Source organism: Sitophilus oryzae, unplaced genomic scaffold (genome assembly GCF_002938485.1).
Source record: "Sitophilus oryzae breed Bouriz unplaced genomic scaffold, Soryzae_2.0 scaffold_552_pilon_pilon, whole genome shotgun sequence".
NCBI lineage: Eukaryota > Metazoa > Arthropoda > Insecta > Coleoptera > Curculionidae > Sitophilus > Sitophilus oryzae.
In genome coordinates this window covers 82,906-204,801 of record NW_022147143.1, presented here as the reverse complement: position 1 = coordinate 204,801, position 121,896 = coordinate 82,906, and the positions used below count along the sequence as shown (strand labels likewise).

The 121,896-nt window shown below is 32.9% G+C and overlaps 18 protein-coding genes and 2 long non-coding RNA genes across 30 annotated transcripts; 10 read left to right on the top strand and 10 right to left on the bottom strand.

The window, feature by feature from the left end:
- Window positions 1-4,681: 4,681 nt before the first annotated feature.
- Window positions 4,682-6,059, top strand: LOC115887138 (Golgi phosphoprotein 3 homolog sauron). The gene has a single exon (XM_030906478.1). The coding sequence runs from the start codon at window positions 4,757-4,759 to the stop codon at window positions 5,612-5,614; it is 858 nt and encodes a 285-aa protein (XP_030762338.1). The 5' UTR covers window positions 4,682-4,756; the 3' UTR covers window positions 5,615-6,059.
- A 1,497-nt stretch (window positions 6,060-7,556) lies between these two features.
- Window positions 7,557-17,761, top strand: LOC115887109 (solute carrier organic anion transporter family member 5A1-like). Its single transcript, XM_030906434.1, has 11 exons — window positions 7,557-7,821; window positions 8,366-8,555; window positions 8,627-8,927; window positions 8,986-9,559; window positions 9,926-10,285; window positions 10,339-10,503; window positions 10,560-10,922; window positions 10,981-11,194; window positions 12,973-13,121; window positions 15,765-15,953; window positions 16,012-17,761. Exons 2-11 carry the CDS (start codon window positions 8,449-8,451, stop codon window positions 16,215-16,217), a joined length of 2,628 nt encoding a protein of 875 aa, XP_030762294.1. The 5' UTR covers window positions 7,557-7,821; window positions 8,366-8,448; the 3' UTR covers window positions 16,218-17,761.
- A 2,701-nt stretch (window positions 17,762-20,462) lies between these two features.
- Window positions 20,463-22,949, top strand: LOC115887137 (protein tyrosine phosphatase type IVA 1). 2 transcript variants are annotated; one of them, XM_030906477.1, is made up of 5 exons: window positions 20,463-20,653; window positions 21,497-21,759; window positions 21,834-22,011; window positions 22,067-22,365; window positions 22,421-22,949. In XM_030906477.1, exons 3-5 carry the CDS (start codon window positions 21,889-21,891, stop codon window positions 22,530-22,532), a joined length of 534 nt encoding a protein of 177 aa, XP_030762337.1. In that variant the 5' UTR covers window positions 20,463-20,653; window positions 21,497-21,759; window positions 21,834-21,888; the 3' UTR covers window positions 22,533-22,949. The 2 variants fall into 2 exon arrangements, with proteins under 2 accessions (XP_030762337.1, XP_030762336.1); XM_030906476.1 differs by having other exon boundaries at window positions 21,497-22,011.
- Window positions 22,950-24,066: 1,117 nt separating this feature from the next.
- LOC115887151 (ceramide kinase) lies at window positions 24,067-27,263 on the bottom strand. Its single transcript, XM_030906496.1, has 9 exons — window positions 26,760-27,263; window positions 26,454-26,669; window positions 26,186-26,395; window positions 26,002-26,130; window positions 25,360-25,590; window positions 25,159-25,300; window positions 24,940-25,098; window positions 24,724-24,882; window positions 24,067-24,534 (listed from the first exon to the last, which is right to left on the bottom strand). Exons 1-9 carry the CDS (start codon window positions 26,872-26,874, stop codon window positions 24,453-24,455), a joined length of 1,443 nt encoding a protein of 480 aa, XP_030762356.1. The 5' UTR covers window positions 26,875-27,263; the 3' UTR covers window positions 24,067-24,452.
- Window positions 27,264-27,403: 140 nt separating this feature from the next.
- Window positions 27,404-35,898, top strand: LOC115887150 (cytoplasmic FMR1-interacting protein). Its single transcript, XM_030906495.1, has 15 exons — window positions 27,404-27,816; window positions 27,872-28,051; window positions 28,107-28,288; window positions 28,347-28,677; window positions 28,754-29,364; window positions 29,500-29,630; window positions 29,693-29,946; window positions 29,998-30,140; window positions 30,196-30,369; window positions 30,421-30,673; window positions 30,903-31,081; window positions 31,708-32,332; window positions 32,392-32,630; window positions 34,808-34,955; window positions 35,014-35,898. The coding sequence occupies exons 1-15, from the start codon at window positions 27,604-27,606 to the stop codon at window positions 35,212-35,214; spliced, it is 3,864 nt and encodes a 1,287-aa protein (XP_030762355.1). The 5' UTR covers window positions 27,404-27,603; the 3' UTR covers window positions 35,215-35,898.
- Window positions 35,899-37,390: 1,492 nt separating this feature from the next.
- LOC115887149 lies at window positions 37,391-39,083 on the bottom strand. Its single transcript, XM_030906494.1, has 2 exons — window positions 38,938-39,083; window positions 37,391-38,081 (listed from the first exon to the last, which is right to left on the bottom strand). The coding sequence occupies exons 1-2, from the start codon at window positions 38,938-38,940 to the stop codon at window positions 37,629-37,631; spliced, it is 456 nt and encodes a 151-aa protein (XP_030762354.1). The 5' UTR covers window positions 38,941-39,083; the 3' UTR covers window positions 37,391-37,628.
- Window positions 39,084-39,404: 321 nt separating this feature from the next.
- Window positions 39,405-42,769, top strand: LOC115887148. The gene is made up of 5 exons (XR_004051017.1): window positions 39,405-39,843; window positions 40,157-40,590; window positions 40,651-40,895; window positions 41,166-41,256; window positions 42,270-42,769. It is a non-coding gene; the product is annotated as an uncharacterized LOC115887148 (long non-coding RNA).
- A 14,145-nt stretch (window positions 42,770-56,914) lies between these two features.
- Window positions 56,915-60,532, bottom strand: LOC115887139. Of its 3 annotated transcripts, none has more exons than XR_004051014.1 (6): window positions 60,487-60,532; window positions 58,889-59,226; window positions 58,587-58,825; window positions 58,275-58,399; window positions 58,043-58,131; window positions 56,915-57,032 (listed from the first exon to the last, which is right to left on the bottom strand). It is a non-coding gene; the product is annotated as an uncharacterized LOC115887139 (long non-coding RNA). The 3 variants fall into 3 exon arrangements; XR_004051012.1 differs by lacking the exon at window positions 60,487-60,532 and adding an exon at window positions 59,736-59,940 and having other exon boundaries at window positions 58,889-59,322; XR_004051013.1 differs by lacking the exon at window positions 60,487-60,532 and adding an exon at window positions 59,736-59,939.
- Window positions 60,533-61,388: 856 nt separating this feature from the next.
- On the top strand, window positions 61,389-63,496 carry LOC115887145 (alpha-soluble NSF attachment protein). The gene is made up of 3 exons (XM_030906490.1): window positions 61,389-61,619; window positions 61,716-61,912; window positions 62,000-63,496. The coding sequence occupies exons 1-3, from the start codon at window positions 61,531-61,533 to the stop codon at window positions 62,587-62,589; spliced, it is 876 nt and encodes a 291-aa protein (XP_030762350.1). The 5' UTR covers window positions 61,389-61,530; the 3' UTR covers window positions 62,590-63,496.
- A 766-nt stretch (window positions 63,497-64,262) lies between these two features.
- On the top strand, window positions 64,263-68,104 carry LOC115887136 (serine protease inhibitor 77Ba). The gene is made up of 7 exons (XM_030906475.1): window positions 64,263-64,768; window positions 64,982-65,085; window positions 65,143-65,545; window positions 65,599-65,816; window positions 67,382-67,585; window positions 67,648-67,786; window positions 67,879-68,104. The coding sequence occupies exons 1-7, from the start codon at window positions 64,753-64,755 to the stop codon at window positions 68,010-68,012; spliced, it is 1,218 nt and encodes a 405-aa protein (XP_030762335.1). The 5' UTR covers window positions 64,263-64,752; the 3' UTR covers window positions 68,013-68,104.
- Window positions 68,105-69,478: 1,374 nt separating this feature from the next.
- LOC115887133 lies at window positions 69,479-72,234 on the bottom strand. Its single transcript, XM_030906471.1, has 5 exons — window positions 71,959-72,234; window positions 71,242-71,899; window positions 70,930-71,179; window positions 70,727-70,871; window positions 69,479-70,663 (listed from the first exon to the last, which is right to left on the bottom strand). The coding sequence occupies exons 1-5, from the start codon at window positions 72,055-72,057 to the stop codon at window positions 70,289-70,291; spliced, it is 1,527 nt and encodes a 508-aa protein (XP_030762331.1). The 5' UTR covers window positions 72,058-72,234; the 3' UTR covers window positions 69,479-70,288.
- A 231-nt stretch (window positions 72,235-72,465) lies between these two features.
- Window positions 72,466-74,092, top strand: LOC115887134 (mediator of RNA polymerase II transcription subunit 30). Its single transcript, XM_030906472.1, has 5 exons — window positions 72,466-72,768; window positions 72,829-72,969; window positions 73,041-73,184; window positions 73,245-73,450; window positions 73,505-74,092. The coding sequence occupies exons 1-5, from the start codon at window positions 72,690-72,692 to the stop codon at window positions 73,868-73,870; spliced, it is 936 nt and encodes a 311-aa protein (XP_030762332.1). The 5' UTR covers window positions 72,466-72,689; the 3' UTR covers window positions 73,871-74,092.
- Window positions 74,093-74,299: 207 nt separating this feature from the next.
- Window positions 74,300-76,020, bottom strand: LOC115887135 (RING finger protein 11). Its single transcript, XM_030906473.1, has 3 exons — window positions 75,627-76,020; window positions 75,374-75,568; window positions 74,300-75,316 (listed from the first exon to the last, which is right to left on the bottom strand). Exons 1-3 carry the CDS (start codon window positions 75,732-75,734, stop codon window positions 75,173-75,175), a joined length of 447 nt encoding a protein of 148 aa, XP_030762333.1. The 5' UTR covers window positions 75,735-76,020; the 3' UTR covers window positions 74,300-75,172.
- Window positions 76,021-76,859: 839 nt separating this feature from the next.
- LOC115887130 lies at window positions 76,860-84,010 on the bottom strand. The gene is made up of 6 exons (XM_030906470.1): window positions 83,614-84,010; window positions 82,830-83,087; window positions 82,617-82,767; window positions 82,425-82,565; window positions 82,151-82,372; window positions 76,860-80,879 (listed from the first exon to the last, which is right to left on the bottom strand). The coding sequence occupies exons 1-6, from the start codon at window positions 83,769-83,771 to the stop codon at window positions 79,518-79,520; spliced, it is 2,292 nt and encodes a 763-aa protein (XP_030762330.1). The 5' UTR covers window positions 83,772-84,010; the 3' UTR covers window positions 76,860-79,517.
- A 2,738-nt stretch (window positions 84,011-86,748) lies between these two features.
- LOC115887170 lies at window positions 86,749-91,974 on the bottom strand. Its single transcript, XM_030906515.1, has one exon. It carries the CDS (start codon window positions 91,972-91,974, stop codon window positions 86,749-86,751), a length of 5,226 nt encoding a protein of 1,741 aa, XP_030762375.1.
- Window positions 91,975-92,613: 639 nt separating this feature from the next.
- On the top strand, window positions 92,614-95,880 carry LOC115887114 (protein ABHD8-like). Of its 2 annotated transcripts, XM_030906439.1 has the most exons (7): window positions 92,614-93,774; window positions 93,825-94,253; window positions 94,303-94,567; window positions 94,620-94,870; window positions 94,922-95,095; window positions 95,197-95,407; window positions 95,464-95,880. In XM_030906439.1, the coding sequence occupies exons 2-7, from the start codon at window positions 93,880-93,882 to the stop codon at window positions 95,575-95,577; spliced, it is 1,389 nt and encodes a 462-aa protein (XP_030762299.1). In that variant the 5' UTR covers window positions 92,614-93,774; window positions 93,825-93,879; the 3' UTR covers window positions 95,578-95,880. The 2 variants fall into 2 exon arrangements, with proteins under 2 accessions (XP_030762299.1, XP_030762300.1); XM_030906440.1 differs by having other exon boundaries at window positions 93,579-94,244.
- LOC115887115 (electron transfer flavoprotein subunit alpha, mitochondrial) lies at window positions 95,804-97,629 on the bottom strand. The gene is made up of 5 exons (XM_030906442.1): window positions 97,463-97,629; window positions 97,228-97,392; window positions 96,695-97,175; window positions 96,486-96,637; window positions 95,804-96,056 (listed from the first exon to the last, which is right to left on the bottom strand). Exons 1-5 carry the CDS (start codon window positions 97,487-97,489, stop codon window positions 95,880-95,882), a joined length of 1,002 nt encoding a protein of 333 aa, XP_030762302.1. The 5' UTR covers window positions 97,490-97,629; the 3' UTR covers window positions 95,804-95,879.
- Window positions 97,630-98,393: 764 nt separating this feature from the next.
- On the bottom strand, window positions 98,394-102,434 carry LOC115887122 (SWI/SNF complex subunit SMARCC2-like). 3 transcript variants are annotated; one of them, XM_030906453.1, is made up of 10 exons: window positions 102,309-102,434; window positions 102,065-102,224; window positions 101,888-102,007; window positions 101,705-101,818; window positions 100,617-101,629; window positions 100,099-100,547; window positions 99,753-100,043; window positions 99,475-99,692; window positions 99,045-99,415; window positions 98,394-98,985 (listed from the first exon to the last, which is right to left on the bottom strand). In XM_030906453.1, exons 2-10 carry the CDS (start codon window positions 102,179-102,181, stop codon window positions 98,817-98,819), a joined length of 2,862 nt encoding a protein of 953 aa, XP_030762313.1. In that variant the 5' UTR covers window positions 102,182-102,224; window positions 102,309-102,434; the 3' UTR covers window positions 98,394-98,816. The 3 variants fall into 3 exon arrangements, with proteins under 3 accessions (XP_030762313.1, XP_030762312.1, XP_030762314.1); XM_030906452.1 differs by having other exon boundaries at window positions 102,065-102,370; XM_030906454.1 differs by having other exon boundaries at window positions 100,617-101,617; window positions 102,065-102,370.
- Window positions 102,435-103,674: 1,240 nt separating this feature from the next.
- LOC115887181 (protein tipE) lies at window positions 103,675-109,093 on the bottom strand. Of its 4 annotated transcripts, XM_030906528.1 has the most exons (5): window positions 109,079-109,093; window positions 106,704-106,889; window positions 105,695-105,923; window positions 105,185-105,462; window positions 103,675-104,390 (listed from the first exon to the last, which is right to left on the bottom strand). In XM_030906528.1, the coding sequence occupies exons 2-5, from the start codon at window positions 106,767-106,769 to the stop codon at window positions 104,187-104,189; spliced, it is 777 nt and encodes a 258-aa protein (XP_030762388.1). In that variant the 5' UTR covers window positions 106,770-106,889; window positions 109,079-109,093; the 3' UTR covers window positions 103,675-104,186. The 4 variants fall into 4 exon arrangements, with proteins under 4 accessions (XP_030762388.1, XP_030762389.1, XP_030762387.1 ...); XM_030906529.1 differs by lacking the exon at window positions 109,079-109,093 and having other exon boundaries at window positions 105,695-105,954; window positions 106,704-107,991; XM_030906527.1 differs by lacking the exon at window positions 109,079-109,093 and having other exon boundaries at window positions 106,704-107,991.
- Window positions 109,094-112,233: 3,140 nt separating this feature from the next.
- Window positions 112,234-118,503, top strand: LOC115887180 (contactin). Of its 2 annotated transcripts, none has more exons than XM_030906525.1 (12): window positions 112,234-112,453; window positions 112,805-113,086; window positions 113,146-114,187; window positions 114,252-114,354; window positions 114,715-115,025; window positions 115,078-115,239; window positions 115,328-115,606; window positions 115,665-115,837; window positions 115,898-116,945; window positions 117,005-117,138; window positions 117,191-117,374; window positions 117,427-118,503. In XM_030906525.1, exons 2-12 carry the CDS (start codon window positions 112,841-112,843, stop codon window positions 117,531-117,533), a joined length of 3,789 nt encoding a protein of 1,262 aa, XP_030762385.1. In that variant the 5' UTR covers window positions 112,234-112,453; window positions 112,805-112,840; the 3' UTR covers window positions 117,534-118,503. The 2 variants fall into 2 exon arrangements, with proteins under 2 accessions (XP_030762385.1, XP_030762386.1); XM_030906526.1 differs by lacking the exon at window positions 112,234-112,453 and adding an exon at window positions 112,650-112,742.
- The last annotated feature ends 3,393 nt before the right edge of the window (window positions 118,504-121,896 follow it).

Sequence of the window (121,896 nt, the reverse complement as noted above, 5' to 3'; positions counted from 1 at the left end):
GCTTTATCAAAGAAACTAAGCGCTACCTGTTTTGCGCTAAAATCAGTTTCTAAGGAATTTAACCTATCAACCTCTAGAATAGTCGATTATGCCTTTTTTTGAGTCGCATCTTCGTTATGCCCTTCCATTCTGGGGTACTTGCTGCGCGACAAAATTTGATCTTATTTTCAAACTTCAAAAAAGAGCAGTTTTATTGGGACTGAACAGTAGAACTCATTGCCAGAATTTCAAAATACTGACTCTTTATTCATATTTGAATCCGTTTGCTTAATCCGCAATATTTTTTGTGCTTTTGTTTGTTTTTTAAATGCTTTGTCGATGAAGCTATTGTGACTTTTTGTACAATAAAGCGTTATTTATTATTATTATTATTATAAGTAGGGAATTTATTATAATGATTAATTAGTATTTGTAGAAAGTATTTCATAAATTTGCGTCTCATTTTACAGTTCACTATCAGAAACAGTATCTAACAATACAAAGATACCGAATAGTTTACGATCATCTAGGGACTTGGCAAGGACCGATAGCTGCCGAACCATAAAACTTGAAACTATTATGATTTTCTATACTGATTGAATTGCGAACAGAACAGCTTTGAATAAAATTCGTTTTCTGTAACGTTTATATACGTAAAATACAGAGTGTTCATCGACTGTCGACGCCCTTTTCAATTTAAATGCTAATTTTTATGAGAAATATTCTTCCGTGCTGCTAAAACAATTTTCTTTTCGCAATTTTTTTATTATATCTGTAACGTTATTCATATCCTTCAACATCGATCTATATTATTTCGAGTTGTTTCAATTTCTTTGAATCTTTTAAATGATATCTGATTATTACTCTTACGCAGTCAATTTTTTCAAAAAAAAAATATATAAATTAAAATTAAATTTAATGATGAACGTTTGTGCGCTGTATCTTTTATAAAAGTAACAGAAATTCGCCTGTCTAACATTCAATTTACATGGCAATCAAGATAAGCTATTTCCATGTTAAATTTCCAAAATTGTTTTGCCGGACGCTTCTGTAATGAGAGTGTGTGTAGGGAAAATGTAGACCCTAGGGCTCATAACGGCTTGGATATACAGCTAGGCAACTTTGCGGTTTCTTGAGATGCCTAATATACTATAAGTAATGGACGCTAGATAGAACAGAAACAGCCATCTAGATCCCAACATCTCTTGATGAATAGTGTTAATATATTTCAACATAAATACGCCACTGCCAGATAAAACGTTATACACAATTACGTATATTCTACGAAATATTTAATATTTACACATATTAACATAATTTTTTTATAATATTTTATAAACTATTATTTATTACCTATAGGCTTGGTGCATTCTCCGCCGGTGCTGCCACCATCCGAGAATATCGTAGAAAACTAGTATATACAAATACACGGGTTTAAATAACGAGAATGCGAAAAATTTATTATTTAATTATTCTAAAAGTGTTAGAAAGTATAATTTGTGAAAATTCTAAAAATAAAAATAAAAAAGTAAATATTTTTATATCTTCAGAAGGACCAACTTATTAATAATAATATAATAACGTATTATGATTTATTACTCCAATTAAAAAAAAATTAAATGAGTTTAACTACAGTAACGAGCATATAGTTTTAATCACCGGTTTTGCTAGTGGAGCATAATTGGGGCTATTTCGGCTATAACGAAATTTTTTAAAGGTACATAATTATAATTAAATTAATATTGAAAATTATATTTTATCCTCTCATAGTATACGCCTTCTTAATTTTCTGATTATGTAACGAGCACTTTGTTTACTCACTTATTTCGTCGAATTGCTTGAATCCATTTTTGCTTTTGATCAAATCGGTGTGAGAAACTATCAAGCTATAAAATGTTGTTTCGGTAGAGTTGAATACCCGGGAAAATTGAGTTATTGAATGTTACTGCACCCAACAACGCCCTAATTAAGCTCTCCTTTAAGCTTTAACATTTTTTCAGCAATTTTATAAACATTTGAAATTATCACAACACAACACGACGCCTAGTTCGAATTCTTTTTTACTTTTTTATTACCCGAAACAGCGTTACATCACGCAAACCTCCTACCTGAGTGTTTTATAGTCTCAATACCTGCACTAGCAAAAAAACTAAAATACTTAAGACAAAACCACGATTTCGATATTGTTTTAATGCGATCAACATGACGGCGCACAGTGTAACGAAATCGGGAAATGCCGGACATTAGCCCAAAAAACAACAAAAATAATTCATCAAGTTTTTTATATAGATGAATAAAGGACATCCCAGAGCCCCGCCATGTGAGATATTTCTTGAGTTGACCTCTTAGTCGGGGAGTTTTGGCGGGTTAAAGTTATGGTTTCCTTAATTTACCTAATCAGTACAAAAATTTCATACAATGAAATTTATTATTTTCAGAAGTTTCCTTGTGTTGTTCAATTCCAACAATTTTTTCCGTAAAGAGAGGTCTTTTACCAACAACAAACCTGAAAAAAATGTCCCAATTTTTTTCAAGCCTAGTTTCTACATGTTTATTATGACTTTCAAAAAAACGCTTACATTCGCGCAAGGTTATATATACAAAATATCATAGAGTGAACCTTCTAGTATACTGTTACATATAAATTTCATCCACCTAGATCCGAACTTGGAAGAAAAAAATAAATTTCTTCGCCAATAATTACGTTTTTCATTGATTCGACAGTAGTTTTTATCCGTATTTTTTTGTGCTATAATTTCTTTATTGAAAAAGCTATACGCTTGCTATGAACATACTGAATGCTATTTTAGCTTTGTTCGGGTTCTTGTTATTACCGATTCTGAACCGTCCTAGAACTCTGCAGCGCATGCGCAAATGAAATAATGTCTTCATATTTCCTTCTGCGCATACGCATCACAGTTCTAAGACGGTTCAGAATCGATAATAACAAGAACCCGAACAAAGCTTTTAGGAGCGAGGAACCATCCTCACATTGGGGTGGGGGACAGTTTACAACAATTCAGAAAATCTCAACATTGGACAAAAATTGCTCAAGAGAATATTTTTCCAAACCGGCAAAATTTTCTTCGATGTATTTAACACTCCACCCTCAATGGCTGCATCATTGTTGGTACCAAACTATTGAAGATATATTGCACAACTTATTGATATATTCAGATCCTCTACTTTCACATCTGCGACCAAAGCACGCTAAAAATAAAAAAGTAGACTTATTTCGGGAAGCCAAAAGAGCTCTTGTATATGGATGGAGAAGAAATTGAGAATGATTTTTAAGCATGTTTTATGTAAGTGCATATTATGTTATTTTGGAATAATATACACCCCACATAAATTATCGCATCACTTATTAATTTGGAAAACTGCAAAGTATTCTTAAATTCTCTTGGTTAACAATAATCTCAAAAGTTATTTGCAATTAATAGCAACTTGTTAAGGTATGTAAAGTGTATCGTAACTCAGGCAGACCTTAGATTTGCTTTTTCACATAAATGCTTTAGCGTTTCAAGAATAAATACTACGAAAAATATAAGTGTTGCGAAATTTTGTGAGGTGTGTATTATGGTTTCCTTTGTTGAAGTTGAATACGTTTTTTTTGCATATTATCATATTATTTAATACTGTTAAATGATATTTGCCACTTGTGTCGTTCTCTTTGAGTTTTGCAGTCTTATCTAATTTATCCCTGATTATTTGAAGCGGGAGATAAATGATTGTTCGACAGTAATTTGATAACGTTTTTGGTCCATAAGAGCTATAAACTCTTCGTAAATAAAAAAATATACCGGTAAAGTCCTTTTATAAAACTTCGTGTTTTTTTTGACCTTCCATTACGCCTTTTTTTACTCTTTTCACCCTGTAGCAAAAATTCCTAGTCGTATTATTTAATTTCTGTCATAAAATGTCAGCAAGAATAGTGATAACTGAAGAAAAATGCCAATGTCCCACTATTTTAGTTTTCGTTACACTGTGCGGCGGCGTGATATGGGTAAAGATAATTTCTGATTTTTGCCGTTGAAGCGCTGCGGTCGGCATTTGTTGAAATCAACTGAAATGCACAAAGCCTATAATAAAGTTAGGGCCTTTTAGCACAGATTTTTCTGTGCTGTTAGACTTAATATAATTCTTGGATTACAATAAGGTCACGATATTCAATATATGGCGACCCTAGCGATATTATGACGCGATGATTCTTCGTAATACACTAGATATTTCTAAATAACATAGAGATATGTACAAAGTTGTATTTAAATTTAAGTTCTACGCTTTATTGTGTTGTATAACATAATTTAATATAAATACACGTAAAAATTTAACTACCAGAAATCACATTAACATATTCTAAAGGTTTTGGCATTTATTTAATTTTTAATAAATTTATTTGATTAAGTAAAATAATTAAAACCGTATAATCGAAAAAAAATGGCGTCCAGTTGGCTTGGAAATGAACATCGATGACATTCCCCATATAAGTTTACATATAACATGACAGCGATCTTCATTTCATAGCTATCGCTGACGCCGTTTTTTTCGATCATACGGTGTATTTTTCAATATTAAATATAAATAATTCTGTAATTTTTAATTTTATTGTTGTGCACTCTGCCAACAGATGGCCAAAAAAATAAAAGTGTACTAACTTTCACCTAGATGGTGCTAATTCATGACGTCCCATTCTGACATTTCAAGACATTCTACACCTCTCAAATCAAAGCGTAAACGTCAACATTTGATAATTTAGATATGTACGTTGAAAAAAATGAATCGTAGTGAAGGTTTTGTGAAAAGGCGTAATATAACCCGAGAAACAACTGACGGAATACCAAAAGAAGATAGCGATGAACGAAAACTAAACAAGGAAGAAAGCACAGAAGATGAAGACTCCAAAGAAACCAGACTCACATTGATGGAAGAAGTGTTGCTGCTTGGCCTGAAAGATAAAGAAGGTTACACCTCATTTTGGAATGATTGTATTTCTAGTGGACTACGAGGATGTATCTTGATCGAGCTGGGTCTGAGAGGCAGAGTTGAACTTGAAAGAAATGGTGTGAGGAGGAGGAGTCTGTTGGCCCGAAAACTTATTGTGAAAAGCGACAATCCCGTAGGTGATGTCCTTTTAGATGAAGCATTGAAGCATCTGAAATACACAGATCCACCTGAGAGTGTTCAGTCTTGGATCGACTATTTGAGTGGTGAAACTTGGAACCCTCTGAAATTGAGGTATCAACTAAAAAATGTAAGGGAAAGGCTGGCCAAGAACTTGGTGGAAAAAGGTGTTTTGACTACAGAAAAACAAAACTTTTTATTCTTTGATATGACTACACACCCCTTATCTGATAATATAACGAAAACCAGGCTAATTAAAAAGATTCAAGAGGCAGTTTTAACTAAATGGGTGAACAATCCACATCAAATGGACAAGAGGATGTTAGCTCTAATATTTCTTGCACATGCCAGTGACGTTCTGGAAAATGCATTTGCTCCTCTGAATGATGATGACTATGATGTAGCCTTAAAGAGAGTTAGGAAGCTTCTGGATTTAAATTTTGAAGAGGAATCAAATAAACCAAACACGTGTGAAGTTCTTTGGGCTGTTTTTGCCGCCTTTACAAAATGATACACATCCATGTTATTTGTCAAAAAGTTAGCTTAGGCTTAACATCTTGTACATTATTCATTTATTACTCAAATGCCCTTATGACATGTTGATTTTACTTCATAGAACATTCTTATATTATTAGGGGTTTTGGAATGACCTGTCATAATATTGGAACAGGACAGTTTGTACTAGATATTTATATTTCTGTTCATAATTTGTAATATCCTGGAGTACATATTTCTTGCTTATACATATTCCTTTTCTGTTGTACTGTGATAAAAGGATGCAAATTTCATTAGTCAAAAGGGATTTATCAGTTTAGAATGTATTGTTTTTAAATTTGAACTAAATCAAGTTTCTCTTTTATATTATTTTTAATTACTTGTTAGATAAATATTGTTAGTATCATGAATTATATATTAAAACTGAGTATATGTCATACATTAAAAGTCGGTGTGTGAAATATGGATTATATTATTTCTCCTTTATTACAATCAAATAAATATGTCTAGAAAATGAAGATGTTTATACATTTGTGCGTTGTTTTGCTTGTTCTTCAAAGTGTTTCTTCAGTCTTGCTTTTTCTTTTAAAGACTGTTCGTAATTCCTTTGTCTATTGGCTAGCCTTTCTTTTTTCAAGCATTTCCTCATTTTGCTATCTTCAGGATTGCAATGTCCAAAGAATTTTAGAAATAAATGCTGTAAATAAAACGGGGCTACTTAAGAACAATAAATAGTTTAACAAAACTTTGGAGATTTTAATTTATATATTATATGTACTTACATCGGAATGACATTTTCTTAGTAAGGCAATTAGCTCATTGCATTCATCTGTATGTAAATGTGGAGATAAATCTGTATGCATAATTAAATAAGATTCCTCAATAACTTATATAACAAAACTTGCTTATAAGGAAATCAAGCTTAAAACTGTGCTTATCCAAATAACACCTTCGAATTTTCAGCAAAATCCTTGCTCCTGCTAATAGTTGTAATATAAGTTACGAAAGAACATATAAAAGTAAATAATAAAACAATACCTTTAAAACTCAGTAAAGCATGCTTTGATACAGAAAATAGGGCTCCTTAAAGCACAGCCTTTAAATCAAATAAACAATCAAAATAATCTCTTATCCTGGAAGTGAATATTTGGTTGCCTACTACGTATACTTATCCATTGATTCAGGGCCATGTAAGTGAAATATTAAAAATGGTTCCAGCAAAAGTTTCCCAGTTATGACGGATGATGGCGCTGATCGTCAAAATTTTTGGACAGGGATTTTGCTTACCGACAATACGACGTGAGCTACGACCGGACCAGGACTATGGAGTCTAAAAGGTTTGGTTTGGTTTTTTAAGCCCTCCATAACCAGGACCAATCAGAATGATCAGTCTTTCTTGGACATTTGCCGCGGAAGTGTGTGTTAATTTCTGTTGTGATAAGTGTGGTTGTGTTTACAGTTTGATTTTTCGGTTTTGATATTATGTTAAAATTAATTTTGAAGTATTGTATCACCTGGTTTTATGTAATAGTATTTACTTTTTTTAGTTCTATGATCTGATATGTTATGATTTGTTAATGTTTGTTTAACAATGTTATACCAAAGAGGTTATACTTAATATACTTATCAATTTGCATAGCCTAACTTTTTTATCAATAAACTTTGTAGATTTTCAGATTATTTAATTCCTTTTGTTTCCGTTTGTAATTTTATTTTTAAGACATATTATGTGATTGTTTCACATAATATGTTTTAAAAATAAAATTGCAAATAGCGAAAAAAAATAATTAAAATTAAAAAGTGTATTTTACAATTCCCCCCGACCCCGCACCCCTTTGGCTAACCTATAATGTCAGCTATGTCGAGAGATGGCGTTACGAAAATGGAACCGATTTATTACAAGGAACTTGGGCTTCTTTTTCGTTAGTATATTCTGTGCATTGATTATCTAACGGTACTAGAGAAAGGAAAATGCCACTATTGACGTTTGTTCGCAGCTTGTGTTGACATTTGTGATGTGATTGTGATGTGTGATTTCTGACAAACAGCTGTGAAGTCGTGTGTGGTTTCTGTGTAAAAAGAATTTTAAAATATTTTTTTAACATGAAAAGACCATGAAAGTAAAATATCCTGTGATTTCAGAAAAGTTGTGATAGTATTTTTAATCAAATCGTACCTTTTTAAAACATATAATCAGAATGGTTTAGGAAAATATTGACCTCTGTAAGTATTCGTTTATCAAGTCTGAAATCTCCCATTTATTTGAAAGTATTTTAGTAGTGTTGAAATATATTTAGTCAATATTGGCTATTTATGAAATGAATTGCAAGAAACTGCCACAGTTTGTGCTCATTTTGTCAATAGTAAATATGTAATAGGTCACCCTAGTGTTAATGTATTTCACAATAGATTACTGTCTCGTTTTATTTGCAATTTACTTATTAAAATATGCATCATTTTTTTTAAATAAGTAAAATTAAATAATCTATTAAAGTAATCTATAGGATTTTCAACAACAAAATATTTTTTAGTCACGGATTTACCTATGCCACTCTTACAAAATAGTGATAAACAAATATTTGCTTTGAGTCATTGTAATCGCTAAATTTTTCTTAAGGGGTTTGCTTTTTTATGTGGAGGTGTTTTACTAAAGAAAAATATTCACTATCTTGTGAAGATTTATTGGTATTTTGTGTAAACTGTTTATTTTATTCCAACATTTGGGTAAATAATGTGCCATTCAAATTTTTTTTTTTTTTCATTACAGTATTAAGTCTCAATATTAGCCTTTGAAACCATGCTTGGCCCATGTACTAAATTAATATTGAATTAATTAATAAAGCGCGTGCAATGGTAGGGACCACTGAAAAAATGGGGACCACAGCCCCAGCAGGGACCACGGAAACAAGTGGTCAAACTATAGGATCCACTTCACAAGGACACTGTAAAGGACATAGGTTAGCTCTTGAAAACTTCCAATTCAAAATTTCTTACTAAAAAAACTCCATTTTTATTTTTGAATATACAGAAGGCAGGAATCAATGTATGCAATGACTGGCTTATACTCTGAAAGCATTCCTGAAGAACAGGGTGGTTCTTGTCCAGATAAGAGTACCTCAAAGTGTACAACGTTTTGTCATGGTACGGACACTATCATTAAATGCCACAGCAGAAACCCCTCGGCTAATTTCGATCCTCACAGGGCAATGCAATCTGCTGTTGGCTCCCTGGCTCGAACTAATGAACAGCCTTTAATGTTAGGAAACACCAAACAGTGTGGCATACTAGGTTTTAGACCCTCATGCCTTCAAAATCTTGCAAGTATTAAAGTAAGTATTTTTTAAATTCAGTCCTCTTTGTATGCTGTTATTGAATTTAATTTTTTAGACTTTTGTACTACTGTTATCCTTCTTAGTCACACTGCAACAGGCGTTAAGTTCAGGATACATTAATTCTGTGATAACAACAATAGAAAAAAGGTTTGAGATCCCTTCAAGTCTCTCTGGTTTAGTTGCATCATCTTATGAAATAGGAAATGTGATAACAGTTATATTTGTAAGCTACTTGGGTAGTCGACGCCACATACCCGTATGGATTGGCGTCGGATCAGTTTTAATGGGAATAGGCTCCCTTATATTCATGGTACCGCATTTTATCGCAGATGAAAACGTCGGTATCGCGATGCTAAATAACACTGAAGATAATATGTGCAGAGTTGTAACTGTGCATGACCGAGACATGGGGCTTGGAAGGCTTTCTTCGGGGCTATCGTCACCTCCATTAGCCCCAAACAACATCAGAGGTGACAACTGCATTAGGGGTTCACCTTCTACCACAGCCCCCGTTTTGTTGTTTGTCGTCGCTCAGTTACTACTGGGCTGTGGGGGGTCGCCTTTATTTACTCTAGGAACTACTTATGTAGATGATCACGTCAGGCCTGAGAGTTCCTCTATTTATATAGGTATGGTTTTTAATATGACATATGCTGATAATTAATTAACACAATACTATATGCATTTTCTCCAAAAAATAATTCTATATGCGTATTTCGCCACTGCAAAAAAAATCTACAAAATAAAATTTGCCTAACGCACAAAAAAAATGCTTAACGTTTCGGAAAGTTTATCTCTTTCCGTCGTCGGAAGCGAAAAAATACAAAGAATAGAGAAAAAACTATTTAAAATATTTTTTTTTTAAAATTCAAAAAAGAACTATTTTATTTTGTAGATTTTCTTGCAGTGGCGAAATACGAAATAACCATACAGGATTTTATTGGAGAGATGAATCCGCCAAATAGGTATAAACATTTTTTATATGCATTTTGCAGGATGTATGTACAGTATGGCCGCGTTTGGTCCTGTTCTGGGATTCCTTCTTGGAGCATATTTACTTTCGTTTCACATGGACTCTTTTTCGAAAATAATCTCCATCAGTGCGGGAGATAAGCGCTGGATTGGTATGTGGTGGGGCGGGTTCCTTTTATGCGGCTTTCTGCTGATCGTCGTGGCGATTCCTTTCTTTTCCTTTCCCAAAGTGCTGGTCCACGAAAAGGAAAAAATACGGTTGATGGAAAAGAAAGCAGCGGAACAAGGCAGCAACTCAAACAGCACCAACAAAGAAAAAGAGAAGATTGCAGCAAACCCCATCAAGAAGGAAGAAGATCCAGCCTATGGAAGGGATATCAAAGGTGCGGAATTAACTACACATCAGAAACGTGATTGTATTAATCAATTTTTTTAGATATTCCTAAATCAATGTGGAAGCTTGCTTCTAATCCTGTATACATGGTGACATGTTTAGGCGCTTGCACGGAGCTGATAATCGTCTCTGGGTTTGTAGTGTTTCTTCCAAAATATTTGGAAACGCAGTTCAGTTTAGGTAAAAGCCAGGCAAGCGTTTTTACAGGTACAGGGATGGAGAAAAAAGGGATAAGGCGATATTTCAATTCGTAATTGTTTTAGGATCAATCGCAATTCCCGGAGCTTGCATAGGTATCTTCATTGGAGGGCTGATCTTGAAGAAGATGGAACTGAGACCTAAGGGCGCCGTTCAGTTCGTGCTCATCTCCAATTCGATTTGCCTTCTGTGCTACGGTCTGTTATTTTTTTTGGGGTGCGACAATTTAAAGATGGCGGGCACGACCATCCCTTACTTCAACAGCACTCAGCCCTTCCAGGTGAATTTGACGGCTTCCTGCAACTTCGGCTGCGAGTGCAGCATGAACGATGTGGAACCGGTTTGCGGCAACAACGGGCTCACTTATTTCAGTCCGTGCCATGCGGGGTGCACGTCTATTTTAAGCTCTAATTATACCAACTGTGCCTGTAAGTGAAACATCCTTTTCTCCGTTTAAATAAAAAGAAAATCTCTGTTATTTCGCAGGTATACATGGGAATATGAGTTTAAAAAATAATTCTTCCTTAAATTACGCTTCCCCACTGGATAGTGGCTATTCAGAGGTTACCATAGTGCCTGTGGCTACCGCAGGGCCCTGCAACTCGCAATGTCACACCATATATCCTTTTTTGATATTGTTGTTTTTTATGACGTTTATAGTAGCTATCACACAGATGCCTTTATTGATGATCGTCCTGAGGTGCGAGCATAAACGTATTTTTTGAAGTGAATCTTCTTTACGCAATTTAATTAAAAATTTTTTTACTCTTTAAAAAATTATTTGTTACACGTTTGCAAAACTATTTTTTACGCGTAATTTTTTTTAATTTATTTCAAATTACACTTTTTTAAACATGTCCTTCAAATCCTTCAATTTGACAGCTGTTAGTAAGAAGTTTCACTTCAAATATGCGCACATAGTGTACAGGGTGGGTCAAATTCGACGCTTTTAAATGGAAACACCCTTTTCTATAGGAGATAGACGAAAACTAATATCGGTGTCTGGAGCTCAATTTTTGTCAAAAACATGATGGTGAAAACCGCACATCAATATCTGTTAACGTTTCGGAGTTATGGGGTATTTTTTAAAAATGTTCATTTTTAACAAATCGCTGTAACTTTTTTGCTATGGGAAATTTTGTTTTTCTATGAAAATGAAAACATTTCCAAAGCACCTTTTCACGTAGAATTTAATGGTTTAAGTATAATTTTTTTAAAATTAATAATTTAAGAGTTATCAACCGAAAAATTGTTTTTTTATTTGGGACACCCTCTATATTTTTAATTAACTGAAAAGAATTTAAAATTACCTTTCCAAAAATATAGCACACTTGATATTTTGTTATAATCCCCTTCGAAATACAGAATTTTTGAAAGTTCCCCACTTTTAACTAGTAGGCTTTGGACCCCTTATTGATGATATGCCCTTAATGGAACTCGAAAACATATTTTTCCAGCAAGACGACACACCGCCTCTGAACGCTGAAGTTATCAGCAAAGTTTTGCAGCCAATTTCAAGAATAATTGGATAGCTAACCAAGATCCCAGCCATTGGCCGTCGAGACCGCCTGACTTAGTGCCCATGGATCTAATCCTATGGATATATTTGCGGAAGAATAAAGGTTCCTTATTCTTCCGTATAATCTAGACAATAATTAAAAATACTTAGCAGTTATGAGAGGGTGTCTTTCACCCTACTTAGTTAATGAATTCCGCGAGAAATGTTCAAAAACTGCCCCGTCTACGTCTGTCCATAACAGAAGACGGTCGATATGTCGAACACCTGTAGCAAAATCTCATGTCTTGGTTTGCTATTTATTTTTATTGTTGTTATTAGATATAGTTTAAATGCGTTGATGTTAGGTTAAATATATTTTAAATTGTTATAAAATTCTGCATCTCTCATAGCAAATATTATTTTCGTTTTAATTGATGCTCACAGCTAGAATTTTTTTGTATTACAGCCGGTGCTGTTCAAAGCCTACTTATTTAAAGCGGGCGAATTTTTATATACTCAATATCTCGAAGAGGAATCGAGCAAAATATCAAGTGTGTTATATTTTTGGATTCTTTTCGATAAATTAAAAATATACAGGGTTTCCCATATAAAAAATCAAATTTTCTGTTGATAATTCTTAAATTATTAATTTTAAAAAAATTATACTTAAACCATTAAATTCTACGTAAAAAGGTGCTTTGGAAACGTTTTCATAAAAATACAAAATTTTCCATAGCAAAAAAGTTACAGCGATTTGTTAAAAATGCACATTTTTGAAAAACACCCCGTAACTCCGAAACGGTAACAGATATTGATGTGCGGTTTTCACCATCATGTTTTTGACAAAAATTCAGCTCCAGACACCGATATTAGTTTTCGTCTATCTCCTATAGAAAAGGGTGTTTCCATTTAAAAGCGTCGAATTTGACCCACCCTGTACTTTTTTAAGTTGCAGAGGTTCGTAATTAGTCGTTTTTTAGATCCGTCGATGAAGAGGAAAGGTCGTTCGCCTTAGGCATGCAGTTTGTAATATTTCGCTTGTTCGGATACATCCCCGCGCCTATATTGTTTGGAAATTTGATTGATTCCACTTGTTTGCTATGGAAAAGCACCTGTGGCACAAAAGGAGGTATTTAAATATCTATCAGTTTTTTTCACTCAAATCTGTACTCAAACCTTACTAAAATATTTACTAAAAACTCCGATCCATTTTTAAAAAATGTATGCTCCCCAAAAGTTGCCTATTAAAGATGCTGAAATGTATAAATATAATCCATATTTATTTTTATGCAAGGGGTATGGTATAGCCGGATTAATATGAGAAATTTTTGACTCGCACTCAGCGGATCGATTTGGTGTCGAATCAAAATAATTCACCTAATTTTTTAGCTCTTTAACTCAAACGGTTTTCGAGATTTTCAAAAAAAACTGTTTTTTAAATTTTATTTTTATTTTTATAGTAAAATTCAAAATTAATTAATGATGATTTTTTTCTAATTCTTTGAAGTCTTAAGATATGAAAAAATAATATGATCATAATTCTTAAACGAAAAGTCGATTTTTAGCGGAGGAAAGAAAATTAAAATCTTCATTTTTTCAACCTTTGTGAAATATGTCACTCACTAAAAATCGTCAGAAAATGTCTTTTATATTCTGTTACACTCAGGATTTTTTTAGAATTTTTTGAAGTGGTGGAACAATATGAAAAAAATTAAAAAACGATTTTTTTTTTCTAAAATCTTCTGGTTTAACTAACTTATATTTTTGTTTAGTTTAAAAAAGTGAGTAGAAAATATTTTTTTCATTAAAAATACATCCTTGCCAGATATAGACATAAAGATTATTTTAAAAAAATTGAGTACGAGAAGATTTTAGAAAAAAAATGAGTTTTATTTTTTTCATATATGTACCCAAGTAGCATTTTCACGACTTGCGACCACATGTTTACTAAACACAACGTTGGATTAGTTACAAAAAATAGTTATCTCCCTACCTTGGGTATTAAAATAAATTTAAACGTTTTTATAACGTTGTGCCGACGTTGGACTAGTACTACAGCAAAGTAGAAGCTTCTGCGACGTCGAATAAACGTTGTCTTGTAACCTTTTTTGCTTAAGTGATCTTTAGGTGATTTGGACAACGTAGTTACAACGTTGGATAATATAGAGTTTTCCGACGTCAGTTTCAGGACCTATTCCAACGTTATGCAAACGTCGTCTGTTTTACTAATTCCAACGTTGTTTAGATTTCCTTATTCTTACGTTGGTAGGACGTAGAGTCACTACCTTTTTGCAACTGTATTGAACCATAACCTTAAATCTTAAATTTTCAATTCATTGTTCTGTTCAGTCAGACAGTTCAGTGCTGTTTTTGTTTTTATAAAAAAAAAACTTAATTAAAATGGGACATAAGAAAGGTACATATAAAACTAAATTTAAATATACATCGACATATATTACCGACACTTCCTCGTTTATTTAGATTATAGAGGGCGGCACAAGCTAGACTCTAGAATGACTAAATTAGGCAATCTTGCGACTAGTATACTACCTGTTAAGGCCGAACTGCGACTTTATTAGTCCAGTATGCGACTACTCGAACTACTCCATCTTAATCTCCAAAACAACAAAGTTAAAGCCGCCATGTTGTTAAATAAGAAAATGTTTCGTTCTTAAAATAGCAATTCCTGCTTTTTGAATACATTAACTTGAAATATTTGACCCTAAAAAATACGCGGAAACAATTTTTTCGAATGCGAATAAATTATTCTCATTTTACTAAAAAAAAAATTCAAGAAAATTTTTAAAACTTCTTTAATTTCAAGGCCCATTAGTATTTTTTAAAGTAGAAACAATACATTTATCAATAAAGTTGTTTGCGTTTAACTTTTTACCTTGGGTAACGAGTTACAGAGTCGGTTAAAGTGTTTCAATAATTATGATCTTCAAACATCCTCCACACTTAAATACTTTTGTTTTGTTTTCCTTCACTGCCATCTGACATATGTCTCTAACTAAATTATAAATATAATATTTTTACTATAATTATCCCAATTTAGGATAAAACGCGACTTAGACGCCATATTAGTTTTGTATTTCTGTGAATTAGGATTTTAAACAACGTTGCAGTTTGTACTAAATTAGGCTTCTAGCCAACGTCGGTATCCAACGTCGTTTCGACCCAAAAATTATTCTCCAAACTAGTGCAGACTAGGGTTGTGCCGACGTTGCGCCCCGACGTTTGGTCGCGTGACACAACGTTGTCCCGACGTCCAAATGCTGCTTGGGTAGTGTTTTTCATATATGAGTATAAAAGACATTTTTTGACGATTTTTAGTGAGTGACATATTTAACAAAGGTTAAAAAAAATGTTGATTTTAATTTTCTTTCCGCCGCTAAAAATCGGCTTTTCGTTTAAGAATCATGATCATATTATTTTTTCATGTCTTAGACTTCTAAAAATTAAAAAAAATCATAATTAATTTATTTTGAATTTTATTATAAAAAAAATAAAATTGAAAAACCCGTTTAGTTAAAGAGCTAAAAATTTAGGTGAATTATTTTGATTCGACACCAAATTGATCCCTTGAGTGGGAGTCAAAAAAGCCGCGGGGGCAGATTTCCTAAATTAATGCTGCTATACCCTTTGCTTTTAGTTTTTTCAATGTAAGTAAAACGCCAGATCTGTTCTAAAACTGAATGATCAATGAAATAAAATTTCCTAGATGCGAGTGAAAAAAAACAGATTTATTTAACGAAATAAAACTTTTCAGGCAGGTGTCTCTTGTACGATATAGAACAGTTCAGGTACAGGTATGTGGGTTTATGTGGCAGCATAAAAATATTAGCATTAGGAATATTTCTAATCGATTGGTGGCTGATAAAACGAAGAAAATTAATAGACGAGGAAAAAGTAATGACCCCGAAAGAAATAGTCGGGTCAATTATAAGTTTAGATAAATGTAAGTCCAAATTAACAATAGTATTTAGTGCTATTAGCTTCACCTTTAAATTTTGTAGTATTTTCGGATATGCACAGCAGGGGTCACTCGAGGTGTCACTCCAGAAACCCGAGCTCCGTCACAAACCACGATTTTAACCCAAACACGGCAAAAACCATTAAATTAGTGAAGGAGGCCTTAGAAGCGCATACGGCAAAAGAAAACATTAAAACAGAGGCGTCCTCAAGTGTTGGGGCAGATTTAGAGAACACTAATAAGGATTAATCATTTAAGTACATAGTTATTCATTAATTTAAACTAAACAAACACAAAAAATAATTTCAATAATTCTGATTTGTGAAGTATTATATTTATTAGATATTATTTTTAAAAAAATGCCCTTACCAAATTTGGTAATCTTAAGTACTAACGGTATCATTAATTGGTTATTAATCTGTTTAGGTTGCAAAGCAAATTAAATAAAAAAAATATCGAAGATCTTGGCAGGTAGAGGACGAGCCAACAAATGCATAAAATATATTTACATAATAATTTTAAATTTCAAAAAAGATGTTTACGAATTTTTACGGATATATAAGTATAAGAACGACACGATATTAAAATATTCAGCCAATATTAACTACAAAAAAGAAAATAATGACTGTCCTTGAACTGCCAACAACAGATTAAAACTAATACGGTCGCTTATTATTTGAATAATCCAGTTTATAATTGTTGACATCTAAGATCTAAAATGTTCACTCCAAAAGCATATCTCTAGAAACGTTCGGGTGTGTGAAAAGCCGATTTTTACACTTGCTTTCGAAGTTACACTGCCTAGCTGCCCACACAAAATCCAACAAATAACAACAGTTTTATTTAGAGTTAGGATTCTTTAAAACTTTAGAATTTTTTAATCTCTGAAAACAGTCACGAGCACCTAAGGAGAAGCGTTACATATCAGCAGAATATAGGAAGACTTTCAATTCTATTTTTAAATTGTTCTTGTAACTTAGTTCCAGGCAGAATTTAAACTGCGTGCGTAGCTCTAAATAAAAAAGTAATTTCGTTGTTTACCAGAGGCGTAGCCAGAGGATTTTAACGGAAAAGCGAGTAAAGCGTCTTGAGTGTCCCGACCAAAGGCGCGTAGCGTTTAGCGGTTCTTAATACAAAAATATACACTTTAAACGCTTTACTCGCTATCTGTGGCCGTGGGCGAAAACTTGCTACGCCTCTGTATTGGCGTTTCCCTTATGAGTAGAGTTGACATAGCATAGTCTTTTAATTATGATGCTAACTTATTATATTCAACATCTGTAAGCTAGTGGCAAAATGAAAGTGCAAATAGAATAGGACTGATTTATCTGAATTATTAACTAAAAGATATTATTTATACAATTAATGATCTCTTTCATTGTTCTTTTTTTTTATGATTATACTCCTAATACTGCCAACTATTTGAGGCAACTTATACACTAGTTTTTTAATTGTAACTTGTATACTTATTTTTCCATTTATTTTAATTTGGCAATACTTAGAGACCTAACGATAGATTTACCTAGGTATTGCTAAAAAACATTCCATATAGCTTAAAAATCTATTCTGTACTTAACAGTACATTGTATTTGCTTATTACGTCAAGATAAAATATAGCCTGTACTAATTTACCTTAATTTGCAGTTGATTGTTAAGTATTTTAGTTTCTTACTTAAGTACTATGGTTAATTATCAATATCGAATGAAAAGATCTGACAGCAATATGATGTGATTGAATATTTAATAATATAAGATGACTTGTACTTTGTATTTTGAATAAAAGTTATGAAGTTTCAAGAGTTTTAATGATCTCAAATAGTAATGCACTATTTTAACTATTTGGCGAAGGCGCAATATAAAATCTGCTATAGTGATTTAAACATTCGAGACCTAGTATACATTAAATGCATACAAGTTTTAATTTTATACAGGTTTACTATAAATATTGAAAAATACTAATAGGTATAAATATACAGGGTGATTCAGATTTTACCAGAATAACTTCAGGTATCGATAGAACTAACCGAAATAATGATAGTTTGTATTATAAACCATACTCCAAAAACGCTTCCGCTTGGAGTAAAATGGCGTCAAAATTTGAATTATTTTTCGGTTTTTATTTTATTACTCGTAAGCCAGAGGATCTAAATACGCAAGTGTTTGGTCAAATGCTAAGGGCAACGTGGCTGATATGTGTGAAAAAAATTGGATTAATTGCTATACAGGGCGTTGCTTTTGTGAGTGTCAACTGCACGGAACCCTGTCGAACTTTTTTGTCGCACGCCACTGGATAAATTTGTATTTTTTTTGATAACTTCCGTCTTTTTACTAACTTTTCTTGTTCTTAATTTTTTTTGATATGTCGCTTAGTTTTCGAGATATTCCACAAAATTCCGGACATAGCTCAGTTGCGTTCGAAAAATGTTACATAATTAGCAGCATGCCTTGGAGAACAAAACACATCCTAGAGTAAACTGTTTAAAGTCAAAATAAATTTCATTGTTGTTTGTGACTTTAGTTGTGAAGTTTATTGTGCAAAAAGATGCCCAGAACTTTTACAAATGCCGAATACGCCAACATGCATTATGTTTATGGTTTCTGCGACGGAAATTCTAATGCTGCCGTTGAAGAATACCGCCTACGATTTCCGAACAAGAGTTCCGCACTCCCACACTTTTGTAGAAGTACATCGTCGTTTTCATGAACATGGATTTGGCGTTCCTAATAACCAAAATCGCATTGGTCGTCAAAGAGATAACAACAGAATTCTTCAAGTCTTCGACATTAATAGAAAAACGAGTACACGCCGAGCAGCCCGACAACTCGGTGTATGCCAATCTAAGGTTTTTAGAGCTCTTAAGCAAGATCACCAAAAAGCCTTCCATTTGCAAGGCTTGGTACCTGAAGATGCTGAAAGACGACTTACATTTTGTAGATGGATTTTGGAGTCTGTCGAAATAAATCCACATTTTCTGCACAGTCTTGTGGACAGATGAGTCTAATTTCACGAGAGCTGGAGTTGTGAACTATCATAATCTCCGCGTATGGGATCACGAAAATCCTAGATCTATTAGGCAATCTTCATTTCAGCACGAGTTCAGTGCAAATGTGTGGATTGGCGTTATAAGTAATAATCTGTGTGGACCACATTTTCTCCCTCCTCGCTTAAATGCCAATTTGTTCCATGATTTTCTGGAAAACTTTCTTCCTGAAGTTCTTGAAGACGTTCCATTAAATTTACGTGAAGAAAATTGGATGCAATTAGACGGTGCTCCTGCACACTCTGGACGGCAAGTGCGACAGTGGCTGGACGAAAATTATCCTCACCGATGGATAGGACGTCTACGCGGCAACCGTCAGAATTTAATTCCCGGTGAGGGGCCACTGGCTTGGCCTGCACGTTCACCGGACCTAAATCCCCTCGATTATTATGTTTGGGGTCATGTTAAAGATATCGTTTATGCAACACCAATAAATACCCGCAATGAATTAATTGAAAGAATACAGAACGCCTGTAACACCTTAAGAAATAATCCCATTACAGTTGGAGCAGCGGTTAATACATTGATTCGTCGCGTCGGTGCAATAAATGTATTGAGGCTGGAGGAATGCATTTCGAGCACTAAAAAATGTATTTTTATTGTTAAATGTTCGTCGTTCTTGTCATTAAAAACATGTCAATTTTCAGTGTCATTTTGTTTTGAACCTTTTCCATGATAGTCTTACTATATCCGGAATTTTGTGGAATATCTCGAAAACTAAGCGACATATAAAAAAAATTTAAGAACAAGAAAAGTTAGTAAAAAGACGCAAGGTATCAGAAAAAAATACAAATTTATTCAGTGGCGTGCGACAAAAAAGTTCTATAAGGTTCCGTGCAGTTGACACTCACAAAAACAACACCCTGTATAGCAATTAATCCAATTTTTTTCACACATATCAGCCCCGTTGCCCTTAGCATTTAACCAAACACTTGCGTATTTAGATCCTCTGGCTTACGACTAATACAATAAAAACCGAAAAATAATTCAAATTTTGGCGCCATTTTACTCCAAGCGGAAGCGTTTTTGGAGTATGGTTTATAATACAAACTCATTATTTCGGTTAGTTCTATCGATACCTGAAGTTATTCTAGTAAAATCTGAATCACCCTGTATATCATAACAGTGATATGTGATATGAATTTTATACGACCACTTTTAGCCTGAATAGAACATAGATTTATATAACTGATTTATTCTTTAAAAAATGTAATCCTGGATGGAACTAAATACCGAAACAAAAAACCCAGATGTAAAATCCATATAATGGCGCAATAAAATTTTTTTTATTAAATAATGAAAATAATTTCCTAAATTGTGAGTTGCCTATATGTGGGCGTGCTATGACGTTCGCTCGATAAGTACAAATAAAGACAGATATACACGATCCGACATACTGAGGAGAGAACAGGAGATAATCGTGACGTATTCGATGGTTATAATGGAAAAGGCGGAGCTTGTGTCAGACTCTGACGTCAGTAGGAGATTTTGATCAAGAACCATCTTGAAGGTTTATTCTCTGTGCAAAAGTAAAATCGTCCTATAAAGGGCTTGTCGTTTGCTGTGTTTTGGTGTTTGCCTTTGTACTTATCCACGTTCGGTGGTACTCCGGAAATTCTATTTTCAATGTGTATGGCTATAGCAGTAAGTTTGTTCTCTATTATGACCTTTATATGGACAGCTCAAGTAGTTTTGTCTCTCTAAAAATGTACTAATTTTGGAATTGAGGTTGTAAAGGGCACGATCCGTTCTATATTTTCGAATTGCCTTGAATCGTCTCCTTTACACCTGTCCTTTGTATCTCAATGCTCAAAATCATAACAGCCAAAATAAAACACCAAATTGTGAAATTTCAATAGCAGAATTTAATCAAATCTAAATTAATTTGAAAATCGCACACGGGACATAAACATGAGTTTAAGAATCAGTTATTCTAATCGAACGCGAAATAGGGAGAGTATATAATTATAATAACCAATTATTTTTTTATCTATAGAAAAACAATATCCAAGATAATACATATTGATAGTTACATTTTATCAGGGTCATGTGTTCTAATAATTTCTCTTTAAAATCAATTTTTCTATGAATCAAATAAATAAAAAATACATAAATATAAATCAAATCGAATATATCAAATTAGAATTATTAAATTGAAAAATATATATTTAGTAAAATAAATATAGATATCAAATAAAATAATGTTGAAATTGGTATTTTTGGTAAATAACTTTCCTCGACCGCTCTTTATAGATTATAATAGCTCTGCAACCAAACTATTAATATAAAGCGTAAAAATATTTTCAAAAAACTGCAATCAGGAATGAAATTACAACATCTTACGACATCCTTAGAATTCTGCCAAAAAACATAACAGCGCAAATAAACAAAATAATTTACTTTAAGCTGTTTATCCGTTTATCACATTTTGGCTATATTTTTGTTTATTTAATATTCGTCGAGTAAATTCGAATATTTTATTTTTAGTATTTGGGTGAACCTGTTCTCGCATACATGGAGTTCCATTTGGATAGTGCAGAATATTGCCAGGCCCAACACAAATAAATTAAATGCAAACAAAAATATCAAAATAATTTGCAATTTCGCTATAGCTAATTGGATTTACCTCGACAAAGCCAAATAAGCTCTGCATTAAACTTTATTTTATTTTTCTAATTTATTTCTTTCCTTCGAACATAGGATGCGTTGTTGAGTTTTCTTGAATTCATGCTGGTGCATATCACTTTAGTGTAAGGAACATTCACGCAAACTTTTTTTCAGTTATCTATTGTCTTAGATTTTTTTCTAACTGTTTGTGCTTTAGTACCTAAAAACACAAAATAGATCAATAGTTGAATTGTATCAAATAAAAAAAGGCTATGACTACTGGCATCATGAGACAGAAGGATTTGCGACCAGCACCAGCTGAAATAGAATATAAAGGCTTTAAATTTCTTATTACTGACAGACCTTCAGATCAAAATATCGTACTTTACATTCAGGTGTGTGCAATGTAATTATGTGATTACCAAATAAATCATTTTATATTAATTATAGGAACTGCAAAAACATAATGTGACAACAGTAGTTCGCGTATGCGAACCGTCTTATAAAACTGATGAGCTTAAGAATGTTAACATCGAGGTTTTTGATTTAATGTATGACGATGGTACTTTCCCGCCCAATGACATAGTTGACGAATGGTTTAAAGTGCTGAAGAAGCAGTTTAACGAGCATCCAGATGGATGCGTGGCGGTTCACTGCGTTGCCGGACTAGGCAGGGCTCCCGTTATGGTCGCTCTAGCCCTCATTGAGCTAGGTTTGAAATATGAAGAGGCAGTGGAACTAATAAGAGAGTACGTCAATAATTTCATTATACACGTTTATATGTCGCTGGATTATTTTTTTTAGGAAAAGGCGTGGGGCCATCAATGCCAAACAACTGGCCTTCTTAGAGAAGTACCGTCCCAAATCTCGATTGAAAGCCAAAAACGGACACAAGAACTCATGCTGCGTTCAGTGAAATTAAACAAAATTGCACTTCCTCCACTTATATATGTGTTCAGCCCTTTAATATACAGGACATTCAAATAAGCATGTCTCTTAAGTATATATGGCATATACGTAAAGTAAAAGCTGCTTCCTTTTTTATGTTATTCAATCAAAATTTCTTTAATTGATGTGAATTAGAAATTACTGATAAATAACATATATGGTATTAGAATAAAAAAAAAATATGTACTTTTTTATTAGTTTCAGCTGAAAATGCTTCTTGAAACACAGGGAGAGGAAATTTAATATTTATTTGATAAATGTACTTAAAAACTCAACAATGACGTTCACTTTCATTTCAAGATTTGGCTGATGATTTAATTTTTTTTTAATTGACAAAATGAACAATATTGATTTTATTGTTAAAACGTGTTTCTCTCTTTATTTATTTATTTCTTTTTAAATCGCATATAATTTACATACAAAAATATATCACTTATAAATGTTACTATATTTATATTTTAGGGCTTCTGGTCAGATATAAATATGCATGTTTAGTTTCAATTTTCATTGTTTTTTAAATTTAGTTATTTAACCAATTTATTTTACTAAACTTTTATTGTAGATTTCTGAAAAATATATTTTAATATTATGAGTAATCCACTGGTTTTATCTAAAATCACTTTGACGCTTTTTTTTATTATACAAGGTGGCCCGAATTGTATTCGGGAAACTTCGGCAGCATACTCTGCGGATAAAAATAATTAATAATTCGTATATATGTATGTCCTAAAATACTTCGTTTCGGAGATACAGGGTGTAGAAGTTTCAATTTTATTTTTACGAAATTTGAAACTTTGAATATTTCATAGAACTATTTTTATGAAAATTGGTATCTGGGTTGACATGACAAATTCAATTTCTATGTCAGCATGACTCCTACTTGTAGGAGGCGTATCGTATTTTTCTAGAAAAATTCATGATCAGCTTAAAAAATAAAAAGTTCCCAAATTTATCATTTTAGTGATGTGAAAACAATCTAGTCAACATGTTTATTTTTTGAGATGTATTGACTATTTCAATTCCAAATATCTTGAAAACGCTCGTATAGATTTTTTTTACGGAAATGTATATTTTTTCACTCAGTAGTTTTATACAGTAGGGACGACAAGTTATTACTCTTGAAATAGTTAAAAACATATAGTTGGTGTCCCCTATACATGTTGGAGTCATATTAACATCGAAATCAAATTTCTCATGTCAAAAAACACCTAGACACCAATTTTCATCCAAATGTCTACGTTAATTCAGAAATTATTTTGAAAAATCGAAATAAAAATGAAACTTCTACACCCTGTATCTCCGAAAAGAAGCATTTTAGGACATAAATTTATACGAACTTTTTTACCTATTTTTATCTGCAGAATATGCTGCCGAAGTCTCTCGAATACAATTCGGACCATCCTGTATACATAACTTCAGAATCCTGGTACTTGTATTTTTATCAGAACGTTTAACAGATCAGATATAAATAATTTGGTGTTATAGTTAAAATATACAAATATTTCGTTGTTATATGATAAAAACCTTTATTAAAAATAAACAAAGTGATTTTTTCTCAACATATATATATATTCCTACAATCAAGATAGAACAAATAATATACAAAACATGTCAATAAATTATACTGTTTAAACATTATGGACGGTGTGTACATATCAATAACACTTCTTATATGCCTACTTGAGCAAAATACAAGTGGTACCTAATCCTTATAATAATACTACATATAAACACTATTCCAAATTTATCACCAAATGTAGGGAGCTATCTTTCAATGCTTGTACATCGAATGTGATGTTAATACTAGAGTTCATTACATTTAATTTTTTTTCACTTGTATGTGAGGGCGACTATATCATTTTGGAAACCCATGTATTATTTATTACATCTAAAAACTACAGCAGGTTGTTTTAATACTATTGTTTCCCTCACGACCTCGACTGAAAATAGTAAGTAGCTGGCAACGTACCCTACAACAGAGAAACGTATTAGTTTAAAGTCAAAAAGAAATAATAATGGGGCAATTACAGACATGCATGTATTCATGGTTGCATAAACCATTCATATCTTCAGTTATTTAGGCATAGGATCAGGGATGGGCGTTTGAATATAATTGTTGTTGCCCTATTATATTATTTTAATTCGATTAAAGTTCTTACTTAGCCCGAATATTCGCTTGATGCTGAACCTCTCCATCGCAATTCCATTTACCAACGGAGTCCTCTAAGGCCCTAAAACAAAACTCCCTGGCGCTAATCGTCTGCACAAACGGTAAATCTTCCACCACTGCGTTCTGGCGTGACAGTCTCAGCAATAATCTGATTTGGAGTTAATAAAAAAGTTAATTTTAAATAAAAAAATAAAAAATAAGTTACCTAATATTATTAAGTACTGTGGTATGTTTGACAAGAACCAAATTGACTTTTCCATCGCCCAAGTGGCAATAGGGGGCGATACCTTTAGGGCTCCTACTGCATGCACAACTAATATTGGCCCCACTAACCATAAAGTATTTTCCTTGAAATGTTTCCCATCTAAAAATGTCAGAAAATAGTTGCGTTATAGATAATTTTGATTAATGAACTAAAACTGACTTGCAATTATCCCCCTTTTCCATTTCTTTTTCCGTACATATCTGACAACTTCTCTTGCAATCTACATCTAATACTTCCTTTTTATCCGTGTATATAGCTATTTCGCCATTATACCCTTTGTTTAAAATTAATTTCTTGAATCCTGCGAATTTTTTATATCATTCTACTACTAAAGAAACCTGTACTAAATAAGTAACACACCTGAATAATCATATCTATGAGGACCCATCCATCTATACTGATCACTATGAAAGGCTACGTCTCCTAAGTACCCATAACTTAATACACTAGCATACAATCTCAACAAATTGCGTTCATCATATACAGAAACTAAATCCAACCCTAAGGTATCACCAAATATAATGTGCAATACTGCTGTGGTAGGATCTGTAGTACCATGAATGCAATATGCAATTGTATCCGTACTACCACCTGAAATACAATTTTATAGACAATTTATTATATTTCTTTTAAATAAAAATAAAATGAATATCCTATAATTTGAAAAAAATAATTCCTGTTTAAGATATATTTTTTTTATATTTCTATAAATAAAACAAACCCATCAAAGTTCATTTTTATAATTTGAATGACCTTTGAAAAAGCGTTTTATAATTCCTAGTTCAAAACTAATTAAATAAACATTGCCATGAACTGGTTGTATAGCCATGAAAATAATTATATATAAAGCACCTCATTAATTGTACATAAACAAGAATAGGGATGTTTTAAAAATATGTAGATAATATATTTTAGCCCATAATAAAAATTTCACTTTCACTTCTAGTTAAAAATTTCAATTCTACACCTTCAAAAAACATCAATTGAAATAACAAAAAATACCTGGTATTATTCCAACAATTTTATTAGGTTTTGGCAAATTCTCATTAATATTGTTCGCGTCAATTTTTCTAAGTCTACATTCCCTTAAAACTAGACCATTAAATAATTCTGACACAGTCCCATCACCACCTAAAATCAAACAAACAATGCTTTTAAATGTTTTTAAAATCAGAATACCACTCACCCACACATGCTACAGAGTCAAACATATCTAAGGTATGATTAATTAAAAAATCCTTGATTTGATCTTTTCTTTGGGAGACATTAACAGTTACATCAACCCCAGCGAGAGCAAACAGATCTTTACCATATTTTTCATAAATATCCATTGCATTTTGCTTGCCCCCAAATGGATTCACAAATAGCAATAAATGCTTTGGCCTTTTAACAAATTCTAGAAGAGCAAAGTTAATTTTATAAATGTATACCGAAACATATTTTAATCAACATACTTGATAAGTGATTTTGTAAGGTTTTTACCCAGGATGCTACTTGTAAAGGATCTGAATGCTTTAATGTTATGTTCTTATAAACCCATTTATCATTCTTCGATTTTTCGGAGTAGTGAATTGTGAATTGATGGGGGTTTATTTCTAAATGGGGGCCACTGCTTTTTGACATGTCATGTTTGACCGACAAAACATTTTCAATTGGTACTGTATGTTGTTCTGTAACAAAAATATAGCTAATATTTTTATACCTGGTTTATATAGTTGTACTAAATGATATTTAAGAAATTGTAATTTTTAAGGACATACCTAGAGGTGGTTTGTTGTTATCCCAAATAAGAACACCTTTATGGAAAATAATTTTAACTCTTCTTTTTCCATTGACAAATGTGCTCAAAAGTACAGTTTCTTGGTGATCGGGCATGACTGGAGAGAGGTTTATAAATTAATTAAGTACATTTCATGATAATATTTGCCAATATCCATTGTTTTGTTTATAATTGGGAAACATGACAGTGAAAATCAAGGGAATTTCAACGTCAACGTCAGTAACATATAACATACAAAACCATCAACATATGATCAACATGCCATCAACTTTCAATACACTCATCATACTTTACAATTTCATTTTCTTCTCATTTTCCTTCACCATATTCAAGAAACAGCGAGTAGAAAAAATACGTCAACTAGTAACTAAAGCACAGACTAAAAGTAATTACACCAAAGTTACACTAACGATTTCTGGAATTAGCTTCTGAGAAGTATTTTTGACCAGTTTTTAACAACTCTGCCCCACTGTGCCCTCGAGAACTGTCATACCCATCATATATAATATTAACTACATTTTTAGTTTATAAATATATGATACCCATAGATAAGAAGATAATGTCGGCGGTCATACCACAGAACCAATATCATTCTGACATTCCTGTCTTTAGAAATAAATATCTTTGGGTATTTGGTATATGCCGCACCTCTTCTCTGTTTTGCTTTATTTAATTCGATGTTTTTTTAGTTAATTAAATTATATATTGTACTGGGATTACATAGGTGAAATCTGAACTTGTAGGTGCAAGGTGCACTAAAAACTACCAACTCAATATTAGATAATGTTCATATAGTTTGCAAAGACTGGAAAATTGTGTTCAGAATGGCAGGAACTGATAGAGTTTCTATGAATGATGCTTTATCCAACGTTGAAGTACTAGATGAATTACCATTGCCTGACGAACAACCGTGTATTGAGGCTCAACCGTGTAGCTTAGTATATCAAGCTAATTTTGATACCAATTTTGAGGATCGTAATGGATTTGTAACAGGGATAGCAAAGTACATTGAAGAAGCAACGGTTCATGCCGGCCTGGTATTTGGTTTTCTTTAGGTAATTGTATTTCTGTTATACGACTATATGTTTTTAGAATGTTTTACTTGATGAAGGACAAGAACATGCAGTCATGCTATATACATGGAGATGTTGTTCTCGAGCAATACCACAACCAAAATCAAATGAGCAACCAAATAGAGTCGAGATTTATGAAAAAACAGTCGAGGTTCTTTCTCCGGAAGTTAACAAACTATTGAATTTTATGTATTTTCAAGTACGTATTTTGTATTCATTTATTTAGTTGTTAAAGTAAAAAATATAAATTTTAGAGGAAAGCTATTGAAAGATTTTCTCAAGAAATAAAACGTTTATGTCACACTGAAAAAAGAAAAGATTTTGTATCTGAAGCATATCTTCTTACCCTTGGAAAGTTCATAAATATGTTTGCTGTTCTTGATGAATTAAAAAATATGAAATCCAGTGTAAAAAATGATTACTCAACATATAGAAGGTAAAAGATTATATTTGTTTAATGGTGTAAAGAGATTAATATAATTAATATGTTTTAGAGCTGCTCAGTTTTTAAAAGTGATGTCAGACTCTCAGACTTTACAAGAGTCTCAAAACCTATCAATGTTTCTAGCCACTCAGAATAAAATCCGTGACACTGTTAAGGAGAATCTAGAAAAGATCCCCGGCTATGAGGAATTGTTGGCTGACGTAGTTAACATTTGTGTTCACATGTTTGAATCGAAAATGTATTTAATTCCTAGTGAAAAGCATATGCTAGTCAAAGTTATGGGGTTCGGATTGTTTTTAATGGACAATGATATATGCAACATCAATAAACTTGATCAGAAGAAAAAACTACGTCTCGATAAAATCGACAGAATATTTAAGGTCTGTTAGTAAATATCTTTTTTATTTATTTATTAAATTATATTATTAGTTTATTACTCACAATTCTATTGTTTAGAACTTGGAAGTGGTGCCTCTTTTTGGTGATATGCAGATAGCTCCGTTCAATTACATTAAACGAAGCAAACACTTTGATGCAAGTAAATGGCCACTGTCAAGCAGTCAGATACCGTCGCCCCAAGCCGATCTCATGGTACACTTGCCCCAAATTAGAGAAGATCATGTCAAATATATCTCAGAACTGGCACGTTATTCAAATGAAGTAACCACAACTTATAAAGAGTGTGGGAGTGACAGTGAAAATAAGGAAACTGCTGAACTTGCTTTAAGAGGATTGCAGTTACTCTCTGAGTGGACAAGCGTTGTTACAGAGCTATATTCTTGGAAACTTCTGCATCCAACAGACCACCATCAGAATAAAGATTGCCCCAAAGAAGCTGAAGAGTACGAAAGAGCTACAAGATATAATTACAGCGAGGATGAGAAGTTTGCCTTAATTGAGGTCATCGCTATGATAAAAGGGCTTCAAGTGTTGATGGCGCGTATGGAAACAGTCTTTACCGATGCGATAAGAAGAAACATTTACGCGGAACTGCAAGATTTCGTTCAAATCACTTTAAGGGAGCCTCTGCGGAAAGCGATTAAAAATAAAAAGGACTTGATAAGAAGGTATTTTTCCTTTAATTACCCTAGTTCAAAATACTAAGAAATCTAAAATATATCCCTACACAAAGTAATAAATCTAAAAATTAGTGTTTCAAAATAAAAATAAAATATGCTTGAAATATTGTGTAATATTTTTAGTATAATTATGTCTGTCAGAGAAACCTGCGCTGATTGGCAAAAAGGTGTCGATCCCTTGCAAGACCCAGCTTTGAAAGGTAAAAAGGACCCTGATAGTGGTTTCACATTGAGAGTTCCCAGAAGGAATGTCGGTAAGCATTTAGGGCACAATAATTACTTCAATAAGACCATAATAATATTTCTAAAATTACAGGGCCATCTTCCACGCAGCTGTATATGATCAGGACAATGCTGGAATGTTTAATATCGGAAAAATCAGGCGGAAAAAAGACTCTGAGAAAAGATATTGACGGTGCATATTTAGGACAAATCGATCAGTTCCACAAGACCTCGTTTTTTTACAATTATTTGCTTAGTTTCAGCGAATATTTACAGAAATGTTGCGACCTTTCGCAGCTGTGGTACCGAGAATTCTACCTCGAAATGACAATGGGAAGAAAAATCAATGTAAATAAACCCTTAATAGTTTTTGTACTGTTTTTAAATTAATGCTTACAGAAATGTACCGTTCGACATCACCATAATGAAGAATGTAATGACTTGATCACTATGGAGAAAAGGATCCAGTTTCCAATAGACATGTCCATGCCTTGGATCTTAACTGACCACATTCTAAAGACAAAAGAACCTTCTATGATGGAGTAAGACATACAGTGTTGTGTTTTATTTACCCTACAATATGTTGATTTTGTTTAGGTATGTCCTGTATCCCTTGGATTTATACAATGACAGTGCTCTGTATGCACTGAGTATTTTTAGAAAACAATTTCTCTACGACGAGGTAGAAGCAGAAGTAAATCTTTGTTTTGATCAGTTTGTTTTTAAGCTTAGCGAGCAGATTTTTGCTTACTATAAACAGCTTGCTGCCAGGTAAAAATATTAAAAAACATTGTATTTTTTTAATTTATAAATTTTTTCTAGCATATTTTTAGATAAAAGATTCAGAGTAGAGTGTTCAGCGTTAGGAGTGTATTTGTTGCCTTATCCCAGAGCAAGTAGATATGAGACATTGCTAAAACAGAGACACGTGCAATTATTAGGTAGATCCGTCGATTTGAACAAACTTATAACTCAGAGAATTAACGCTGACATGCAGAAATCTTTGGACTTGGCCATCAGCAAATTTGAAGGCGGTGATATTACTGGCGTTATAGAACTTGATGGACTCTTGCAAGTAATTTTCTGTTTTGATAATACTCTCTGAAACTTTGTCTACACATTTTACCTATTTGCCTTGCCTTTTCTGTCTGTTCTAAAGAAAACTGAAGGGATCTCTATAATAGATATTTTTTTCTTTTCAATTTAACTAAACACAATGCTATAATTGATAAAGCTTCAGGCAAAACGTTATGTGTAGACGAGGCATTACAATACAGGCAAATCTTGTATTGTTTATGTTGCAGGTAAACCGACTTTGCCACAAGTTGCTTAGTAAATTATTAGCGTTGGATGATTTTGATTCAATGTTAAGAGAAGCCAATCATAATGTGTTGGCACCCTATGGAAGAATAACGCTACATGTTTTTTGGGAGCTTAATTATGATTTTTTAGCCAATTATGTTTATAATGCTGCTACTAATAGGTAATAAGTACATATAGGCTTGGTGCATTCTCCGCCGGTGCTGCCACCATCGGAGAATGCTGTAAACAGCGGACTAAACAAATACACGGGTTTAAATTGAGAATACTCGAAAAATTCGTTTTATTTGTTATTGTAAAAGTGCTCTGAAGTATAATTTATTAAAATTCTAAAAATAAAAATTAAGATTTAAATATTGCGATATATTTAGAAGGTGTAATTTGTATTATAATTTATTATTCCAGCGTTAACATTTTTCGGCAATTTTATAAACATTTTAAATTGTCACAACCACAACACAACGCCTAGTTCGAATACTTTTTTACTTATTTTTTTACTACCCGAAACAGCGTTACATCACACAAACCTCGTACCTCAGTGTTTTATAGTTTCAATAACTGCGCTAGCAAAAAACTAAAATACTTAAATATTATGACAAAACCACGATTTCAATATTATTTTAATGCAATAAACATGACGGCGCGGCGGCGTGAACTATATACTGACAATTTCTGATTTTTGCCGTTGAAGCGCTGCGGTCGGAATTTGTTGAAATCAACTGAAATGCACCAAGCCTAAACTACCTTTATATACGCTTTGTGTATGTTGAAAATATATTTTTTAAATAGGTTTACTAAATACAGAGGAATCACATTTGCGCAACCTGTAATTCGAGATAAGCCACCTCAGATGTCTTATCACTATCAGTATGGTACTAAACAATTAAATTTAGCGTACGCCACGCAATATGGCCAATACTCCGGCTTCGTTGGACCTCAACACTTTCACACTATGTGTAAATTATTGGGCTACCAGGGCATAGCCGTTGTAATGGAGGAACTGTTGAAAGTGGTGAAAAATTTGATCCAAGGCAACCTCCTGCAATTCGCTAGAGCCCTCACAGAGGTGATGCCAAAAGTGTGCAAGCTGCCCATCTACGACTACGGTTCTCCGGGAGTTTTAGGCTACTATCACGCTCAGTTAAACGACATTGTCCAGTACCCTGATACGAAAACGGAGCTCTTTCACAATTTCCGAGAGTTCGGCAACATCATTTTGTTTTGCTTGCTGATGGAACAAGCTTTATCCCAGGAAGAGGTATGCGATCTTTTACAGGCTGCCCCGTTCCAAAACATTTTGCCCAGGCCGTTTTGTAAAGAGGGCGAGAAGTTGGAAACCAAGCAAAAAAGATTGGAAGCGAAATACGCCGCCTTGCAGATCGTGACAAACATTGAGAAATTGGGAACGGCAAAAGTATGTTTCTTATAGCGTATTATTTCGTTATTTACTTAGCTTCTGCGGCTCGTTTTTAGCAAGCGATGATATCGAGAGAAGGAGACTTGTTAACCAGAGAACGTCTTTGCTGTGGCTTATCAATTTTCGAAGTTGTTTTGAACAGGTTAAGAAGTTTTTTGGATGATCCTTTGTGGGTTGGACCACCTCCAGCTAATGGAGTCATGAATGTTGATGAATGCACTGAATTCCATAGGCTGTGGTCGGCATTACAATTTGTCTATTGTATTCCTGTCAGCGACAACGAATATACGGTCGAGTACGTACATATGTCTTAGAAAGGGTGATTAATACGAGCCCTAACAACTATATGTTGGGACAAGGTCTTTTTTTGCAATAAAAATAGTAATTTGTTAAAACGACTCAATTTATTTTGTTTATTCTAAATTCAAACATTACAATATGATCTAGACAATTTTACTATATTTTGCAAACAAATCACTTTTGATAATAGGTTATTTTGCGAAAATCAAGCCAAATTTGCTGGCAAAATATATTGGGACAGCACAACAAGAAATTTGTTTAATACGGAGTTACATCACCTCTCGCCTTAACAACTGCCTGAACTCTTAATGGCATTGTATTTACCAAAGATTGGCACATTTGAGGAGAAAAATTATTCCAAATTTCCTGCAGTTTTGTACGCAAATCAAAAATTGTTCGTTGAGGGTGGTTTCTTAAATATTGCTTCATTTTATACCACACAGTTTCTATAACATTGAAGTCCGGACTACTTGAAGGATGGGATAGAACTTTTATATTATTATTACCGAACCAATTTTTAGTTGATTTTGCTGAATGGCACGATGCTCCATCTTGTTGAAAAATATAGTCTTCGTTTGGAAACAATTTTTGAGCACTAGGCAAAAGTGAGGTCTCAAGTATATGTTGATATTTTTGGGCGTTAACAGTGCCATCTATAAAATTTAATTTGCCCAAACCTCTTGCTGACATGCAACCCCAAACCATAATCCCCTTAGGAAATTTAACAACCCTCTTTAAGCAATCTTTATGAAAGGCTTCTGCTTTATTTCGTATTATTCTTTTTCGATGATCTTCAACGCAAACATCAAATTTAGACTCATAGCTAAATATGACCTTATTCCAATCATTTTGTGTCCACGATAATTTAGATTTTGCCCAATTGTAGCGATCTTTCTTTTGAATTTCTGTCAGTAGCGGTTTTTCTTTGGCCTAAATAAGAATTTGTATCCATAATCTTCAGGTAATTGATTATCCACACGAAAGAAAGTTTGCCTTGTAAAATCCAGACCGCATTTATGGATATATTTTCGGCAACATTCTCTTGATATATTTAATCCAGTTACAGTATTCCATTTAACTGTTACTTCGTGAAGAGTACTTCTTCTCGCAGACTTGCAATTTTTTACTAAATTTCGTAAATCTCTCTGAGATACAACTTTTGGCCTTCCCGAACTTTTACCTCTAACGCCTACATTGGCAAATTCGCCGTATTTTTTTTATTATATTAAAGACCGTGGTTTTTGGAATACATAAATCATTTTTCGAATTGTTTTTCCCGTACTGTATTAACGAATGATAATTTCGCGTAGTTTTTGATTTGTAGCTTTTCCACGGACCATTACTTTGGATTAAATTAACAAAATTGAAAATTAAAAAAAATAAAATTACTTACAGTAAGTCTCACTACTCAAAGTATCGAGTCACTTACAAGCAGGGTTCGGAAGTAGTTAATTAAGACGTAATTTACCTGATTAACTACGTGTAGTTTTTCTTCAAAAACTACGTCTTTTCTCGTTCATTAACTACATGAAAACTACGTTAATAAACTATGTATTGATATTATGAATAATTTTCCTTTGTATGAGGTGTAATAGAGATAATATGGTGTAAATATTATATTTAAAGCCATATTTCTCCTGTTTTCTTAAATACATTATGTGTTTTTAAAGCTTCAACTTATTATAACCTCACCTCAAACCTTTGACATTTGAAAGTTACATACATAGGTTACATAAACTACACCCTCTACATAAATTACATTAACTACATGTAATGTAGTTTATGTAGTTTTTAAAAGTAACATGTAGTTTTCCGAACCCTGCTTACAAGCTGCCAATGCTGAAGTAAACAGTTTGCGACATTTGTGACGTTTATAGCAAAGCCGCCTATGATGGTATTAATTATTTTAAAATACTTGTCCCAACATTTAGTTGTCAGGCAAATTTGTCCTTTTATGAACAAAATCCGCTACTGTAAATATGGATTGATTTACAAATTCATAAAAATATTGTCAAGTTGTTTAGGATATATGGCTACGTTTATATTTAAAAAATTAAACATATATTTTTCAGTCATTTTGAAAAACCAGGGCAATAATTCCAAAATATGACCTTGTCCCAACATATAGTTGTTAGGGCTCGTATTAGGCAACTGTAACTTTATGTCTTACAGAGAAATGTTTGGGGAAGGTTTACATTGGGCTGGTTGTACAATGATCGTATTATTAGGGCAACAAAGGAGATTTGAAGCTCTAGATTTCTCTTACCATATTCTGCGAGTGCAAAGAGTCGACATGAAAGACGAGACAGTAAAGGGAATAGTATGTATCGCTATGTTATCTGTATCTATACCTAATTACGGTAATTTGTTTTTTCTAGAGTTTGAAAAGAATGTGCGATAGAATTCGGCGTTTTCAAGTTTTAAACTCCCAAATATTCGCGATTTTAAATAAGTTTTTGAAGTCGGGTGAAAACGACGAATTGTCTGTCGAACACGTGCGCTGTTTTCCGCCTCCAGTTCATCCCTCATTTAATTCGACAGGGCAACATTACCACGCGCCAGACCATGCTAGACCGTAAATTTAATACAAAACACTAGCAAAGGAAATGACGCATTCAGATGTGTAGGGCGTTTTAGATTAACACAAAAACAGTATTAAAAGTTGCTTTATTAGTAGGAGAGACTAATTTATTTAAGAACTGCTTTTGTTTTGAGATATTCCAGGATATGAACGGTTAATAATACGAAATAAAATATTTTATTTTAGCTAAAAGGTCCTATATATTTCCAGTTTTAATCTGCCTACAAAGGAGAGATTGAAAATGGATGACTGTACAAAATTAATTATAAGTTTTAAAAAACTGTATAAATCAAAATTATTTATATTTATACAAAGTAGAGTTTTAAAATAATTATATGCAATGTGTTTTAATAAATTATTATATATGTACAATATTCATTTTTTAACTGTGGTAATATAGACTTGAACACTTCACATTCATTAGCCCCACTTATGTTTGTTTCTCTCTGTTCTTTTACAAATACATTACTCTTCGTTTTTAGATAATAAGACCCCCATACTAGATAAGTATAATATTTACACTTTTACATTTTTATATATTAGTATTTGTTTTATATATATTACCTAATGTATCATAAAACCAAGAATAGAACAACAATATACTTATACTGTAGAGCTTAGTAGCATTAAAACGTATTTTATTTCATTCGTAACACAATAATTACACACCCTGTAAAACTTTCATGTTTGAGTTTGTATGTAAAACAAATTTTCCAAGTCTGTGATAAACAGACGCATTTATAAATAATATAGGAGAGGTCCCATATTTTTATACTCTTATCATTTAACTTGTATATTCTTTTAATAAGAAGTAGAATATTTTGGCTATATCCTTTGTTCTTTAGATCATCAAAAGAGTGAAGAAAGAAAAAATGGTTTAAATATTATTCGTATTTATTTTAAACATAATAAAAAAATCATATTACTTATATACATCTAAATTTCTCAAAACTTGATCGTATAATAGAAACGTAATGAGAAATGGAAGGTAATAAACTTTGGTGACTAAGAAAACATATTTTTATAGTTTTTTCTATGAAAATATATGTATTTTCCAGGGTCAGTAAGTATAAACTTGAGTCTTAGAAATACGATAATTTTGAAACAGCAAATTATTAAAGTCCAATACAGGGTGCGACAATAGTTCGCGTCGGGCATCTGTAACTCCTAGAATAAAAAACTTTTTTTTTAAGTGCAAACCTAAAGTATGTACTAGGATGTATTAGGAAAATAGTTTAACTCTCAAAGCTAACTCTCAGGGCTGTGAGGTAGCTCAAAAAGATGTGAGTGGATCGGGATAATTTTTTAAATGGAACACTCGATGTATTATTGCATTTTTGGCTTCCTTTCAGATCACTTTACATAATCCTAAGATATAAGTAAATATATTTCGACAATTTCAGAGATATGAATAGATAAAGAAAAAATATATTTATATTTTTCAGCCTTTCTTAAAAAAATAATTAAAAATACAAGAACCGATCTTGAAATCAAAACTATATTTGGTATTTATTTTAGATGGTCTCTAATTACTTTGCTATAAATATTGTAATCGTAAATGATACAGAATGTTCAAATTCTACGCCAAACTTTCTAAAATATAAAATAATTTTTCTTTGTTGTTTTTTAATAATAACACCCTGTATATTATTTCAATAGATAGAGAATTAAAAAAATAACATTTTTTGTAATGAAAGTATTTCAAACTTTTTAATGGTTTCGCAGATATTCGCGGTTTTATATTTCATATGGCATTTTCCGCAGTAAATTTTATGAAAACCACACAATGATTTTTCTCCGTATTTTACCGTTGAAAGAGCTATATGATATAATACCGCGAGTATCTGGGAAGCCGTTAAAAATTTTGATACACTTTAAAAACAGAAAAAGTTCTTTTTTTTTAAACTCCATCTAATAAAAAAATAAAAAAAAAACAAAGAAAAATTATTTTGTATTTGAGAAAGTTTGGCGAAGTATTTTGAACGCTCTGTATGATTTAAGATTACGATATTTATAGCAAAGTAAGTATAGATCATCTGAAGTAAATACCTAATATAGTTTTGATTTCAAGGACAGTTCTTGTATTTGTAATATATTTTTTTTATTTATTTATTTATATCTCCGAAATTATCGAAATATATATTTACTCATTTCTTAGGATTACGTAAAGTGATCTGAAAGAAAGCCAAAAATGCAATAATATGCAGGATTTTGTATTTAAAAAAAACCATCCCGATCCACTCACGCTTTCTTGAGCCACCCTATAGAAGATAAAATATTTTCCTTAAATACATCCTCCCATTTGCACTTAAAGAAAATGTTTAAGTTTTTTCTTCCAGGAGCTACAGATGCCCGACGCAGTGTTGCCGGACACTGTATAAGTATAGACAGTCTGGATATATCTATATGAAATTAAGTTCTAGTTCCAGATCCAGCAAAGGATCCCCTTTGACTCAGTGGTTTAATCGTTCTGGTTTCAGTAGCGACAGGCTCTCCAAATCGAGACTGCAATTCGTTCCTTTGATCGCCGCTGTTAGTGGCTTGGCTACTATTAGGCCTTTGTCCATTAACGTTAGGTCTTAAGTGTTTTTCGATGTGTCCAGCGTTGATTAGCCAGAACGGCTGGTTTTCTCTTGGCCACTCGCTCACCCGTTCGTAAAATTTATTGTTCGATTCGGTGGGAACGTTCTGTGATGTTTGTTCGTCTCCTGCCCCTAGCCTGTCGTTGATTGTAATGTTTTGATTGTCGTTGGTTTCTTGGAATCGGCTCGCCAGTTCTGGATAGCCCTTAACGCTAGTTCCTGCGTAAAATGGCCTCTGACCCGCAATCGAAACTATTACTGTACTTATTATAATTACTGCGTTCTAGAACAAAATAATACCAACTAATATAATTGGAATATGACTAATACAATGGATTGCCTCGCATAAATATCTGACCTGTTATTTTTGAAAGTGGCATAAGTCAATTTTTCTATGTATCGAGATATTTAAGGTTTTGTATTTGAATTAATTTAAAAATATTCGCAAACTTTATTATTCAAGTGATGTTATGAACACTATACACCTTTTAAACTTTATTATGAAACAATAACTAATTACAATTCTTAAAAAAATAAACGAGTTATTACAAGAAAGAAAAACAGGAGTGAATTTAAGTCCATATTTTTATAGATACTATACCTTTACTGAAAAAGATTTTTTTTTGTAAAAAGTAACAATAATTAAAATGAAGATATTTAAATACACGAATAACCAAGTTTTATTAAAATTAATTTCAGTTATATTAAAGAAAAGTATAAAAATGGGAATTACTTCGTTAAGATCTTCAAATAAAAAAAATTAGTTTTTTTTAGTTTTTAACATTTTTGGAAGAATATGTCTATATCTTACTGAAATTACCACTAATTTATTTTTTAAAAAATTGGACTTATACTACTTTCAAAAATAACAGCTCATTCGTTTTACATTTTCTTTATTTACTGTTTAATATTTAATCTCAATAAAAAATAAGGATGTTTGTTGGTAGATCTATTATTATTTTTAATAAGGCAAAAGTTTATCTTGTGTTGATTAGGCCGGCGTGCATAATAGTCATTTACATTTAAAAATCATTTTGCGCGTTAAGATTCATTCTGTACATATATAAGAAATCACGAAGGAATGGTAATCATATTGCTAAATGGACGAAAGGAACCCCAATTCATAGAGTTTAACTTACCATTTTTATATAGGATGAAATTAACCGGCGAAAATAAAAACAAAAAGAAGATTAACTACTGTAAAGTTCAAAGTACTGTTCGGTAGCGCAGAAAGCTCGCGACTGATGATTTAAATTGTTCTCGCTCAACTAATATTCGTTTCTGGGTGGAACTGGCTTTGTCATATTTAGGGAAAACCGCCGTTCTCGTTTAATTTTATGGTAATTTTAAGTAATGGTTTAAATCCTTCGATATGGTTTAACGACAAATGGCATTGTGACGCAAAGGATTCGCTGTTTCATAGGGGCATTACACGTTTTTCCGTGAGGGTACTCCTGATAAATTACCTAGATTAAAATATAATAAAATACCCACTAAAGTTAAATATGTAAAAAGGAAATAATGTAATACTTTATTAAAATAGTAGATATAAAAATATATATTTAAAGAGTACATATTTTTATATTTTAATCTAATATTTGATTTTTTTTCTTATACGTATTGGTTTTCTGTAAAAGTTTCAGTTTTATAAACTTATAAGAAATTAATTGGTTCATTAATAGATCTAGACGAAAATATATAAAATAATTCTTTTAATAGTCTGCGAACTAACTTTTTAGACCTATTTTACAATTTGATTTTGGCCCACTTTTTAATAATTTAACCCACTATGTAAATTTAAAATTAAATATTGTTAACTAAGACGGCTGTGCTTTTGCTATATGGAAAGACTTTCTTCTCATTGGTCAACTCATATGTCATACGACGACTTCCGGAAATTGGCGTCTCCATATTGAATGCCCAGAGATCTGTATCTCTTCGTTACCGGTATTTCAATTTTTGTGTTTTTTTTTATAAAAAATGAGTTTTGTGTACACTGTTTGTTCGTAAATTCTTGTTTATGCATCACTCAGCCTCTGCAAAAAGTGAGTATTTGATATTTTCTTTATATTTCATTATATTTGGATTAATATTTTTTGCAATCTCGTAACTCTATCATGGCGTCTGCGCTATTCTTTAATTTGTTTTAAAGTCGTTTTACTGTAACGACTAATATTTATAACTGCTATAGATATTATTTATTACAGAGCATTAAATGTCGCACATTGTGCGAAAATTTTAATGCCGATTTTTTTTTTCATCTTTTATTTTCGAACTGTTAGGTATCAAAATTAATTTAGGAATATAGGTATATAACATGTTTCTGGGGTCGAAATATACTTTCTTTTCTCTTTTTAGACGCGATTGAATACTACAGCGGCAATACGAACCGGCAGGGATGTTATTGATTAACTCGATGGCAGGTAATGAAATTTACTTAAGTAAATTTTGCAGATGGTGTCCCGACGAATTGGATCAAAGAGTGACGCTCCAGAGCACGATGCTGCCTTCTTCCGTAGAGCAAACCTGGATCATCCCCCCAACTTGATGTTCTGCCTTAGATGACCTATGTACCATGCATAGGGCCGTATCCAAGGAATCACCACCCTCTGGTTTACAAGCTAGGTGTTCTAATGCTAGAGGCTTCGGCCGGATACGACCTGGTACCCAAGCTGCGAGACTTCGTGCACGTATTGCGTTGGACCTCGAGGGCGTAGGGGACGAGATACGGATACTCTTTATGGATAGAAATTCGGGGTAGGATACCCCAACTCAACCTAGAACCAACTAAAGTAAGTTTATTTTATTCTCTTTTAACATTTTTAACTGATTATTTTTTTCTATTTTCCTAGGATAATTCAAGTTCGTCGCTCATTTAAATCGAAGAAGATTCCAGATAAAATATTGCAAGACGCCTGTGATTAGTCCTAGAGCTTCTTTGGATTTTCCCAGGCACCGTCGAGTACTTGTTGACGTGTTAAGTACCAACTCTACAGAATCGTCCGATGTCCAGAGAGTTGCAGACATTTTACAATGGTCAATGCAGTGCTCATTATGAGAAAGCACTTTTCTGCAGCTGAATATTCCTTCTATAAATGTAAGTTTAATAGATATCTACTTGCTTAATACCTACTGATTACAGTAACTGTTATTATTTTGATTTAAAAAAGTTATTTGGTAAAGCTGTAAACTTTAATAGATTGTTTTTTATTTATTATGTATAATTCCATATACTGTTAACAATTTATTTTTCTTAACGCTAATAGCTGCCTGATTTGAATGTATATGATTATGTTTAAGTTATTATTAATAGCTTGAAACACGTTTTAGAGTATAATAAAGCTAATATTTATTTATTTTACTTTAGGGAATACTACATGTTGATGGAACAGCAGCTGTAGATTGTCTTGACTTCACAAATCTCATAATTGATAAAACTACCAGCATTCTTGTTAAAGGTAAGAACATTTCTAATTTTATACTTAAGGCTTGTTTACACGTAGCCAGTAGCTGACGCTAGTTTTACTGATACACCAACACTGGTATGGTAGTGGTACGATGTAAACACTTTCGTGCCAGTAATTGGCAACAATTTACCTGCAGTTTACAAATACTTAATAAAGGCTAATTTTATTTTGTAATGAACAATTTTTTTCCATTAAAAACATTATTCTTATTTTTTTATTAAAGCAACTAAATTAAGTAACTAAATTATCTATGTAGAGGTTTTTAATTGTTTATCATAAGCAGGTTCATTGTAAACTTTCAGTAAAAGACCACATTATATTAACATAAAATTAACTAATGTAAGTATACTTTTCTATATATTTCTAATCTAATCTTTTTTTCTATTTTAAATGGTATTATTAAAAAACAATATTTAAAATTTATTATTACGTGTTTTTTAGAAAGGTATATTTAATAATTTAAGTTACATTAGTTAATTATTATGTTAATAAAATATAGAGTCTATTAATTATAATGTCGATGGAATTGTTTCTCTAAAGGGTATGCAACTAAACATACCTCAATTTTGTAATTCTGTATGCAGATTAACCTTATTTTTTTATATTTATTTGTACCACGACATCAGGGAAAAAAAATTTATTTTTTTTAAATTAAATGAAAAACAAAAAATCTGGCGACGACAGTTTTTAGAAGATTAGTACTGAACTTTAGACCAATTAGCTATCTTTTAAAAAAAACAACTTTCTAGAGCAAGTCGTTACTTCAGTAGAGACGACACAGATAAACATTAGCATTTTATATATGTAGATTTGTTTTATTTTATTTGAATAGTTCAATGATTGATTGATTGATGATATGATTACGTTTATTTTAAGTTATTAATAGTTAAAAAATAAAAAAATAAATAAATTTAAAATTTAAATATCTTCTTAAATATTTATATAAACAGCTCTTTTGATTATCTTATAGAAATACTTGTTACTTATAGTTTTTTTACTTGTAGGTATTTATTTTGCTGCTTTTGGCTGTTGCTTCAATACCAAAAGGAGTCTATATGTATAGGAGTTTATTTTTATTCTGGTACTGTTATAAAACTTGATAATCTGGACAAACTTCAGACTTTAAAAATGTCATTGTACTCCAGAAAAAGTCATATAGCTGATAATTTCTCCATTTCTAAAATTATGCTTTGAATTTCATTTAAAATTTTGGTAATATAAACAAATGATCAGTTTAATTACTGTTGTTAATAATTATTTGCCAATCATATTTTTAGTTAGATTTGACTTACATATTTTGACACAAGTAACAATTCTAATATGCTATGACTACGCTGTTATAATTATTTTTATATCTGTATTTTATTTACTAACTTTTGTAGTATATTACTTATGACGCTTTTCATATTTTTGTTGATTTTCCAGATTATCACAGTTCTTTGGTATATTTCACTTGCGCAAAAGCATCACTAGATTGTGGCAATATGAATACATTATTTTTTAAGGACATTAAAGCTTTGTTTTTAATGTTCTTGCAGTCTACAGTCCATTGCTTTCAACTGTTTATATGGTAAATCTGAGTGTAACATTTTTCTAATATTAATTTATATAAATGTTTCCTAAATAGAAAGTAACATATAATATGCATATCAACTATACTGTTGCATAACATTTTATCATTATTAATTTTTTAAAATTGTATCGTAAATTGGTTAACTGTATATAGCAGATTTTTTAGTGAATTTATTTGTCCTCCCTGGAATTAATAATTAGTTACGTTTCAAAAATGGTTAATTTTATTTTGTAATGAAAAATTATTTTTCATTAAAAACATTATTTTTATTTTTTTATTAAAGCAACTAAATTATTATCTAATACATTTACTCAGTTTATTTTGTCGGTGTCAAAGTAATGTTCTGTTTAATAAATTATGTTTTGTGGTATTTGTATTCATAGAGCTACTTTAAAAAAATAAAATTTAGTTTATAAAAGTTTATAACAACCAGATTCGTTGTAAACTTTCATTAAAAGACTATATTATATTAATATATTATAATCAACTATTGCTTTTAAGTATATATACGTAATAGTAAATTTTAAATAATATTATTAAAAAATACTATTTAAAATTTATTAGGTGTTTTTTAGAAAAGTATGTTTAATAATTTAAGTTACATTAGTTAATTATATGTTAATAAAGTGTAGTCTATTAGTTCGATAGATTTGATTCTCTAAAGGGTACGCAACCAAACATACATCAATGGTGTAATTCTGTATGCCCGTTAACTTAATTTTTTATATTTTATTCTCGCTTTATTTGCAGCACAGATTTGCGGGCATTTTTTAAGATTTTTATATTCTACTCTTAAAAATGTTACTCATTGTTCTTGTTTAATTTAAACAAAAATTATCTACATTTTATGCATTCGTAAATGAGTTTATAGTTATTTTTAAAAATCTTTTTATATATTTATTTAGTTTATTTTATCAGTTATAACACAAACTAATTTAGATTTAGGTTAGTATGTCGTTATAATCATAATAAGTAAGATTCTATTAGCCATAGCTTCACACTTTCTCTGAGAAATTAACTTAAGGGAAGTAATTTTTAGCGTATGAAGAATTACTTTGGTAGCATAGACTACATATTTTAATTAAAATTACTGATGATGATGCTTTATATTTATTTTATATAATATACTACAAATAATGCTATCTATTTCTAAGTTATTGTAATTTTTAGCCACCTTTGTTCAACAGATGGTATTTTTAGACCAATATTTTACATTTAATCTCAATTAGTTATATAATGATTATTAATATAAAGAGAAATAGTATTTTGAAGCATATTATATAAATGAAACTGATAAATGCATCGGCATGATATCTTATATATTTATGTTAAATAGGAGGCGATCTGAAATCTGTTTCACTAGTGCTGTCGTGCTGTCGGTAACTTAAAATATTTATTTTACCTCGCATACGCGATTATCTTATTAATCTACTAACAATTTAATTAAAAAAAAAACAATGAAATAATATAATAACTCTGTTTTATATATTATACTTAATAATGCATTTCTCAATATTTAAGTTGTTCACATTTGTTTCTCAATTTTCATACAGTTTTATTTATTCCTGTTTCTTATAAAAAAATAAGTTCTAAGTATACAATGTTATAAAACTGAGTCTATTAGCACGTTTTAATATATTTCTTAAATACGGATTCCATAAGCAAATAGGGAAATATGGGTTCAGGGATCGCTACTATTCCATATATTGTTTTTATTTATGTTTTACTTACTGTGTAGGTAAAACTGTCTATTGTTTCTATGTCATGTTTATATTAGGATATATTTGATATTAACATGCCAGTATTTTAGTTTCTTCGAAAGATCTCATACATTGCAATTATTTTAATTATCTGTCTTTTAGAGCAAACTGCAAACACAACAGTAGGTTCTAGGTTCGGTTGAGGACTTTTGGTTTATTTTTTGAACTGTGGCAGGTTTATAACATCCAAATATTTCTAAATACAGAGTTAACTAAAACATTTTATCTGTTTAGAGGGTGCGTTTTCATTGTTGCCATTTTAATTATTACGTTTGATAATGTAGCTCTTAAATCACTTAGGATAGACAAAAATCATGATATAGTTATCAATCACATCATATTTATGTAAGTATTAATCAACTTTATATCGTATTTTGCTTAAAAAAATGCTTGATATGACATATGAGTTTAAAATTCAATTTATATTACATGGGCATCATGTCCAATTCTATTAAGTTGTCATCTTTTTTTATTTTAGTAATATTAAATATTGGGAGCTTTATTAAAGTTTAGTTAGTTAAAGAAGTCTTAAAAATTTTATAAACATTTCAAACTATAATTCTGGTACCCATTTCTTCAAAACTTACTGTTGGTATTAAATAATTTAAATTTATATCGAATAATATCAATTACGATGCAGTTATTTTTTTTTGTAACGAGTTTTAATACAATTTTTATTTTTTTCCTAAACTATGATAATGTAGATTGATATACCTACAATGTGAAATGTGATGTAGTGGTAATGTTCCAAAGCTCACCCTGTAAACTGGAGATAATATTTATTAACTTATTTGGTACTGAAAGCAAAGTCCTAATTTTTATTTGTAATTCTAGTAATGTTTTTAATATAATTTAAGTTACATACGTCATTGTTAGTATTATGCCGCAACCGCACATGCTGTATTTGGCGATCTCCGAACAGGGCTTCGCCGATTTCCTATGTATGCGGATGGGGAAGTCGGAGTTCGGCGATTCGATCGGCGACGAGAACGAGCGCTCGTCTTTATGTTGTTGCTATCAGAGCTCGGCGATGCCCGCGTGTGTGGATGGAAAGGTGAAGTCCGATCACGAGCGCTCGGTAGTTGATGAGCGCTCGGAGTTCGCTAAATGCCGCATGTGCGGTTGCGGCATTAGAATTTGATCGTTCTATTTTGAATAATGAACCACCTATATTTTTATGCGAAAATGTATGAGGTCTTTTATTTGTCGGATATTAAAGGATTGTGCTGCGGTGAAAATCGGCGATGTAGAAAAGGTAAGATTAGATTAGTGGCTGTCCTATAATATTTTTTCTCAACTTTTGCTCCACGCCTATGGTTCATTCATTCATTATTCCTATTATCCGTTAAATGATTAAAATACTCCGAATATACCAAGGGCGTAGCATAGAAGTTTTTCAACTGAAGCTAAACAAAAATACATAATACAGTGATCCCTTTTATAATGCAATACTACTATTAACGAGTAATTACATTAAGAAACTGTTTTCAAAAAATAAACAACATAGGTAATTATTATTTTTAAAATTTTTCTCATAAGTTTCTCAGCTAGCAATTTTTATCCTAATTCTTATTTTTTTAAATTCTTGAGTCTTTAATTTTCGTTTATTATGAGAGCAATTCTACGTATTTTACATTAACGTTGTAACTTATAGTTTTATTTTTATACATATTATCTCGTTAGCTTTAAAAAGCGCTCATACACAAAACCCTTCTACAATAAATTATAAGCAAATAAAAAGGGGTTAAATCATTTATACAGGGTTGTTCACCACATACGACACGGAGTATTGTAACTAAACGACTAGATTTTTACAAATTGTAAGTTTTGGGTTCGTTGAAGGACTATTAGAGCTACAATTTAAAAATATTTTTACAAGATACAGAGTGTCCCAAATAAATAAAAAATATCAAAGTTGTATTTTTTTAAATGGAACACCCTATATATTATTACATTTTTAGTTTCTACGATTAAAATAAAGGTAAATTTGATTAAGGTTTATTACACTTAAACCTTACCGTTTTTGAAAATATTTTCAATTTTGTGAAATTGCAGTATAAATTTTAAGGCTTCATTTCTCCGAGGGTATCAAAGTTTTTAATACTAAATATTTACTAATGTTTATTTATTGATCAGTTATTGTGTTGCAATAATAAAAACTTTACTACCTTATACAGAGTGTCTAAAAATTTATTTTAAATAATTACTAGCTTTAAATGGCAATAACTTGTTTAATTTAAATGGAACACCCTGTATATTTTATGAGAATCAGATGCACAATTTAATTGTCTATCAAATTGTATTATACCATTTTTTACCTATCTTCAAGTTTCCGTAGAAAATGCATTTTCTTGTAACTTAGAACTCATTTATCAATGTACCCATGGAATACTGACATTTTAGATTATTTTTAAGATGTAGCAAATTTTTAAAGAGTACAAATACTAATATTGTTGATATAGTTTGTTTATTTCATTAAAAAATTAAAAAAAAACTGTTAAAATATTTGTTAAAGAGGACCAGTTAATATGATTCCAGTATTCAAACTACATTAATTGACTGTTTGCGTTGATTAATAATAATTGCTCCAAATACTAAAAAACTGAATTATGTATGTGTATTAGACAGTGTGGTAAAAAGTAACACCTTAAAAATGATATTTAATTTTTTGACAAATGCTTATTTATTACAACAGAGATGTTCATTTCATAACTTATTAATATATTGATTTCTGATTCAAATCCACATTTATTTAGAATAATTTATTAACGAACACAATTAAGTATGTAGTTAATTAGTATTTGGGCGGAAATACTGGTGGTATATTTAATTAAGATTTAAATAGTTTTCTTTTTGCATACAAATGGGCTAGTAATATTATCGTTTTACTAAAAACGATAGTATTACTAGCCTGTACATTTTGTACATTTGTTGTTTTAAAAACAATCTAAAATGTCAATATTCCATGGGTATATTGATAAATGAGGTCTAAATTATAAGAAAATGCATTTTCTACGAAAACTTGAAGGAATAGGTAAGAAGTGGTATAATACAATTTGATAGACAATTAAATTGTGCATCTGATTATAAAATATACAGGGTGTTCCATTTAAATTAAACAAGTTATTGCCGTTTAAAGCTAGTAATTATTTAAAATAAATTTTTAGACGCTCTGTATAAGGTAGTAAAGTTTTTATTATTGCAACACAATAACTGATCAATAGATAAACTTCAGTAAATATTTAGTATTAAAAACTTTTATACCCTCGGAGAAATGAAGCCTTAAAATTTATACTGCAATTTCACAAAATTGAAAATATTTCAAAAACGGTAAGGTTTAAGTGTAATAAACCTTAATTAAATTTACCTTTATTTTGATCGTAAAAACTAAAAATGTAATAATATATAGGGTGTTCCATTTAAAAAAATACAACTTTGATATTTTTTATTTATTTGGGACACTCTGTATCTTGTAAAAATATTTTTAATTTGTAGCTCTAATAGTCCTTCAACGAACCAAAAATTACAATTTGTAAAAAGCTAATCGTTTAGCTACAATACTCCGTGTCGTATGTGGTGAACAACCCTGTATACCTAAACACGTCAATTTTTTGTTACTTATTTTATAAAATACCAGTAAAAAGTTTTGTAAATATCCCAAGCGGCCACACCAAAGCTACGCTCATGGTACCTAAATACGCATTAACATACATAGTTCTAATAAGAACTAATATAAATTTAATATGGTTAACAAATGAAATACAACGTTAATTGTTTAAATTTCTTATGAACGGATACTACAGTGCTACAGTATACTTACCGTGTAATTAACGTAATTATAAAAATACAATTAGAGCTATTTTGCTATACTGATATTATGTCTGTTTCTAAAGTCTAAGTTCTTAAAATTCACAGCTGATTGTTTATTATTAGTGAGTTTCATTTAAATAGTATAGTATAAAGTACCGTATGATCGAAAAAAAAACAACGTCACCGAAATGTCATCGATCGTTATTTCCCAGCCAACTGGATGCTTTTTTTTTTCGATTATATGGTATATTCCATACGAAAACAAAAAGTTTTATGATCAAGTGGGCCTTGACTTTGGTAGTAACAAAGAATTATCATATATGCTCGAGAAGTAAAAGAAGTCTCCTCTCGCATCAAAATCGGGTCGGGAATTTTTTGGCTATGTACAAGGTTATTCACGCGAAGTGTTGTAAATAAATTGTTTGATTTTAAAAAAATATAACTGTTGGAGTAGTTAAAGGACTATTAGAGCTACAATTTAAAATGATTTTTAGAAGGTACAGGTGTTTCAAGTGAATAAAAATATAAAATTAATTTTTAGCTCCAGTAGCCCCTCAACGGCCATTCACAATTCACAACTTCTAAAAAATCTAACCATTTATCTACAGTACTTTGTCTCGAATAGCGCGAATAACCATGTATATTAAGTTTGGAATTAAACTATTCTTCTAGTTTGAGATATTTATTCTAATATACCCTTGTTTATTATACTATATAATTACGCATACTGTAATGTAATTTTTCTTTAATCACACGGTTTTTATATTAAAACTGATAAGTACTACGTACTTGAAGAGTTCTGTAAATTCTACGACAGCTACTTCCCTTTTTACGCCATTAGAAGCCCATTTCCCAGTTAACCTTGCCTACAACAAATTTTCAATTATTGTAATGAAAATTTGTAGTAGGAGGCAATATACAAAAAGGAGTATAATTTTAATAACTTAAACTTATCGGTATGGCCATCTAAAGAAGTATAAGTTTAATTACTTAAACTCGCAAAACCTCTGGTTCTAGCGATCCAGAGAATCGGGCGGCATTAGGGCAGCATTGGAGAATTCCATGCACAAGCCAGTTGCCTTATACTTTGGATCGTTATAGCCCTTGATGTTTTGTGTCAGGGTGGTATCGCCAGGGTCGAACGCAGCACAATCCCTTTTAGTATTCCACAGAATTTTCACATCCTAGTTGGCCTTGTCCGCTACAATTGTAGAGGGTAAGGAAAACTTCTTCTGGCTGTACCGAGCCAGAGACCAAGGCGGCGTTGGAAGGACTTCCATTGCCGCCTTGTTCTTTTTCTCGGTACAACCATGGAAGTTTTGTGTTGGAGTGTCGCACACTCACACTATTCTTCGTTTTTTCATCCTTCGCGTTTTAGTACACGTGTACTAAACGCATATACGTATAAGAGTGTGGGTGTGTTTACCACATATCCAAACAGTTATGTGTGTGTTATATCTCCATACACACTCTACTGTATGTATATGTGATCACACACCAACACAAGATTTCGGTGTTCCCAGTGTGTATAATACGCACTGACGGACATCAAAAACCCTTAAATGTAACATAGGGTTGAACCGGACGCTCTTTTTGTTAACTCAAGAAGATAAATAAACTTTTGCAAATATTTGGTTGTTTTATTTTAATTATTTTTTGAGCGAAAGTGTCGCCCTCTGATGGCAAAAGGCTAAACTAAAATCGGTAATGTGGCGCCCTCTTGCGGCGAACCACTGAACTAAAAATTGTTTCTGTCTTTTCCCACCAGAGGGCGCCACCTACGCGCCCTCTTGCGGCAAAATAATGAACTAAAAATTTAGTTTCAGTATTTCCCACCAGAGGGCGCCACCTACGCGCCCTCTTGCGGCGAAACAATGAACTAAAAATTTAGTTTCAGTCTTTTCCCACCAGAGGGCGCCACCTACGCGCCCTCTTGCGGCGAATCAATGAACTAAAAATTTAGTTACTGTCTTTTCCCACCAGAGGGCGCCACCTACGCGCCCTCTTGCGGCAAAATAATGAACTAAAAATTTAGTTTCAGTATTTCCCACCAGAGGGCGCCACCTACGCGCCCTCTTGCGGCGAAACAATGAACTAAAATTTAGTTTCAGTCTTTTCCCACCAGAGGGCGTCACCTACGCGCCCTCTTGCGGCGAATCAATGAACTAAAAATTTAGTTTCTGTCTTTTCCCACCAGAGGGCGCCACCTACGCGCCCTCTTGCGGCAAAATAATGAACTAAAAATTTAGTTTCAGTATTTTCCCACCAGAGGGCGCCACCTACGCGCCCTCTTGCGGCGAAACAATGAACTAAAAATTTAGTTTCTGCCTTTTCCCACCAGAGGGCGCCACCGACGCGCCCTCTTGCGGCGAAATAATGAACTAAAAATTTAGTTTCAGTCTTTTCCCACCAGAGGGCGCCACCCACGCGCCCTCTTGCAGCGAAACGATGAACTAAAAATGTAATTTAAGCCTTTTGCCACAAGAGGGCGCCACAATCGTAAAATTTTTAAGAGGGACTGTGGCGCCACTAGCGGCAAAACTCTGAACTAAAAATTTTGTTACGGCCTTTTGCAGCCAGAGGGCGCCACTGACGCATAAAATTAAAAAAAAATAAAAATCAGGATTCTCTTTAAAAAAGATTTATTAAAAATTAAAAAACCAACAGGGATAACATAGTATATTTCAAATAAACAGCGACTACTGTGTGTGTGTTATGGATGATTTTTGACACACAACAAGCAAAGAGTAGTAGGTACTATTTATTGTACCTTCCTACTGTGCATGTTGTATGTGCATAATACACATACAGACACTCGCATGTGTTAATACATACAACACATGTAGGTACTATATATTATATAGTACCTATTGTGGTGTGTGTATATATTATACACAAACAGTATGCGCGTACCCGCAAAACTTACTTGATTTGAAAAGTTACTTACTATTATGAAATCAAGTAGGCTCTGTGTGGTTACAAGTCAGTCCTAAGCAGAACTGTCATGGCTGTACCGAGAAAAAGGACAAGGCGGCATATGGAAGTTCTTTCAAAGCCTCCTTGGTCTCTGGCTCGGTGCAGCCAGAAGGTTTTCCTAGTCAGCTACAAGAAATTGTAGCGGACAAGGCCAACTGCGAAAAATTCTGTTGAATATTAAAGCCTAGTTGACACGGTCAAAGTGTACTTGGATCAATTACACTTGGATGCTGTGCGCGTCTCACTTGGACGCCAATAGGATCGTATCAAGCAATTTAAATCAATTGGTATGATCCAAACAGCGTCAAAGGGAGGCGCGGGCAGCGTCCAAGTACACTTTGACCGTGTTAACCAGGCTTAACAGGATTGTGCAGCAGTGCGCCCCTGGCAAGGTGCTATAACGATCCAAAGTATAAGCACAGAATATATAGCTACGTATATATTCTGTGGTATAAGGCAACTGGCTTGTGCATGGAATTCTCCGATTCCGCCTTAATGCCGCCCTATTCTCTGGGCCGCTAGAGCCAGAGGTTTTGCACCGGTATGGTCACCTAAAGAAGTGTAAGTTTAAGTTATTAACCTTATACTCCTTTTCGTATATTGCCTCCTACTACAAATTTTCATTACAGAAATTGAAAATTTGTTGTAGGCAAGGTCAACTGGGAAATAAAAAATATTAGTGGGCTGAAATGGACTTATATAGTATAATTTATATTAATAGCATAATGGCGTAAAAAGGTAAGTAGCTGTCCTAGAATTTATAGAGCTCTTCAGGTACGTAGAACTTTTTAGTTTTAATATAAAATACCGTGTGACTGAAGAAAAATTAGAATTAATTATTAATTCTAATTTTTAATAATTATAATTTAGAATGGAAGTAGTCAATACAGGGTGATTCTTAACCTATACGCATAAACTTGGGAAATTATTGCTGATGACAAATAATGACTATAATAATTACAGTTGAGGGTTGGAACCTTTGATGTTACACAGCAAAATAAAAACACTAAATCACCACAATACACCAAAACACTTTTACTTTTACACTGGACGCGCGTTTCGCTAACCATGTTAGCATCATCAGCAGATGATTATAAACTGGTTTATAATCATCTCCTGATTATATCATGGTTTATAATCATCTGCGCGAAACGCGCGTCCCGTGTAAAAGTAAAAGTGTTTTGGTGTATTGTGGTGATTTAGTGTTTTTATTTTACTATAATAATGGAAAAAAAATGTTAGTAAAATATTTTTAGATTCTGTAATAATTTGAGTTTTTTTTCACAAAAATTTATCAACTTTATCAGTAAATGCAAATTCAATTTAATGGAATTTAAGTTTTTTGTTTTTATTTCAAATAGTTTGTTATCTCCCTAAATAAAAATATTTTACTAAACTTTTTTTTCATTATTAGTCATTATTTGTCATCAGCAATAGTTTAACAACTTTATGCGTATAGTTTAAAAATCACCCTGTATATGGCATTATTGACAAAAAATAAACATGTTCAGTACATATAGTTATTTGACTGAAAGGATCAACGTAGAATTGCTCATAATAAACGAAAATTAAAGACAAAAGAATTTAAAAAAATAAGAATTAGGATAAAAATTGCTAGCTGAGAAACTTATAAGAAAAATTTTAAAAATAATAATTATCTATGTTGTTTATTTGTTGACAACAGTTTCGTAATGTAATTATTACTCGTTAATAGTAGTATTGCATTGTTACAACAAAAGTTATTATTGTTATATGGTTAAAGATTATCTTATATTTGCTTTTAATTTCTGATAGAGTATTAAAAGATATGTTTTATATCAAAAATTACATAAAGTGCTCAATGTTTACAAAAAAAAGTAAAAAGTGTAACTAAGCGTATAAGGGATGTATACACTGTAACATGTATTTTTGTTTTAGCTTCAGTTGAAAAACTTCTATGCTACGCCCTTGGTATATTCGGAGTATTTTAATCATTTAACGGATAAGAGGAATAATGAATGAATGAACCATAGGCGTGGATCAAAAGTTGAGAAAAAATATTATAGGACAGCCATTAATCTAATCTTACCTTTTCTACATCGCCAATTTACACCGCAGCACAATCCTTTAATATCCGACAAATAAAAGACCTCATACATTTTCGCATAAAAATATAGGTGATTCATTATTCAAAATAGAACGATCAAACTCTAATACTAACAATGACGTATATAACTTAAATCATGCATATTAAAAACATTACTAGAATTACAACTAAACATTAGGACTGTGCTTTCTAGATAACTAAAAAAAACATACACAAGCTTTAGTTAATTTATCAGTTAATATATCCGATTTTAACCCTGTAGTCTGAAAATGTTCAACAATATATAATAAGAATAATTTTTAATGAAAATAACATTTTTAAAAATTAGGGACATGATTCGGAAATAATGTTTTTAAATAATTTTTATAAAAACATAAAAAATAAGAAAAAATCTAAAATAATTTCTATAAAAACAAATTATGTTAAATGCATTCTTTAAAGTAAAAAAGAGAAATCAGAACTTTGTATTAAAAGTTATAAGATTTTGAATCTCTAATTATTATCTACATTATTATAGTCTAAGAGAACAAAATTAAAAATTGTTATAAAATCCGTTACAAAAAAATAATAGCTGCATCACAGAGTAAGTTTTCAAGAAATAGTTACTAGAATTATTGTTTGAAATGTTTATGAATAAAATTTTAAGACTTTATCAGCTGTTAAAAAATGAGTTCTCAATATTATAAAAAACTAATTAAACTTTAATAAAGCAATATTTAATATTAATAAAATAAAAATTGATGGCAAATATTTTTTAAGCAAAATATGATGTAAAGTTGGTTAATAACGTGTAATTCAGGTTAAACAACTAGTTGTCTATATTTATAAAACACTTAAATATGTGATTGATAACTATATCATGACTTTTGTCCAACCTAAGTGATTTAAGAGCTACTTTATCAAACGTAATAATTAAAATGGCAACAATGAAAATCCACCCTGTAAACTGATAAAACGTTTTAGTTAACTCTTTATATAGAGACATATTTGTATGTTATAGACTTGCCACAGTTCAAAAAATAAACCAAAAGTCCACAACCGAACCTACTGTTGTGTTTGCAGTTTGCTCTAAAAGACGTAATAAAAATGATTTGAATTAGAACACTTCCTGTATAATTGCAATGTATGAGATCTTTCGAAGAAACTAAAATACTGACATTTTATTAGTATCATAATAACTTAAAATATTTCTAAAAACAACTACATATCAACTCATTTAGGAATACACAAAATGTACATAATCTATGATTAAACTAAACAAGAAAAATGAGGAGAATTTTTAAAAGCCTTATAAAATGCCTGTATATGAAGAACAATAATTATACTTATAAAGTGCTTATATTAATTTTTAAAAGGAGCTCTATGAATACAAGTACTACAAAATTTTTGTAGTAATACAAATTACATTCATCGCATTGACATTAAAACTTATAAATTTACTTAATGTTTTTTTTTCTAGATTACCTTTAATTTCATTTAAAAAAGGCGGAACAATAAAAAAATAATTAATAAATAAAAAACTTAAATAAGGGCTTTACCCCAAAATATGTATGTATCTTTAAAAAGCAATGCACTGTATACTGAAAGGGCATTAAAAATGTGTATTGAGACAAAATTAAATGTATTCATATTGCTCATAATATTGTTTTACCCAAAGATATTTCAACTCAAGTTTAAATATTTTTGGTTTTACCCTGTTTTACACAAATAAAATATAATTAGTGTGCCATTCATGTAACATACCTTAAAAAAACTAATTTTAAGTATGTATTATTGCACTTAATTAATCTAGTTATCAGCTGTAAACTGTATTGAGCTAAAAAAATAAATTAATACAAATAGACAAGAAAATTGAAAATTTAAAGTTGCAATAATACAAGAATAAAAGTAGTGTTTTGTAATAAAGTATATTACCATGGATATTACTTAACTAAAATAAGAACTCTAGTTGTAGATTTAATAATTTTAAATAAAATAAAACGAATATAAATATAAAAAATAAAGTTAATGGGCATACACCAATGGTGTATGTTTGGTTACATATCCTATAGAGAAACAAATCCATCAACGTTATAAATAATAGACTATATTTTAAAAAAAATTAAAAAACAATTAACTAATGCAACTAAAATTATTAAATATACCTTTCTAAAAAACCGTAATAATAAATTTTAAATAGCATTTTTTAATAATACTATTTAAAATTTATTAGAAATATATACTTAGAAAGTTAAATTACCTACATTGGTTAATTATATGATAATCTATGTATATAAAATGCTAATGTTTATCTGTGTCGTCTCTACTGAAGTAACGACTTGCTCTACAAAGTTGCTTTTTTTACTAAAAGATAGCTAATTGGCTCTTCTAAAAACTGTCGTCGCCGGATTTTTTGTTTTTCATTTAATTAAAAAATAAAAAATAAAAGTATTTTTTTTATGTCGTGGCGGATGCGCCAGACTTCAACTAGTATAATATAGTCTTTTATTGAAAGTTTACAACGACCTGCTTGTGATGAACAACTAAAAACTTCTAGAGTGCTTATTTTAATTTTTAAAAGTAGCTCTATGAATACAAATACCACAAAATATAATTTATTCAACAGAACATTGCTTTGAAACCGACTAAATAAACTGAGATAATGATGTAATAATAACTGATAATTTAGTTAGATAATTTAGCGGCTTTTTAATAACGTTTTTAATGAAAAAAGAATCTTTATTACAAAATAAAATTAGCCTTTTTTGAACTGTAATTCCTAATTACATATATAGAAATCCCAAGGGGGACACAGAAATTCACCAAAAAATCTGCTATATACAATAAACCAATTTATGATACAATTTTAAAAACTTAAAAAATTATTAATGATAATAAGATATTATGTCACAGTATTAGTTTATATGTATATTACATTATTTCTTAATATGTATGAAAATTTTTAATTGGAATAACTACCATATAAATTAATATTAGAAAAATGGTACACTCAGATTTACCATATAAACAGTTGAAAGCAATGGACTGTAGACTGCAAGAACATTAAAAACAAAGCTTTAATGTCCTTAAAAAATAATGTATTCATATTGCCACAATCTAGTGATGCTTTTGCGCAAGTGAAATATACCAAAGAACTGTGATAATCTGGAAAATCTACAAAAATATGAAAAGTGTCACAAGTAATATACTACAAAAGTTAGTAAATAAAATACAGATATAAAAATAATTATAACAGCGTAGTCAGTATATTAGAATTGTTACTTGTGTCAACATATGTAAGTCAAATCTAACTAAAAATATGATTGGCAAATAATTATTAACAACAGTAATTAAACTGATCATTTGTTTATATTACCAAAATTTTAAATGAAATTCAAAGCATAATTTTAGAAATGGAGAAATTATCAGCTATATGACTTTTTCTGGAGTACAATGACATTTTAAAGTCTGAAGTTTGTCCAGATTATCAAGTTTTATAACAGTACCAGAATAAAAATAAACTCCTATACATATAGACTCCTTTTGGTATTGAAGCAACAGCCAAAAGCAGCAAAATAAATACCTACAAGTAAAAAAACTATAAGTAACAAGTATTTCTATAAGATAATCAAAAGAGCTGTTTATATAAATATTTGGAAGATATTTAAATTTTAAATTTATTTATTTTTTATTTTTTAACTATTAATAACTTAAAATAAACGTAATCATATCATCAATCAATCAATCAATCATTGAACTATTCAAATAAAATAAAACAAATCTACATATATAAAATGCTAATGTTTATCTGTGTCGTCTCTACTGAAGTAACGACTTGCTCAGAAAGTTGTTTTTTAAAAAGATAGCTAATTGGTCTAAAGTTCAGTACTAATCTTCTAAAAACTGTCGTCGCCAGATTTTTTGTTTTCATTTAATTTAAAAAAATAAATTTTTTTTTTCCTGATGTCGTGGTACAAATAAATATAAAAAATAAAGTTAATCTGCATACAGAATTACAAAATTGAGGTATGTTTAGTTGCATACCCTTTAGAGAAACAATTCCATCGACATTATAATTAATAGACTCTATATTTTATTAACATAATAATTAACTAATGTAACTTAAATTATTAAATATAGCTTTCTAAAAAACACGTAATAATAAATTTTAAATATTGTTTTTTAATAATACTATTTAAAATAGAAAAAAAGATTAGATTAGAAATATATAGAAAAGTATACTTACATTAGTTAATTTTATGTAAATATAATGTGGTCTTTTACTAAAAGTTTACAACGAACCTGCTTATGATAAACAATTAAAAACCACTATATAGATAATTAGTTACTTAATTTAGTTGCTTTAAGAAAAAGATAAGAATAATGTTTTTAATGGAAAAAGATTCTTCATTACAAAATAAAATTAGCCTTTATTAAGTATTTGTAAACTGCAGGTAAATTTTTGCCAATTACTGGCACGAAAGTGTTTACACCGTACCACTACCATACCAGTGTTGGTGTATCAGTAAAACTAGCGTCAGCTACTGGCTACGTGTAAACAAGCCTTAAGTATAAAATTAGAAATGTCCTTACCTTTAAGAAGAATGCTGGTAGTTTTATCAATTATGAGATTTGAAGTCAAGACAATTTACAGCTGCTGTTCCATCAACATGTAGTATTCCCTAAAGTAAAATAAATAAATATTAGCTTTATTGTACTCTAAAACCTGTTTCAAGCTATTAATAATAACTTAAACATAATCATATACATTCAAATCAGGTAGCTATTAGAGTTAAGAAAAATAAACAAAATTATATAAACTTACATGTGTAACAGAACGTTACAACTGTCAGATTGTTACATGAGCTAGGACAATCTAGTTTTACAGCTGTTACATTGTGAGTGTAAGAGAGGACAGAACAGAGGCTTTAGACCATATTGCTGTATTTCCTAAAATAAAAGAATTAATTTCTAGCTTTTCTCATATGATTTAAATGAAATTGTTAATAGTAAATAGAATTATACATAATAAAAAACCATCTATTAAGGTTTACAGCTTTACCAAATATTTTTTTCAATCAAATTAATAACAGCTACTATAATCAGTATTAAGCAAGTAGATATCTATTAAACTTACATTTATAGAAGGAATATTCAGCTGAAGAAAAGTGCTTTCTCATAATGAGCACTGCATTGACCACTTCTAAAATGTCTGCAACTCTCTGGACATCGGACGATTCTGTAGAGTTGGTACTTAAACAAGTACTCGACGGTGATTGGGAGAATCCAAAGAAGCTCTAGGACTAATCACAGGCGTCTTGCAATATTTCATCTGAAATCTTCTTCGATTTAAATGAGCGACGAACTCGAATTATCCTAGAAAAATAGAAAAAAATAATCAGTTAAAAATCTTAAAAGAGAAAAATAAAATAAACTTACTTTAGTTGGTTCTAGGTTGAGTTGGGGTATCCTACCCCGAATTTCTATCCATAAAGAGTATCCGTATCCCGTCCCCTACGCCCTCGAGGTCCAACGCAATACGTGCACGAAATCTCGAAGCTTGGGTGCCAGGTCGTATCCGGCCGAAGCCTCTAGCATTAGAACACCTAGCTTGTAAACCAGAGGGTGGTGACTCCTTGGATACGGCCCTATGCATGCTACATAGGTCATCTAAGGCAGAACATCAAGTTCGGGGGATGATCCAGGTTTCCTCTACGGAAGAAGGCTGCGTCGTGCTCTGGAGCGTCACCCTTTGATCCAATTCGTCGGGACACCATCTGCAAAATTTACTTAAGTAAATTTCATTACCTGCCATCGAGTTAATCAATAACATCCCTGCCGGTTCGTATTGCCGGTGTAGTATTCAATCGCGTCTAAAAAGAAAAGTAAAAACACTGCAAGGCCTTTTTGACACTATATATTAATAACAAAAGATCGAATGAAAACGAGAGATCGATATTTTGACCCCAGAAAGTATATTTCGACCCCAGAAATATGTTATATATATTCCTAAATTAATTTTGATACCATTAACAGTTCGAAAATAAAAAATGAAAAAAAAACCGGCATTAAAATTTTCGCATAATGTGCGACATTTCTCTCTGTAATAAATAATATCCATAACCGTTATAGATATTAAAACAATTTTTTTCTTTAAAACAAATCAAAAACATGGAATTAAAAATATTATTAAGGCAAGAAAAGCGCAGACGCCATGATGGTTACGAGATTGCAAAAAATATTAATACAAATATATTGAAATATTAAGAAAATATCAAGTACTCACTTTTTGCAGAAGCTGAGCGATGCATAAACAAGAATTTACGAACAAACAGTGTACACAAAACTCATTTTTTATAAAAAAAAACACAAAAATTGAAATACCCGTCACGAAGAGATACGGATCTCTGGGTATTCATGGAGACGCCAATTTCCGGAAGTCGTCGTATGACATATGAGTTGACCAATGAGAAGAAAGTCTTTCCATATAGCAAAAGCACAGCCGTCTTAGTTAACAATATTTAATTTTAAATTTATCCACATAGTGGGTTAAATTATTAAAACGTGGGCCAAATTAATGCCTTAATAAAATGATATTGAATATATATTATAATATAATAAGCCTAGAAAAAACTTACTTTTATTGTTATTTCAATATATTAAGAGGCGTTTAAATTTGGTTCTTGAATAATAAGCGGAATATTTTACATCCTATAAAATGGTCAACTTTTCGTATTCTTGTATTAATAATAACAAAGTTGGTCCATTCCATAATTTTGGCGATGAAAACGAAAATAAATTAAATAACTTTATACACCTGAGCATTCGCAAAGGATCAGTACGTGAGTACATTCATATGAATACGTTAATTACTGTAGAATATATCTATTATATTTGGCATGAACACTTATATGGCGCCAGTTTCGCTATATAATACTTAAATACTAATAAATTTTACTTAAAATATGTACCGATGATTTATTATACCAATACAAAATTTGGTTGGATACATATATAAACAAATATTTTGTACTCACTCGTGTAAAGAGAGGCAGCCCCAGCAATCGCATCACCCGCCATTAATAAACAAATATGTCCACAGAAAGATATTCTTTTGATTATGCCCATTGTGTGTGTGCTCCCCCTATCGTCACTGTTGGATTTATATAGGCACCACCCCCTGAAACAATAGAAAGAATTTTTTAATATTAAAAATTCCTTTATTAATTGAAAAGACTAATTTGATTATTTAAAACGCGCGCGCCTACAACAATTAATTAAATAGGAAATTATTTATGTATGTAAAATATCTAGAACAGAATTAAAAATTGAAAAAAATAAACACTACTTATAAACAAGACTTCGACACAAAAGTTGGTATAAATAATGTTAGCAAAACGAACTTTTTTTTATTGTAAAAACAAGGGTAAAACTTGGGTAAAACCCTTATATATAAACAAGGATAAAACACTTATCGTCTTATATTCATTATTTATTGTAAAACCACGGAGGAAGAGAGGGTAGGTAAAACATACAAAACTAGATTTTCAAATATGAAGCCTGCTGAAATGTCAAAGAGGGGTTCAAGCATGGTTCAAGCACGGTTCAAGTATATGGTTCAGGCAGAAAAGATATAGACTTAGTCCATTCCATATCTCTGGGTTCAAGATTATTTTCTAAAGGCTCCAAAATTACATTTGAAATTATGGCTATTTTTGGTAAATATTTTATTGATTTTATCGAATTAAAAAGTACCAAAAAATATACCTCAAATAGGATAAGTATTGTGGCATATAAATATCTTTAAGCAAGATTATTAATTATAGCGGTCTTTTATAAAATATTTCTAAACGTTTGAAATTATTAGGCAACCAGTTAAATTGAATAATGGTTCAGTGTCACCACATTGCCGTTTATTTTTCTATGGTTCACCAGTAACAGGCATGCGTAACAGGAGCATGGATGAAAGAAGTCTATGACAGCAGTCAGCCGTCATTTATCAACAATTTCACTGAACTTTCACTGTTAATTTGTCATTAAAGTGTTCGTGAAATACACGATAATAAATATATTTTTAAATAATGTCAACAAATGAACAAAAAGCTCAGCAATTAATTGCTGAAGCAGAGAAGAAATTAGGCCCGAGAGGATTTTTTGGTTCGCTATTCGGGTACGTGTAACATTAATTTTGACTTGATATCCACTGCCCTACATGATAATTTTTTTGAACTAGTAATCGGTTATTTTAATTACTTATGTTTTCTAGTGGTTCTAATCGTCTCGAAGATGCTGTGGAATGTTTTCAACGTGCTGCTAATTTATTTAAAATGGGCAAGAGTTGGTCTTCAGCTGGTAGTGCTTTCTGTGAAGCAGCCAACTTACATTTGCGGAGTGGATCTCGACATGAGGCTGCTACGAACTATGTTGATGCTGCCAATTGCTATAAAAAATCCGACATTAATGGTAAACATTATTTTATTATTATTTAATAAAAAATCATACTTTATAACTGAAGTTTTATGTTTATACATCACTTTACTTGCTTTGCAGAAGCCGTTAATTGCCTGTTAAAAGCAATAGAAATTTATACGGATATGGGTAAATTTACTATGGCCGCAAAACATCATCAAACTATTGCTGAAATGTATGAAAGTGAAGCGGTTGATCTGGAAAAATCTGTTCAACATTATGAACAAGCTGCTGATTATTTTAGAGGGGAAGAAAGTAATGCATCGGCCAATAAATGTTTATTGAAAGTTGCTCAGTATGCTGCTCAGTTGGAAAATTATGAAAAAGCCATACAAATATACCAAGAAGTAGCTACCTCAGCATTAGAAAGTTCCTTACTTAAATATAGTGCAAAGGAATATTTGTTTAGAGCTGCTCTATGCCATCTGTGTGTTGATGTTTTGAATTCACAACATGCTTTGGAAAGATATATTCAACAATACCCAGCTTTTCAGGATTCCAGAGAATACAAACTTGTTAAGACATTGATTGATCATATTGAAGAGCAAAACGTAGATGGTTATACTGAAGCTGTAAAGGAATATGATTCAATTTCACGTTTAGATCAGTGGTATACAACGATTTTACTTAGAATTAAAAAGCAACTGAATGAAAACCCTGACTTGCGTTAAATCTTAACATTTTATGGATTTGAACTTGTTAATTAATTATATATTTTATTTATTGTTAATTTAGGGTATAGTTTTACTTCATAAACCTATATTAATGGTTACTGTGATTAGGTTACATTTATTTTTGTAAATGTTCTTCCAATGTTTTTCGGTTCTTTTCCATAAGTAATTCTATATAATGAGTTAGCTAATTTAATTAATATGATATAGTGTATTTAGAACCAAATGCATTTTATCATGTTTGGAGTAAAATTGTATTTTACACATTTGCTAACTGCTGCGAAGTATTCTTCGAGATAATATTTTTAATTGAAAATGTTGAAATTGATGCTTTGTGCTATGTACTTCATTTCAACTGATATAATTTTGTTAATGATTTTTTATATAACAGCTTCTAGACAGTAGATATATAGTAATTCAAGTTCTTTAATGTAAAATTTATATATTCATTCGTTTAAGGACCCAAACTTTACCGTTTTACTTTCAGAGTACCTACATTAATAAATAATTTTTTATTATAAGTAATTCGTGGGTTTACAATAAAACTGATTTTATTCCTTTTATTGTCATTGTGTCTAAGCTAGGGTTTAAAGCTAATTAATATTGTATATCACTAATGAAATATTCAATTTTTGAACGTGTACTTGACATATTTCCAGTTTTGTAATATCCATTACTAGTTTAATATAAGTAGCACCATTTTAATATTTCTAATAATTAGAATTAGGGAAACTGCAAATTAATGAACATTATGGTATCTTAGCAAAAAAGCAAACTTGTATTTCTAATCATGTGTTGTAGCCTCGTGTGTATTAGAATTACAGGATCATGTAGTGATTCATTGAAAGACATCAGTTTATGCTGTATATAATCGTAAGCGATAAAATAAAAATTCCATTTGGAAATACCAGTGTTTTCATTTCTAAATACACTTACTAAAATGCATTTTATTAATATTCGCATCATTAGTATGGATCCGCAGTGGCCCACCACACAAATAAAAATTCGAAATAGTAAAAGATATCAAAGTAACAAATACTAATAGATGTTGTCAAACAAGAACCAAATATAATATAACTTAATATTCAATATATCATTAATAAATTCCATAGAAGTAAGAAATATTTTTTGCTAGTCACCAAAATAAAAATGTTTTTGGGTTTGCAAACGCTATTCTAAATAGCTATGTGCATTTTCGGTATACGTTGTTTAGTTTTGCAATTTTTTATTGGAGGAAATCGTCGAGAATCTGCACACTTCATATAACCCATAGGCGTAGTAAAATATAACAGGCTGGTCAACTACTGCCCAACAGCCATTTAATATGTAAATAAATAATGGTAAATTTAATTACTGGTGATTCAAATATTATTATTCTCATTCTTTATTATCTACAAAAATTTCTACTCGTATTCCTTGTAATTTACTTTATTTCTGAAAAATATTATTCAATTAAATGTTGAAAATAATTTAATAAACGTTTATAAACATTACCGATTTATATGATATGACTTATCGACAAAATTATAGCTAAATTTTATGATCGTACATAAAATAAATGTGACCAACAGCTAATTTAGAACGCGATTACAAAGAAAAATTTCCAGTAAGAAATTACGACGTGTTTAGTCATATAGTAAATTCAAATAAAAAATGGTTTAAACACAGCTTCTGTGCTATCTTTGCAACCACCAGTACATTGTACATTGTACGTAATTCTCTTCCAAACTATTCAATGAACGGCACTGATAGTTCAGACTGCAAGTAACTCTTGACTTGTTTAAAGTTGTTTATTATATTTTAATACTGGCGAACGAACAGCCTTCGCTTTTAGATTTGGTTTTTCCCAATCCATTCTCACAACACTGGACTCATCTAGAGTCAGTTTTGTTCCGGCATTCCTATAATCTCGAGTAGGTCACGATTTTATGAGCTATAAAAATTATAGTTGTTTTTGTTTTAAATTCTGTTCGCGGCCAATACGTATGGACTACTTCGAGAGCCAAGAAAAGGTTTTATCTTCCCATATCGTCATGAAGTACCATTTTGTTAACTAGCTAAGTACCTTCAACACCAACGGGTCTGAAACTGGTTTTGTTGGCAAATATTTAAGTGTGATAGTTAATTTTCTTAAGGGCTCTTGCCGAAAAATCTAATCGAATAATGGCTTTCAGCTCATGTAAGTACAAAGTTGCCTATAATTTTTTTACATTTTGGTCTGTTTCGTTAGTTGCCACAGAGCACGCATGCTAATATCAAGACAATATCAATAAGCACAAAGTTCTTCATTAATTTTGAATTGAGAAACCGGATTGCAAATAAGCAATAAATAATCGATCGTCAAAGGTCGATATTTCCTGGCGCATCCACCATTTAATCCACTTCTTTGCAGTTCTGTTGTATGGCATTCCGATTTTATGCGCCACTCCAGTTTTTATGCAAGAAAAATTTAACATAGCCGAGTCAGTTAACAAATTCTCAGTTGACCTCCTTGCGGTAAGAAGTTTCCTTTGTATGAAATAATGCATTTTAGTAATTTAATATAACCTTTAGGCTACAGATCAGAAAGCCAGCGATAATATAAACATAGCATTGTCTCCGTTCACGATATGGACTCTTCTGAGCATAATATCCGAGGGGGCCGTCGGTGCAACAGCAGATCAGATAGAGAAAGCATTAAGGCTACCGGAAAATAAAAACGTCGTCAGAGATTCGTATCAGCGTTTGTCGCAAAAGCTGCAACAAAAGTCTGATGGCGCGGAGTTCGATACTTCAAGCGCTATATTTGTAAAAGAAAAATTCCAGCTGAGAGAAAAATTCAAGAGCGTGGCCAAGCAGTTTTATAATACAACCACCCAACAAGTCAATTTTGATAACGCTGATGTAGCTTCAAATATTATTAATAAGTACATTGCTGCTGCTACGAATAATCGAATTACAGAATTAGTTTATCCCAGTAAGTGAGGCGCACTTTAAATTTCAACTAGTGTACTTAAAATTTTATTTCAGAGGATCTTCAGAACGCACATTTGTTTTTGACAACGACCATGTATTTCAAAGGGCAATGGCAAGTGCCTTTCAATAAAACAGCGACAAAAAGCAGCAGTTTTTACGATGAAAAGAAAAATAAAATTGGAAATGTTCAAATGATGTATCAGTCATATCCTTACCCTTATGGTCGTATCGATGGTCTGAAAATATTTGCCCTGGAGATTCCTTACGGCTATGTATGTACAGGGTGGTTCAAATTCGACGCTTTTAAATGGAAACACGCTTTTCTATAGGAGATAGACGAAAACTAATATCGGTGTCTGGAGCTCAATTTTCATCAAAAACATGATGGTGAAAACCGCACATCAATATCTGTTACCGTTTCGGAGTTACGGGGTGTTTTTCAAAAATATGCATTTTTAACAAATCGCTGTAACTTTTTTGCTATAGAGAATTTTGTATTTTTATGAAAACATTTCCAAAGCACCTTTTTACGTAGAATTTAATGGTTTAAGTATAATTTTTTTAAAATTAATAAGTTAAGAATTATCAATAGAAAATTTGATTTTTTATATCGGACATCCTGTATATTTTTAATTTATTGAAAAGAATTTAAAATTACCTTTCCAAAAATATAACACACTTGATATTTTGCTCGATGCCTCTTCGAGATATAAAGTATATAAAAATTCGCCCGCTTTAAATAAGTAGGCTTTGAACGGCACCGGCTGTAATGCAAAAAAATTCTAGCTGTGAGCATCAATTAAAACGAAAATAATATTTGCTATGAGAGATGCAGAATTTTATAACAATTTAAAATATATTTAACCAACATCAACACATTTAAACTATATCTAATAACAATAAAAATAAATAGCAAACCAAGACATGAGATTTTGCTACAGGTGTTCGACATATCGACCGTCTTCTGTTATGGACAGACGGGGCAGTTTTTGAACATTTCTCGCGGAATTCATTAACTCAGTAGGGGTGAAAGATACCCTCTCATAACTGCCAAGTATTTCTAATTTTTGTCTAGATTATACGGAAGAATAAGGAACCTTTATTCTTCCGCTCTTCTATGGGCACTAAGTCAGGCGCCCTCGACGGCCAACGGCTGGGATCTTGGTTAGCTATCCAATTATTCTTGAAATTGGCTGCAAATATTTGCTGATAACTTCAGCGTTCAGAGGCGGTGCGTCGTTTTGCTGGAAAAATATGTTTTCGAGTTCCATTAAGGGCATATCATCAATAAGGGGTCCAAAGCCTACTAATTAAAAGTGGCGAAAAATTCTGTATTTCGAAGGAGATTATAACAAAATATCAAGTGTGCTATATTTTTGGAAAGGTAATTTTAAATTCTTTTCTGTTAATTAAAAATATAGAGGGTGTCCCAAATAAAAAATCATTTTTTCTGTTGATAACTTTTAAATTATTAATTTTAAAAAAATTATACTTAAACCATTAAATTCTACGTAAAAAGGTGCTTTGGAAATGTTTTCACAGAAATACAAAATTTTCCATAGCAAAAAAGTTACAGCGATTTGTTAAAAATGCACATTTTTGAAAAACACCCCGTAACTCCGAAACGGTAACAGATATTGATGTGCGGTTTTCACCATCATGTTTTTGATGAAAATTGAGCTCCAGACACCGATATTAGTTTTCGTCTATCTCCTATAGAAAAGGGTGTTTCCATTTAAAAGCATCGAATTTGACCCACCCTGTACAGTGTAAATATTTTATTTCCTAAAGCACTTAGCAAGGTAACTTTTAATAAACATACTTTATTTAATTTTAGGATGACCTTTTCTCCATGCTCATACTTCTCCCAAGAAGCACGCAAACATTAAGAGGCCTTCTGAATTCGTTAAAAGAGGAATCCATCACAGACATCCTAGCATTTCTTCAAAAAAGTCGTCAAATGTTCGATGACAATGTTCATGTCTATATACCAAAAATGAAAATATCATCAGATTTTAATTTAGACCCAGCTTTGCATGACGTAAGACAAATGAAATGTCTTTTAATAAAATTTAAATCATAAAAACATCATTTCTATTAAAGATGGGCATCAGAGATCTCTTCGACTCACAGCAGGCAGATTTATTAGGAATGTTTGACCAATACTTGTATGTATCTAGGATTATTCAAAAAGCTGAAATTGAGCTTGATGAGGAAGGTACAGTGGCCAGCGCAGCAGGAGGTACACAATATTATACTAATAAAATTGTATCTCTTCTATTTACAACATTCTTTTAAAATATAAACTTGACATGACATTTCTATTGCTTTTAGGTTCCGTTTTCCTCAACAGAAGTCCGCCACCACGTTTCTTAGCTAACAGGCCATTTTTATATTTCATAATTCACAAAGTGAGTGGAACTGTTGTGTTTTCAGGCAGAGTTAGTAATCCTAATGCACTTGGTTAAGCAGATCTGTGTTAAATTATATGAATAAATTATTTTTTGTTGTATTTTCATTTGCGTTCGACAGAAAATATAAAAATAATGGTTGTACATTTCTTCAACTTTATTATTAAACTGTATAAAAATAAATATACTTTATAATATTCACGCTCATATTAACAAAAAAAGGTATATGTATATTGCACATTTCTTAAATACACAATCAAAAATTTGACTCCAAAAATGATAGATGGAATCGTACCAGGAATTCTTAGGTTTAAACTAAAACAATTTTAAATATCTCAAGGACACCCTGTAGACAAAAATGACCAATAATACAGGATGCCTGGAAGGAACAAAGACACATCAACCGCATATCCCACGAAGAAAATAAAATGGGTAGGAATAAAGGGATTTTATAAAGATATGTGTTACCATGATACATGGGCATAAATGCCTTGGGAATTTAAACTGTAAACTTATTCTTAAACAAATATACAGGGTGGTCCGAACTGTATTCCAGAAAATTTGGCAGCATATTCTGCAGATAAAAATAAGTAAAAAAGTTCGTGTATGACAGATGGAATCGTACCAGAGATTCTTAGGTTTAAAATAAAATAATTTCAAATTTCTCAACGACACCTTGTAGAAAGAAATGACCAATAATACGGGATGCCTGGAAGGAACAAAGTAACATCAACCGTATATTCCACGAAAAAAATAAAATTGGTAGGAATAAAGGAATTTTATACGTGTTTTATACGGAATTTAAACTTATTCCATCATTTTCATCAGAAATACCCTATAGGGTGTTTCAAAAAGCATGTGCCCTCTCTCGTGGGGAGATTCCTCTCGTAAAAATAAGATGTATTTTTTTAATATTAACATAGGTCCGATTCTGCTTTGTTTCGTAGCTACAGGATGTTAAAGTCTTAATAATCTTTTGATTTATTACAATTTTCTTCCAAGTGCTTTTAGCGATTTGAATGAAATTTTGAGGGTAGAACTTACTGTGAGTGCTAAATATTTTAATGGTAAAAAAATATCGACATATTCACCAGGGACGTGAATATAGGTTATCATCCCTGGAATATTTGTCTAAAAAAAAATATGTGCGCCACTGACTTTTTTTCCTCTTTTTAACAAAATTATGTAGACCTCTAAATGCTGATTAGAAGTTATCTCTTGATATTTTGTCGATTTTGGTCTCCTTGATGAGATAAATGCAATTTAATTAATTTGCCTTACCCCAATTGTAATGGCAACTTTTAAAAACATTTAATATTATTTATTTGCCAAAATGTTATAAGTACTCATTGATTTCTCAACAAAAAATATGAAAAAAAGTTCCTATAAACATGGGTGCGGAAATGTATATTTTTAAAGTTACAGGATGTTAAAACTAGGCCTTTTGTAAATATCTTAAATACCATTATTTTTTTGGGGAATTTGCTGTAGGTAGCACTGTACATCAGTGTTATAAATTTTAATAAAATTTAGTAATAAATTAGATTAAATAGATAATTTTTTAATTTTATTTTAATTATATTAATTGTAGTTAATAAGACTGCGTTTATCACATCGAGGAGATTGAAATGGACAAAATGTCAAGATACAACTTGTAATTGGCATTAATGGATAAACAAGAGGAAAAAATTAGTGTCGCGCGCCAATTTTTTTTTAGAAAAATATTCCAGTGATAACTCATATGCACGTACCTGGTGAATATGTGGATATTTTTTTACCATTAAAATATTTAGCACTTACAGTAAGTTCTACACTCAAAATTTCATTCGAATGCTAAAAGCACTTGGAAGAAAATTATAATTGAAAGAAAAATGACTAACCTCCGGTATCTACGAAACAAAGCAGCATCAGACCCATGTTGATATAAAAAATAAATCTTATTTTACGTGAGGAATCTCCCCACGGCAATCTCCCCAAGATGGCACGTGTTTTTTGAAACACCCTGTATATATAGAATAAAAAAATCGATAACAAAGGTAAGAAGAAAAAAATGTAGAATGTTCAGTTCAAGAATACTACCAGTTCCGTTGTATAAAAAGTAATTGATATACATAAAACATAATAATTTTAGTATTTCCGCTCAGTACTTAAAAAATAATAAGTGATATTTACAAGCCTATTTGGTATATCAAAATTAATACTAAAATTATGTAGTGCAATTTCTTCTACAAAAACAAACTGCTATTACATTCTCTATCTCAAAGTGAAAACTAAACGCTCAAAGATGCCTTTAAGACTAGAACTAACAAAATCACTGCATTTCCAAACAAAGGCTACTGTACAATATAATCTTTATAATTTTTTAAGGACTTCATTTGCTTCTTTAATTGTTTTATTAAATCTAAAGGCTGTACTAAAATTGATATGTCTCTGCCGACAGAATTGAGTCTGTCTCTAACTTGGTTTTTCTTAAAGAATAAGTTTAGAGGCCGCCCGTTAATTTCCGTAAGTACCCAATTAGTAAGAGTTGTACCGTCGCAGGATTTGGTCCTAGCAGTTAGACCGTGCCTGGCAGCCAAACTGTTTTCTTGCACCGTCTGTATAACTGCAGTATTGTTTTCTTGAATGATGCCCAGCGATTGCCCTTCACACTCCTTGTGTATCACAAATACCCTTCCATATGGGACTCGTTTAATTACGACGCTTACCTACGAAAACATTATCATTTGCTATACACATTCTTTGAACCTAAAATATTAATACAAGCATACATATAGGCCACAATAACGCGACTGCAGTATTTCTTGAGCAAAAGCAGCGGATCCAACAGTTATCCCTTCTATACTTAAGAGGCGATCGCCAATATGAAGAGCATTATACAACATAGGATATTCTTTTTGCTTCCATCCACAGATCCTAATAAAATAAAATAAAAACTGATATGTTGACACATTTGTTAGAGACTGTATCATACCACACAGAATTAAATGCATCCACAAAGCCAATCGAACTAATACAGTCATTCTTTCTAAGCTGTAATCTTACACCTGTAGGATGCATCATTTCTTTTTCTAACATTAAAACTTGCTGCTCCCTCAGCGTGGTTGGACGCGGTACTGACTGTAAGATTCTGGGAGAACAACTAGCCGACCTTTCTAAAACTCTATTTGCTAAACTCGGTTCTCTAACTGTGTGCTGAATTTGATTCATTCTACTGGACGGACCTGAAACAAGAACAATTTCTCACAAGAACTTTTTAGACAATTTAATTCATGAAAAAACTTACCTGGCACTTGAAATAAATGCTCATAATGTACATTATTTGATGATAATGAATTAGCTGCCCCAATAACATGGTGTAATTGATCGAAATTAAAAATACGAGCACTAGCTGCTCCAGCACTGCGCGGTTCATGTGGAGTTATACTTGTTCTTTGAATCGTCGCTCTACTTTGAGAATCAGATCTTTGCCGCTCGTAACATAATATATTTATTCTTTCTCTCGCAGGGGCTCCTTCGTTATCTGACGTTTCTATTCCTGGTAAAACTTCTGCTGGAGTTTCTGGAGGGGGCGGTAATGGTGATGTTGGATCACGGGTAGCCAATAATAGAACATTAGACGGTTTTTCTGGCAATTTAGTATATACATTTTCTTTAGGACTGAGTAATTTCAATTCAAATAACTTGGCTTTGAGACCTTCTACCCAATCCAACATTTGTTCCCATGTGGGAGCTGCTAATCTGACTACTTCACTACTTAATGTTAGGACAAATTCGTATTCTTGATCTTGGGCACAAATTGTCGGTGATATATGCTGGACATGATTTAAACAGACGAACCATTCTGGTTTATGGAATACGGCCAGTTTACTATCTGTGTATGATTCAAGATATGCATCTGTATCATCGTGAATACAAAATACAACCCAAAGTTTCTCGCGTTTCTATAAAATGTTATAGCGTAAGCATAAAATGAATATTAATATTCTATCACTACACCCACCTTTTTAGTAGTGTTTGTTGAGATTTTCTTAAGCCATGTATTTTTATGGATTTCTCGGAACATTGGGTTTTCAAACGGTTGAGGTGATTGCCGTGCCATGTCTCGGGATTAATCCCATAAGAGCCCAATATCATAAAATATAAAGTTTTAAATCAAATACAAACATTTCCACACTTCTCATTTATTTCCCTTTATTAACGTGTCCATATAAATTTCTTATTCAAAAATATAATTAATATAAGCCACAGATAAACAAAAACAAATACCTCAAAATAATTTTTATATTTCAAAACTTTTGACAGTTGACAGGTTTATGCACGGTTTTAAGCTGTGGTTTAAGAGAATTCTGCTACAAAAAGTTCTCCATTCTCGACACTGTGCATCGATCAATACTGAAAATACAAATATATAGATGGCGATAGCGGTACAAGGACACTAGTGCCGACTAGTGACTTTAAGGACACTTACTATATCAAATTTGATATATGAAGTATATCTTTTATATATGATACTCTAGCCTTGATTATTGTAAACATGGGTACTAGTGCTGTGCAATACCCTTTCTAATCGGCTGTCACAAATATTGTTTTTTTATTGCTAACCTAAAAACCTCTGCTAAAAACCTAAAAACACGGAACATAACATTCTGATAACATGCCTAAAAACAGTTATAGCAGTAACGTTTTGATGTAAATAAATGTTGCAAGGATTTATTGTATATTAATTTGAAAATGGCTGCACCACCTCATCACTTTATGCAAAACTTAAATAACAGCAGTCAAGGAGCGCTTAGAAATTGTTTCGATCCAGGTAAGTTTGTCGTTCAAACTGTTGTCTCCATCATCTTCTAATTCTGAAGTATCGTTTTAGGTTCCTTACAAAATACGCTTGGAGCTGGGACAATGCAAAACCAAATGGCTGGGCAGATGCCCCAATTAGGCACTGCCATGATGGGTCAAATGAACAACCCTATGAATGGCCCAATGACTTCGATAACTGCACCAATGAATGGTATTTATTCCTCATTTTCTAATTATTTATTTTAATTCCAATATTTTCTAAACTTAAGTAATGTTGTTTAGGTCCTATACAAAACCCATTAACACCAAATATTCAAAATGCTATCCCTAATCAAATGGGTGGAGCTGAACTAGGAGCACCTATGGTTGTACAAATGAATAACCCCATGAATGGAGCTATGAGTCCTATAAATACTCAAATGAATGGTTAGTTAATTTCCTTTTTCTCCATGAATATTTGTATTATTGTTATTCACTTTCAATTAGAATTCAATCCAAGTTTGAATCATCATGAAATGCCTCAATCACAGGCATCTGGCGTTACTCCCACACCGCCTTCTGCTCATATTCCTCAACAACAGCAACAGTCCAAGGAATTTAACACGGCCTCCTTATGTCGATTAGGTCAAGAAACAGTTCAAGATATTGTCAGTAGAACTCAAGAAGTATTCCAAACACTAAAAACTATTCAAGTAATATTTTACATCCAGTCTGTTTCTTACTGTAACTATTTTTGATATTTTTAGCCTCCTGCAGGTACTAGTCAATCCTCCACAGCCAGTAATGAGAAAAAAGCTAAAGTTCAAGAATTGTTGCGTACAATCAGAGTCCTTTTTAAGCGTCTGCGGTTAATTTACGAAAAATGTAATGAAAATTGTCAGATACAGGGCATGGAATATACACATATTGAAAGTCTTATTCCGTTTAAAGATGAATTGGATCCTAAACATGAGGAGAAAAAAAATTCAGAGGCATATCGTTCTGCTTGTGAGGAGAGCAAAGAGGTAATGGAACAAGTGGTTCTAAAGAATAAGCAGTTGAAAGAAATCATTGACCATCTGAGACGTATTGTTTGGGAGATTAATACGATGTTAACAATGAGGAAATCCTAGCGCTTCTTGTCAGAATACTGAGGATATTCAGTATTCTGTTGTGCTGTTTAATTTGTTACATTAAAACATTGTTTATTTTCAGTTAACAGTATCATGTTCTTCTATGTCAAAATACAAGTTATAGCCGGAATAGTACTTAAGAGCAAGGGAACCCTTATAAATTGTTTTGTCTTGATTTCTGAAACCTGTATTAAAGTGATCAATAATAATAATAATTAATAATTGTTATTGTTATTCACCCTTTTCTTTGTTCTTATTTTTTTTATGCGCTTATGACAGGGTCCGAAAATTCTCATTATGTTTTAGTTCAAGTTACTAGAGTAAATAAAAAGGTTAATTATATGTTTTTTAAATTTTCTTTCTTATATATAGTACGAAGCCAAACGAGGTTTAAATAAATAATATTCTATTTATTAAATTATAAAGCTCTAAACTTTAATATCGTTTATTGCAAAATTGGATATTAATGTATATACCTATATAAACCCATATAAGGAACGGATAAAAAGCAAAGCAGCTGATAAATCCTCTAACATTATTATATAGGTTTATTGAACATTACAATAATTCTACAGGTGACAACATAATCACTTTGCTTTTAAACTCTATATCTTGGATAAAATAAGTTTTAATAGTTACTTATATTTTGATTTATAAATATTACACAAGAACTATCACCATCTAAAATGACTATTTTTTTTTATTTTACTTTTTGAACACGCACTTTCAAACCTGTAATTTTTTTCACTTATGGGAAATAATAGCCCTAATATTATGTCAGAATTAGTACGTTCCTTATTCTCTGAAACAAATATACATACGAATCTAAAATATAAAAATTATTTTCTAAACTATATATTATTTTTTTTTGTTTTTGGATAATTTTAAACTCCAAAATTTGTTAAGTATAATTATTTTAGAAATAAACAATTTTCACAGCCACACAAAAATTATACATTCGTGCCAACAGGAAATCCAGATCACAGTATTTACTATATAACACTACAAATTTATTACAAATAGAAAGGCAAATCTGAAGAGTTTTTGTTTAGTGATGTTGGATAATATCGCAACCTTTAAACAATGCATATATCATTATATTGATACATCTAGTTTAAAGAAATGTGACGCGCTATAGATGCACTCATAGAAATATATAAAGTTATTTTATATCAGTGATTTAAAAATAATTATATTTTCTGTGAGGACCAGCAAAGCCACTCAAGAGGACAAAATTTAACAGATTTGCCTACTAATATGTATTTGATACTCAAAATTATTCTATACAAAAGGCACTGTCCTTCAATTGGTCTCGTAGCTAGTGAGTAAAGCAGCATCAACAGGCTCCATGCAGCTGGGACATGTAAGACTCCGCATGAGCCAATCATCAATGCATGTCATATGATAGGTGTGCATACAAGGAAGATAGCGAAGTGCATCTCCTACCTAAATATCAATATTTCAAATCAGCTATAAATGATATTACACAACAAATTCACTAACCATAAATTCACCCATACATATAACACATTCTCGTATTTTTTTACATCCATCATATTTTCCAGTTGGAAGATGTTGAATCAGTCCGATACGTTTTGCAATTTTAATTTGCTCTTCTTCTGTTAACTGTGTTACAGATCTTGTAACACTAGGTGAAGGATGATATAAAGGAGGGGGAACTTGCACAGATAAGGCTTCCTATAATAAAATATAGCTAATTCCTGGAGCAAGATATTTTGTTTATTCTTGTATTTACCTGATAACTTGGTAATCCAACAGGATCTGAAGATGCCTCTCTAATACTATCACTTCCCCTTAGAAGAGATATATCATCTGTTGTAGATCTCTTCAAGCAATTGCCCATTTTTATATTGTTATAATATGCTTATATTGCATTTATTTACAAATGTGATTAACTACCTCCATCATGATTTTGTCAGAACAAAACCCTTCAAACGCATATTAGAAATGGTCTTAATTATTCTCCTAAGCAAATCTATCATTTATTAGATATTAGACGGACATCTAGTAGAACTTTCTAATTTTCTAAATTATTTTTACGAAGAAAATCGAGGAAAACAAAGAGACTCGCTGGTATTGACACACCATATGACTTTGACAGTTGTCCAACAACATTTTTAGTTTGTAACTTTCACTAATCAATCGCCTGTTTTCAAACCTCTTCTTTGGTTGAAATTTGAGCGCTTTTTTTAAAATCCCTTATTTCTAAAGGGTAACGTTCATACTTCAATTTCTACATTTCTGTAGTGACACATTGATTGGCTCTCTCTGATCACTATTCATAGATTATAGACCTCTTTTGGAAAGTAAACACGTAACATCAGAATTAAACCAAATTTATTTTTTTTGTTCTTAAATGGCTAATACTGTTTAAAAGTACAAAAAAACTATGGGAGAATTTTCCAAATTTAAACTAAATAAGAGTATTATACGTGTATAACAATCGAAATATATAAAATAATACACTTTAACACAACGAACAGTTAAAAATCTTTAAATAAATATCAGTTCAGTGACTATCAAAACCCAACCACTTGCAACTCTGATGGAAAAATATTTTGAACGAAAAGAGAAGGAAATAGTGTAAAAAACGTTTCTCAAAGATGAAAAACAACGGCTCAAACTTCGCATATACATTTACCCTATAATTTACAAAAATCTAATTAGTTTCTCAACATTAACTAAAATTGAGTACCTTATCCTAATAGTTTAAAATTATGCTATAATTTGGTTCGCACTTTTTCCTTCGATTATACATAATTACAGTAATTTTTATTTATTTTAAATAGTTGCAAACACAAGGTATTCAGAAGGACAGGCGATATATAATATATATATCATTTTTTTAAACGATTTTAGAAAAGACTGATATACAATATAGATTTTGCACTCTACACACCCTGTATTTTGTTTTTATAAAAGAAATACAAATGAACTTAGACAACTTATTGTCCATTTAGTAGGATTATCTAGTCAACACGAAAAAGAGTTTTTCTATTTATTATAAACACCAATAATAAATTTGAAAACCTTAGATAATGACGAATTTACGTATATCATTATTATTTACAAGACACAAGGAGATATAATTTTTTAAACGATTAAGGTAGTCCAAATACCTTGGTTTTTCATTGGTCAGTCACTATTTCCATCTCTCTTTAATCCAATATGATGTGCAACGGTTCAGGTGCAGAGATATGTAGGACACGCATGTCGGACAACCAGGATGTGGAAAATACTCTTTTTTTCATTTATTTAAGGATCAAATGTATTTTTAATGTAATCACATGAATGAGCTGCAGCTATATGATGGGATAACAAAAGCTCTGGACATTACACATGTGTAGGTTAAATTTGAAGTATCAAAAATTAAAAGCGAGTTTCTGGTATAATAATAATGATAGCATACAAGTTTGAAATCCAAACACTTTGTTAATAAGGAAAGAGAATTTTTGTTATTGAATGAATACATCAGAGGAATTCTACTCTTAGCATGTATCACCTGATACATAACGAAGTTAACATTTATAACGAAATAATATATATTATATTATATATACAATTCGGAAAATAATAAAGCAAATAAACTTTCGATATAGACAAGACAAATAGTATTCTATAATCTTAAACAGACTAGAATCGAATGGACTAGACTTGTTGTCCAAATAAATAACATAAATAAATAAATATATTTTATGTACCAAAATAACTAATAAAGTTCCTTATAATTTAACCTATAAATAAACTCTTAAACTTACCCTAAAATGATGTATGCACAGGGCGTAGTAAATAAGTACATTTCATTCGTTTACGCCCTCTATTATAAGTATTAACGTAGGTAAAAAATAACCAAAAATACTATTTAACCAAGAAAAAAGCGTGGCAATCATATTTAATGTCTGATTTATTTCCATATTTTTATGTTCATATTCCACAAAAAAAAATGGAAATAAACATTACTTATTACGTTAATTCGAATTTAAAGTCGCCTTAATGTCAAATTATCACATTTTTCAGGTGTAATGAGTAACCCTATATCGGTAAAATCTCCTATAATTACTAATTTATTTTTGCATTATGTAGAGCGGCTCTAAATTGATAACTTTTAAATCCAATCGAACTAAAAGATTTTCAAATGTAACAAACGAAGCTCTTCCGAAATGATACAGCGTTCTGATGTAAAAATTCAATAGCATTTTTTGTTTGTTTGAAAAACGTTACGTATAAGTCCAGTGCCGAACACTCAAATAACACACATACACAATCGACTTGAGATCCGAATGTAGATTAATGCACAAACCCCTCGACCTAACTAACATCCAAAGTTTAGAGAAAATACTTATGACAAAAAAATATCACCATTTACCCTGTGCAAGTCTCTGGTTTCAAAATGCAAGTGACCATCGTTTAATATGGGAAACTTTACATCGAAAGTAGAACATTTACAGAGATAATATGTTTGAAAAGTGATAACACCAAAAATTTTACGCATTATTATTCTTTTTACCGTTCAAATAAACCGAGAAGAGAACCCAAATGAAAATTATTCTGCACTTGATCGAATTAAAATATCTTATCTTTGGAATAAAACAGTATGTTTATTGTTTCGCTCCCCGCAGTTATATTTTCTTGAAACATTCTTTTAACTTGAATACATAATAAAGCCACTTTCAGCGTTTTTCACAAAAGCTTATTAGAGATTTTTGGTAAATATATTTTGCCTTTTTAGAAATTTTAGTTCGAGAGATACAGATTAGAAGTCTTTGAGATTGTCGAATTATATTTGACGTGGTTAGTTACTTCAATGACGTAATTTAATGCAATTTAAACAAACTTGAAGATATTTTTGTAAAATGCCGATGTGTTTAGAATCCATGGACATAAACTTCATAGGGGTTCTTTACTCATAAACAAATTTGCTTTTACTCACAACAACAAAAACACTTCTTAACACACGTATTGGCTAGGCAAATTTGTGTCTTTGGATTCTAAATCCAGTAGCAGATTTTTCAGTTCTGAAATAATAGTAAAAGGCAAAAAATCTATAATAAACGTTTGAAATATTAAAGAGGGAAAGTGTCGAAATATTGATTCAAAATCAAAAGTCTCCTTAAAATCTACATTTCCTACCTACATTTACTAAGTCTCCCATTTGTTTTTTTCAAAAAGCAACAAAACAATGTGCGTTGGAAAGTACCTGCACAAACGACCAACATTTGAAAAATGGAAAGGTGGGAACAACTACCTTAGATTAAATATTGAAAAGATAGGGCATACCTGAGCTAAAACGTCCGCAAGATGTACATTAGAAACAATTGTCGTTGTCTGAGTACTACGCTACTCTAGTCTCAACAAAGTTGTTTCTTGTTCATAACGCAGACAAAACTTGCAACGCTATTGTGTTGGCGCGCTGCGTCTTTTACTATATTTAATCTAAGTTGAACAGAAAGGATCAAACATGGACCAAAATCGAACACCGATAATGTGAAATATTTCTGCAAATCACTTTTCACATATAAAGTCACTTAAATTTCCCATACTATGTACTGAAGCGGACAGACTTGCTAGGTACTAGCCGAACATATGTTACAGGTACACAACATGAAAACACCGCGACAGAGACCGATCAAAACCCGCCCAGATACGGAGGATAGCCCGGAGGATGTGGCGGAGTGGGCTGAGGATAACTGTAATAGGGATAATTGGGATTGGGCACGTGAATCCCAGGCCCGTAGCTCTGCGCGTACGGAATCTGCGGGTAGCCCAGCGGCATTGGCTCGTAATGCCCGCTCCAAGTAGGCGTAGGGTACAAGGGGTAGCCTGACGAAGGAGGGTAGTTGTACGGCACCGGGCTGGCCCTCGTCGACGCCACCGGGTAACTATTCATCTGGCTAGGGTACTGATCCGGAGCCTCGCCTAAAGGCGCCTCTCCGTCAGTTATGCTGGGGATCTGGTCCACCAGCGACTCCAGTCCCGACAGGCTCTTCGATGTGATGTCTTGGCTCTTCTGGCCCTGGTACTGCGCCTCCTGCGGCGGTGGGTCCATGTTGTACGCCTGGTAGTAGTGGCGCGCCTGCTCTCCGTTGGTCGAGGGCGCTGGACTCATGTGGTAGTGGTGCGGGTTGTCGCTGGTGGAGGAGGGTGCGGGACTGAGGCGGCACTCGGCGTCGTCCGCCATGCTGGTGGGCGGCTCGAAGTCTGGCGGACCGACGGGCGAAGCCGGCGAGCCCAGCTGCTCCGAGCTGATGGCGGCGCTGATCTCCGAGCTCAGGTCCGAGTGCGTGAAGGGCTGCGAGTGAGGCCGCGGCGACTGGCTGCCGTAGGGCGGCCGAGGCGACTGGCTGTAGGGTGGCCGCGGCGACTGGCTGTACTGCAACCGCGGCGACTGGCTGTAGGCCGGTCGCGGCGACTGGCCGTAGCCTCCCGGCTGGGCGGAGTACATGGGCGCCGCGTTGCTGGGAGGCGTCATGGCGGGACCCATAGCGTAGAAGCTGTTAGGCGAGGGACTAGAGAAGCAGGGTGCCAGGCTGGCGGGAGCGCTGCTCTCGGCACGGCCACCGTCCGCGCCGTCCATTTTCACCTTTTTCGGCCGGCCCCGCTTCTTCTTTGGGAAATCACAGCTGTTGCTATTCTGCGGCGGTGCCGGCTTCCTCACCACCGCTTTCGGCGGAGCCTCCTCTCCCTCCACCTTGATCTTTTTCGGCCTGCCCCTCTTCTTCTTACACGCTATTATTGTACCATCCTCGTTTTTGATCACAGCATTGCTAATGTCAGTTAGTTCTGATGGATAGAGGTCGGCTTTGGGTTCAGCTTCGTAGCACGACTTGACTTTCGGCTCACTGAACACCATTTCGTTTTCGTCCACCTCGGAAATGAGGCCGTTTAAGTAATCCCTAAACTTCTTTAGGGCAGCGTAAAAGGGAACCTTATCCGCTGCCCTTGGAAGTTGCGCACATCTCGCACTCGATGATGGCATAACCCACATATGCTGAAACAATCACCTCTTTAGTTAGCTTGCCTAGTTACCTCTTTTGCATCAAAATAAGCAATCAGCTATGATTTCGTATTAGTATAAGTAGAAAAAAGCCTTTATCAAGCAATAAATTTTCATTCGTTTGATATAAGAGTTGTTATAGGCTTGGTGCATTTCAGTTGATTTCAACAAATTCCGACCGCAGCGCACTCAACGGCAGAAATCAGAAATGATCAACATATAGTTCACGCCGCCGTCATGTCGATCGCATTAAAATAATATTGAAATCGGGGTTTTGTCATAATATTAAAGTATTTTAGTTTTTGTTAGTGCCGTTATTGATACTAATAAACACTCAGGTGCGAGGTTTGTGTGATGTAACGCTATTTCGGCTAGTAAAAAATAAGTGAAAAAGAATTCAAACTAGGCGTCATGTTGTGCTGTGACAATTTCAAATGTTAATAAAATTGCCCAAAAAATGTTAACGCGTAAAGGAGAGCGTAATTAGGGCGTTGTTGAGTGCAATAACATTCAATAACTCAACTTTCCCGGATATTCAACTCTCCCGAAACAACATTTTATAGCTTCGTAGTTTCTCACACCGATTTGATCAATAGCAAAAATGGATTCAAGCAGTTCGACGAAACAAGTGAGTAAACAAAGTGCTCGTTACATAATCAAAAAAATTAAATAGCAATATACTATGAGAGGATGAAATATAATTTGCAATATTAATGGTATACTTTTTTAATCAACTAGTGATTAAATGTTTTATGAACATCTTCTAAAATTATATTTATATACCTTTAAAAAATTTCGTAATAGCCGAAATAGCTCCAATTATGCCCCACTAGCAAAACCGGTGATAAAACTATACTCGCTACCGTAGTTGAACTATCTAAACATTTTTTAACTGGAATAATAAATTATAATGCAAGTTAGACCTTCGGAAGATATCAAAATATTTACCTTTTTATTTTTTTTGTTTAGAATTTCCACAAATTACACTTTCTGACACTTTTAGAATAATTATATACCAATTTTTTCGTTTACTCGCCATTTAAACCCGTGTATTTATATGTGTTCGTTATTTACGAGTTCTCCGGCGGTGGCAACACCGGCGGAGAATGCACCAAGCCTATAGTGGCAAAAATTTGGCTGCTATTAAACGAGTAAATGCAACAGATCATTAGACCAAAATCTTTTAAACAGAATTGGGTTTTTAATACAAGCGACACTTTGGAAAGTGAAACTAAATTAAATTTTCGGTTATGGTTTATACTTACTGTATTTGTCCCGTCAACTAAATCTGGTTGTCTACCAAACTTGAAGTCTTTCTTCCCAGAAAAAACTTCGTAAATTAATTTGCCATTGAACACGGCAATTTTAGGCCTGAATTTTCTTAATTTTTCTAAAAGAATTTGGCTACCCTCCTTAATTTCCTTTCGAGTTAAATCTGCGCTCCCCTTCGTGGCACGTTGCACCATGTTTGTAAAGCCTATGCCAACCTAAAATATTAGCGTGAGTAAACTGCTGACCAAATTGAACATAACACACTACCTGCAGCAATTTATAATCTTCATCAGCCGACATTTGTTGGGGGGTTAAACCAGATAAATAAAGACATTTCCAAAAATGGTTTCCTGGACCGGCATAGTGGTGTCCTTTATATGCAGCGAAAAGCCCAGGATTTATACCAATCTAGAAGCAGATAGTGTTAAAAAAATACACTTTACATTCAGATTGACGTACAATAATAATATCTAAGTTTTCTGTAAGATGATCAGGTAGAGTCCTTTTAGACACCTCCTCTTCAGGCATCCCATTAAAACGGTCGTGTTTTTTCCGTTCTTTTACAGGCCGAGGAATGCCTCCATTTAACTCTTGATTGAACTCTCCTGGTCTATATTAACACAGTTTGATAAAGGAATATTCATTCTGTACTATAAAATGACTTTTACTCACTCTGGTTTTATCTTCTTCTTTCTCCCTCTCTTCTTTGGCCCAGGCAAAATTTGGTTGTTTAGAGGAGGTAATGGGTGCATCATATGAGGAGGACCTTGAGCTGATGGAAGCATCGGAATGGGATCATCATCAATAAAACTGTAAGGATCGTCCATTTTCTCTCTCTTTACCTCATGATTATGGTTAATGTTAGCAGGATTCAAGAGCATATCTGCGCTTGTTTCATAACCATCATCATGTGGCTCCAATTTCATGTTCCTATAAGATATACATAACAACAGTTAAATTTACCAAGATTAACAAGTTAATAGAACTGCAAAATTCTTTGAGGCCCGGATGCTATGAATTGCCATTTAGAACTCAGCTAGTTGTCACAGGGAAACATAAAAACAATACTCAAGTATTTTTCAGTATTTAAAATTTGACAAAGTATGTGTTAATATCCTGTAAATTATACAAAATAAAAAACTCACTAGTGCAACTTTCTATGTGATAAAATAAATAAGAAGTGTTCCTTTAGAAAACTTATACTAGCTGCTTTACTTTTTCAGTAGAGATAAATACAAATACTCCGTGATTTAATCAGTTTAATAAACTAATAGGTTATAACATAAACAAACATAGCTCTCGATTATTGGAGACGAAATCAACGTTGAAATTTATAATACAGTGGTGTAAACAGCGCTCATTATCTACATATAGTGTGAATGAATGAGCGAGAGGCGATGTTTACATATTATGATTGGGGTATATCCTACAGACTGGGATTTGCGACAATACTCACAGTTTATATTTGTTTTGAAAGTTGAGCGGGTGATTATAGTTATCGTAAGATAATGGTCCAGGTGCTGTATCCGATGGTGCTCCGCCTCCGCCTCCGCCCGATTCCATGGTCTCTCCCAGCAAGGTGGTGGACTCACGGAAAAGAGTAGCCACCTGCATCAGACGATCCCGCGAGCTCTCGCTCGCCAAAGATATATATGTTATCTATCACTTCACATTTAGATCTAATTTGCACTAGCTTCGAAAAACCAGACAACCTCACCCTTTAAAAATAGTTCAACTCTGATTGGTTCAACAAACGTTTTGAAAAATCAATATAATGTTATCAGCCTCGGCCTCGGCCTGTATTTTTGTGGAAACCCTGCTCACAATTCATTGGCGATGTCTCCGTCAGCGTCGCTTCCTTCGACGCCTGACGTCGTTTTTTTTCGCAGCGCATTCTATCAAAAAATTCGCCAAACTGAAAGGAAAAAAAGCTTAGTAACTTTAGATCGCTGTCCTGTTTCTCGTATTTAAACAGTTTCCTAGATGGCGCTCGCATCAATCTAACAATAAAGTTCCTAGTGGTCAAAGGGCGCCAAAATGATCTTTATTTTAAAACGTTGTTATACTACTGACAAAGTTTTTCGTACATCTGCTATTGGAGTTTTCTTATATTCTTGGGGTATATTTTAATTTTAAAGGCAATGAACTTAATCGAATTGTGACAATAAACCTGGCGCATTCGCCATTCCTTTAAAGTTTGCAGGCAAATATTTTTTATGAATTTGATGATCCCGTCTCTGCTCGTAATTATTCACATATTTATAGCACAGAATTAATTTATAGATGTAAGCCTGTTAGACTAAAGATGAGAATAAATAATATAATATAACTAAATATGAAATGAAAATATGAAAAAAAATTGACAATTAATTTGGATGCGCATCAGTGTTGTCAAATAGGGAATTATCGTTGCGACCGTTAAAAATTATCATACATTACTGAACCAGTGACCTTGAAACAAAAATAGTTTTATTAAAAACTTAAACATTTTTAAAGTTATTAAAAGATAAGGTTGTCTCCTAACTCGATCCGCCAATCGGAGACGTCATCAACTACGTCCCAGGTATGCGGCCGAGTATAGATAAAGGGATAAAAACTGCCGATAGTCCGACAGTGCATTTCCGAGTCGATATTCATTGTGTATGGCGTCCATAGTTTTCAGTTGTTTGTTTTCTTTATTCATTGTCCATTTATCTCTTTTTGTCCGTTGCATTTTAATTGTTATTCCTTTATCTGTGAGTTTATACGTTCTGTAGTCTGTAGCATACCTGTGACGTATGTAGTTGGCGCTTCGCTCCTATTGGTCCAAAAGTTACGAGGCAACCTGTTTAATATCAAGAACAGTTTACCGTTCTTGGTTTAATATAATCTTTAGTCTTTGATACTTGATAACATTCTATCCGTTTGTTTAAAAGTATGGACTTCGGGGAATCCCCTATTTGTAGAGACTATAGGAATCGCACACTTTTGTGGGAATTCCATACCATTAAATTACTATTTTAGATCTCAGTAGACGTAAAAATGTAATAAAATAAATTATTTCACAGAATAATTAACCCCTCTTTGTATTAACTTTTTTCTGTGTAGCGAATTATCGAACAAAACGTATTCTTAAATATCGTACAGTCATTATCGTACATTATTGTTTATGTCGTTTTATTATTTACTTTTTTGAATAGAAATACATCTTTTGGAAGGCGTCAGCGATGGCTATGAAATGAAAATCGCTGTCATTTTATATGTAAATTTATATGGGAAATGTCATTGATCGTCATTTCCCAGCCAACTGGACGCCGTTTGCCGTTTTTTTTCTATCATACGGTAAACTTCATGTTTGTTTCAAGGTGGATTGAACAATAATGTACGATAACTTTTAACGGTTGCAACGATAATTCCCTATCTGCCATCTAACAACACCATCTTCTAAGCCCCACTAGTCAACTCGCATACCCAACATTGTTGCCGTTTGTTGTCCCTAGGTCGCGGTTCTGCACTAATTTCGCACTTTCGCAGTTCTACACGCGAAGTGCACGCGCATGAGAATCGGTCGGGTATTTCGCGTACGATCTAAACAAAATAAACTTACCCCTGAGAAAAACCAACGCAATCAGAATGTATCGGTACTACTGCTTGAGAGCACCAAATCCAAAATTGAGAGTAATATTCAAATTACTCTCGAATGTGTAATTAATTTCAAAGTGGATCCAGTACACGTCGCAAAAAAACTACTAGGGTCAACAACAACACGTATATTGGCAAATGATAAAACTTTAAAAACGGTAAATCAAACTGAAATTAAACAAATTCACTGCAGCTTCCCAGTAACTTAAAGGTAAACTTGATATATAAAATACCTACAATAAATAGGTGAGAGAGAGAAATAACATTGCCTAACTGAGGCGAGAGTAATATTGCGAGAATTAGCGAAAAATGTACAATTCAGAGACTAAATTAATAGGCGTGATGCTGCCTGAGAGGGTTCACGGGCGTCTCCCGTGACAAAATAGAAAGTTAAGATCTGCCATTCGAACAAGACAAAAAAAAAAACACATGGCCGTCAAGGGTGGTATTTTAAGTGTTTTGCAGGTCAATTTAGCGAAGCGTGTGAAAGCATCCCTTCGTGATCAACTTTCTATTTTGTATACATTAGGTAGTAAGATAATTTTAACATATTTACAAAACTAATACTAGGTGTTTATCAAAATAGTAAAAAAAACAAATGCGTTTGAATTGTATTCGAACATACTCCCCGCCTTAAAGGCTCTGCCTTTAACCGCAAACAACAGGGTAACTGAGGTATGATGAATCATCAATTGCATTTTTACAATATATCTAAACAATCTAATTCTTAGCGTACGCGACAAACTTAAATCAAAATTTAAAGGAAACATACTATAAAGAAAATTATTTTATGATTAGGGCTAGTTATCGAGTTTGGGTAGGGGACATAATTTAGTGACGTTTCTTGTTAAAATGCCATTTTTAGATTTTACTTTAACAAGTCTAACATTTCCGTCCTTACTGGGTATAATTTCAAGTACCCTAGCCAGAGGCCAATCTAGAGGTTTAGTGTTAATTTCCTTTAAGAAAACTATGTCGTTAACTTGAAGGTTTGGTGAGGGGTATAGCCATTTTGGTCGATTCTGGAGAAGATTGAGGTAGTCTTTAGACCATTTGGACCAAAACTGTTGTTGAATTTTGACACATCGTTCCAGCGATTAAGTCTATTTTCTGAAATATTGGAAAGGTCTTTTTCTGGGAAAGAGGTCAACGAAGTTCCTATCAAGAAATGTCCCGGGGTTAAACAAGTAAAATCTGAGGGGTCAGAGGATAAGGGGAGAAGAGGTCGTGAATTTAATATTGCCTCAATTTGTGTGAGTATTGTATATAACTCCTCAAAAGTAAAATTCTGCTGTCCTGCTAATCGCCTTAAATGATATTTGGTACTTTTGATTCCGGCTTCCCATAAGCCGCCCCAATGGGGAGAATGTGGGGGAATAAACTTCCAGTTTATCTCATTGCATACCAATAAATCATTTATCTGTTCTTGGGTTGACTTAGACTTGAATAGAGTGTAAAATTCTCTGAGTTGGTTTCGTGCACCTAAGAAATTTGTTCCATTGTCACTAAAAATGACATGTGGATTTCCTCGCCTTGAAATGAATCGTTTTAATGAAGCCAAAAATGCTTCTGTAGAGAGACTTGACACCAATTCTATATGTATAGCCTTGGTAACCATGCAAACAAATAATGCTATGTAGCATTTTTCGGTTTTTGAGCGTCTAAGACTCGACGATTTCACAAAAAAGGGGCCACCAAAATCTACACCTGTGCGTGAAAATGGCCGAGAGGGAATGACTCTGTCTTTTGGGAGATCAGCCATCAGCTGTTGATGGTTTTTTATTTTGAATCTACAACATGTCATACATTGCAAGCATTCCTTTTTGATTTCCCTTAATCCATTTAGGGGCCAATATCGGAGGCGAAGATTTGACAAGACAGTTTGAGGACCAGCGTGTCCGAGTCTAATATGCTCTTTAAGTAAGAGTAGTTTGACAACGCGATTTTTTGAGGGCAATAAAATGGGAAATTTTTGATCATATGGGACTAGAGCTTGTGATAATCTTCCTCCTACTCTGATTACATTTTCTCCATCGATAAATGGATTTAATTTTAATATTTGTTTGTCCGATATCTTCCGAGCTGGACTTTTTAACTCGTTTAGTTCTTTTGAGAAATACGTAGACTGAATTGTTTTTATTATGAAAAGTTCAGAGTTTCTTAATTCATCAACAGTGAGAGGTCCAATGAGTTTTTGAGAATTAGCGCGACTATTATTAATAAACCTTAATATAAATGCAATAGATCTTCGTAATTTGGAATAATTGGAAAATCGGTCAAACAGTGTTTCCCAGAAATTATCATTCCTGAGGAGTAAGACAGTACTTTCCTTTCTTTCTTCTTCGTGAGTTGGAGGTACCTTGATATTTAGTGAGTCTAAGTCGAAATCAAAGGTTTGTAGAAACTGTGGTCCATTCCACCAAAGAGAAGAGTTCATTATTTGCTCAGAAGTTGTACCACGAGAGAGGCAGTCAGCAGGATTTTCTGCACCAGGGATGTGCCGCCAAACATAATTATTAGTGAGAGATTGGATCTGCGATATTCGGTTAGCAACAAACACATTGAATCGTGAAGAATCAGCCTTTAGCCATGCTAGAACAATCTCTGAATCTGTCCAAAGATTCACGCTATGAAAATTATACCTATCCTTAAATATGGATTTGACACGACTAATCAAAGTTGAAAGCAATAGAGCACCACAGAGTTCTAATCGGGGTATTGTAACTTCCTTGATTGGAGTTACTCGAGATTTTGAAGTAATTAAGTAGCATGATACAGAATTATCAAGGTAAATAGTTCTCAGGTAGACACAAGATCCAAAGGCCTTGCGACTGGCATCACAAAATCCATGAAGTTCAACAGAAGATATCTGGTTATCGTGGAATATATACCGGGGTATTTTTAAACACTTGAGTTGAGTAATATTTTGAAAATAAGAATTCCATATTGTGAGAAGACTATCGTTCAAATATTCGTCCCAGCCAATCTTTGCCTTCCAAATATCTTGCATGAATATTTTAGCATTAACTATTATAGGGCCAATTAATCCTAATGGATCGAACATTTGCGCGATTTTTGATAAAACATCCCGTTTAGTGGCTGATGTGCAAATTGCAACATCGGGTAGCGATATAGAAAATACGTCAGCTTCTGAATTCCATGAAATACCTAGAACTTTGTTTGAAACTCCTTCTACTTTAATGTCATATGCCTGTACGTCGGAGGATACATTAGAAGAATTAACGATTTTTAAAAGAGAATTCGAATTTGAGCACCACTTGTGCAGCTTGAAATGCGCGCCTTTGCATATTTCGTTCAATTGAAAATACAGGTCTTTTAACTTATCGAGAGTGTCTTGACCACACAAAAGATCATCAACATAGCACTGTGAGAGGATTGTGTCAGCGGCAAGAGGGTATTCTTCCTTATTTAAGAATGCCAGCTCGTTTAGAACACGAGTGGCTAAATATGGAGCGGAGTTAGTACCATAAGTCACTGTTTGCAGCTCAATACATTGAAAATCATGAGCGGGATTACTACGCCAGAGGATATTTTGCAAGTATGTCTGACGTGGGTTCACTCGGACCTGTCTGTACATTTTCTCAATGTCGGCAGTGAGGACGAATTTGAAGCTTCGGAATCTCAGCAAAATATCATAAAGATCAGGTTGAACTGTGTATCCTTTGTACATTGTATCATTTAATGATAATCCTGATGACGATTTCATAGAGCCGTCAAACACTACTCGCAATTTCGTACTTGTGCTTTGTTCGCGGATAACACAGTGGTGGGGTAGAAAATATTTGTTATGGCCGTGAATGTTTTTTAATGAGAGAGGAACGACTTGCGCGTGTCCTAAAGAGAGATATTCATCAATAAAATTTTTATATTCCTGAAATAAATTTGGATTTTTTTCGAATCGCCTTTCTAAATTAAGGAATCGTTTTTTGGCGAGAAAGAATGATTCTCCCAGAGGAAATAATTTTTCAGGAATTTTGAGGGGAAGATTCACTTGAAAAGAACCGTCATTCAAAATAACGGTAGTTTCGCGAAAATTAGTTTCCACAAAGTTATTTTCTGGAGATAAAATTTTCTCCGAGGATTGAGGGCAGTTCTCCATGTTCCAAAATTTTTCCAACAATGAATCAAGAGCAAGATCTGAATTCCGAGCAAGAAGACAGCTGCGGTTGTTGGTGACATCAAATATAGCCTGTGTTGAGAAAGTATCCGGAGGAATTAGGCCAGACAAGAGATATCCAAAGTGTGTTCCAACCAAAGTGAGGGAGTGTTCATTAATTTTTAATAGGTCACCTGATAAAATCTTATAATAAATATCAGCACCAAGTAACATATCTACACAAGCAGGTTGATCAAACTTAGGGTCAGCAAGTTCAATGCCTTGAGGGATCTGCAAGTTACTTTGTTTTACTCGAACTCGAGGACTGACATCAGTAATTTTATTTAAGATGCAACAATTTGCATCGAGAGAGAAATTTCCTATCAACGAGCATAATGTAAGTCGAATTACTTTGCTCGTGTGTTCAATTTTTCCCCCAATTCCTGAAATTTGAACGTTTTGAGTTTCCGGGGTATGATTGAGCATTTCCAACAGTCGTTCAGTGATAATGGATATAGTGCTGCCAGAATCAAGTATGGCTCTGGCAGTAATGGTATGTCCATTTTTGGCAACGATGTTGACAAGGGCTGTTGCCAACAATACTTCGTTATCTTCTTGTGTAAAAACAGTGAGTGTTTGGTGACTATTAGTGGTTTGCTGGGGTAGATCATTGGGGTTTGTTTGGGATGGCTGCTTAGGTTCAGGGGGTTGAGAAGTAGAGTTCATGCCTTGGTTACTCTGACGAGCATTGTTTTGAGAATTGTTCTGTTTGAACCTTTGAGTGGGGTGACTAGCAGAATGCAGCAACGAGTGGTGTCTTTTCTTGCATACTGAGCAAGACAAGAGTGACATGCAGTCACGAATATGATGTTTCGAACCTAAACAGTTTATACATAATTTGTTCTGATAAACAAAATCACTTCTTCGGTTCAAGGGCAATTGAATAAACTGTGAACAAGAGTAAATTCTGTGAGTGGGTAATTTACAAAAAATACAATTAGTGGGCCTAGAGGTTCCAAATTTATTTGAGATATCGTGGGATGAGTGAGTGTGGTGAGAATTAATTTGGCCATTACCACCTGGCTCATTGAATCCTTGAGCAAGGTGAGTAGCCCTATAGAAGCTACTATGGGCAGGGCCTCGAGGGGGACCGGTTTGAGTGTGAGGGGATATTTTGGGTTCTGAGAGGTCTTCCAAAACAGAGCAGCGTGATTCAAGGAAACTGAGTAAGTCATCTAGTTTTGGAAAGGTACCTGATGTAGCCTTTGATATATGTGCCCCTCGCTCAGCAATGTACGCCTTCCGCGTGCCATAATCTAGTTTTTGGGAAAAAATGTAAATGAGTATTAAATCCCATTGGTCTACTGGGATTCCTTGAGTTTTGAGAGAGTCGAGATTTTGTTTTATTTTTACGATAAAATCTCTAATAATATGAGCATTTACCTTAGTGAGAGAGGGTATGTCAACTAAATTCTTAATGTGCGAGAATATTATTGACAATTGATTATCATAACGTTGTTTCAGGGTTTCAATGGCAATATTTAAATTTGAGTCAGTTAATTGTAAAGTGTCAATGAGGTGTAGAGGCTCTCCTGATAGGTATGATTTCAGGTAAATTAACTTTTCTATATTTGAAAGCATATTGTTGTTAACGATAAGCGTATTAAATAATTGGTAGAATGCATTCCAACTAGTGAGGTCTCCATTAAACCGAGGAATATGCAATTGAGGCAGATTAACGTTAGGTTTTTGACCCTGATGATTTGATACGGGTACTGATGCCTGTTGAGTTTGCGATTGAGGCGAGAGCGTTATAATTTTACCCCTTAACTTTGCTCGACATGAGCAATACTTATCATCTATGTCATCCTTGTCTTGGCTGTTGGAATCTATGTTCATAATTTGCATATTAACGGCTTCATACAGCGTGAAAGCTTGGGTTAAGCAATCTAACCTAGCTTCAAATTCCAAATAATCGGTTTCTGTGGTTGCGTTTTTATTATACCAATTTATAATTTTCGATATTTTTCCTTTATAAATTCCGCGTTCTTTAACCAAAGCTTCCAAACTTGCAGCCATTTTTTTTTTACCAAGGCACGACAACTATTATAAATAAAAAAAACAATTTAGATAGCTCGCTATTACAATAGTTAGATACCTGTGGGTTAGTGACGTTATATCTAGAAAATTTAGATGACAAAATGACCTACAATAAATTTAGAAACAATTAATTTACTAATCTAGTAGAGAAAGAGTTATTCTGAGTAATTTACTACAATATCAACTTATATGGGAGGCTAGCAGTGTAAATCTAGTGCGAAAATAACAACAATAAAAAAATGAGGAAAGAGAGCAATATAATATGGTTTATATGATTTTCTTCGGGAGAGAGTCTCTAAAAAAGTTTATAGTCTATCGAGGACGAGATAATAGAGATTGTGGAGAATGGAGTCCTGTTGAGACAATTTGCAAGACTACTTGTCTTACCTGGGATACTTCCAGCTTACACCTATCTCTTTTTAGCACACTATCACACACACGCGTTGTAGTCGAGTTACACTGTCACACACTCATCACTTCTTGTAGTTGTTTTAATGTCCAAAATACTGTCACTGTTTGAATTACCCTTTTATTGGAGCACTTCTACTATTGTGAGTTTTTGTAAACATATACCATCACTTAAGGACCTTTTAAAGATCCGGCTCGAAGGACCAGCTTTTGTATCGGTACTACTGCTTGAGAGCACCAAATCCAAAATTGAGAGTAATATTCAAATTACTCTCGAATGTGTAATTAATTTCAAAGTGGATCCAGTACACGTCGCAAAAAAAACTACTAGGGTCAACAACAACACGTATATTGGCAAATGATAAAACTTTAAAAACGGTAAATCAAACTGAAATTAAACAAATTCACTGCAGCTTCCCAGTAACTTAAAGGTAAACTTGATATATAAAATACCTACAATAAATAGGTGAGAGAGAGAAATAACATTGCCTAACTGAGGCGAGAGTAATATTGCGAGAATTAGCGAAAAATGTACAATTCAGAGACTAAATTAATAGGCGTGATGCTGCCTGAGAGGGTTCACGGGCGTCTCCCCGTGACAAAATAGAAAGTTAAGATCTGCCATTCGAACAAGACAAAAAAAAACACATGGCCGTCAAGGGTGGTATTTTAAGTGTTTTGCAGGTCAATTTAGCGAAGCGTGTGAAAGCATCCCTTCGTGATCAACTTTCTATTTTGTATACATTAGGTAGTAAGATAATTTTAACATATTTACAAAACTAATACTAGGTGTTTATCAAAATAGTAAAAAAAACAAATGCGTTTGAATTGTATTCGAACACAGAACACGCCTATGGCGTATACAAATAAATAAAAGAATAAAAGCAGCTCTAAAAAAATAAAAAAGTTCTATATTTGTGAGACATAAACCTGGGACCTCTCGATCCCAAAGCGACGGCCTCACCAATGGATCCACAGCTGCTCTTGCAAAATTGGCTATAGCTAGGCGTTACTTTCCGCTTTCCGCCGCTTTATGAAATAAGGTGACAGCAAACGGCAACATTGTTGGGTATGCAGGTTGACTAGTGGCACGTAGAAGCTATTTCTACAACACTTGTTGACAGAGAGTGGATGACAGGTTGTGACAACAGGGACAACAGGTGTCAAAAGTTAATAAAATATATACGTTATTTATTTATATCAACATCAAACATCTAAGAATATAATTATATTATATATAATTTTTGAATATGGGTTTATTAGTTGTTTAGTTCATTGATTTAAAAAGATTATGCAAGTGTTTCACTGGTTAAAAACCACAGCCGCAGTGCCTAATGGAAAGGAATTTGATACAGTTAAGCCGCAAGATAAGTAATTAAAGTAGACCGATTAAAAATGTGTAGGCAGGTTTTATTCAATAGGTTTATTAAATGCACTTAAGGAATTATAATGGGCGTGACATAAACGCAAACAAATATGACTGAAAACAGAACTGCTCCAGTCATCGGATGCTTTCCTAAAGTGACAAATACTTGGAGAAGTCTTTATGGTTCTTTTACCCGAATTAATCAAATACATCCGACAGACCCGGTATCGTCAAAAGACTGCAAGTTTATATTTATCAATTCCAAAGTGACAATAAGGGTGGTTCATTTTATACCTGAAAAAATAAGGCATGCTGCTGTTGTCACTGATGATATACTTTCAAAGAGAAGCTCGCTATCAGAGGAGTATTGGTTTAAAAAGAGTAGACCATCTAAAAGTACAAATTGTAACTGTTCCTTTAGAAGATCCAGAATATCCATAGGATCAAATTGTGTCACATCTCAAAAAGATTCAAAGTTAGACATGTAAGTGTTTAAATCGCACAATAACTGTTAACCAACTTATTTTTTCCAGCTCTGATGGGCCTCTAAAAGGAATAAACAATATAGAGGCTTTTGTAGAAAACTTGATCAAAGAAACATTATCTGAAGCTTTACTAGACTCTTCTAAAAAGAATCCAAAGGATGGCGTCCTTAACTTGGGATACGCTAATACAGAGGGTGATCTGGAACTTACAAATATAATATTAAGAAAGAAAGAAAAAGTCATAGAAACAAATAAACATTTCCATTCTTCTAGTCTAAATGTTTCACATAAAAATTGTTTCCATAAGAAAAATGTATGATGCAGGTTGTTTACTTTGGACCAATTAACAGTACTTGATTTTTTAGAAACCCTTAATTATGTTCATTCATGGTTTAGGTTCGTCTGCTGAAATTTGGGGAATATTGATGCGCAGCCTTTCAGCAAAAGGTTTTGAAGTCATAGCTCCAGATATTTTAGGACATGGATTTAGTTCAGCTCCGACAAAATCCAGCTTTTACCACTTTAAAAATCTGCTGCTTCAGTTAATAGCGGTATTTGATTATTTCATGGAAAAAGAAGAAAAAAGAAAATGTGTACTTATTGGACATTCTTATGGGTAAACATTTTTAACTTTTTGAGGGAGAAGTAAACTTTATAATATTTCTAGCTGCAGCTTGGCAACTGCCCTTTATCCTCATAAAGCCTCCAAAATAGCGCAACTTGTGTTGATCAGCGGTGGCGGACCAACTCCCTTAGCACCACCGGCAGATGTAAATAATATTTCACCTTACGGATGTGCATCATATTTCTGCTATCCGTTCCTATACTGCGGAGTAAAAAGGTTAATATATTGTTCAATGAAAACTGACTAATCAGAAAGTATTTGACAAGCTGCTAAGTAAAAATATTTAAAAAAAATTAATCGGAAACTTTTATTTGTAGAAGTTTTTTTTATTCGTCGCGGGGTAAAAGTTTTAAGCCATGTGAAAACGAATCCACTGTGCCACCGCATATACTGGAATATTTGGTAACAGGACAGCACTGGACTGAAGGGGATGCAGCTTTCCATAGAAGAATTATGGTTCCTACTTTGCTGGTCCATGGTTTACAGGACAAAAATGTAACACTAGTCCAAGAATGTGAAATGGAAAGGGTAAGGGGAAGGAGTATTTCAATTATGCTTTAAATCTAAAATGGTTGTTTTTGTAGACAATTCCAAGAGCTTATCTGGAATTGCTTCCTAATGCTGGTCACATGTCCATGATAGAAACGCCAGAGCATTTGACTCACATGATTACTTGCTTTTTAGAGATGTGGAGTTAACATATCGCATTAAATCCTTTGTTTCATAGAAATATAAAAATTAATTAGAACGGCGTGATATATTATTTGTTATTTTGTTACCTGCACTATTTTATAATATAAGGAGTAGGAGGTACATGTTTATATTATAATCTTTTAAAACTAATACTCAAGAATTGTGACTTGTTTTCAGGAGTAATTAAATTGAAATATTTCCGTCCATTTGTTACAGTTGTTTTAAAAAATATATAACAAAAATAGTCTGCTATATTATTATAAAAAGTTGTAAAAATATTTGTACAGTTGTAAATAAAATATAATGATTACAATTTGCCTGTCATTTCTGGAACAGCTTTAAATAGATCTTCAACCAAGCCATAATCAGCTACTTGGAATATTGGAGCTTCTGGGTCTTTATTAATGGCCACGATTGTTTTGCTGTCTTTCATACCAGCCAAATGCTGAATTGCTCCTGATATTCCAACAGCAATGTATAAATCCTAAAATATTATTTAATATGTCAAAACAAAAACCACAGAAGTATCTGCTGAGTTGTAACAGATAAACTGGATGTTACTTAAGTGCATAGCCAAACTAGAAGAGGCGATTCTTGAGTGATTTAAGAGGAACCAGTTTACAGTTGAGGGTTGGAACCTTTGGTGTTACACAGCAAAATAAAAACACTAAATCACCACAATATACCAAAACACTTTTACTTTTACACTGGACGCGCGTTTCGCTAACCATCATGTTAGCATCATCAGCAGATGATAATAAACAAAAAAAAGTGTTTTGGTGTATTGTTTTGATTTAGTGTTTTTATTTTGCTAGGAACCAGTTTATTGAACGGGAGGTATTTCTCGACTAGTCTGGCCACAGACTTAAATAACACTTAATGTATATCCAGTGCAGAAAATCTAGTAGCTTACTGGCGCAATGATTGAGCCTGTTTGACCCACTAAGAAATGACTTGGTGCATATCCTGCATCAACAGCAGCCCTAGACGCCCCCACGGCTGCATTTAACTTATCGGCAAGATCAAATAAGATCTTGAAATTATCACTAGACTTCATACCTCGACCTGTAATATGGAAAATATTATATTTTTACACTTCTAACATGGCAAAATAACTCTTACCTCCGCTCACAACAACTTTTGCACTAGTCAGTTCTGGTCTATCTGATTTGCTTAATTCCTGACTAACAAACTCTGATAATTGAGTATCACAGCCCTCGACTGGTACTTTTTCTATGGTTGCTGAACCTGAACCTAACGTTGCAGGCTCAAAGCTAGTTCCTCTAATACTTAGGATTTTTATGGGGTCGTTTGCTTGAATGGTTTGTATGGCATTACCAGCATATATACTGCGAATAAAGGTGTCTGTGGATTTAATCCCAATCACATCTGATATGGGTGATACATCTAATTTAGCTGCTACCCTGGGAATGACCGTTTTGCCCAGAGTAGAAGCGCCGGCAAGGATATGGGTGTATTTGTTTTTATTCTGTGTCGCTACAATTAACGCCGTTAGATTTTCAACAGTTAAACCTTTAAAAATATCACTCTCGGCAACTAAAACTTTCGTAATTCCGTCCGTTTTAGACAATGCTTCTGCGGCCTACGAATAAATAGGGATTAAAAAGCCATTGAATCATTGTATTGCTACTTACTGGTCCACATTTAGTTCCTGCTACAAGAACTGAGATATTTCCTCCTAAATTTTTAGCTGCTGTTATGGTGTTTTGCGTGATTGGAGTCAGAGTTTCGTTGTTGTGTTCTGCGACAACAAGGGTACTTTGAAACCTCCCAAATGATCCTTTGAAATGCCCACAAAACTAATAATAAATGGGACAAATGTTACATACAATTTTAACCTATATTGAAATTATGTAAAATATCACTTACCTGTTTTCCTATACGCCTGGAAAGCATGGTTTCTTTATAGCAAATAATTGTTAGTGGAATTGGGGCTCTTTTAAGACTTTGAACAAAATTTAGCAAAAAACAAAAGGTCAAAGTACAAAGTCTCCAATATCAAAATCACAGAATATACTGATACTAACCTTAGACAAGGAAAGAGAGGGGACAGGTAACACGGCAGCTGAAAGTGAGGCAAGTTGTCACCACTCGGAATTGTCCAATGGCGTAACATCAGAAATTAGCTTGTACCTAGACGGTACAAATATATTATATATTAAAACGTAAACTAATATATCGTTCATTTTTGAGTAATGCATATACAATTTTGTAATTTATAGTCTCACCTTTATAATATTAGAATATCTAAGTCGATAATGCAAAATTTATTTAACAGTCACAGTAGACTGATTATCAAGACATTTATTTATTAACGTGTGTATAATGTATAATTAAAAAAATAATAATGTAATAACATATGTTTTAAAAGTGTATATACATATATGCTGTATGATCGAAAAACACGGCGTCTTGTTTGTTTGGAAATGACTATTTCACAAATGAATATTAAAAATTACATTATTCATTGAATCCGTAAGCAGGTGTGAAGGGAATTGGCTAGATTCATTATTGTACCGGATAATCGAAAAAAAACGACGTCCAGTTGGCTTGTAAATTACGATCGATGACATTCCCCATATAATTCTACAGATTCTAGATCTTGTATCGATTACCAGCAATTCTATTGGCTGAAACATTCATTTGTGAAAAATTTCATCTGTCAAATTCATCGTGAAAAATTTCAGCCAATAGAATTAGTGGAAATCTATTCAAGGTCGTTACGCCTTTCCGCTTTTTCTAGGATGCGGATGCACATTATCCTAGAAAAAGCGGAACGGCGTAATAAATAAGGGTATTGGTGTTGGTAAAATATGTATTATTTATTTCATAGGTAAAAAGTATTTAATTCAGAGCTACATATATCTTTACATGAAGTATAATTTTTTTCTTGAAAATATTTCTAAATAAAACTTACAGCTGATATAAAGGGTAAATAGAAAATACCAATAAAAAATAATAGTATATAATGTGTCCGCGAGACTAAAGTATCAGCGAGATTTTAAACTACCTTGGGTAATTTATTTGATCAAGAAAATCTCCGTTCCTGTCGCATTCGTGAAGTCCCTTTTATACAGGTACAACCTTAATATTGTTATACAGCGCTGATAGTAAAGTCTCTTGATATTTTATTACTTATGATAGACATGACCTAACAGCGTTTCAGACTTGTTTCTGTTATCACTTGATGTCACGCCCATCACTATTGCAATCAATAAATAAATTACTCAATATGGTGATGGGGTGCGGCCTGAGGGGAATTTACTGCCGACGCTTGAGGCGATGGAGGTGTGGGCGTGGTACTGGCACCGGTATCGCTCGAATTTGAGCCATCACTTTGTCCCGACGAGGGCACCTGTTGGCCTGGCCACTGGCCTTGCTCTGCCTGTAATCTAAAACCAAAAATCACAAATCACGTTTTATCAAGCACGTATAAGCCTTGAAATGGTACCTTTGATGGGCTTGCTGTCTGGCCCTGAATTCCGCAGCTTTGAGCTGCTCTAAGTGAAACTGTTGCCTCTCCGTGATCAACTGTTGCCGTTGGTATTCGAGACCTTCCCTCTCTCGCTCCATCGTCGTTTCTAGTTCCTCGAAGTGGCGCAATTTGATTTCCAATTTTTTCATTTGAGTCTCGACTAACAGAGCTACCAGAGATTTGATTTTCCTTTCCTCCACCGCGGCCAAGTGTTTGGCCTTGACGGCTGCGGCTGCAAGTGCCGCCGCTGCTGCGCTTTGCATTTCGCTGTCTTTCACCACTTTCTCCGTCTTAACATCCCCAGTATCCATTTTCTCATCTTTTTCACCGTCAGCTTCAGCCTTAAGCTAGAGTAAAGTGTAACATAAATCGCAACAAATCAAAACACCAAACTAGTGCTAAATACCTTTTCGCCTCTCTCATCTTGGCCTTCTCCAGGTTTCTGCTGTTCTTCCGCGGACTTGTCACCGTCTTTGTCTTCTCTCTTCAAGCGGTCATCGTCCTCCTTTTCAGGGGCGGTACCAGCTATTCCTGTTAGAGCTAAATTTGCTGATGGGTCATATTTCCCTTCTGCAGATGAGGCCTCTACATTTTTTAAGTGGGCATCCATTACAGCCGCAGGCACTGTTTAAGAATTATTATTGTACAAGGGGGCTTCTCGTAGGAGAGAGGAAAATTACTTACCTTCGTCTTTAATACTGGCAAATTCATTCATAGCGGACTTGGCTGCAGCGGCTGCTACCCGTGGATCAACAATAGAAGCTAAGAAGGCTACAGTTGACATGATGGGATTTCCAGCCTTACTAAATGGAATGGGTTGATAAGCCAATGGGCCGAGAGCACCTCCTGCCTCTGGGTCTTCTAAATATGGATCCTCTATTGGCAACCTCAGAAAATGTAAGATACATTCATCCTGTGTTCTGGAACCCACATGTTCACAAACCTTGTTCCAATCGTCTTTATACATCTCCAGACCTGTTAACATATATCTAAATATTGCAACTGGCAAAAAAAGATATTTCCATATTACCTTCAAGCAAAAGAAGCGTTTCTTGCTCTGTCCAATCACGGGTCAGCGAGGCAGCATTTTTATTCCTGAGGACAGCTGGTTTCTTGGAATACTGATCCAATTTTAAGCCAAAACTGGCCAATGGTTCTGGACCTTCGTGTTTTCTTATTTCGTGAGGCTTTTCCAGGTCGAGTAAAGTTTTAGCTGCGCTGGGCTGTGGTGTTTTAGGTGGGTTGACAGGCTGCAAGCCCGATGGAGTATCAGAAAGGATGTGAAAATGAGAAGTCGGCGGTGGTCCCATTGTAGTAGGCCTCGAATCTGTATCAACTTGATAATTTATAAGACCCCATTGCTCTAGAAATGCATGAACCCTCATTATAGCGCAGACATCTCCAGCTAAATTTCTTCTGCAAGCTGTGCTAGTTATATACTCAGTTGGATTTAATCTATAGGTGTCAACCATAAAATTTCTGGAAGAAAATATGTGAATTAAATAGAGAAGGCGGACTGATAAAAATCATAATGGTTCAACATATTACCTGTAGGCAAGATATATTTCAGGCGTTTTTGACTTATTTCTGCCATTAAAAAATTCCAGCATAGCTCTTTTCTCAATTTCATGGATTGAGTTGTAATCAAACCAGGCTGAATAAGAAGGAATTACTATATGATGAGTTTGTTCTGTTACATTATCCTCCTGTCCATCATCCTGGATATTGCTCTCACTGGTTTTACCTGTCTGAGAGTTCTCCTCTCCCTTGTCTTCTCCCTCCTCAAGCTCTGCAATAGATCCCCCTTTGAGGGGTTGTAATTCATGATCTTTCTTTGTGACTGGCTGGCCATTGGGAGAAGGAATGACTTCCACAATGTTAGGTTCTGGAACAGGATCTTCCATGTCCTTGGTTAAATCTTCCTCATCATCTTTGCTACTCTTTTTGCCTACAGCAGGACTTCTTCCACTTTTTCTTTTGCCTAATTTTGAGGGAGGGGACGGAGACCTTTTTCTTTTACTCTCGCGCTTTTTCTTATTACGATCTTCAGATGGATTCATCAAGTCTTCTACTGACATTAGCCGAGGATGTATTTTTTTCCTTCCTAACTCATCTACCTCATAGTCTTCTTCTGACATCCACTCATTATACTGATCAGTATCAAAGACCCAAGTGTAGGTTACCCGCCATGGTCCAGAATGAGGACTAGGACTGTCTACTGGCATGCCATCTAAGCCTACTGTTTCTAAATTCACCCAGGTGTCAAACGAATCTGGAAAATAATACCAGTGCATCAAGACCATTTTGTCACGTTTTATAACGGGTCTTCCATATTCTTCAACAGGAGCATCGGCCGTATTGTACAGTATATGTGTTGCATTTTCTTCTGTTTCCAAAACTTGACCATTACGTTTTCTTACAATATCTTTAACTTTCTGAGCAACTGCCTTGTCAATATTTGGATTTATATAAATTAAAGGAACACTGTACAATTTGTTCTGTATCAACGCTTTTTCCATAGATTGAAACATCTCAAAAACTTTATCAAGCTTTGATATATTCTGAAATGATTAGCAAAACAGACACTCTTTTTTAACAAAAACACAACATCGAGAATAAACATGCTGTACACGTACCTTTCCAGATGGAATTTCAAACTTCCTCCAGCCATGGTCCATTTTAAACTTATAAGCTGCAGCTAACAAGTGGCATAAACCTCCACCAGGTTTGAAATCGAGAAAATATTTCATCTATGCAAGGTATAGAAACAATTTTAAAATTCTAACTTAAACAAACATAACATCTAAAATATTACGTACAGGTAATCGAGTCATAGGAGGCTTTTGCGTTTTTTTCCCTAAAAAGTCTTCTTGAAACTGCAAAAGCTGTACAACTGTTTGTGAAATTGACTTGTTGGTTATTGGGTCGTTATTTATGTACTATAAACATTAAGATCTATTTGTTTGTAATATTCATAACTAATCTAAATCAAATACCTTTTTAGCATTTTTTTGAAGCCAATTTTTAGTGCCTTCTAAGGCATTTAAAGTTTCTGTTGATTCAAAATATTTGGTGCTTGGACCTCCATCCATTTTAGGCCCTATCGAAATCATGTTTATTGTGCTCCTTTATCTTTAATATATTCAATTCTAAGTGCTTAAATACAAATGTTTTGTATTTAGTTGTAAAGTTATTAGAAATACACCCAAATTCATAAATAAATTCTTAAAACATATTTACAATTGTCAAACAAAAACCGGCAACCATATCATCTTTTGTCTCGTTACCCATTGTCGCCAACCATTCGAAAACTTTTCCACTAAAATGACCTGCTAAATTAAATTCATAAATTCTGCTAAATCACCTTCAGCCAAGAACTAATATTAGAAATTAACACGTTTAGAATGGACACTTTTGACATTTAATATTTTATTATCAATCATTTCATAGATATCAATTATATTTAAAAAAAACTGTTTCTACTTCTTTAAATATGGGGGAAAACTTCCCTAAGTTGGCACACTCCCGGCTACCGGCTTCACCAACCGTAAAAACAGAAAGATTCGTATAGTAGGGATGGCAAGGGTATATCGATATATTTTTTAAAATATATTGATATACTTTAGTATCTATATTTTGTTTCCATATATGAATAAATATATCTAAAGAAATTAACGATATATCGGAATAGTTCTTTTATATAATACTTTAAAAAGTGCTCTAATATTTTTTTCTATGATTACTGTAAAAGGACTATAATAAATCAACATATTTAATCAACGAAATTTAACAATCTTGATCAACGATCTGCAATACACTTCACACAAAATTTGTCGCGCACTTGGCGGTCACGTCCCGTCCCGTCCCGTCAAAAAATGCGGATAGGATTAAAACCGTGTAAATGAATGTTCGCCGATTCGCCGTTCCGTGCCGTGACGGGCCGTTACGTGACGTGCGGTAGTCTATTCATTTGCATGGTTTTAATCCTAATCCGCATTTTGACGGGCCGGAACGGGACGGGACGTGACGGCCAACTGCGCGACAAACTTACTCTCTTTTAATTACTGGTAAAAGTATCATTCACTGAAATCTACAGATCCTTTTCTATGGTCTACACTCTACAGGTTATTCGTTTCTTTCGACAACAGATTTTTTTCGTTTTCAAATTAATTTAAAATAATAAATATACTACTTAGTATATGTATTGGTGCTGATTACATACCTATCTTAAATTTTAATTTGTCCAGTGACTAAAAAGTAAACGAACGTTTGCCAGGATTTTTAATATACCTGTCAATACTATATAGTTATTAAGGGGTTTTAGAAATTTCTCATGAATAATCTAATAGTGCCACACTAAATCTGAGTACAGCCCAAATTTAGAGAATTATTTTAAATCTGTAAACTTTGGTACAGCACTGCATTCCTCATAAAAAAAGCTTCTTTTTGACTGTATAATTATATCCACAAAAAAAAAATATATATATATATATATATATATATATATATATATATATATATATATATATATATATATATATATATATATATATATATATATATATATATATTATATTCATTTATTCATATAAATATAAGGACTATCATAGGTTTCATTAATATAATTTAATATAAAATTTAATACAAAAATCAACACTTCTAACGACGTTATTAGATTTTAAAATCTATGCTTCCTACAACTTAATAGCTTCATATGTGTAACATATCATATCAACAAAAATCAATATAAACTTTTTATAAAAATACAATCTTTATGAAAAACTCTTCTAACTTTTCTTTTGACAAAATTTGATAACATTACGATTCTTTCACTATAAGTATATGCGTTGTATCTATTTATAATCTATCACACTTTAACTATATTTTTTTAATCAAATTTAACACGGATGGCCTTATACTATTTCTCCATTCTAAATTTTACCAATTATTAAAACAGTCCTAAGGAAAGAAAAATAGAATATAGTCTCCTTATCTGGTAATTACAGAAAAAATTGTAAAATATATCTATATTGCTAGAGGGGTCACCACTGGTCGCGATGTGAAGAACAACATTTAAATCTCTCAATCAAACGAGAATATAAAAAATATCTACGTAGGTTAGGAAAATGCCGGTTGCAGTCCTAAACTGAGCGACCCATCACTATACTCAGACCTCAGTGGTATTCGGGGGGGCCTACGTGACCTCATGGTACGCCTCTGGGCTGGGGTACAAGTGCAGTCACAATGCATTACGCACAACGCTACCGACGTAGCGAGGGTTACCACAAAGGGAACGGCAAAATAGTGGATGATGATTGCTATCTAGAACAGACAACGCAAAAAATATCATAATATGCTCATTTATACCAAAAAGTATGTTAATAAATAATACACATGACATATATGTACTAAGAAAGTTACTACGAAACAAAAAAAATTATGAAAATTTGGATTCAATTTTACCATTTTATTATATACAGGGTGTTCCTTAATGTCATGGTGAATCTTGGACTTATTCTAAGAAAAAAACTTCATATGAATGTATGTCCTAAACATCTTAAGTTTTGAGATACAGGGTGATAAAATTTTCTGAAATAAACCTTTTTCATAATAATTCTGATGTTATTACATATACTTATAGATATTTTTATGAAATTTGATACAGGTTTTCTATGCATCAAGGTGCATTTTTTGATACACAAAAAAATATTTTGTTGTATCTTTTAATTTCTTTCCACTTCCAGCCAATAGAGATTTTTAAAATAATATTTATTTTAAAACAAGTCAGTGGCGTACCACTTTTTTCTCCAAAAATATTTATTATAAAACCCGTATGAACGGTACTGGTTAAAATAAATAAATATTTTTGTACATAAAAAACATCTTGATGGATATAGGAAACGTGTATCAAGTTTCATCAAGATAACGATAATAATATCAGAGTTATTATGAAAAAAATTAGGACATACATTAATATGAAATTTTTTTCGTAGAATAGGCTCAAGAATCACCCCCTTAAATATTAGCATGTCATTAAGAAACACCCTGTATATCCTCTGATAATGCGCAATAAAATTCATGCCATAATAATTACGATATTATAAAATTCAGCTCACCTGTTCATCTTTGATGTAATTTGTCAATACGACGGTGCCATTTTGCTTGGAAGGGAAGCAAGGAAATTCGGTACCTTCTTCTCCAAATGTACCAGAAAAATTAGCACATCGTATTTTTGGCGGATAACCACAGCCTTTTATGTTGACTAAAAGAATGGCTTCCTCGGTATTGTTTAGCCCTGGTACAGTGGCATTATAGCTGACGTAAATATGGGTACAGTGATAAGCATCGCTGGTACAGCCTTCGCGGCATGAACTCCATGAACAATTAGCTAAGCCTAGACCAAAGAACAAAGACAGTTTTAACCCATACCAAATTCATTTAATGTAATATCAATTTTTTTGATAAAACGCCAAATTAACAAGAGTAAATTAAGTACCTACTTAAGTAAGGATGCTCTAAAGACTACTGCAAAAAGTGGTTACATTTGTGCGAAGAGTTGCAATAAAGCGGAAACCTTTGGACAATTCAAAGAGTTACCATCTATTGGAAATAGATAGAGGATGTACCTGTAAGCTGTTCAACTCTGGTAGTGATACAAGTAACAGGCTCGGTAACGAAGTCACTGGCTAGTGTCGAAATGGCTGGATCCACGTAAAGGGGCACTAAGAAAAGTAGAGAGGAGCCAGCGGCCATAGCTAGCACAGCGAGCAGACTTGTGGCATAAAAAAGGGCCTGCTCACGACAGCTTCGAGCCCCTTGCTGCCGTGACTGAGCTTTTTTCGCCAAGGCCAGCTCCTGCAAAATACTCGAGTCAGCCATCAATTTACTGCAAAATGAAAACAACAAAAAACAACTGAGTATATTTTGTAACATATGACCCGTTAATAACTTACAGCCTATATCGTTTCAAACGAATTTCATTTTATCTTCTATATGCAGGAAAATATGAACTGTTATTTACTACTCGCGCTCTATTTGTATTATTATGTCCTGTTCACTAGATTCTAATTATGTATTTAGAACTCGTTCTAACTTTATTTACTCAAAAAATGCGAAAAATCTCTTGGGACTCGACTGATTAAATATACGTATATGAATTTACTGAACAATAATTATTGTTGACTTTAGGCCATGTAAAATATGATTATATATATATATATATATATATATATATATATATATATATATATATATATATATATATATATATATTATTTATTACCTAGGTATATATATATATATATATATATATATATATATATATATATATATATATATATATATATATATATATATATATATATATATATATATATATATATATATATATATATATATATATATATATATATATATATATATACCTAGGTAATAAATCATTGATTTAAAGGCTAACCTATTTAGCAAAAAAATGTATATTACAAAGCGTTTATTTAGCCCCTTTCGTTTATTTCTATAACGCCAAATGGTAATTAAATTAAAGGATATTTAGCTCTAGATGACCGAGTTACCGTAATAAAGAATTTGGCCCGCATTGAATTAGAATCAGCTGACCTATAAATAAAAACGACTTACCTTAATTTTGCGTTTGCGGAGCTCCTCTTGGTGGTCTAGGAGCAGTTCAGAGCTAGTGCTCCTCATTTTTTCGGCCAGCTATGGCATTTATTAATTCGAATAAAGCGTTCTAGACGTTTTCGAAACCTTTCTCCCGCATAATGGAAATTCGGCGAGGCGATCCTTGGACCAATGCGCTTAGGATCCCTAAAAAGGGTGCGTTACAGCATTGCCAAGTTTGACATCGTTTCACTTTTTTTCTAAGATTATTATTTTATTATTATGTCTTCCGCTATTTAAGAAAAAGTGTCTAATGTTACATTGACTATTTGAAGAGCTAAATTATTGTTAAGCTTTAATTATATCGTGTAGCAAGCTTTCACGTAAAATTAATTTCTCTCTTAAATGGAGACGAATAGAAAACTGCGCCCGCGCATCCCTTTGAAGAAACTGGGGTAAAATGCGGTGTTTGTACTTTGTACGATAATTTAGCTATTAAAAAACCATGCCACACTATCCCAATTTATTTCTTTATTTTTTTCCATAATTTGTTATAAATCTTTCAGGCAGTAATATATTCATGGATCTCTAGCAAATAAATAATATTTTTTTACATATTTACAGTTACTTATAGTAGTATAGTTATCTATAAAGTATAATTTTTCGGCTATATACTACCCTTAGATATAAGGAGTTAAGACATAGCAAAATTTCAGTCCGATCGTACATATCTTCCCATTTTTTACAGCCAAAAAGTAAAGTATCCGATTGAACTGAAATGTTGCACAGAGTCTCTGAATTTACTCTCGAATGGTCAAAAACGACAATAATTAATCAATACGTACAGTATTAAGCAAGGTAGGATCATTTAAGATAACTCAGTTATAAGTCTTTCTAATCATAATAAAGAGGGTAGGTATTATAGAAAAAATATTAAAGCCAGCTCGATTATATGACATTTCTTTCACATGTGGAGTATTAAAGGGATGATAACATTTTTATCATACTACTACTATATATCTACTATCAGCTAACATGTTTTTATTAGTGTTGGGGAGAATAAATAAAGCCATCTCAATTAGAAACTGTTTGAAGCATAAGAGGTAGGATAATTAAAATCAGTATCGATATTTTTCATCTTCTGGCCTTTTAAAAAAAGTTGCTCCAAAAAGTCTATACATATATGCAATCTTATTATCCAAACCAAACCAAACTAAAAATATGAATATGCCCATATGCCTATATCTATTTCATATTTTAATTCTTTGTTTTGAGATCGCTTCAGAATTCCACAGGTTTTTATTAATAAATAAATAAATTAATTAAAATATAATAGTAAGTGTTTTATTGGTTGCCTCATTACTAATACTTTTTGAGAAAATGGCGAATGCAGCGCTTTCACCATTTTCTTAAAAAAAATCCACAGTTTCTCAAATTAAATTGTCTCAATTCCCCATTGTCTCAAAAAGTATTATCTATAGTATTATAAACATAAAGCGTTATTAGAAACTGAAATTATTTATTTATATAGTATCCTACGCATAGTAGTACAGCAGCCATAGCCATAAGAGTAGTTTTAACAAGATCCGGAATAAAATCACGAGTTTTTATGATTATTTGCATGAAAAAAATTTCTATTTTAGTCCTTTCTTTAAACTAAAATGCTGTGATTGTGACTGTAACAAGTAATATTGTTAGTAGCACGATTTTTCATTATGGTTCCCATATAACACAACACAATCCTATAGATATCTTGAGGATATCGACCAAAGATATAGTAAATATCTTAGGGATATCCAAAAACCAGAGGAGGATATTTATGGGATATCCAAGTGGGACAAAAAAAGGCATCTTCAAGACATCCCTAGGCAAACCTTTTACGATTATTTAGGATATTTCTAGATAATACAAGGATGATGTTGGGAGCATTATAGAATATTTTTAGGGCATTATAAGGAGGACTGTTATTTGACAATACTTACTTATCCGTTTATAGTAAAAAAAACGTTTGGTGATTTAGTTTTATTTAGCCACATTTTGACGTTATTCATTGGATATTTTTATTAACAGCTCTAAAATATACCTACATATTATGTCAATGAATGGTGTCAAATTTAGAAGTTTATTTGTATGAGTTAAGAGCTTTCAATTTATGCTGTACCATCGAAAATTAAGGTTCAATTGGCTTGAAATTAAGTGATCGATGACATTCCTCCTATAATTTTACGTACAAAATAACAGCAATCTTCATTTCCCAAGCCACTCCTGACGCCGTTTTTTTCGATCGTATGGTATTATACCAGAAAATAGTAAACATAGCGATAAAATTATAAAAACTTCGAGAATTGTAGAAAAATTAACGTACATTTAAAATATATAAACCATTAAAGACTTACATTTTTTTTCTTTTATGAATTTACATTAAACTAAAGATAAATGATACAAAAATAAGTCCATATTACCACCCATGCAAAATTTTACATCTTTAATCACTAGAAAAAACTGAATTGAAAAAGCGCCAGTTAATCGACCAAGTGCCACGCCATTCCTTTGCCTCACCACCGCTACATAATTTCAGAGCGGCGCCTCGCGCGCCATTTCTGAAATCTTAGACAAGAATAAAAGAGACCACCATGGAGACGAATTAGAAACTGCACTCGCGCATCCCTTTAAAGAAACTGGAGCTGAACTGGGGTAAAATGCGTGTTTGTACGACAATTTTGTTATTAAAATAACCATGCCACACACTATCCCAATTTATTTCTTTATTTTATTTCATTATTATAATTTGTTATAAATCTTTCAGGCAGAAAATACCGTATGATCGAAGAAAACGGCGTCCAGTTAGCTTGGAAATGAACATCGATTACATTCCCCATATAATTTTACATATAAAATGATCTTGATTTCATAGCCATCACTGACGCCTTTTTTTTATCGATCATATAGTATATTCATGGACCTTCAAATAAATAATATTTATTTTTACTAAAATTTAAAAGTTACCAATATAAAAGTTTAATATTTTTCGGATTTAAATTTTCGGATATCAGGATATACTACTTTTACTTTTAGATATAACGAGTTAAGACTAGGGTTAATGGGAAGTAGTCCGATTAAGACGTAATTTACCTGATTAACTACGTGTAGTTTTTCTTCAAAAACTACGTCTTTCCTGTTCATTAACTACATGAAAACTACGTTAATAAACTAGTGTATTGATATTATGAATAATTTTCCCTTTGTAAGAGGTGTAATAGAGATAATATGATGTAAATATTATATTTAAAGTTTATATTTCTTTCTGTTTTACCAAATAACTAAAGATAAATGATACAAAAATAAGTCCATATTACCACCCATGCAAAATTTTACATCTTTAATCACTAGAAAAAACTGAATTGAAAAAGCGCCAGTTAATCGACCAAGTGCCACGCCATTCCTTTGCCTCACCACCGCTACATAACTTCAGAGCGCGCCTCGCGCGCCATGCCTAAAATCTTAGACAAGAATAAAAAGGGAGACCACCATGGAGACGAATTAGAAACTGCACTCGCGCATCCCTTTAAAGAAACTGGAGCTGAACTGGGGTAAAATGCGTGTTTGTACGACAATTTTGTTATTAAAATAACCATGCCACACACTATCCCAATTTATTTCTTTATTCCCCATATAATTTTACATATAAAATGACAGCTATCTTGATTTCATAGCCATCACTGACGCCTTTTTTTTATCGATCATATAGTATATTCATGGACCTTCAAATAAATAATATTTTTACAAATTTAAAAGTTATAATTATGTTACAATATAAAAAGTTTAATTTTTCGGATTTAAATTTTCGGATATATGATATACTACTTTTACTTTTAGATATAACGAGTTAAGACATATTCGAATGCCTTTAGAATAAAATATTTTGGTAAAGGTGTGGATCCGGTGGCTGACCTTGAAGCCCATATTTGCTGCATTTGATCATCGATACTACGCAAGCGCACATCGTGGATGTTGCCAAATTGCAGTTTATTTTCAAATTATTTGCAGTTGAAAAATTTCTTTTTGAGTGTTAATCAATAATAATACAATTTATCTGGATATCCAAAATTAAGGTAAGAAGGATAATGAAGATTGTGAAATGAAAGTATAATGAATATATAAAATTGTACTAATGATAACATTTATTATATATATTTACATTAGAATTAAAAATTATCATTTACGGATTTTTTCTTAATGGTTTTAAACTTACTAGAATTATTTTATTTCTTTCAAGTTATTTAATTTCTAGTTATTTACAGGCAACAATAGTTTTGATTATATGTATTGATGTATTGAAGTACTACCATGACGAGTCTTATAGAACAATATACACGTCAATGAGATAGAGGTAACATTTTACCTATAATGTACTTTGATTATAATGTTTGAATCATAATTTCTTAAAAATATCAAGTTAGCAGATTAATAGCAATTTTAGACATATATTTTATCGAAGAGTGTGGTGATAAGACTAAAATAAGCTGAATAAGCTTATGTTTTATCTTTTTCTCTTTAGAAGGGAGATGGTTTGTGTCATAGAATACAATACAGTATTTAATATCGTGTACTTTGATATTCTTTTCTTAATTTACTGTAATTTCTTGTTTCTTATAATGCCAAATCTTGACAATATGGTGAAGGTTGAGTTTTGATCTTATTAGTTTTATACCTATGTTTATACAAGACCAAATTAAGACTTAGTTAGTTTGTGATTTATATTAAGATCTTTCTTATAATATTTGTTATGTCTTAATCTTAATACTATATTATGCTTTTGTCTGGAAAATAAATGTTAAAATATCTTAATTTTGCATATCCTGTTCCATATCCTTCCATTAGGAAAAATATGGTTTATAAATCATATATGCTAAGAAAATCACATAAATTAGGTGTAAGGTAAGAATAGAGAAATCTTAAAGTAGCAGAAAAATTAATGCAATATATGTATAAGCAGAATTAAACAAGGTAACTGTTAATGTTGCTGAAGCTGATTCTACAATTTTAAAATTACGTAGTTTTGATGGAATGTTAACAAAAACCTATTATGAACATGACATAGAGCTACAGCATATAAAAATTAAAAAAAAAAAGAAAAAACTTGGACACGTCCCTTTTAATTTCCCGAATTTTTAATAAAACACTTTTTAAACGAGCATAATAATCTAGAGCATAATAATATAGAGCAAAATATCCTCAATCGTCATTTCCCAGACAACTGGACGCCGTTTTTTCGATCATACGGTATATGTTGACAAAAAAACACTGAAAAGCACATATTTGTTTTCTACTGAAAATAATTCCAAAATAACTTGCAATCTGGCAACATCGACGATGTGCGCTTGCTTAGTGTCTAAGACTATATGCAGCAAAAACTCGTTTCAAGGTCAGCCACCGGATCCACACCATTACCAATATTTTATTATAAAAAATTACGAATATTCAATATGTTTGTATTCGCCCAATAATTTGCCAGTTAAAACATATATCGCTATATGATCGCCAACCCTAGTCATAAAGAGTAGAAATTTAGAAACTATAGTCACAGTCTGGTGGTCATAGTGTCATTCTATGGTGTCATTCATGTGTCATTATTGTTGACATTTTCTCATATATTTAAAACACAATTTAAAATTTTGTGTTAAATGAATCAGATACGTATTAAAAGTGTTTGAAATGAATGGTGTTTTATTTTTTCACTGATTTATTTATCTTTGACTGATAAGTTTCAGGTAAGTCAGCAAGACAAAGTATTATTAGTACGATTGGTGGGATAACTCTGCCAAATGATGGCTGAAAACCTATATCAAATATGATAATAGTTGCCACCACAGTTGCCACTCCCACTGCACCGTTTGTTTATACTTTGGTATTTAAAAATACCTTGTATTTAAATATCTGTTCGTTTAAATTATATTTTATAATTTAATTACTATATATTTAAAACGAAGTATTTATTTTTTTGTGTGAACTTTGGCTAGAAACATTACTAACATAAAGGTTATGTTAGTAATGCATTATGTAAATATACCGTTTGCTATTTTCCTAGTATTTTCCAATACCATTGCTTATATATTTTTTAGATTTTCAATAAATGGTCGTAGTATAGTTAAGAGAAAATGTTGGCCATATTATGTTTTTGGTTATTTTATTTAACCCAAGCCGATTTGCAAAATTTAAACCCAAATTCAATTGAATATAGCAATTTTGACTCTGAGTATAATTCAGATTATCCTTATTACCCTGGTTTCTATTTTAATGACGACTTAAGATGTCCAGACAATTGGGTTCAGTTTCAACAGTTCTGTTATAAATTCAACAAATCACCATTAAGGCCTTATACAGAAGCCAGAAGACTGTGTCAAGTATATTTTGAATTTACCTATTTAATTGTATATCATTTACTTATAAGATTTATTTCTAGACATACTCGGGTGATCCAAGTGCTTCAGAAAGGACACCAATAGATTTGGTTTCTCTGAATAGTGTAGATGAGCATAGTTTTTTGGTACAGCAATTAAACAGGCTTGATCCTCAACATCGTCGATGGTACATTGGAGCACATCAAACTTCAGCAAACTTTTATTCCAATCCCGATGCAAGTCCATTTCCTAATATGGAAAATGCTATTATCTGGGATGACGACAGTCACTCTAGATATGGAGCTCCTGACACTGATTTTCTTGTTTATAAATTTTCAAAGAAACTTATGCACTGGATTTTAGAACCAGTAGTGGGCGATGAGCCACTATCATTTATTTGCAAATCTGCAATAAATGATGTTCAAAGACTGAGAACTGCTGACAGAGACTATACCTATGGGACGGAAATAACTGACCCTGAAAGAATTCCAAGAGGACCTTATTTTATAGAGCAACCAAAAGAAGCAATTTTTGATGGTTCTAAAAGAACTCTATATAATGATGTAAGTCTCAGTTGCTTAGCTGGTGGTTATCCAACACCAACATATAATTGGTACAGAGAAGATTATGAAAATGATATGTTGATTCCAAAAAGAATTGATCCACTAACTGACAGTAGATACACAGTTAGTGGAGGTAAATTAATTATTCATGATCCCCAGCAAAGAAAAGACAGAGCAACATATCACTGCCGTGCCTCAAACAAGTTTGGGACAATAATATCAGAGAGTGTCAGTTTGAATTTTGGTTTTATTTTGGAATTTATTCTAAAGCGTAGTCCAGAAGTTGGAGACTTGAACTGGGGAAAAACAATTTTCTGTGATCCACCCAATCATTTCCCAGATATTAAATATTCCTGGTCAAGAGATTACTTTCCAAATTTTGTTGAAGAAGATCAAAGAGTATTTGTGTCCTATGATGGTTCACTTTATTTTTCGGCTTTAGAAACTATTGACAGAGCTAAGTATAGTTGCAGTGTACAGTCAGAATTTTCTGATTCTGGTAGAAATGGTCCCTTTTTTCCTTTGAGGGTGAATCCACATTGTGAGTACTACATATAATATACAGCTGAGTATTAATTTTATAGTCGATTAATTTAACATTGTAGCTAATTACCAAACTTTAAAATTTGCAAACAATTTCCCAAAAGCTTTCCCCGAAGCACCAATTGCAGGAAAAGAAGTCAGATTAGAGTGCATAGCCTTTGGATAGTAAGTTGGTTGATGAAACGAGGAGTGGAATTTCAAAAGGTCGTTCAAAAAACATGTTCATACTCCATATTTTATAAACAAAAACAACTTTAAATCAATACTTTTCAGTTGAAAAATGCTATCCACAAAATATTTGATTACAATATTTTAGACTAGAACGCTGGACATTCATAATGAGTTACGTTACTTTGACATGCATGGACAAAACGCGTTTAGAAAGGCCAAGAACGGGTAAATTATGCGTATATGAGTATAGAATATGGCGCCATCTAAAAGTCAATATTTGAAATTTTGGACAAAATGCGTTTTGGAAATCTGCTCCTCAAATGTATATGAAAAATACTATTAGCTTTTTTCTAGCCCCGTTCCAAGTTACAACTGGACAAGAAAAGGAAGCCCCTTTCCTAGAAATGCCTACTTTACTAGTTATAACAGGGTCTTAATGATACCTGAAGTTCATGTGGAAGATGAAGGCGAATACAGTTGTAAAGCATACAATGACAAACAAAGCATTGAAAATTCTGTTGTTTTAAATATTCAAGCAGAACCAAACTTTACCATTCCCTTAACAGATAAGCATATTGATAGAAAAGCAGAATTAATATGGACATGTGAAGCCTTTGGTATACCAGATGTCAACTACACTTGGTGGAAAGATGGGAAACTACTATGTGAGTGTAAACAAGCATCAATAATGTCAAGTTTGATCATTCTTTTTTCCAGCTCCATTAACACTTGATAGAGAAGATAGAGCTAGAATTTTTGTTAGGGATAATGTGTTAACGATAAGCTATTTGAATGAGGAGAGGGACCCCGGAATGTACCAATGCAAAGCAGCAAATACCCTTAAAACAAGATATTCCTCTGCCCAACTAAGAGTATTAGGTAACGACCGACTTCCTTCCGTTAGTTTATTCGTACTTGAGGAAATGGCGAATGCGCCAGTATTCCAACAAACTCTTGGAATTTTTAGCTTTCAAGCCATCATTTAAGAAGCACCCTTTGGAATCGGAAACATACGCAGCCGAAGGTGGCAATGTAACCATAAGATGTAATCCAGAGGCTGCGCCGCGTCCAACATTTGTTTGGAGGAAAGATGGCATGGAAATTGGACAAGGAGGGCACAGAAGAATGTCCAGTGATGGCAATCTATTTTTGAGTCCCGTATCCAGGGACGATGAAGGCGTTTACACTTGCATCGCGAGTAACGAATTGGGAATTGCTGAGTCTAAAGGACGATTAATTGTTTTACGTAAGAAATTAATATTTAAAAAAAGTTTTAAATATGTTTTTGCTTGATTTGATTGTAGGAGGACCAAGAATTGTAGAGACACCTAGACCAACTATATCTGTAATAAATGGTAGAAGCATTGACCTGCAATGTTATGCCACAACTGATGAAATGTTAGACATAGCGTACATTTGGGCACATAATGGCTTAAGAATTAGAGACATAGACACTAAAAATTCTAATGAGAGACTGGTGACTTTGCAATTTTTTAAATCATATCAAAACTTTTGCTGAATAATGATTATTTTCCAGAGAGTCGATGGTGGATACTTGAGAATAAACAATTCGACATTTTCGGATTCAGGAGATTATGACTGCATTGTACAAAGTCCTGTTGGAGTAATATCCTACAGGACCGCCGTAGTGGTCCAAGGCCCTCCCGGACCCCCTGGGGGAGTTCAAGTTATAACTATACAAAAAAATTCTTTCACCCTTCAATGGACCGATGGTGCAACAAATGGAAAGCTAATTTATACTTACTCAATCAGTGGAAGAACCAGCTGGAATTCCACGTGGGTGGTATTGGCAATAGGAGTTAGGGCAAGGGACATAGATAGATATACAGGGAGGAAAGAAGCTGTTGTTGACATGAACTTGACTCCGTGGGCCTTTTACGAGTTCAGGGTAAGCGCTTGGAATGAATTAGGTGCCGGTCCGTACTCCGCCCCCAGTCCAAAGTACCAGACCTTGAGAGACCGTCCTAGAATAGCCCCAAGCAACGTGGGTGGCGGCGGTGGGAAGATAGGGGACCTGACAGTCACCTGGACGCCACTGCGGCCAGAGCAGCAGCACGCGCCCGGGATCCATTACAAGGTCTTTTGGAAGCGGTACAAGGAACAAGTCGAATTCCAAAGTACCGTCCTTGAGGAATTTGGAAACGTTGGCACTGCAGTTGTGCAAATTGAACCGAAATATTATTACACTCAATACCTAGTCAAAGTGCAAGCGATAAATGAAATCGGGCCAGGGCCTATTAGCGAAGAAGCTCTGGTCTATTCTGCTGAAGACATGCCGCAGGTCGCGCCTCAGCTGGTTGTCGCCATGTCGTACAATTCGACTGCACTGAATGTTTCTTGGGATCCTATCGACGAGACTAGAGAGAAGGTTAAAGGCAAACTTATAGGACATCGTATAAAATACTGGAAGAAAGACACAAACGAAAGTGACAGTGTATACTATCTGTCAAGGACAACTCGTCCGTCGGCGCTCATTGTCGGCTTACAACCAGATACTTATTATTTCGTCAAAGTTATGGCATATAATTCAGCCGGAGAGGGCCCAGAGAGTGAAAAATATCTCGGTAAAGATTTCAAGCTTTACTTTAACATATCGCATGTCAATGAAATCGTTTTTTTTTAGAGCGTACTTACAGAAAAGCCCCACAAAAGCCGCCCTCGTCTGTGCGAGTATTTGGCATTAACCCCTCAACAATAAAAGTAGTTTACCGTTATGTTCAACCATCCTTGGAAGAAGAACCATTACTAGGCTATAAGGTGCGATGATATTCTTGTAAAACATATTACTAATTCAATACATTTGTCTTAGATTCGCGTCTGGGAATATGACCAAGATTTGAGCACCGCAAACGATACAATAGTGCCATTTGGTAGTCGTTTAGAAGGATATGTGACTAATCTAACGCCAGGAAAAACTTACAGGATGAGGATTCTGGCTTATTCGAATGGCGGTGACGGGCGCATGAGTTCTCCAGAATCAGTTTTCCAAATGGGTATGCTAATGAATCAAAAACATCTATCTTAATTAAACGAGTTTGCTTGCAGGAAATCCCGAGTATTTCCGAAGTAGTTCGGTAGAGCTACATTTCCATTCAATGATCAAATTAATAGCTTTAGTTTTGATAGCTAATACAATAAGATCCCTATACTAGATATAACTATAAATAAGTAAATATTTGTATATAATAGTACTTTTAGGTCATATATTTATATAATTTACATTGTGATGCACAAAGATATTAAGATTAAGTATATAATATACCGTGCTGGCAAGTCTTACTTTTGGGTCGATACTTACATGTGTGGAAGTGAATCGCTTAGGGATCTTATTAAGTTGGAGTTGGAGTGCGAAAAATGCGATATTTGAAGTGAAACTTCTTCTTACTTTCGTCGGTCTGTGTGTCCGTCTGAGGACTCCATTCGGGTTCCTCTTTCCACATGCCGAGTTTGGTTCCAATCGACCCATAATTAAGGAAATTCCTGATGATTTCGTCGAATAATTAACGCATTGTACTCTTCTTACATACGGAAATTTTGACCCAAGAACGTCTCGACTCAAACATAAACCTTGCCAGCGGGAGTCTATATATACATATATTGCAATACTGAATCCGTCCACAAATTACTCATGGAATATTTGGAGCAAAATGGATGTACCTCAATGACAAATCTATAATGACTGTGTTGTGTATGTATAGCCATGTTTATATATTAACTTGTTATTCAGCTAGAGTTAATTCTGGGATAATGTGTCTTATTATAATGCGGCTTTCGAAAATTTGAATTTCCAGTTAAGTGGACAATCGCAAGAATGGTAAACTTATTAACTAACGAGAATTATTAACCTAATAAGTTTATACCGTTCTTGCGATTATCCCACTAATTAGAAATTCAAATTTTTGAGAGACCCGATGCAATTCTCGTAGCCATCTATCAGTGAACTCCCAGAATGAACTCACACCGAATAACTAGTTACAATATATAAACAAGGATATGAGAATGTTAGGCAATGACTGACTAATCTTTAGTCATTGATGTTAGGTATAGGTACAGGTTATACTTCTGTGCTCCATATTTTTTATATTTTTTTATATATTATATATTTTTTCCAAATAAAAGGTACTAAAATTTTTATGTTTTATTGAGCCATATTCTCACTCCTTCTCTAAGATCTCATTGTCTAAGAGATAATATAGGAATCGATCGTTTTACCATAATTATAAATAAGAATAGTATTATTGATAATATGTTATATATTTTATTAATATATAAACAAGGCTTTACTCATAGAAGCTTTACTTTTTACCCAAGCTTTTACCCATAGAATAACTAACTGAACCTACTAACTTTACCCTTGTTTATATAACTAGTTATTCAGCGTGAGTTAGTTCTAACAGTTAACGGATAGATGACCACGAGAATTGCATCGCGGGTCTTTCAAAAATTGGAATTTATAATTAAGTGGAACAATCGCAAGAACATTAGAATTATCAACCTAATAAGTTTACCGCTCTTGTGATTGTCCCACTTAATTAGAATAGAAATTCAATTTTTTGAAAGACCCGCGATGCAATTCTCGTAGCCATCTATCAGTAAACTCCCAGAACTAACAAGGCTTTTACCCCTTCTTTTACACAATGATTTTAGAAAGCTGCAAATAAAATGTATTCTGTAGTCATTGATAATAATCCTTGACAAGGAAATGCCCTCCTTCCTTGTCTAAAATAATAATATGGGAATCGATCGTTTTCCACTGTAAACAGTTTTTTATATACGAGGGTTATCTAAAAATATCCACATATCTAGTGCCTAGAAAAATAAATAGTAATAGGCTGGATTAAAAAAGTTTTTTTTTCTAAACCAAATAATTAATTTTGAATAAGAATACAGTAATAAAAATAACACAGAAATCAAAACTGACAGTAATTCGTAGAAACTCGACTAAAATTACAAAAAGAAAATTCGGTATTTTTAGTTCATTAAGGAACAAAATAAAAACACTAAATCACCGCAATACACCAAAACACTTTTACTTTTACACTGGACGCGCGTTTCGCTAACCATGTTATTAGCATCATCAGCAGATGTTTATAAAGTAACTAAAAGTTATAGTTTCTATTTTTTTTTATAATCATCTACTGATGATGCTAACATGGTTAGCGAAACGCGCGTCCAGTGTAAAAGTAAAAGTGTTTTGGTGTATTGTGGTGATTTAGTGTTTTTATTTTGCTGATGTGTAACACCAAAGGTTCCAACCCTCAACTGTAATCATTAAGGAAATTTATAAATAATATATTTTTAGTATTTTGTAAATTATTTTTTCGTATTTATTTGTATAACAATTGTTATACCTGATGTTAATATACACTCAGTTAATATATTTAAAATAAAATTCTAAAATCTCCTAAAATTAGCATTCCTTCAAAACATAGCATTACTAATTAAACTAATTTAAAAAAAACGCCAAAAATTATGTTCCTTGAAATTTATTGAATATACAAAAACATAATACTGCAAATAAAAAAACTATATAAATTTGGTACATAGGTTCCTTGAGTGACATAAGATAGGTAGTTTGTGACATAAGTGAGCACTAAGAAGCGATTTTTGGAAATTCAGCCTCTAAGCTGGTGAAATTAGGCTTTCATCCCCAATTTTAATCGCTATGTTGAATAAAAATTTGTTAAAATCTGTTCTAGGAGTATGAAATTTTGCACAGAAGTGATGTGATTGACCACTGTAAAGCTGTAAGTATTTTCTAGAAATTCGCCCCCTAAGAGGAGTGAAATGAGGGGCGAATGTTATTTTGTCAAAAATAAAAAAATATGTCTAACGAGTATCAAATTTTGCAGAGGTCCCTTAAGTGGTGTAATTGAACAGTTTTCGGAAATTCATCCCCTAAGGGGGTGAAACTGTAGGTTGAGGAGTTAGTATTTTTTTTTCTTTAAAATCAGTCCTAGGAGAATGAAATTTTAAGAGAGGTCTTAAGTGACGAAGGTGAGTACTCAGAAGCGATTTTTGGAAATTGATCCCCAAGAGGATAAAATTAGGGGTGAAAATTTGTGATAACGTCTCAAATGTTTAGCGCACTCTAAAGAAGTTTGTGTTATATGAAAATATAATTTTTTGACATTATGTAATTTTATTTTTTTTTGAATGTAAAAAGACGACAATCTTTTTATTTTACTGTTGTTTTTTAATTTAGTTCCTTTGTAAGTTTTAAAAATTTTAGAAATTTTAATTTTATAGGAGAAAAAATCCAATAAAATCGTTTTTAAAAGCGAAATTTAAAGGGTAGCGCCATATTTGCATAAGACAAACCGCAAGGACCATCTTAATTTGCATAAAACCGTAAAGATATAAGAAATTTATTTAGTCTCTCATATACACAGTATATATAGCTCTGAGCAATATCCCTCGTCTTTTATATTGCCGACAATCATAACCGTAAATCTACATAATTATACTAAGTTGGGAAAACAAGTGGTAAAAAATGTCAGCTACTTACACAGTAAGCTATTGACTTGCCATAAATATAAGAAGAAAATTTCTCAACAGACCGAAGTGATAGCTCGCAAGCCCACCCTCATCCCTAGCCGTCCAATGGCAGGAAAGCAACCCTTAATTAAGGGTGGAGTCTGCCGAAACCGCAACCCCCAGAGTATCCATGGAAACCACCCCGACTCCAAATGGTTATTCAGTTTCACATGATCCTTCTAAAAGTAGTTTTATATAATCGTTATAATCATGGACAAATTAACACTGTTTGTGTCGAAATCATTCGAGAATAATAACAATAACGCCGGAGAGCAGTGCTTAAATTTGAGTTTTGAGGTGAAGAATAGCGGCTCTTCGCCCAGTGTCAAGTCCGAAAAGGAGTTTTCCGAAGAGCAGGCGGCAAAAAAACCAAAAAACTGGCTCATTCCGGATATCGAGATGAGTCCAAGAACGCCGCAGGGGTGCATCGACTTGCGTCTGTATCCGAACGAGGACCAAAAGCAGGAACCTGCAGCTGCATCGCATTCAGGACCAATAACGTTTAGTAGCGATACCAAATCCGACGATTTGGATGACTCTAAATCGTGCCCAGATACTATAGCTTGTGGGAAGAAAGAAGACAGCAATGAAGATATTACTTGTGATGATGACAACGAGAGCAAAGTTTGTAAGTGAGATAAACCGTTTTTTCCATCATTTCCATGACAGGGAAAAATTACGTGATTTTAAAATTATTCCTAGGTACACGATCTTATCCTAATATATATCCATATCTCAAATCCTGATGGCTATTAAACGAAAAAACAGAATGGTTCAACTACAAAAATTGACATAGAATTCTGTAAAATCCTTCAATACATATTATATTATACCGTACGATCGAAAAAAACGGTGCCCAGTGGGCTTGGAAATGACGATCGATCACATTTCCAATAAAGTTTTACATACAAAATGATAGCGATCTTTGTTTCCAAGTCATCTCTGACGCCGTTTTATTTTTGATGGAAACGCATCTCA

Bases quoted from the DNA above. Each gene is read 5' to 3' on its own strand.
- LOC115887138 (XM_030906478.1), top strand. From the start codon at position 4,757: ATGAATCGTAGTGAAGGTTTTGTGAAAAGGCGTAATATAACCCGAGAA.
- LOC115887109 (XM_030906434.1), top strand. From the start codon at position 8,449: ATGGTAGGGACCACTGAAAAAATGGGGACCACAGCCCCAGCAGGGACC. The intron at 9,560-9,925 runs GTATGGTTTTTA...TGCATTTTGCAG, and splicing joins GAGTTCCTCTATTTATATAG to GATGTATGTACAGTATGGCC. The intron at 10,286-10,338 runs GTGCGGAATTAA...CAATTTTTTTAG, and splicing joins CTATGGAAGGGATATCAAAG to ATATTCCTAAATCAATGTGG.
- LOC115887137 (XM_030906477.1), top strand. From the start codon at position 21,889: ATGACTACTGGCATCATGAGACAGAAGGATTTGCGACCAGCACCAGCT. The intron at 22,012-22,066 runs GTGTGTGCAATG...TATTAATTATAG, and splicing joins ATATCGTACTTTACATTCAG to GAACTGCAAAAACATAATGT. The intron at 22,366-22,420 runs GTACGTCAATAA...TATTTTTTTTAG, and splicing joins GCAGTGGAACTAATAAGAGA to GAAAAGGCGTGGGGCCATCA.
- LOC115887151 (XM_030906496.1), bottom strand. From the start codon at position 26,874: ATGCCCGATCACCAAGAAACTGTACTTTTGAGCACATTTGTCAATGGA. The intron at 26,670-26,759 runs GTATGTCCTTAA...TTTTTGTTACAG, and splicing joins TAACAACAAACCACCTCTAG to AACAACATACAGTACCAATT. The intron at 25,301-25,359 runs GTGTGTTACTTA...AAAAATTCGCAG, and splicing joins TCATAGATATGATTATTCAG to GATTCAAGAAATTAATTTTA.
- LOC115887150 (XM_030906495.1), top strand. From the start codon at position 27,604: ATGGCAGGAACTGATAGAGTTTCTATGAATGATGCTTTATCCAACGTT. The intron at 28,289-28,346 runs GTAAAAGATTAT...AATATGTTTTAG, and splicing joins GATTACTCAACATATAGAAG to AGCTGCTCAGTTTTTAAAAG. The intron at 31,082-31,707 runs GTAATAAGTACA...TTTTTTAAATAG, and splicing joins TATAATGCTGCTACTAATAG to GTTTACTAAATACAGAGGAA.
- LOC115887145 (XM_030906490.1), top strand. From the start codon at position 61,531: ATGTCAACAAATGAACAAAAAGCTCAGCAATTAATTGCTGAAGCAGAG. The intron at 61,620-61,715 runs GTACGTGTAACA...TATGTTTTCTAG, and splicing joins TTTTTTGGTTCGCTATTCGG to TGGTTCTAATCGTCTCGAAG. The intron at 61,913-61,999 runs GTAAACATTATT...CTTGCTTTGCAG, and splicing joins TAAAAAATCCGACATTAATG to AAGCCGTTAATTGCCTGTTA.
- LOC115887136 (XM_030906475.1), top strand. The intron at 65,817-67,381 runs GTATGTACAGGG...ATTTAATTTTAG, and splicing joins TGGAGATTCCTTACGGCTAT to GATGACCTTTTCTCCATGCT. The intron at 67,586-67,647 runs GTAAGACAAATG...TTTCTATTAAAG, and splicing joins TAGACCCAGCTTTGCATGAC to ATGGGCATCAGAGATCTCTT.
- LOC115887133 (XM_030906471.1), bottom strand. From the start codon at position 72,057: ATGGCACGGCAATCACCTCAACCGTTTGAAAACCCAATGTTCCGAGAA. The intron at 71,900-71,958 runs GTGGGTGTAGTG...AACATTTTATAG, and splicing joins CAACAAACACTACTAAAAAG to AAACGCGAGAAACTTTGGGT. The intron at 70,664-70,726 runs GTATGCTTGTAT...ATGTTTTCGTAG, and splicing joins CGCGTTATTGTGGCCTATAT to GTAAGCGTCGTAATTAAACG.
- LOC115887134 (XM_030906472.1), top strand. From the start codon at position 72,690: ATGGCTGCACCACCTCATCACTTTATGCAAAACTTAAATAACAGCAGT. The intron at 72,970-73,040 runs GTATTTATTCCT...AATGTTGTTTAG, and splicing joins GATAACTGCACCAATGAATG to GTCCTATACAAAACCCATTA. The intron at 73,185-73,244 runs GTTAGTTAATTT...ACTTTCAATTAG, and splicing joins TATAAATACTCAAATGAATG to AATTCAATCCAAGTTTGAAT.
- LOC115887135 (XM_030906473.1), bottom strand. From the start codon at position 75,734: ATGGGCAATTGCTTGAAGAGATCTACAACAGATGATATATCTCTTCTA. The intron at 75,569-75,626 runs GTAAATACAAGA...ATTTTATTATAG, and splicing joins TTGGATTACCAAGTTATCAG to GAAGCCTTATCTGTGCAAGT. The intron at 75,317-75,373 runs GTTAGTGAATTT...ATTGATATTTAG, and splicing joins TATGTATGGGTGAATTTATG to GTAGGAGATGCACTTCGCTA.
- LOC115887130 (XM_030906470.1), bottom strand. From the start codon at position 83,771: ATGCAGGTGGCTACTCTTTTCCGTGAGTCCACCACCTTGCTGGGAGAG. The intron at 82,566-82,616 runs GTACGTCAATCT...ATCTGCTTCTAG, and splicing joins AAAACTTAGATATTATTATT to ATTGGTATAAATCCTGGGCT. The intron at 82,373-82,424 runs GTAGTGTGTTAT...CTAATATTTTAG, and splicing joins AAGATTATAAATTGCTGCAG to GTTGGCATAGGCTTTACAAA.
- LOC115887170 (XM_030906515.1), bottom strand. From the start codon at position 91,974: ATGGCTGCAAGTTTGGAAGCTTTGGTTAAAGAACGCGGAATTTATAAA.
- LOC115887114 (XM_030906439.1), top strand. From the start codon at position 93,880: ATGACTGAAAACAGAACTGCTCCAGTCATCGGATGCTTTCCTAAAGTG. The intron at 94,254-94,302 runs GTAAGTGTTTAA...TATTTTTTCCAG, and splicing joins AAAGATTCAAAGTTAGACAT to CTCTGATGGGCCTCTAAAAG. The intron at 95,408-95,463 runs GTAAGGGGAAGG...TTGTTTTTGTAG, and splicing joins AAGAATGTGAAATGGAAAGG to ACAATTCCAAGAGCTTATCT.
- LOC115887115 (XM_030906442.1), bottom strand. From the start codon at position 97,489: ATGCTTTCCAGGCGTATAGGAAAACAG. The intron at 97,176-97,227 runs GTAAGTAGCAAT...ATTTATTCGTAG, and splicing joins CAGGAACTAAATGTGGACCA to GCCGCAGAAGCATTGTCTAA. The intron at 96,057-96,485 runs GTAAGCTACTAG...ATAATATTTTAG, and splicing joins CAGGCTCAATCATTGCGCCA to GATTTATACATTGCTGTTGG.
- LOC115887122 (XM_030906453.1), bottom strand. From the start codon at position 102,181: ATGATTTCGATAGGGCCTAAAATGGATGGAGGTCCAAGCACCAAATAT. The intron at 101,819-101,887 runs GTACGTAATATT...TACCTTGCATAG, and splicing joins CTCCTATGACTCGATTACCT to ATGAAATATTTTCTCGATTT. The intron at 99,693-99,752 runs GTAAGTAATTTT...ATTCTTAAACAG, and splicing joins TGCCAGTATTAAAGACGAAG to TGCCTGCGGCTGTAATGGAT.
- LOC115887181 (XM_030906528.1), bottom strand. From the start codon at position 106,769: ATGAGGAGCACTAGCTCTGAACTGCTCCTAGACCACCAAGAGGAGCTC. The intron at 105,924-106,703 runs GTAAGTCGTTTT...AGTATTTTGCAG, and splicing joins TCCGCAAACGCAAAATTAAG to GAGCTGGCCTTGGCGAAAAA. The intron at 105,463-105,694 runs GTACATCCTCTA...TCTTTGGTCTAG, and splicing joins CAGAGTTGAACAGCTTACAG to GCTTAGCTAATTGTTCATGG.
- LOC115887180 (XM_030906525.1), top strand. From the start codon at position 112,841: ATGTTGGCCATATTATGTTTTTGGTTATTTTATTTAACCCAAGCCGAT. The intron at 115,026-115,077 runs GTGAGTGTAAAC...TCTTTTTTCCAG, and splicing joins GAAAGATGGGAAACTACTAT to CTCCATTAACACTTGATAGA. The intron at 117,375-117,426 runs GTATGCTAATGA...GTTTGCTTGCAG, and splicing joins AGAATCAGTTTTCCAAATGG to GAAATCCCGAGTATTTCCGA.